The 144179-nt window shown below is 42.7% G+C and overlaps 1 long non-coding RNA gene across 1 annotated transcript; it reads left to right on the top strand.

The window, feature by feature from the left end:
* Window positions 1–35911: 35911 nt before the first annotated feature.
* LOC130295275 (uncharacterized) lies at window positions 35912–103694 on the top strand. Its single transcript, XR_008848759.1, has 3 exons — window positions 35912–36037; window positions 98063–98229; window positions 103522–103694. It is a non-coding gene; the product is annotated as an uncharacterized LOC130295275 (long non-coding RNA).
* Window positions 103695–144179: the final 40485 nt, after the last annotated feature.

The following is a 144179-nucleotide window of genomic DNA, read 5'->3' as shown; positions in this document are numbered from 1 at the left end:
ATCTAAAGTTGTCCAGTCAAGGCAACCCTGTTTGAGTAAATTCATTTTGGTGTGCAGTATTAGTGCTGGTGCTACCTCAAGGCAGCTAAGGCAGCTGACGAGACAGCGTGCGCCGCGATGTGATGACGACGATGGAGAGCACCAGCGATGGAGGGGATCCCGAAGAGGACCCTCCGGAGCCCCGAGGACAGGTAGGAGACCATCACCAGAACACGCGGAGCACCGTAAATGGCTATCCCGACCCTGAAAGGAGGGGGAGGGGTATGTGTATAAGCCAAAATCTCCAGCCTCTCTCTGGCAGGAGATTAAGACCCTCAACTGGACCACCAGCTAGACTAGACTACAAAGTGCTGAGTGTAGGGTCTCTATGCACAAGGGATATCACTGCTGTGATGCTCTTTGCTGATGCTGTCGTGTGATTAGAAGAGCCTCTAGGATGGTAGTAGCATGTACTATATATTGCTGTTGCCCATTACAATCTACAGTACATGCTACTATCCTAGAGATGCCCATTGCAATATATAGTACAGTGACCTCCCGACCTACGATGGCCCCAACATACAATAATTTCAACATGCGATGGCCTCTCAGAGGCCATCGCATGTTGAAGGCAGAATCAACACACAATGCTTTTGTATGTCGGGGCCATCGCATAAATGGCTATCTGGCAGCGCTGACTGCTTCAGCTGCCGCCGGATAGCCATTTACGGTGCTCCGTGTGGTCTGGTGATGGTCTCCTACCTGTCCTCGGGGCTCCGGAGTGTCCTCTTCGGGATCCCCTCCATCGCCGGTGCTCTCCATCGTCGTCATCACATCGCGGCGAACGCTGTCCCGTCATGCAATAGGAGCGGCGTGCGTAGTGACGTGATGACGGCGATGTGAGAGCGATGTTCCCGGCCAGCAGAGACATTCCGGAGTGGCTGGGACATCACGGGGACGCGGCGACAGCGATGGAGGGTGACATCCAGGGCAGTGGTGACGGTCCGGAGCGGTGGGGACAGGTGACTACAACTTCCTATACTTTACATTGCACGGATCCCTCAACATACGATGGTTTCAACAAACGATGGTTCATTTGGAACGGATTACCATCATATATTGAGGGACCACTGTACATGTTACCCTCCTATAGGTGTCTATAGCAATATACTACCTTCCTATGGGTACCTATATTGCTGTAGGTACCTCTAGGATGGTAATATATTGCTACAGGTAACTCTAGGATGGTAGTATATTGCTACAGGTACCTCTAGGATGGTAATATATTGTTACAGGTACCTCTAGGATGGTAATATATTGTTACAGGTACCTCTAGGATGGTAATATGTTGTTACAGGTACCTCTAGGATGGTAATATGTTGTTACAGGTACCTCTAGGATGGTAATATATTGTTATAGGTACCTCTAAGATGGTAATTTATTGCTCCCTGCTTTATAGACTTTAATGTAACAGCAAGACAAGTGGGGGAACCAAAATACACCTTCGCCTAGACAAAAATCCTTGCATCAGCCCTGTGCACTCTTAGGACATATGAACATTAATAAAGAAGGGACACCCACGATTAGTAAAATTGGAGAGCAAAGAGCATGACATGCTCTGAAGACCTTGGTCTGCCCAAGTATTAGGTGTAATTTAATTTCCTCCATACTACATGTATGCCTTACGTCTATCCAAAAACTAATAGTTTTTTTTGAGTGTATAGCATGACTCACAAACATGTTTCTACTCATTCTGTTTGCAAATATATGGATATATAAATATAAATATATATATCTATATATATAAATATATATATATATATATATATATATATATATTTATGATATGTAGGCAAATAAAAGCCTTTTAATTAGAATATTGTTTCCTGTCCCGGTCTCTGTGATTTGGCGCAATGCAGAAACACAGATGTTGGTGGAAATGTAAAAACGTGCTGAAATATTTCACTCGTCTGTAGTAACGCGCAACGTTATATACTTTACAGAGATGTGGGGGCAGCCGCGTTACAATTTTCACTGCAAATGAAACACTACTAAACTGCTTCCCAGAATCCCATGTTTATACATCGGCCCCATGTTTATACATATACAGTACGTGTGATGTTTATACATATATGTGTCAGCTCAAACTGAATTCTGGGAAACAAAATAGTTATTTTTAGGTAAACCCAAAAAAAATCACCAAAATCACTTTTATTTGTTGAATCATAGTATCAGTTACAAGCTAATCAGAACAAATCTTCAGGATTGCAATGTCTAACAAGATGTTTGTTACTCCAGAGCTGCAATCGCAATTCTACCGGTGTAGAGGTTAAATCTGCTTGTTCCCTGGCCCTTATTGCTGTCTGGGCATACTGGGAGTTGTAGTTTTGCAACAGCTGGTGTCACGATGCCGGCTGGCAGGTAGTGGATCCTCTGTGCCGGAGAGGGATTGGCGTGGACCGTGCTAGTGGATCGGTTCTAAGTCACTACTGGTTTTCACCAGAGCCCGCCGCAAAGCGGGATGGTCTTGCTGCGGCGGTAGTGACCAGGTCGTATCCACTAGCAACGGCTCACCTCTCTGGCTGCTGAAGATAGGCGCGGTACAAGGGAGTAGACAGAAGCAAGGTCGGACGTAGCAGAAGGTCGGGGCAGGCAGCAAGGATCGTAGTCAGGGGCAACGGCAGGAGGTCTGGAACACAGGCTAGGAACACACAAGGAAACGCTTTCACTGGCACGATGGCAACAAGATCCGGCAAGGAAGTGCAGGGGAAGTGAGGTGATATAGGGAAGTGCACAGGTGATCAGACTAATTGGAACCACTGCGCCAATCAGCGGCGCAGTGGCCCTTTAAATCGCAAAGACCCGGCGCGCGCGCGCCCTAAGGAGCGGGGCCGCGCGCGCCGGGACAGGACCGACGGAGAGAGAGTCAGGTACGGGAGCCGGGGTGCGCATCGCGAGCGGGCGCTACCCGCATCGCGAATCGCATCCCGGCTGGAGGCGGTATCGCAGCGCCCCGGGTCAGTGGATCTGACCGGAGCACTGCAGTGAGGAGAGTGTAGCGAGCGCTCCGGGGAGGAGCGGGGACCCGGAGCGCTCGGCGTAACAGTACCCCCCCCCTTGGGTCTCCCCCTCTTCTTAGAGCCTGAGAACCTGAGGAGTAGACTTTTGTCTAGGATATTGTCCTCAGGTTCCCAGGATCTCTCTTCTGGACCACAACCCTCCCAATCCACTAAAAAAAAGGTTTTCCCTCTGACCTTTTTGGATGCCAGAATCTCTTTGACGGAGAAGATGTCCGAGGAGCCGGAAACAGGAGTGGGAGGAACAGATTTGGGAGAGAAACGGTTGATGATAAGTGGTTTAAGAAGAGAAACGTGAAAGGCATTAGGAATACGAAGAGAAGAAGGAAGAAGAAGTTTGTAAGAGACAGGATTAATCTGGCACAAAATTTTGAAAGGACCAAGATAGCGTGGTCCCAACTTGTAGCTAGGGACACGGAAGCGGACATATTTAGCGGAGAGCCATACCTTGTCTCCAGGGGAAAAAATGGGAGGAGCTCTTCTTTTCTTATCCGCGAACTTCTTCATGCGTGATGAAGCCTGTAAGAGAGAATTTTGGGTCTCTCTCCATATGATGGAGAGGTCACGAGAAATTTCATCCACAGCGGGCAGACCAGAGGGCAAGGGGGTAGGGAGGGGGGGAAGAGGGTGACGGCCGTACACCACGAAAAATGGGGATTTGGAGGAAGATTCAGAGACTCTGAAGTTATACGAGAATTCGGCCCATGGAAGAAGATCTGCCCAGTCATCCTGGCGGGAGGAAACAAAATGTCGTAAATAATCACCCAAGACCTGGTTAATTCTTTCTACTTGTCCGTTGGATTGAGGATGATATGCAGAAGAAAAATTTAATTTAATCTTGAGTTGTTTACAGAGAGCTCTCCAGAATTTAGACACGAATTGGACGCCTCTATCCGAGACGATCTGCGTAGGCAACCCGTGAAGACGAAAAATGTGTACAAAAAATTGTTTAGCCAACTGAGGCGCTGAAGGAAGACCAGAAAGAGGGATGAAATGTGCCATTTTGGAGAATCGATCAACGACCACCCAAATAACAGTGTTGCCACGGGAAGGGGGTAAATCAGTAATAAAATCCATACCAATCAGAGACCAAGGCTGTTCGGGGACAGGCAGAGGATGAAGAAAACCAGCGGGCTTCTGGCGAGGAGTCTTATCCCGGGCACAGATAGTGCAGGCTCGCACAAAGTCCACAACATCCGTCTCGAGAGTCGGCAACCAATAGAAGCGAGAGATGAGTTGCACAGATTTCTTGATGCCCGCATGACCTGCGAGATGGGAGGAGTGACCCCATTTGAGGATTCCGAGGCGTTGGCGTGGAGAAACAAAGGTCTTTCCTGGAGGAGTTTGCCTGATGGAGGCTGGAGAAGTGGAAATCAGGCAGTCAGGAGGAATGATGTGTTGCGGAGAGAGTTCAATTTCAGAAGCATCCGAGGAACGAGAGAGAGCATCGGCCCTAATGTTCTTATCGGCAGGCCGAAAGTGAATTTCAAAATTAAATCGGGCAAAGAACAGAGACCACCTGGCCTGGCGAGGATTCAGCCGTTGGGCAGACTGGAGGTAGGAGAGGTTCTTGTGATCGGTGTAAATAATAACTGGAAATCTTGATCCCTCCAGCAGATGCCTCCATTCCTCAAGTGCTAATTTAATGGCTAGAAGCTCTCGATCCCCGATGGAGTAGTTCCTCTCCGCCGGAGAGAAGGTCCTAGAAAAAAAACCACAAGTAACAGCATGCCCGGAAGAATTTTTTTGTAGAAGGACAGCTCCAGCTCCCACTGAGGAGGCATCAACCTCCAATAGGAAGGGTTTGGATGGGTCAGGTCTGGAGAGCACGGGAGCCGAAGAAAAAGCAGACTTGAGTCGTTTAAAGGCGTCTTCCGCTTGAGGAGGCCAAGACTTGGGATCGGCATTTTTTTTGGTTAAAGCCACGATAGGAGCCACAACGGTAGAAAAATGTGGAATAAATTGCCTGTAATAATTGGCGAACCCCAAAAAGCGTTGGATAGCACGGAGTCCGGAGGGGCGTGGCCAATCTAAGACGGCAGAGAGTTTGTCTGGATCCATTTGTAGTCCCTGGCCAGAGACCAAGTATCCTAGGAAAGGAAGAGATTGGCATTCAAACAGACATTTCTCTATTTTGGCATAGAGTTGATTGTCACGAAGTCTCTGAAGAACCATACGGACATGCTGGCGGTGTTCTTCTAGATTGGCAGAAAAAATCAGGATATCGTCCAGATATACAACAACACAGGAGTATAAAAGATCACGAAAAATTTCATTAACAAAGTCTTGGAAGACGGCAGGGGCGTTGCACAGGCCAAAGGGCATGACCAGATACTCAAAGTGTCCATCTCTGGTGTTAAATGCCGTTTTCCATTCATCCCCCTCTCTGATGCGGATGAGATTATAAGCACCTCTTAAGTCCAGTTTGGTAAAGATGTGGGCACCTTGGAGGCGATCAAAGAGTTCAGAGATGAGGGGTAGGGGGTAGCGGTTCTTAACCGTGATTTTATTAAGACCGCGGTAGTCAATGCAAGGACGTAGGGAGCCATCTTTTTTGGACACAAAGAAAAATCCGGCTCCGGCAGGAGAGGAGGATTTACGGATAAAGCCCTTTTTTAAATTTTCCTGGACGTATTCAGACATGGCAAGAGTCTCTGGTGCGGACAGAGGATAAATTCTGCCCCGGGGTGGAGTAGTGCCCGGGAGGAGGTCGATAGGACAATCATAAGGCCTGTGAGGAGGTAGAGTCTCAGCTTGTTTTTTGCAAAAAACATCCGCAAAGTCCATATAGGCCTTAGGGAGACCGGTTACAGGAGGAACCACAGAGTCACGGCAAGGGTTACTGGGAACCGGTTTTAGGCAGTCCTTGGAACAAGAGGGCCCCCAACTCTTGATCTCCCCAGTGGACCAATCCAGGGTTGGGGAATGAAGTTGAAGCCAGGGAAGTCCAAGGAGAATTTCAGAAGTGCAATTGGGGAGGACCAAAAGTTCAATCCTCTCGTGATGAGATCCGATGCACATTAGAAGGGGCTCCGTGCGGAAACGTATGGTACAGTCCAATCTTTCATTGTTTACACAATTGATGTAGAGGGGTCTGGCGAGACTGGTCACTGGGATGTTGAACCTGTTGACGAGAGAGGCCAAAATAAAATTTCCTGCAGATCCGGAGTCCAAGAAGGCCATAGTAGAGAAGGAGAAGGCAGAGGCAGATATCCGCACAGGCACAGTAAGACGTGGAGAAGCAGAGTAGACATCAAGGACTGTCTCACCTTTGTGCGGAGTCAGCGTACGTCTTTCCAGGCGGGGAGGACGGATAGGACAATCCTTCAGGAAGTGTTCGGTACTAGCACAGTACAGGCAGAGATTCTCCATGCGGCGTCGTGTCCTCTCTTGAAGTGTCAGGCGAGACCGGTCGACCTGCATAGCCTCCACGGCGGGAGGCACAGGAACAGATTGCAGGGGACCAGAGGAGAGAGGAGCCGAGGAGAAGAAACGCCTCGTGCGAACAGAGTCCATATCCTGGCGGAGCTCCTGACGCCTTTCGGAAAAACGCATGTCAATGCGAGTGGCAAGGTGAATGAGTTCATGTAGATTAGCAGGGATTTCTCGTGCGGCCAGAACATCTTTAATGTTGCTGGATAGGCCTTTTTTGAAGGTCGCGCAGAGGGCCTCATTATTCCAGGATAATTCTGAAGCAAGAGTACGGAATTGTACGGCATACTCGCCAACGGAAGAATTACCCTGGACCAGGTTCAACAGGGCAGTCTCAGCAGAAGAGGCTCGGGCAGGTTCCTCAAAGACACTTCGGATTTCCGAGAAGAAGGAGTGTACAGAGGCAGTGACGGGGTCATTGCGGTCCCAGAGCGGTGTGGCCCAAGACAGGGCTTTTCCAGACAGAAGGCTGACTACGAAAGCCACCTTAGACCTTTCAGTGGGAAACTGGTCCGACATCATCTCCAAGTGCAGGGAACATTGGGAAAGAAAGCCACGGCAAAACTTAGAGTCCCCATCAAATTTATCCGGCAAGGATAGGCGTAGACCAGAAGCGGCCACTCGCTGCGGAGGAGGTGCAGGAGCTGGCGGAGGAGATGATTGCTGAAGCTGTGGTAGTAACTGCTGTAGCATAACGGTCAGTTGAGACAGCTGTTGGCCTTGTTGCGCTATCTGTTGTGACTGCTGGGCGACCACCGTGGTGAGGTCAGCGACAACTGGCAGAGGAACTTCAGCGGGATCCATGGCCGGATCTACTGTCACGATGCCGGCTGGCAGGTAGTGGATCCTCTGTGCCGGAGAGGGATTGGCGTGGACCGTGCTAGTGGATCGGTTCTAAGTCACTACTGGTTTTCACCAGAGCCCGCCGCAAAGCGGGATGGTCTTGCTGCGGCGGTAGTGACCAGGTCGTATCCACTAGCAACGGCTCACCTCTCTGGCTGCTGAAGATAGGCGCGGTACAAGGGAGTAGACAGAAGCAAGGTCGGACGTAGCAGAAGGTCGGGGCAGGCAGCAAGGATCGTAGTCAGGGGCAACGGCAGGAGGTCTGGAACACAGGCTAGGAACACACAAGGAAACGCTTTCACTGGCACGATGGCAACAAGATCCGGCAAGGAAGTGCAGGGGAAGTGAGGTGATATAGGGAAGTGCACAGGTGATCAGACTAATTGGAACCACTGCGCCAATCAGCGGCGCAGTGGCCCTTTAAATCGCAAAGACCCGGCGCGCGCGCGCCCTAAGGAGCGGGGCCGCGCGCGCCGGGACAGGACCGACGGAGAGCGAGTCAGGTACGGGAGCCGGGGTGCGCATCGCGAGCGGGCGCTACCCGCATCGCGAATCGCATCCCGGCTGGAGGCGGTATCGCAGCGCCCCGGGTCAGTGGATCTGACCGGAGCACTGCAGTGAGGAGAGTGTAGCGAGCGCTCCGGGGAGGAGCGGGGACCCGGAGCGCTCGGCGTAACAGCTGGAAGCACAACTGTTAGGAAACACTGATCTAGTGTAAAAAGCAATTAGAAGTCAGGAAGAGGGAGATGCATATCCCCCTATCCACAGGAGCGCTGGGGTTGCCGATGTTTAGAAGCCCCATAGAGAATGTATAGAGTGCTTACTGCATATGCTGAGGCAGATCTTTCTTCATTCTCATGCTCAGTAGTGGTGCCAGTTGATGAAACCCCATGTTATGTCCTATCTTGTGTTGAAGGGATAACTTTTACAGTTACCTGTCACGTATGGGCAGGGAACAGTGGAGGCCTAACTCAGCCACAGCCACTGTCCCTACCTATTGCCCATCCGCCCTAAGTGACGGATCGACAACCATGATGACAAACCCTCCCTGCCAAGTGCTAGGGCAACGTTGTCAAAACAGTCAAGTACAAAACAGTCAGAGTCAGGGAACAGCTGGAGGCACACAAAACTAACAGCTGGAGGCACACAAAACTAACAGAAATAAATTTATACAAACACACAGTAAAGCGAGATCACACTAGCTGGGGTTGATAACAGGAGTAAGCAGAGTACCAGAACATTAGGCAGGAGAGTAGTCAAAAAGCCAAACCAAAGATCAAATCCCAAAGTCAGAAACACTATAAGATTGTTGGTTACTAAACAGAGTCTTTCACTGGACAGGACGAGAAGCACACTGCAGGTTTAAATAGTGAGCTACACAGGTGCCATCTCAGCATGGTCAGCTGACCAGCCCAGATAGCTGGGGCCTAGCCAGAAACCAAACCGAAGCGCAAGAAAGTTTAACCCTTCGGATAAGACACGGAAGACTCATTACATTACCTCTTTAAAGTTCAGTTCACACCTTTGTTGTTCTTCACCAATGTTGGCCACTGTTATATTTTTACGATTCAAATAGGATAGGATATAAATTGGGAATGCTATGACATGACTCATATAAAGATTAAGATGAATCCATCAAACCGATCATATGCAGGCCAGGATTCTTTACTAGCCATAAACCATTTTTATTCTACATAATGGAGTATCATGGGGCTTTAGATTGATACACATGATGTCAATGAATTAATTATTACTAAAAGGTCTTAATAATATTTGTGCCTCTTTTTGTTGACTGTTTTACTCGCACACATCGTAAGAGTGAAATTTACTTCTTTCGGAGACGGGAGGCTGGGGTGTGTATGTGTGTGTGTGTGTGTGGGGGGGGGGACCTTAGCATTGCACCCTTTATAATACACAAATAATCCGCGGCCCTAGTTCCCTTATTATTCAAATGCACCGTCTCACCGGAGGTGTTTGTCTCACCGAAATGATTGATGATAGTAGTGGTCAGATACGGACAGGGAAAATTTTAATGACTTTTCTTCCCTGCTGCTGTTGTAATGAAACACCAGTATATGTTTTTTGAGCTTGTTTGTGAGGCCCATTTTTTTACTGGCACGGGGGAAAGTCAAAGGTTTTCCAATGCGCTTTGTCTGAACGTGTGGCTGCTGGTCCGGGAAGTGAAGGTTGCTTTACAGCTTCAAATCTTGTCCTTTCTTCTGTGAGAATGCAAAGTCAATACGTGATGCATTGTCTCCGGTGTTGTTGTTTTTTTCTTTTTTTTCTTTTTTTTTTTTTTGCTTTCCCAGAAGACTTTGATAGTATGGGCAAAGATTCACCAAACATTCTTGTGGTCCAGTAGATCATGTGTATAAAGAATACACAGTGCAGGCTGCAGAGGGAAGCATAGGTATGTATTATCATGCTGTTGACAGCAAAGGGGTTTTACAGTGTTATTGTTATTATTATTGTTATTATTTTTCAATCCTTGACCCCTTAAGGACACAGTCAATTTAAACTTCTGTGTTTTCGTTTTTTTCCTTCTCGCCTTTTAAAGGGGTACTACACTGGCCAGCGTTCAGAACATTTAGTTCTGAACGCTGTGTGCGTGCTTCGTGGGCCGGCCACGCCCCCTTGTGACGTCACACCACGCCCCCTCAATGCAAGTCTATGGGAGGGAGCGTGACGGCTCTGTGTGTCAATGCTATCACGGCAATATCCATATTTACATAGCTTTTATATTATACTTGTACTGAATATAGTACTGATTTGAAAAAGTGAACTCTTTTTTAACAAAAGAAGTTATATTCTTTGACCAAGCTGCTTGAGTTTTGATCGAGCTGTTTGAGATTTTTTGCGTGGCAATTTTTTTACAGAATCGACAATGTAATATTTTAATAAATCCAATAATCGTAGAAGCAAGAAAATGACGCAGCACTCACCATGCGATCTTCAATCACCGTCTTCTTTATTCAATTGCGGTATACAGACCGGTACAGCAAGGGAGAGGGAATCTAGCGTGCGGGGGAATGTGGGTGGCGACGGACCGTTGCGTGCTCACGGCACTTCGTCAGGCCATACGTCATCACGTAGGAGGTGTGCTCTAATACCTGCCGATGCAGGTAAACTAACCAATCACCAAAAAGAAAATATGTGCAAGTGAAAAACAATAATTTGTGATACGCTTTGCACCACCGTAACCTCCACCATAGGACAGGTACTACATATCCCCCGACCAGCTTCTCTACTCCCTAGCCTGACACTGGTGCCAGTGCATCTACATCAATATTGTAATATTTTAATAGTTTGGAGGACAATTCTGCATGAGCCTCTACCAAATATGTATGTATGTATGTATTTGCTTATTTATTTATTTTGATTTAGTTATTGATTAAAATTTTTATTAAGGTTTATTAACCTGTTTGGGAAGGAGGGAGTACCTGTACGCCCTCCGCCCACTCCCTTTCATAGCATCATAGCGGGTCGGGCCTGGCCTCTAACAACTGCCAGGACCCGTGGCTGCACTGATCGCGATGCCCCATGCTATTAACCCTTTAGACGCAGCATTCAAAGTTGAACACCACGTCTAAAATGAAAGTAAACTGCTCCCGGCTAGCTCAGTTGGCTGTTCGGGATTGTTGCGTCATCACAAACAGTTGTAGGACAGCAGGAGGGTCCCCTACTTTCCTCCTCGCTGTCTGATCGCCGAATGACTGCTCAGTGCCTGAGATCCAGACATGAGCAGTCAAGTGGCAGAATCATTGATCAATGGATTCCTATGAGAAACCATTGATCATTGTAAAAGATCAGTGTGTGCAGTGTTATAGGTCCCTATGGGAGCTATAACACTGCAAAAAAAAAGGGGGAAAAAAAGTGAATAAAGATAATTTAACCCCTCCCCTAATAAAAGTTTGAATCCCCCCCTTTTCCCATAAAAAAAACTATGTAAATAAAAATAAACATATGTGATATCACTGCGTGCGGAAATGTCCGAATTATAAAAATATGTCATTAATTAAACCGCATGGTCAATGGTGTACGCGCAAAAAAATTCCAAAGTCCAAAATAGTGTATTTTTGGTCACTTTTTGTATCATGAAAAAATTTATAAAAAGCAATCAAAACGTCCGATCAATACAAAAAGGGTACTGCTAAAAACTTCAGATCACAGCACAAAAAATGAGCCCTCATACCGCCCTGTACGCGGAAAAATAAAAAAAGTTATAGGGGTTAGAAGATGATCATTTTAAACGTATAAATTTTCCTGCATGAGGTTATGATTTTTTCCAGAAGTACGACAAAATCAAACCTATATAAGTAGGGTATCATTTTAATTGTATGGACTTACAGAATAAAGAGAAGGTGTCATTTTTACCAAAAACAAAGTAGAATTGGTGGCGCAAAAAATAAGCCATCATATGGATTTTTAGGTGCAAAATTGAAAGGGTTATGACTTTTAAAAGGTAAGGAGGAAAAAACAAAAGTGCAAAAACGGAAAAACCCTCCATCCCCAAGGGGTTAAGGCTTTTTATATTAACTTTTTATATTTACTTTTTAAGTCCCTCTAGGTGACTTTTATAAGCAAGCATTGGATTGCTTATACTAAATTAAGATATGCTATTGCGTAGCATTGCTCACTTACATTGACGCTCTCCCAGTACAGTCTGCCTGAGGTAGTGGTCAGCATGAAGTCCTTCAGGAGGCCTCAGGCTGCCATGTAAACTGATAAGCCCCTAGAGAGAACGGGGGTGCAGATCTGACAGGTGACAGGCGTCAATGCTATTACAAACCTTTGAGCATTTGCAGCATAGGAGAGGTTAATGCTGACATCAGTGTGATCTCTGATGTTGATCATTGAGTGTGTATACAGGCTGCTGATAGCAGCCATCACTCACCATCTATGGAACCAGCAGAGCTGATTCGTTCACTTCATAGCATTACTGCACAATAAACAGTACGTGTCACCTAATGGTTAAAGAGTATTGGGAGAGGAAAACGACAGGGGGTGCTCCCTCGTAATGTATATCATAAGGTGTGTAACTTCCACCACACCAAAGTGATATACTGACCTTCTGAGTTGTTACAACTTGGTGCACAACTCTGTTGGTGAAGAGGTCAGTGTATATAGGTATGGCTGCTGCGATCTGACACACCACCCAGGCAACAAAGGAGTGGCTTTGCAAGAAGCATTTCAAGGTCCTGGAGGGGCCTAGCCAGTCTCCAGATCTCAACCCCATAGAAAACCTTTGGAGGGAGTTGAAAGTCCATGTTGCCCAGAGACAGACCCAAAACATCACTGCTCTAGAGGAGATCTGCATGGAGGAATGGGCCAAAATACCAGCAACAGTGTGTGAAAACCTTGTGAAAACTTACAGAAAACATTTGAGCTCTCTCATTGCCAACAAACAGTATATAACAAAGTATTGAGATGAACTTTTGTTATTGACCAAATACTTATTTCCCCCCAAAAATCAGACAATGTGACTTTATGGATTTTTTTTTCTCATTCTGTCTCTCATAGTTGTGGTATACCTATGAAGACAATTACAGGCCTCTCTCATATTTTTAAGTGGGAGAACTTGCACAATTGTTGGCTGACTAAATACGTTTTCTCCCACTGTATTTATATATAAATTTTTTATCTCATCTTTGTAGAATTTTTTATTTATTTCTTTATTTATTCTTTATTTATTTCTTTATTTCTTTTATGAAAAGGGCAAAAACTAATTTGAAAAAAAAAGAAAAAAGTTTCCATAGTGCCGATAATAAACACACACCGAATCACAGCATAAACATTATTGATTTCCTTTTAAAGCGTTCTGCCTTCATCAAGAGTGAGGAGATTTATGTAATTACCTCTCTGCATTTTCTTTTGCAACAAATGTATTTTTTATCCAAGTCAGCAGATAACAAAAGATGGAACCGTCTTATTGTCGAGATTAAAAGATCGTTTTTCCTTTAGTAAACTGTTTTTTTTTCTTCTTATGATGGATTCTTTCAAGAGCTCGACAATTAGGAAGTTCGAGTGAAATAAAAATGCGTGCTCCTAGACTTACGTTTTTTGTTTGCTTTTTTTTCGTCTTCCTTTTTTTTTTTTTGCCCTTTCATCCTGGACCACATCTTCTTTCCCATCTCCAGACTTTGATGCCCAATATGGCAGGTAATATTCCGGCTCTCATTAATATTCATTTTATGCATAGAGACGGGCCATGGCTGCTCTGACTTTAATCTGCCAATTAGACAGACAGTAAATTATCTACTAATGAGTTTTTTTTTCTTGAATATTATGAAATTTTTCTCTTTGTTAATTTTGTCGAACTTTCCACCAGAAAATTGCAGAACTTTGGAGGTAGGTATAAAATTCTATGTTCTGATCTGCTGAGGAAGGGGGTTTAAGCCCCTGAAATGCGTCTTCCTGTTTTCCTGTCTTCCTGTGTTTATTATTTTAGTAAACCCATACACCTTGGATTTGAACAATATCCAGGATCTGGAGATTATTCTTATGATTAAGCTAAGCAGCGCCTGGCTATCGAAAGGTCTTTTTACTCCACCTGAAAATGTTGTGATCTTCTGAGGAAGGGACTTAAGCCCCCGAAACGCATCATTGTCTTTCTGTTATTGTTTTTATTATTTTAGTAAACCAATCCACCTTTAACAATATCCGTGATCTGGAGATTCTTTTTATCATTAAACTATGCAGCACCTGGTAATGGAAAGGCCTTTTTTCTCCTTCTGATGATGTTAAGATCTTCTGAGAAAAGGGATTAAGCCCTCAAAACTTGTAATTGTCTTCCTGTTATTGTTTTTACCATTTTAGTAAATCAGGAAGTAGATATAGACAGCTCCAAACCTCCCACTGCTACACGTGTACGTGGACTGGCGGTTGGTGTAACCCGCCGTGCACAGCATACAAAAAGGGATGTCCAGCACACAATGTATGATGCTTCTTGGGTTTATTAGGCATAAAATCAGAATACAGAGCGAATAGCCTAAGCGTTTCTGGTATTACTACCCTTAATCATAGCCTGATTGCCATGATTAACCACTTAACGACGCAGGACGTATATTTACATCCTGCGCCGGCTCCCGCATCGATCCCGGTGCTCATCAACGGCCGGGACCCGTGGCTAATACCACACATCGCTGTTCGCGGCAATGTGCGGTATTAACCCTTTAGAGGCGGCGGTAAAAGCTGACCGCTGCTTCTAAAGTGAAAGTGAAAGTATCCCGGCTGCTCAGTCGGGCTATCCGGGACCGCCGTGGTGAAATCGCGGCATCCAGAACAGCTTACAGGACACCGGGAGGGCCCTTACCTGCCCCCTCGGTGTCCGATCGACGAATGACTGATCCGTGCCTGAGATCCAGACAGGAGCAGTCAAGCGCCGATAACACTGATCACAGGCGTGTTAATACACGCCTGTGAGGTCTCTATGGGAGCTATAACACTGCAAAAAAAAGTTAATAAAGGTAATTTAACCCCTTCCCTAATAAAAGTTTGAATCACCCCCCTTTTCCCATAAAAAAATAAAACAGTGTAAATAAAAAAAATAAACATATGTGGTATCGCCGCGTGCATAAATGTCCGAACTATAAAAATATATAATTAATTAAACCGCACGGTCAATGGCGTACGCGCAAAGAAAATTCCAAATCCAAAAAAGCATATTTTTGGTCACTTTTTATACCATTAAAAAATGAATAAAAAGTGATCAAAAAGTCTGATCAAAACAAATATACCGATAAAAACTTCAGATCGCGGCGCAAAAAATTAGTTCCCATACCGCCCTGTACGCAGAAAAATAAAAAAGTTATAGGGGTCAGAAGATGACATTTTTAAACGTATAAATTTTCCTGAATGTAGTTATGATTTTTTTCCAGAAGTACGACAAAATCAAACCTATATAAGTAGGGTATCATTATAACCGTATGGACCTACAGAATAATGGTAAGGTGTCATTTTTACCGAAATATGCACTGCATAGAAATGGAAGCCCCCATAAGTTACAAAATGGCGTTTTTTCTTCGATTTTGTCGCAGAATGATTTTTTTTTCTGTTACACCGTGAATTTTTGGGTAAAGGCACTGCAAAGTAGAATTGGTGATGCAAAAAATAAGCCATAATATGGATTTTTAGGTGGAAAATTGAAAGGGTTATGATTTTTAAAAGGTAAGGAGGAAAAAACGAAAGTGCAAAAACTGAAAAACCCTGAGTCCTTAAGGGGTTAAAGGGGTATTCCAGGCCAAAACTTTTTTTAATATATCAACTGGCTCCGGAAAGTTAAACAGATTTGTAAATTACTTCTATTAAAAAATCTTAATCCTTCCAATAGTTATTAGCTTCTGAATTTGAGTTGTTGTTTTCTGTCTAACTGCTCTCTGATGACTCATGTCCCGGGAGCTGTGCAGTTCCTATGAGGATATTCTCCCTTCATGCACAGCTCCCGAGACGTGACATCATCATTGAGCAGTTAGACAGAAAACTTCAGAAGCTAATAACTATTGGAAGGATTAAGATTTTTTAATAGAAGTATTTTACAAATCTGTTTAACTTTCCGGAGCCAGTTGATATATATATATATATATATATATATATATATAAAAAGGTTTTCCCTGGAATACCCCTTTAAGGGTAGTAATACCCGAAACGCGTAGGCTATTCGCTCTGTATTCTGATTTTATGCCGAATAAACCCAAGAAGCATCATACATTGTGTGCTGGACATCCCTTTTTGTATTTTAGTAAATCAATCCAACTTGAACAATATCCGTGATCTGGAAATTGTTCTTATCATAATCGACGTGTCACGATCGAAAGGTCTTTTCCCCCACCTGATAATGTTGTGAACTTGTCTACAATCATAGTCAGGGATGGTCACTAGACATAGGTAAATCAATTCAGAATGAATTGAAGTTGTTTGGAATTTTCCTCAAAAATTCTGATTAGTTTGAAACAAACTTTTGAGATATATTTTGGAAAAATCGCTCAGATGTTCTCAGTGCCTCATGTTGACAGTTTAGGGAGGCATGAAAAGTACAAGATGTACAGTAGTCCCTGCTCCTGAACAATAAGCAGCCCAAAGACACTTACACTCTATACATTTGCTGGTTTAGGCACTTTGCACATGACCCAGTGAATGTGAATAGACACTCAATATACTGTACAGGAGCAGGGACTCCTTCCTTTGACAGGAGTTCCTGCTCCTGTGTGTACTTTCTTGGCACCCTACACTATACTTCGGTATAGGGTGCCATGGAAAGTACATACAGGAGCACCCTATGCAGATGGGCAGTGTAGGGCACCAAAGAAAGTATGTACAGTAGCAGGGCATCATGTCAAAGGCAGGAGTCCCTGCTCCTGTACACTGAGAAGCCTAAGAGTAACAGCAATGCTGTATGCCTCACCTCTTTCACTAGAACATGATGCAGAGCGCCTGGTCCAGCATATCTGTGTGTCTGCTAAGTTTACTGTACAGAAGTAGGAATCACAATCAAACCTGACAGCTGATTGGAGTGAATCAGGCATAAAAAATATTATTTATAAAATAATGTGTGCGTAGTCTGTTACCTCCTATAGCTGGATAATGCAGTCCAAGCATCAGCAGCGTCAGGCTAGGTCAAGTGTAGGATTGGTGCCAGCATGTGATAGAATGAACAAAAAAGTAGAGTGACAGAGGGCTTAGCAGCCGGGCATGCCCAGTCTGCTTGCTGTAAAGGCCCAGAGGTCAGAGAATACGGGAATTTAGAGAGAGTCCTTGTCGGACGCACCAGACCCGAGTGGCCAATTACACTCGGGATGAACACATTCCGCCAAAATCACAACTACTTTTTTTTTTACCTATGTCAGGGTCAGGCTTTTATATGCGCTGATTTTGTGATATATTTGTCTATTTTAACACAATGGCAAAGTGAAATACTCCCCCAAACTGTCTGGTGCTTTAGGATAGATAAGGTGGTGGTGATACCCAACTTCCATGGATTCTTTGCAGCAACATTGGTCTGCATGGTTCCTGTCCACCATTTTTCACAGCATCAAAAAGGCACTGAACTGCTAGTCATGGGGCTGTCACTGACCTGTCGGAACATCTTGGGTCAGTTCAATATACTGTCCACAACAAAGTTGGGTTAGCTTCTTAAAGGGGTACTCCACTGGAAAACATTTTCTTTTAAATCAACTGGTGCCAGAACATTAAACAGATTTGTAAATTACTTCTATTAAAAAATCTTACTGCTTCCAGTACTTATCAGCTGCTGTATGATCCACACAAAGTTATTTTATTATTTCATTTCTGTCTGACCTGAGTGCTCTCTGCTGACACCTCTGTACATGTTAGGAACTGTCCAGAGCAGGATAGCTTTTCTATGGGGATTTGCTCCTCCTCTGGACAGTTCCTGACATGGACAGAGGTGTCAGCACAGAGCACTGTGGTCAGGCAGAAAGGAAATTAAAAAAGAAAATAACTTCCTGTGGATCATACAGCAGCTGTACTGGAAGGATTAAGATTTTTTAATAGAAGTAATTTACAAATCTGTTTAAATTTCTGGCACGAGTTGATTTAAAAAAAAAAAATGTTTTCCAGTGGAGTACCCCTTTAAGAACCAAGCCCTTTTTCCGCCTTAACCTGTTAAAGACCAAGGACGTACCGGTACATCCTGAGTCCTTTCCCTTTCTATAATGCCAGGCTACGACGTGGCCCCATGTCATAGCGGGCCGGGACCTGTGGTTAATAGTTGAATGCCGCGTCTAAAGTGAAAGTAAAACCATGCCGGTTAGCTCAGGGGGCTGTTCAGGATGTCTGCGGTGAAATTGCGGCAACCCGAACAACTGTGGGACACGAGGAGGGTCTCCTACCTTGCCTCCTGGTGTCTGATCGCCGCATGACAGCTCAGTGCCTGAGATCCAGGCATGAGCAGTCAAGCAGCAGAATCATTGATCACTGGTTTCCTATGAGAGTGAAATTCCAAAAATGGAGAGATATCTAACAAGGGACTGTTTACCATTGTGTATTGTGTGAAAGTAACTTGGTTTATAACCGGAAAACATTTTGTACAGTTAAACACTTTTATGAATAAAGTATTTAATGTTTTGGTGATAATTAAATTTTTTTTTTGTACATTATAACACCTGAATAATTTTTATTAATGAAACTGTTGATAAACAAACTAGTCCAAAACCTTTTGACTCACGCAAATACATTTTTATTTATAAATGGTCTTTAAGGTCCAAAAAAAGTTTGTTTTACGTGTTTGGAGTTTGTGCAACACAATTGACTGGTGCAACACAAAAAAAACATGCGAGCAAAAAATTACCGATATGTGCGACAGATTAATAAATAAGCCTTGAAAAAAAATGGAGTGATATAGAAAACACTCCACAATAAACATTCCACTCTTAGTAAATGAGGGCCATTATCTTTATTCTGTAGGTTAATGTGATTAAAACTATACCCAATTTATATAGTTTTTTTTTATTTTTGTACTATTTAAAAAAAAATGCAAACTTTAACAAAATTAGTATGCATAAAATTGTTATTTTCAGACCCCTAATACTTTTTTATTTTTCCGCATACAAGGTTATATGAGGGCTTATTTTTTGCATCGTGATCTGTAGTTTTTATTGGTGCCATTTTTATTTTGATGGGACTTTTTCATCACTTTTTATAAATGTTTTTCCAATATATGATGTGATTAAAAATGAGTATTTTACGATCATAAATACTATATTTTTATATTTTGGAAATTTCTGCATGCGGTGATGCAAAATATGATAATTCTTTTTTTGTAAAATAGGAAAATAAGGGGGATTTTTTTTTTTTTTGTTTTTTTATTAGGGGAGGGGATTTTATATAATTTTAGAAACTTTTTTTTATTTTACACTTTTTTAAGTCCCCATAGGATTAGATTGCATTTACTGTATAATGCTATGCCTAGGCAGCTCCTGTGCTTGCTTCAAAGCTGTTTAAGGATTCTGGGCGTACAGGTACAACCTTGGTCTATAAGTACCAGGCTGCAGGGGCATACCTATATGCCATTCGTTCTTAAAAGGTTAAGGATCAAATTTTGTTGTCCAGGTGTAGCTGCTGCCAAACACATGCTGTAGTGGACAAGTGCGACAATGCATACGCTGTACTATGTGCATTGTCGCTCACTACATTTGCTTACCTAAGTAATCTCCAACCCGGCCCAGTGAATGTATAGTAAGCAGCAATGCATGCAGTACTGCGTCACCCACTACATTAAACAGGATGATTGTACTTGCACCAGGCCTGGTAAATATACAGTCAGTGGAGTTGCCCAATCTACTATGTACTGTATGCATCATCGCTCACTACTGTACTACTATGCTAGAAAGGAATCTGGTCCACTGCAGCTTCAGCTACTTTTGAAATGAGCTCTTCTCTGCAGTAACATAAACACAGCTCTTGTCTGCAGAGACGGCCGGACCAGCCAGTGAGGAGGGTCACCGCTGATGTCAGTGATTGGCTGATCGGGCCGTCACTGCACAGAAGAGCTTGTCTCTCGCTGGAGCTTCGGGGCCCTGGATGTTGTTACAGTGGAAGCCACAGGTAAGTACAGACCACAGATGGAAAATAATAAAAGATGCTTTTTATTTACATATAATCCACAAACAACGCATTTTGAAAGGTAAAATACTCTCCTCATCATTTCCAGTGTTAACACTTTACATAAGTGAGTTGAATGTTCTTTGGAATGGCAGGAGTACCGTTGACCTGTAGGTAAGAATGACTTTGCGGATGCCATAACTGGATGAAGGTCGGTGTGAACAGTAAAAGTTAATAAAGAAACATTACTAATAGACAATTACATAAAAAAATATCAGGGTCATATCACAAGGGCAGCCAAATAGTATTGTGAAAAAATAAATAAAAGCCCAAAAATGTTTTGTCTTTAAATATAATTATTTATTGAAATACATATTTCAGATCAATATTTAAACTGTGTTCCATAATATTTCATAGAAAAATGTTTTCTATAATCATTATTACTATCATCCGGTTATGGCATCGGCAAAGTCATTCTTACCTGCAGGCCAGCGGTACTCCTGCCATTCCCAAGAACATTCAACTCCCTTATGTAAAGTGTTAACACTGGAGCTGATGAAGAGAGAATTTTACCTCTGTTTATTGATTATATGTAAATAAAAAGCATCTTTTATTATTTTTCATCTGTGGTCTGTACTAACCTGGGGCTCCAACTGTGACAACATCCAGGCCCCAGTCGCTCCAGCGAGAGACGAGATCTTCTGTACAGTGACGGCCCGATAATTGTTATTATTATTGTTTCTGTAACTCAATTCTATTCTTATTGTTAATTGTAAATGTTTTCTTTATTAGTATAATAATTATTAATGATAATAATAATAATTATTATTAGTATTATTGTTTTAACTATTGTTTAAAGTATTTAAATAGAATATATATATATATATATATATATATAATTTGTTATATAATTTAATTGATATTATTATTGTTTTAATTATTACAATTTATTATGTTTATGTTCCAAAACCCATTTTAATTCTTATTGTTATTTTATTGATATCTATACCAAGCTGGTGAATACTTTCACCTCAATTCTGCACATTTGCCTCCAACCCCACCCCAGAACCTTCCCTCTTCTAAACATTCTGCCATAGACGCATTTGCAGACAAGTCGGAGATTCCCCGCTCTCATCTGCCGTCTCGAAACGTTTTCTTAAGACTAGTCGAGAGAAAGTTTGTAGAAAAGTGGTGGATATAATGGAATTGTAGCAGGCTGAACTCTGAGGCTCCACTTCTTCGGGGAGGAGAGTTGACAGAAAGTGTCTTCCTCGGGGAAGGTCAAAAGTCATTGGTATTAAACTAGACAAGCTGGTATTGTAGTGTTAATGAAAATGCAAAGCAGATGTTTAGTAATTAGGGGAGATGTGAATGACAAGACATGAGAGGTACAGTACATGAGCTGGCTGGCACAAAGCAGCTGTTGTAACCAATTCCGCTGTCAGAAATATACACAAGTCAGGCTATCCCTTGTGAGTTTGTCATAGCTGTGACAATTAGAAAAAAATTGCAGTTGATTAAAATCAGTTATCTATCACACAAAGCAATTTTTGTAATATCCAGTTACAAATGGCATAGGTTAGACACTACAACAATGACTGGGAGAACATTACCACCGTAACAAAGACAGATATTAAAATTGCTATTTAGTATTTATTCTGAGCACGTCGGTGATGTATGTGTCGAACTTTAGCAAGACTTTTTAATTGAAAATGCAATTACCTCTCGCATTCATTCTCTAACCAGTCTCTATGAATAGAGAGACAAGATTGTTTTCAACACCTTTGGTTGTGTAAAATCTAAATTTACATCTGTCGGAAGAGCAGAGCTCAGTTACATGTCCGCAGTGGCCGAGGTGCATCTTGCTAACATGGTAACGCGGCGAGAGTGGGGTTTGGTGTTCAGAACTTTAGCGGGCTAACTGGGATGATGTGATGAGGATGTGCGTGAGGAGTTTGTAGAAGTCCCTTAGCCGGTTCTGCATCTCCATATGCATCGAATTCAAGAGGTGCAGCTTAAGGGGTACAGCCACTCTCGGGTGTATGTGCCTAAAAGGACCAAGGATTTCTCTACTGTATAGGAAGACACTAATACAAAAAATGACATGTTGGCGGTGATGGGCCTTGTTACAGGCTCTGGATTGGGCCCAAGTGCTTCAAGCTACAGCTCTGAATGTAACTATAGGGGTTGAAGAGGTAACAGTTAGACCAAAATATGGTGCCTACAGGGCCTTAAGTCTCATCTGCCTTATAAAAAGTAAATGGTAATTGGGGGCCCTATTACTGATTTTGCATTTGCTCCCATAAAGACCCCGGGGTAAATAAACAATTCATGATTGATGCCGCCTCTTACTCATATTGCTTGGAAAATATTTTATGTTATGTTCTATTGGAAGTATGATCAAGATGAATACATTAGGTATAGGGGTTTTCCCATGCAAGAAAGTTATCTCCTAACCACATGGATAGGAAATAAATAGCTGATCGTGATGGGGTTTCCGACCCCTGGGGCCCCGTTATCATTCTCTATGGGAGCTGTGGAAAAAGATAAACACTGTAGTCAGCTGTTTTCATGGATCCCATAGAAATTAAATGAAGCAGCACACATACTGGACCAGTTACTTGCTTCCAATGGGAGACCAGGGTCCCTGTTTTAAAGATCGGGTGGAGGAACATATGATAGATGATACCTTTCTCATATGAGAAACCCTTCTTAAAGCTTAATTTACAAAGTGTACAATGACCTTTTTGCTCTCAAGCCTAAGAACAGATGGTAGATACCAATGGATGACCAAAGCACCCAACCAAGTCAAACAGATGGTAGATACCAATCAACCACCCAACCAAGTCAATCTATTTCACCTCAAATACCTTCACTATCCATTAATACAAACTTTATTGTTAAGGTTCAGTATTCAGGTGTTACATACAAGGATAGCCTGAGCTACACAAGATTTCTTCTGCAGGATCGGAAGCACCATGGATAAGAACACATAACAGGAACTGTAAAGTTCATCATGCCACTAATCCTCCCAGGATGATATCCTGAAGCCTATGGGCTGGGAAAAGTTGGTGTCCATTCATCCACATTTAGTAGGTAAGGCTTCTTTCCCACTGCTGTTAGGACACGGCAGTGTGACGGCCGTCGGGGGAGCCGGGGAGAATAGTGGGAGAAAAAATACTGCTACAAAATAACGGACCCTATTATAATAAATGGGATACATCGTGACCTGTTATTTCCCATTGCGCCCTGACCGATAACGGCTGTTAAAGGCTGGAAAAAAAAAAGAGTTTAAATGGGCACTGTCAGATGCAAAAACTTATGATATGTTGTAAAGCATGTATAACCAATAGGTTTTGCAATTGCCTTCATTAGAAAATTTTCAGTATTTCATACTGAAAAAGCCAGTCAAACAACTGCCCCCCTTGCCTGCTTGGACACATACTAGTCCTGCTGTGTCCATGCGTCATCACCTATGTCATGGACACATTTCCTTGATTGACAGCTGTGAGTGCAGGGCTCACAGCTGGAGGAAATATCCCCCTACTGTCAGCTTGTGTCCCGCTACTGTCAGTGAGGACAAGCTGGGAGTTGTAGTTTTGCTAATGCTAGGGGAGATGTGAGCAGACAGCATACTGAGGGAGGGGGCGGAGACCTGCACAGTGAGGCCACGCCCCCTCCATTTGAGAGGAATTTAGACTAGTGAGCTAAATTAAAAGTGTAATAAAAATAAATAAAGGCGATAGACACATAAAAATTAGATGTACATGGTCAAGATTAGGTACTGAGTGATATATTTAAAAAAAAGTTTTTTTGTTGGATCTGACTGGTATGCTTTAAGGACGGGGCACAATGGCAGTGTGAAAGTAGCCTAATCTGAAACTATAGTTTAGTTATCTACAGAATCGGTTGTTTCTTAAAAGCTTCCATAAGTGTAGGGTCACACACAGCGCATCCACAGAGTATTTCACACTGCGGATGCGCCCGCTGCTGGCAGTCACAGAGCAACTGCAGAGTGAGCTCTGCCGGCGGCGGGCGCATCCGTAGTGTGAAATACGCTGTGGATGCGCTGTGTGTGACTCTACCCTTAAACCTTAATTTGAAACAAAAGTATTGCACATAATCAATGGATAGCTATGAGTTCTGATATTCACCAGTGTTAAAATATGTACCTGAGCTTATGGAGGTGATCATGAACGATTCCATTAAAAGGCACATCTGGCCTAGGGGCCATAAGCCAGCTGGACATCAGTATTTTATATAGTGAGATAGAATTAATTCAATATTAAAGGTCACTTTTAATGAGCCACTGCTGGGCTTCACACTAGGATTAACCTAAAAAATGTTCTCCTGATGAGCATCACTGAATAATTTGTTATTGATCTTCTTCATTTTACGCTCGGCTCAGTGGGTTTTATTTTCGAAAATTTGAAAATAAAAATTAAGAAGTTGCCCATGGCAACTGAGATCTCCTGTTTTTATGTTGGTTAGTACTTGAAACAAGAAACCCTGGATGCCAGGAGCTATAAGGGTGGAATTTTATTATATTGTATATCATATATCATATATATGTATATATATATATATATATATATATATATATATATATATACACTTAAAATATTCTTTCAAGCTTCATTAGCCTGACTGAGGACAAAGAAGAACTCAATTCAAGTATATCTTTGTTTGGGTGGGTCTTTTACCATCATTTTAGATGTCCTCTCATGATTGGACTAGGACACAGTTTGTCAAGAATTTTCGAGTCTTGGTTCATCATGCCCTAATCTTTCAGATGATTTATTATTAAGGGGTTATCCAACATAAGTGACTGTAGCACTTACCTGCCAGACAGTAATGGACATATCTAGCAAGTATTCGTGCTTGTGTTGGGCCTAAATGACTGTGTCCTGTTTCCCCATCACAATGCTGGCTTGTTTGTGTGAACTGGCTATTTCCTGTTTCTGTGTCCTCCCTCCAACTACAATCCACAGCATTCATTGTTTCTAGGTGGGAGGTGGCTCATTTCCCTGACACACATCAGACACCCCACCTAATGCAGCACACCTCAGCTCCCTTCCATGCGTGCTGTGCCTGAAACTACAATGCCCTGCAGCCCTCCCACCCAGTGGTTGCTCCACCCATTTAAGCTCAGACACGCTCCCTTTCAACACCTTACTACTGATGTAAAGTCTTTGGTTTACTCCTTTAATTGAGGACCAAGATAGAATTTGGCAACAAATTGACTCCAAACATCCCTAATATGTGATAAGTCCTCTTCTCCCTTCAAGATCTTTAAAACAAAGATATCTTCAATAAAATTTGAAGACAAAAATAAAAAAAATTGAGGAACTGAGTTCAATCTTTTCCTTGGTGTGTCTTCTACCAAGGCTTGGAATCTTGGATATTGATTGAGAACCAAAATTTGTACTTGCTTCTTGTGTCTCCCAGTTTTGTGGAGTCTCTCTTCTCCCAGGCTTTGAAATTTTGGATATTGGATGCAGACAAAAATACATATTGGTGAGGAACAGAGATGAGCAAACCTTTTGTGGTTCTGCTGGTTCACAGAACTCTGGCAAAAAGTTCAGAAGTAGTTAAATACACTTCTTGGTGACCTAACAGTATTATACAGGGATTTTAGGGCTCTTATACAGTGTTTGTACACATGTTTAGGGGCATTTGTTGAAGTCCAGGTTCGGACAGGACTAGTTTTATAAGAGCCAGAACTTTTTTGCCAGAATTCGACGAACCAGCAAAACTGAACTTTTGAAAAGTTCGCTCATCTCTATTCCTCAAAAATTTCTTGCTGCCTGCTGATTGGCTGGGAGAGTTGTTTGAAAGGCATTATGCAATTCCTTGAGGTCAGGTGATCCTTTCTCATTCTCCTTTCGGCTATGGCTGATGTTATTTTAGCAAAGTTCTGACCGAACACGGGTTCTACAGATTCGGATTGCTTATCTCTATTGCAGAACTTTCTTCTGGCATCTACTAGATTTGGTTGGTCTTTCCCCAGGCTTGAAGACAAAGATAAAATTTGTTAAAAAGATGAATTCAATCTTTTTTGTGCCTTTGTGAGTGTTCTACCAGGCGTTAAGACCTTGGATATTTATTGAGGACTAAAATGCAGATTGTCCAGGAACTTCTTTCTTGTACCTCCTAGCTTTGGTAGGATTTTTGCTCCCTTTCACCTCGGTCTAGTGGGAAGCATTGGTGGTTGTTCCCACGAAAAAATTGTACCTAGTATAGTCATCTAGGGCTGGGCGGTATACCGGTTCATACCGAATACCGAAATTTTTGTGCTGCACGATATGAATTCTAACCCATACCGCAATACCGGTTTGCCCCCCCCCCCACGGGAATGAATTGTCAGCCCAGCTCTGCACTTTCCCAACATCGGGGAACTAATCATATGTGACCCGCGAATGCTGTTCTGCCCCCCCCCCATTAAATATTAGCCCAGCGCTGCGCTGTCCCCATCGGGGTACTACTCACAAATGTCGCCCGCAAGCGCTGCCCTCCTCGTCGTCCTGTTTGGTTGCAGCCACCGATGCTGACACTCTATACCAGTGGTCTTCAACCTCCAGATGTTGCAAATCTACAACACCCAGCATGGCCGGACAACTGTTGGCTGTCCGGGCATGCTGGGAGTTGTAGTTTTGCAACATCTAGAGGTCCACAGTTTGAAGACCACTGCTCTATACTGTATCCCTATGCCCGGGCTGCAAAAGGTAAACAAAATAAACTTTAACTCACCTTCCCCGTCGGTCCGGACCAGCTTCCTAGGGAATGGAATGTCGGAAAGCCATCATTCCCATCACTGGCCGCAGCGATGTTCCGCCTTGGCCAGTGATAGGTTGAGCCCATTGTCATGTAAGAAGCCCGCTTCGGCTGACGGCTGTCCGACGTTCAAATCCCCAGGAAGAGCGTAAGGCCAACGTAGGAACATGCATTAAAGTTTATTTTTCTTTACCTTTTACGGCCCGGGCATAGGGATACAGCTAGAGAATGTCAGCGCCGGCGGCAGCAACAAACAGGAGGACGACGAGAGCAGTAGCCCGATGGGGACAGCGCAGCGCTGGGCTAACAATTACATTTTCTTTTTTTTGGGGGGGTTAAATACCGTTATATACCATGGAACCGCCATAAGTTACAAAAATACCGCAATACACATATTTGGCCATACCGACCAGCCCTATAGTCACCTCTCTTTTAACCCTACCACCTCAGGTTGACCGCATAGTCCTAAATGATCACTAAAAGCACACAATGGATAAAACTGGTATTTCACTGAAGATAGTCCTCCTGATCTAGTTGAATGGGAATGCATTTTTTTTAAGTGATAAGAAAACATGGAGGAACCTAAGATCCAAAACGACTAAGGCGACTAAGGCGAGAGAGCTCGCCGAAACGCGTCACTTGTGATCCACGTTTGGTGTCCATGTGTTCTTATGCAATAAACGGCTTCCTTGCTTTGGACCTCCAGTGCTGCACTTTCCTTTTCCTATAAGATCCAAAAAGGACATATCCCACTAAACGTGGAACAGGTTACTTATATCCAACTGGTTCATCTAAAAAGTAAAAATTCTTCAGCCATGTAAATTCTACGGAGATGCTATAACAAACCCAGAACAACGCAGGCCTTATCAGTGAATGGTTATTTTCCGTTGTGTTAAAATGACTCTGTGGGTGAATTAATTAGATCAGCTTGATTTATTTTAGTCCATCGTGAGATGCAAACAAGAATTATTATATTTCAAATAGGAGATGTAAAATAAAGAATAAAGAGCAGAGCCTCAAGTAGCTTCTATTGCCTCTTTGTGATGCTGCATTGTTATTCGAATGCCACGCGAATTAAACTCTGATCTTTTAAAATGCATGCAAATTCTTGCAGAATATATATGAAAAAGTCAGTGTCGTAGAGGTGCTTTCAGTCTCTTGATAAATGGGAATCCAGCGGTACTTTATTGAGTCTCTGATTTTTAATAATCTGAATCCTGCAAGATTTAATTCTGCATAATTCTGGCTGAAATCAGCTTCTGATTGAGTTGTAATGGCTGTGTTATTGTAAATATCCCTGCATACTAATGTTATGCTGGAATTCAATAATATTTAGATGAAATTCTTGGCCTCGAGCACAGTAAAAAGTTACGTTTTCCAAAAGTCGAAAAGTTTTATTGCAGGGATATATTGATTTCCTTGTGTTCTCTTAGCATAAAATATAATAAAAACCTATTTGAATGTATGGAGACGTAGAGCTCATATAGGAGGGAGTTGACTTTTTACCATAATTGGATATTCATAGCTCTCTCAGTCAAGTCATGGATAAACACATTGATAAACACACATGAACTAGACATACATCTAAAATTTGCAATATTCTTTTGGCGGAGAAATTGGTATCCGTGTGACAGCCATGGTGGCAGATATTATGGGTTTGTTCAGATAAATTGCCTGCTTTATTCAAAATAATTGTTGACCGCTTATTGCTCCACTATCAGTTCCACGCTTTGACTTCTTGGTGGGTGTAGAGAGACTAGGTTCAAGCATGTGCTGGCATGGCATAAAGTTAAAGCATGACACTGTGTTGGGGCCCCTAGAAAGATTGGGGGCCCAAACCTTGATTGGTCCTATCTCTTGTGGAGCAGGATGTTCTTGTGGAGCGGAAAGTCCTACATGGATTCTTTTTATCCAAGAATCTGTGGAGGACTTCCTGCCCCACAAGAACTGTATGGTTTTTCAAACAAAGGAGTAGGGCCTTGGCCAAAGGGTCACCAACAGGGGTGTGGATGGGAAAATGAACACATGGAAGACATCGGTCAATGTACTTGCCCCAGTTTTTGGCCTCAACTGTGTCAAATCATATTTTTTATCCACACTGCATAACAATTTTGCACTTTGTTGGAAAGGTAGCTAAGGTTTAGCCAGAGGGGTGTATGTAATGTAAAACTTTTAGGCATTTTTATGCATTTTGCTCACATTTTGTTGTATCTAAGCCTGCTCACAGTAGGTGTAGATTTTAATTTTTTTTTTACTAAAAATTTGTAAAATGTTTTAAAGGTATCTGCATTTTAATAAATTTGGTGCTATTCATTTCAACAATATACAGTATTTGTACACTGATTCTAAAAACTCCAGTCAATCATTCTGCCCCAAGGCTCGTCTGTCTTGGGTGATATAATTTGCCACCATTATGGGGGACCCCATTTTTTTTAGCCCATTATTTTCTTATACTCAATTTAAAAAACATTTTTTGAAACTAGAAAATTATTTTAAAGTGTCATTGCCACTTAAAAAAATACTTTTGACATGTCATAGTCGTTGGTCCTGATGTACACAAACCAACTGGACACTAGAATGAGCAAGAGAGGTACTTGGCTGAGTGCTTCCTTTCCTGTCCCACAGCATAAGACATGATCCATAGATTTATTATAAAAGGAATCTTCACCAGCAAGCAGCAAGATGGGGAGAGAGGCTATCATTTAGTGATAATATAGTACAAGACCATGTCTATGTCACCCTTGTGCCTTCAAAACCTTAGGAAACTGTCAAGGTTGACTTAAAGCGGTACTCCACTAGCCAGCATTTAGAACAATTAGTTCCAAATGGTGTGTGCGTGCTGCTGGGGTCTGTGATGCCCCCTCGTGATATCAGGCCACACACCCTCAATGGAAGTCTATGGAAGGGGGGGGGTGGTGGCCAGTGGAGTACCCTTTTAATGGTGATCAAGTTGGAATTTGTAAAGAAGGTACAATCCTCCTCCTCATGTAATCTCCTTACTACTGGGGTGACACACTGTAACAAACCTCCTCCTCATGTAATCTCCTTACTACTGGGGTGACACACTGTAACAAACCTTCTCCTCATGTAATCTCCTTACTACTGGGGTGACACACTGTAACAAACCTCCTCGTCATGTAATCTCCTTACTACTGGGGGGACACACTGTAACAAATCTCCTACTCATGTAATCTCCTTACTACTGGGGTGACACACTGTAACAAACCTCCTCCTCATGTAATCTCCTTACTACTGGGGTGACACACTGTAACAAACCTCCTTCCCATGTAATCTCCTTACTACTGGGGGGACACACTGTAACAAGCCTCCTCGTCATGTAATCTCCTTACTACTGGGGTAACACACTGTAACAAACCTCCTACTCATGTAATCTCCTTACTACTGGGGTGACACACTGTAACAAACCTCCTCGTCATGTAATCTCCTTACTACTGGGGGGACACACTGTAACAAATCTCCTACTCATGTAATCTCCTTACTACTGGGGTGACACACTGTAACAAACCTCCTCCTCATGTAATCTCCTTACTACTGGGGTGACACACTGTAACAAACCTCCTCCTCATGTAATCTCCTTACTAATGGGTTGACACACTATAACAGATCCCCTCCTCATGTTATCTCCTTACTACTGGGGTGACACACTGTAGCAAACCTCCTCATCATGTAATTACCTTACTACTGGGGTGACACACTGTAACAAACCCCCTCCCTATGTAATCTCCTTACTACTTGGGTGGCTGTCAGTCCCTGGGGAAATAACTTTCTTGTGGAGGGCAGAACAGCACCCCCATGAAGAGGGCGCCCTAGGTGGCTGCCTATTTTGCCTATAGGTGGAGCCGACCCTGTTGCCAGTTTGTCCATTGATCTAAAGGTTGAAGGGGCCACAGTGCTGGTGGTTGAGAGCTCCACTGCAGCGTGACCTCATTTACATGAAGCATCAGCCGAGAGCGCTGCTGTGCAAGAAAAAACTCTGAAGAGACAAAGGGCTAAAGCAGTAATGTGGCACCTTCAAGCTTAGAATCAGTGGGTTCTAACTAGAGATTGAAGCAACCACAGTTATATGCCTTCACTATCTGTCCTAGTAATAACCCTTTAAAGGCTGATTTAGTTTGATTTTATTCAAATAATGTCCCGTCCTTTGGATCCTTGCCCTTTAAGTGTTAACGTTCGGTTAGCTCCTTATTGTTATGTGAGTGGTACTGATGCCATGCTCATTGAGGAGCCAGATTGCCTCGCATCGCTTTCCTTCACATTGTGGATCTCGGCAGCCAACAAAGCTGATTACCTAAAAAAGAATGTCTACAAAACACATCTACAGAGCTGACAAGTCTAAGTACATAAGACAAGTAATAAAGAATACCGGTAAAAATTTCAGCCAAAAAAACATCTCCTCACAAAAGGAATGTTTCAGTTTGCATCTAAATGTACGGACCAAAGTGTCTAAAACGCCATCTGCTTCTACATCGGATTTTAATGTCACAAGAAAGGCTGTCCCTTGGATACATCATGCATTGTACGCTGTTAAATTCCACCCATATGTTTCTAAAAGGAAATGGATTTCTTCATTGACTCTTCCTGTTCTGCCTTGACATTTCCTTCTAGTCCTTCTCACACTTTCTGTAAGTTTATACCTGTGTGTGGTGGAAATACAGAGAATGTGAAAACTTTTTATTGATTATGTGGAAAAAAAATGTCATTCTTTATTGATTACCGTATATACTCGAGTATAAGCCGACTCGAATATAAGCTGAGGCCTCTAATTTCACCCCAAAAACCCAGGAAAAGTTATTGACTCAACTATAAGCCTAGGGTGGGAAATACATCATCCCCCCCCTGTCATCATCCAGACCCCCATCATCATCACCCCTGTCATCATCAACCACATCATCATCCCCCCGTCATCATCAACCCCATCCTCATCACCCGTCATCATCAACCCCGTCATTATCACCCCCGTCATCATCAACCCCGTCATCATCACCCCCGTCATCATCCCCCCGTTATCATCCCCCCGTCATCATCACCCCCGTCATCATCACCCCGTCATTTTCACCCCATCATCATCCCCTCTTTCATCATCACCCCCGTCATCATCAACCCCGTCATAATCACCCCCATCATCATTAACCCCGTCATCATCACCCCTGTCATCATCACCTCTGTCATCATCACCCCGTCATCATCACCCCGTCATTTTCACCCCCGTCATCATCACCCCGTCATCATCCCCTCTTTCATCATCACCCCCGTCATCATCAACCCTGTCATCATCACCCGCGTCATCATCAACCCCGTCATCATCACCCCCGTCATCATCACCCCCGTCATCCTCACCCCTGTCATCATCACCCCCGTCATCATCAACCCCGTCATCATCATCCCCGTCATCATCACCCCGTTATCACCCCCTCTTTCATCATCACCCCCGTCATCATCACCCCCGTCATCATCACCCCCGTCATCCTCACCCCTGTCATCATCACCCCCGTCATCATCAACCCCGTCATCATCAACCCCGTCATCATCACCCCCGTCATCATCACCCCCGTCATCCTCACCCCTGTCATCATCACCCCCGTCATCATCAACCCCGTCATCATCACCCCCGTCATCATCACCCCCGTCATCCTCACCCCTGTCATCATCACCCCGTCATCATCAACCCCGTCATCATCATCCCCGTCATCATCAACCCCATCATCATCCCCTCTTTCATCATCACCCCCGTCATCATCAACCCCGTCATAATCACCCCCATCATCATCAACCCCGTCATCATCACCCCTGTCATCATCACCTCTGTCATCATCACCCCGTCATCATCACCCCGTCATTTTCACCCCCGTCATCATCACCCCGTCATCATCCCCTCTTTCATCATCACCCCCGTCATCATCAACCCTGTCATCATCACCCCCGTCATCATCAACCCCGTCATCATCACCCCCGTCATCATCACCCCCGTCATCCTCACCCCTGTCATCATCACCCCTGTCATCATCAACCCCGTCATCATCATCCCCGTCATCATCAACCCCGTCATCATCAACCCCGTCATCATCACCCCCGTCATCATCAACCCCGTCATCATCACCCCCATCATCATCAACCCCGTCATCATCACCCCTGTCATCATCACCTCTGTCATCATCACCCCCGTCATCATCAACCCCGTCATCATCACCCCTGTCATCATCAACCCCGTCATTATCACCCCCGTCATCATCACCCCCGTCATCATTAACCCCGTCATCATCATCCCCCATCATCATCACCCCGTCATTTTCACCCCCGTCATCATCCCCTCTTTCATCATCACCCCTGTCATCATCAACTCCGTCATCATCACCCCCGTCATCATCAACCCCGTCATCATCACCCCCGTCATCATCACCCCTGTCAACATCACCCCTGTCATCATCACCCCCGTCATCATCAACCCCGTCATCATCACCCCTGTCATCATCATCATCACCCCCATCATCATCACCCTCATCATCACCCCCGTCATCATCACCCCGTCATCATCAACCCCGTCATCATCACCCCTGTCATCATCAACCCCGTCATCATCAACCTCGTCATCATCCCCCCGTCATCATCCCCTCGTCATCATCAACCCCGTCATCATCACCCCTGTCATCATCACCCTCATCATCATCATCACCCCCGTCATTATCACCCTCATTATCATCATCACTCCCGTCATCATCACCCCCGTCATTATCACCCTCATCATCATCATCACCCCTGTCATCATCACCCCCGTCATCATTAACCCCGTCATCATCACCCCTGTCATCATCACCCTCATCATCATCATCACCCCCGTCATTATCACCCTCATCATCATCATCACCCCCGTCATCATCAACCTCGTCATCATCAACCCCATCATCGCCCCTGTCATCATCACCCCCGTCATCATCAACCCCGTCATCATCACTCCCGTCATCATCACCCCTGTCATCATCACCCCCGTCATCATCACCCTCATCATCATCATCACCCCGTCATTTTCACCCCCGTCATCATCACCCCCGTCATCATCACCCCTGTCATCATCACCCCTGTCATCATCACCCCCGTCATTATCACCCCCATCATCATCACCCTGCCATTATTACCCCCGTCATCATCCCCCCTTTCATCATCACCGCCTGTCAATCCCTTTCAGTGGTCTTCAACCTGCGGACCTCCAGTTGTTATAAAACTACAACTCCCAGCATGCCCGGACAGCCATCGGCTGTCCGGGCATGCTGGGAGTTGTAGTTTTGAAACATCTGGAGGTCCGCAGGTTGAAGACCACTGAGAAGGGATTGACAGGCGGAGAGTTCACTCGAGTATAAGCCGAGGGGGGCGTTTTCAGCACCATAAATCATGCTGAAAAACTCGGCTTATACTCGTATATACGGTATATGAAATTTACTATTTTGAAAATTCTTTATTGACACAACTTCCCCCATTTACAAAATACCAAACAAAGCCCAAATCTATACTGATCAGGTGGAACTTTTGATACTATACCTATGAAGATTGACAAGGAGGTAAGAGGGGCGCTATAGAGAGGGGGTAAGATTTATCAAAACTTGTCCTGAGGAAAAGTTGCTGAGTTGCCCATAGGAACCAATCAGATCGCTTCTTCAATTTTTAACAAGGCCTCTGCAAAATGAAAGAAGCGATCTGATTGGTTGCTATGGGCAACTCAGCAACTTTTCCTCTGGACAAGTTTTGATAAATCTCCCCCATAGTGATGAAGGGGTAGAAAAAGGAGAAGAGGTAATAGAGTTAAAAAAGGATAGGTAGAGGAAGGAACGAGAAACAGGGAGAGGGGTGGTATGTGGTAACAAGAGGCAGTAAGAGAGGAGTAACAGTGGGTAGGAAAAGAGAGGAAAGTCAGGGGGTAGGGCAAGGGAGGATTAACAGGGGGCAATGGAAGGGAGAAGCACAGTTGTATAGGAGAGGAGGAGCAACAAGTGGTGTAGGAAGGAAGGCGCCACATGGGGTAGAAGACGGAAAGAGCAACAGAGGTAATAGGAGCAACACGAGGTATGGTAAGGGAGGAGCAATAGTGAGTAGGGAAAGGGAAGTGCAACAGGAGGTATAGGAAGTAAGGAGCAACAGTGGGTAGGGAAAGGGAAGAACAATATAAAGTATGGGAAGGGAGGAGCAACAGTGAGTAGGTAAAGGGAAGAACAATATAAAGTATGGGAAGGGAGGAGCAACAGTGAGTAGGGAAAGGGAAGTACAATATAAAATATGGGAAGGGAGGAGCAACAGTGAGTAGGGAAAGGGAAGTGCAACAGGAGGTATAGGAAGTAAGGAGCAACAGTGGGTAGGGAAAGGGAAGAACAATATAAAGTATGGGAAGGGAGGAGCAACAGTGAGTAGGTAAAGGGAAGTACAATATAAAATATGGGAAGGGAGGAGCAACAGTGAGTAGGTAAAGGGAAGAACAATATAAAGTATGGGAAGGGAGGAGCAACAGTGGGTAGGGAAAGGGAAGAACAATATAAAGTATGGGAAGGGAGGAGCAACAGTGGGTAGGGAAAGGGAAGTACAATATAAAATATGGGAAGGGAGGAGCAACAGTGAGTAGGGAAAGGGAAGTACAATATAAAATATGGGAAGGGAGGAGCAACAGTGGGTAGGGAAAGGGAAGAACAATATAAAGTATGGGAAGGGAGGAGCAACAGTGGGTAGGGAAAGGGAAGTACAATATAAAGTATGGGAAGGGAGGAGCAACAGTGGGTAGGGAAAGGGAAGTACAATATAAAGTATGGGAAGGGAGGAGCAACAGTGGGTAGGGAAAGGGAAGTACAATATAAAGTATGGGAAGGGAGGAGCAACAGTGGGTAGGGAAAGGGAAGTACAATATAAAGTATGGGAAGGGAGGAGCAACAGTGGGTAGGGAAAGGGAAGTACAATATAAAGTATGGGAAGGGAGGAGCAACAGGAGGTATAGGAAGTAAGGAGCAACAGTGGGAAGGGAAAGGGAAGAACAATATAAAATATGGGAAGGGAGGAGCAACAGTGGGTAGGGAAAGGGAAGAACAATATAAAATATGGGAAGGGAGGAGCAACAGTGGGTAGTAAAAGTTAGAAAAATCAAGGGGTAAGGGAAGGGAGGATCAATAGAAGTAATATGAGATAGAGCAACAGGAGGTATGGCAAGGGAAGAGCAACAGTGGGCAGGGAAAGAAAAGTGATAAAAGGGTAGGGGAAGGGAGGAGCATCACCAACAGCACTCACCATATTCTGTAAAGCTAAAAGAAGTATCATTGTACAACAGGAAAAGTTGCCCGGAGGCACAGGGTGGAGGCAGAGCAATATAGTCTTCTGGACTACAGGTTGGTAAATTGGGTTTCTAAGGGAACCACAGAAGCGGTGCTATAGAACACTTACCTTACTCATTAGAATGGCTGCAGTCTTGCCTTTCTTCTACAGCTGGGACTCACACCCTTGAACATTACTAGTAGTTGCTGCTTGTTCCTCTTAGGACACTGGCCAAAACATCTGTACAAAGTCCCAGGCACTTGGACTCTCCTCAGAGCAGGGCAGAAGGAGTGGACAAAATAGCCGCCTGAGAATACAGACCCCAGGGGCAGCTCTCCTGCTGTCGTCTTCACCACACACAGACCTTGGTGGTATCTGAAGCATCTCTCACTTCCTCTCCTTTTCAGTGGCCCTTCATTTGTGGCACAACACATAGTTGTCTTTCTTGTTCTTTCTTAGCTTGGGCTCCACCAATACTCCCTGTAACCCCTGTACATAGATAGATATGCGATAGAGAGATAGATTGATAGATATAGGGATAGATATGAGATAGATAGATAGATAGATAGATAGATAGATAGATATGAGATAGATAGATATGAGATAGATAGATAGATAGATATGAGATAGATAGATTGATAACAGGAGGAAAACTGCACCTCCTAAGGTATATATGATGATATAGGTGCACGCAGAAACCAGACCTTGGTCAGGGGTCCCAATATAAACAGAATAAAGAATATATCCGCAGCACACAATTCCATGGAAAAAGTGAAAATGTATTCCTTTGCAATCGAAACATTGCATCCTGTTCACATGATGGAATAAAGCTATCCCTGTTTTGCATCAATTGGAGTGTTGCAAGTGATTTTTTCGTTTGGAGTATACTATGAGACCTTGACCTGGGTTCTCCCCCTGCTGGCACCCTAGCATCACCTTCCTGCAGTGCTGCTTTTCCTCTCCCTTGTGTAGATAGATAGATAGATATGAAATAGATAGATAGATATGAGATAGATAGATAGATATGAGATAGATAGATAGATAAATAAATAAATAGATAGGTGATAGATATGTTGATAAGGGATAGGTGGAATTGAAATAGAAAGATTGATAGTTCGATAGACAGATAAATAGATAGATAGATATAAGATAGATAGATAGATATTAAATAGATAGATAGATAGATGTGAGAGATATAGATATGAGATAGCTAGATAGATAGATATGAGATAGATAGATAGATAGATAGATATGAGATAGATAGATAGATAGATAGGAGATAGATAGATAGATAGATAGATAGATATGAGATAGATAGATAAATAAATAAGTAGATAGGTGATAGATATGTTGATAAGGGATAGGTGGAATTGAAATAGAAAGATTGATAGTTCGATAGACAGATAAATAGATAGATAGATATAAGATAGATAGATATGAAATAGATAGATAGATATCCACACCAACGAAAAAGATTCCACAGCTCTCCAATATGGGTGGAACGTGAGTGAAGTTTTATTGACCTGACATCAAAGCTTTGATGTCAGGTCAATAAAACTGCACTCACGTTCCACCCATATTGGAGAGCTGTGGAATCTTTTTCGTTGGTGTGGATATCTGCTTGTGACCCGTAACCTGAGACATTTATCTGTTGGCACCCGCTGATATGTCACTTGTGTGGTAGTGCTGCTCTACTTTATTCTTTTAGATAGATAGATATGAGATAGAAAGATAAATAGATAGATGTGAGATAGATAGATAGATAGATAGATAGATATGAGATAGATAGATAGATAGATAGGAAATAGAATGATAGCTATGAGATAGATAGATATGAGATAGATAGATATGAGATAGATAGATAGATATGAGATAGAATGATAGCTATGAGATAGATAGATATGAGATAGATAGATATGAGATAGAAAGATAAATAGATAGATATGAGATAGATAGATAATATTAGATAGATATGAGATAGATATATAGATATAGATAGAGAGATAGGAATGAGATAGATAATAGCTAGATCCTGTCTTTTCTAACAGTACCGTATGTATAAATGTCGTCAGATAGTAGGGGACTCTCTCGCTCACCGTGCCCCATACAGAGTGTAGATTGCATTCTGTTAATATCTGACCCTGGGCTCCTTCTTTAAATCACAGCTTATGAGAGTCCTTGCTGAGACGTGTTCATCCATGACGCGGTGAGTACCGCACAGCATAGTACCTCTATTAGCCTCAGGCATGCCTTCCAGAGAGGTAGCATCCTTTATCATATGAAAACACCGCTGGCTCTGGCTTCTTTCCGTTTTACAACCTCCACGCATTTTGGACCGGCGGTGTAACACTCTTCATATAGATGACTTAAAATGAGCGATATATCGAATTTAGTCCTACAGTGCGGTGATCGCTCACTTTTCCTATTCTTTATTTATTAAGCTGAAATGATAAGACAGCAGTGTTTCAATGCCATTGTGCCTCCAGCTGTTGCAAAACTACAACTCTCAGCATGCCCGGACAGCCAACGGCTGTCCGGGCATGCTGAGAGTTGTAGTTTTGCAACAGCTGGAGGTACACTAGTTGGAAAACACTGATCTACAATATATTCTAACACCGCTGAATCTTAACCCAAGGAGGATGGTTTGGAAAGGTGCATAAAATATGTTGAATATTTCAGCCACTTGGGGTCACTTAAACTACTGTAAATTTGCAGTTCACTGCCTAGTGTTAGACCGAGTCTATCTCTAGTAATACAAACACCAAGACAGAACACAGGAAGTGGGGCGGGGCTTAGCTAGTTCTATGTGCAGGAGAGAGTCTAGACTGTGTAAATACAAGCTGAGCCTATCTACCTCCTCCAGAGGGTTCATGTTGTCTGTGAAAGGTAAAATCAAGGCTTCCCTCTTTATCTCCACCCACCCTTAAAGTTCAATGTTTGGTACAATAAAAGTCCAGCAGAAGGAAACCTCAGTTGGCGCGGACTTTGGAGGCGATCACTCGCAACTTGGAACGATTTTGTATGGGATAAAAAGGATTCACAACTCACCTTATTAGACCTTATTGATGCATGCGCCTGCATCTGTCAGAGCATGCATGACATTGTTTCCTCCAGTAGCTGGCGCACTCTTGGTTTGAGACCACTTTTCTTCAGGGAAATTGGCGTTAAAGGGGTATTCCGGGTTTTTTGTTTTTTTTGAATGTAAGACAGGGGCAGCAAAGGTAGTCTAGTTACTAATATACTTCACTTACCCAGCTGGGATCTAATTTCTTTGTCTTTCGTTTTCTTGGCTGATATGTCTGTTGTGTGTAAAGCTAGCCCCCTGATGACGTTACCGGCGCACATGTGCCTGCATTCATCATCACGCAGATCCACAGCTTGTGTGTCAGGTGATGTCGGGCAAGTCATGTGATCAAAGGGAGCATGGCTGTGCTGCAATGGGTGGGGCGACCGATGTGTGGGAGGTGAATAAGTCGCATCCCACCTGAAAACAAAGTATTCTGGGGATTGTAGTCTGAGGGAGGCCACAGAAACAGGAAATAGCCAGTAACCAAAAACTGAGCAGCATGGTTGGGGACACAGGACACAGCTATTTTTCACCAACACAAGCAAAGACACCTGGTAAGCATGTCCATTACTGTATGACACTTAATTATTAAAGTCACTTTATGTTGGATAACCTCTTTAAAGGGGTACCCCTGGAAAAAAAATGTTTTAAATCAACTGGTGCCAGAAAGTTAAACAGATTTGTAAATTACTTCTATTTAAAAATCTTAATCCTTCCAGTACTTCTCAGTACTGACACCTCTGTCCATTTAAGGAACTGTCCAGAGTTGGAACAAATCCCCATAGAAAACCTATCCTGCTCCGGACAGTTCCTAAAATGGACAGATGTGTCAGGAGAGAGCACTGTGGTCAGACAGAAAGGAAATTCAAAAAGAAAATAACTTCCTGTGGAGCATACAGCAGCTGATAAGTGCTGGAAGGATTACAATTTTTAAATAGAAGTAATTTACAAATCTGTTTAACTTTCTGGCACCAGTTGATTTAAAAAAATGTTTTCCAGGGGAGTACCGCTTTGAATGTAAAACAGAAAAAGACAGTGCTCCATAGCATAGTACCGAAGATCAAGGCAAATGCTCCGGTGGAAAACTATTTTTTTTAAATCAACTGGTACCAGAAAGGTACAGTATACAGATTTGTAAATTACTTCTATTTAACAATCTTAATCCTTTCAGTACTTATTAGCTGCTGTATGCTTTAGAGGAAATTCTTATATTTTTTAATTTTTTTTTCTGTCTGACCACAGTGCTCTCTGCTGACACCTCTGTCCATGTCAGGAACTGTCCAGAGTAGGAGCAAATCCCCATAGCAAAGCTCTCCTGCTCTGAACAGTTCCTGATATGGACAGAGGTGTCAGCAGAGAGCACAGTGGTCAGGCTGAACAGAACAATTCAACTTCCTGTGGAGCATACAGCAGCTGACAAGTACTGGAAGTATTAAGATTATAAAAAAAATTAAAGTAATATACAAATCTGTTTAACTTTCTGGCACCAGTTGATTTAAAAAAAAAATAGTTTTTCACCAGAGTTCCCCTTTAATATACAGTAGTTTAGCCCTCACCATGGATGGTTGTGCGGACCAAGCACAACGTTGGACAATGTTTATAAAATCTGAGGACTCTCTGCTGCCTTCCCATCGACAGATAGTTACCAAAGCAAATAAGAAGTCCTCCAAGTAATGATAGGATAAATACCAGCACTGAGAAATCTTCCACAAACAAGGTCAGGTAAAAGACAGGTTTATTTCCAGAATGCAACATGTTTTGCAGTAAAACAACAACCCCTTTCTCAGGCATCTGCAAATGCCTGAGGAGGCGGTTGTTGCTTCACTGCAAAACATATTTAATCTGACCTTGTATATGGAAGATGTCTCTGTGCCGGTATTCATCCTATCATTTCTCAGAGGAATTAGCATTTGCATTTGTAATACCTTTAAAGGGGTACTCCGCCCCTAGACATCTTATCCCCTATCCAAAGGATAGGGGATAAGATGTCAGATCGCCACGGTCCCGCTGCTGGGGAGCCCTGGGATCGCCGCTGCGGCACTGAGCTATCATTACTGCACAGAGCGAGTTCGCTCTGCACGTAATGACGGGCAATACAGGGGCCGGAGCATCGTTACGTCATGGCTCCGGCCTCGTGACGTCACGGCCCCCCTCCCTCAATACAAGTCAATGGGAGGGGGCGTGGCGGTCATCAGGCCCCCTGCCATAGACTTGCATTAAGGGGACGGGCCGTGATGTCAAGAGGGGCGGAGCCATGACGTCACGCTGCTCCGTCCCCTGTAACGCCCGTCATTACGCACAGAGTGAACTCGCTCTGTGCAGCAATGATAGCTCAGTGCCGCAGCGGTGATCCCGGGGCTCCCCAGCAGCGGGACAGTGGCGATCTGACATCTTATCCCCTATCCTTTGGATAGGGGATAAGATGTCTAGGGGCGGAGTACCCCTTTAAAGGGGGACTGTCATTTAAAAAAAAAATTATATATCTATATATATATATATATATATATATATATATATATATATATGTGATTTGTCATAGACATATGACAAAAGTTTTTATCAGTTAGATTGTTCAGAATCTGACCCATCACGAGATTGAGCAGAGAAGTACTTGCTTAGCATGTTCTCTCCTGACTGTGTGTCACATGACCTAGAAGGACTTGCAATGTATGTCTATGGGGTGGTTCGATCTTATAGACACAAAGTGAGGAGAGGGATCACCGCTGCAGCACTGAGCTATCATTCCTGCACAGAGCGAGTTCACTCTGTGCGTAATGACGGGCGTTACAGGGGACAGAGCAGCGTGGCGTCATGGCTCTGCCCCTCATGACATCACGGCCCATCCCCTTAATGCAAGTCTATGGCAGGGGGCGTGATGACCACCACGCCTCCTCCCATAAACTTGTATTGAGGGAGGCGGGCTGTGACGTCACGAGGCCGGAGCCATGACGTAACAATGCTCCGGCCCCTGTATTGCCCGTCATTACGTGCAGAGCGAACTCGCTCTGTGCAGTAATGATAGCTCAGTGCCGCGGTGCCCAGCTGATTCTCATCATTGGTCATGGTCTGAGCACTGACATCAACTGAAGATTTATTTTTTTTATTTAATTTTTTTTATTGAGAGATAAAGTTTAAAGGGGTACTCCACCCCTAGACATGCTATTCCCTGTCCAAAGGATAGGGGATAACATGTCTGATTACAGGGGTTCCAGCCACAGGGACCCTCCGCGATCTCTGGACCGGAGCCTGGGGCTTCCGTGATCGTGAAGTCATGCCACACCTCCTCCATTCATGTCTATGGGAGGGGGTGTGACGGCTAGTACACAGCGGTCACGCCTCGCACAGAGCAGAGTTTGTGCTGTTCACCGGATGACTGGCGTGCCGCAGCAGACATCACAAGGTTCCCCAGCGGCCAGACCCCCGTGATCAGACATGTTATCCCCTAAACTTTGGATAGGGGATAACATGCCAAAAGGCGGACTGCCCCTTTAAAGCTTCCAAAGACCCTATTGAAGTCTTTAACTTTAAGTGTAGACAATTACATTTAGTTTCATCTCTGATGTTTTTAGTTGTTCTTTGTTATTTTATGAAAACAACTAAACTGGGAAAGTGAGAAAAGTACTTTGTATGTGAAGCGCAGCCAATAACCATCCTTGGGTTTCCATTAGTCTTGATTTGTGACTCTTCAACATAAATCATTTTAATATTAAAAAAATAAAAAAACACTGCGTGGTTCTCTCCATTTTCAGCATTAAAATGAATAAATCTGGGAAAAAAACACTGCAGGAATATTTTTACTCGACTAAATACAATAAAATGATAATACTGATGATGTTACAACGTTCTTCAGAACATTTCTCGTATCTACTACAGAATTGTCTTGTAATACACCCATCAGACATAACATTAACCCCTTAAGGACTCAGTCCATTTAGGCCTTAAGGACTCAGACAATTTTATTTTTACGTTTTCGTTTTTTCCTCCTCGCCTTCAAAAAATCATAACTCTTTTATATTTTCATCCGCAGACTAGTATGAGGGCTTGGTTTTTGAACGACCAACGTCCGTTGTAACGCCATCACTCACGTTACCATAAAATGTATGGCGCAACCAGAAAAATACTATTTGTGTGGGGAAATTAAAAGGAAAACCTCAATTTTACAAATTTTGGAAGATTTCGTTTTCACGCCGTACAATTTACGGTAAAATTGACATGTGTTCTTTATTCTTTGGGTCAATACTATTAAAATGATACCCATGATTATACACTTTTCTATTACTGTTGCGCTTAAAAAAAATCGCTAACTTTTTAACCAAATTAGTACGTTTAAAATCCCCCTATTTTGAAGACCTATAACTTTTTCATTTTCCAGTATAAGCAGCGGTATGAGGGCTCATTTTTTGCGCCTTGATCTGTACTTTTTATTGACTCATATTTGCTTATATAAAACTTTTAATACATTTTTATTAATTCTTTTTGGAATAAAATGTTATTAAAGAGCAGCTATTTCTGACTTTTTTTTACATTCACGCCGTTCACCGTACGGTATCATTAACATTAAATTAAAACATTTTGGATATTTATGCACGCGATGATACCAAATATGTATATAAAATATATTGTTTTACACTTTTTGGGGGTGAATTTACGTTTTTATTGGAGGAGGGGGTTTTTCACATTTTTAAAAAACTTTTTAAAAACTTTTTTTACTTTTATTTTTACACTTTAATAGTCCCCATAGGGGACTATTTATAGCAATCTTTAGATTGCTAATACTGTTCAGTGCTATGCATAGGACACAGCACTGATCAGTATCATTGGTCATCTTCTGCTCTGGTCAGCTCGATGGCATCTGCAGCATCGCGGTCACTAAAATGGATGATCGGATCGTCCGCAGCGCTTCCGCGGCGATCTGGTTATCCAGAACGGCAGACAAAGGCAGCGGAGGCAGGTAAGGGGACCTCCGTCTGCCATTCTGGTTGATCGGATCGCCGGCGCAGCGCTGCGGTCGATCCGATCATCAATTGTAGTGACCGCGATGCTGCAGATGCCATGATCTGTACTGATCACGGCATCTGAAGAGTTAATGGCGGACATCCGCGCGATCGCGGATGTCCGCCATTACCGGCGGGTCCCTGGCTGCTATCAGCCGCTGAGACCTGCCACGCATGACCCGAGCATCGCTCCGATGCTCGCGATTATGCATAGGACGTAAATGTACGTCCTGGTGCATTAAGCACCAGCTCACCTGAATGTACATTTACGTCCGACGTTGTTATGGGTTGAAAATATTTGTTTTGTGTAGTGATCCTCGAGTTTAAAGGGATACACCGGTGGAAAACAATTTTTTATATATCAACTGATTCCAGAAAGCTAAACAAATTTGTAAATTACTTATTTTAAAAAATACTAATCCTTCCAGTACTTATCAGCTGCTGTATGATTCACTGGAAGTTTTTTTCTTTTTGAATTTCTTTTCTGTCTGACCACAGTGCTTAGCTAGTGCTATGTGCAGGAGAGAGTCTAGACCAGTAGTCTTAAATCATACCCGTCAGATCCAACAACAAAAAACTTTTTTTGCTACATCACTCAGTACCTAATCCTGACCATATACATCTAATATTTATGTGTCTAGCACCTTTATTTTATTTTTTATTACACTTTTAATTTAGCTCACTAGTCTGATTTCCTCTCAAAGGGAGGGGGCGTGGTCTCACTGTGCAGGTCTCCGCCCCCCTCCCTCAGTATTTTCTCTGCTCACATCTCCCCTAGCATTAGCAAAACTACAACTCCCAGCTTGTCCTCACCGACAGTAGTGGGACAAAGCTGACAGTGGGAGGATTTTTCCTCCAGCTCTGAGCCCTGCGCTCACAGCTGTCAATCAAGGAAGTGTGTCCATGACATAGGTGATGATGCATGGACACAGTAGGACTAGTATGTGTCCAAGAAGGCAGGGGGGCAGTTGTCTGACTGGCTTTTTCACTGCTCACTGCTGCCCCTACTGTCCATGTCAGGAACTGTTCAGAGCAGGAGAGGTTTGCTACGGGGATTTGTTCCTGCTCTGGACAGTTCCTGACATGGACAGAGGTGTCAGCAGAGAGCACTGTGGTCAGACTGGAAAGAACTACACAACTTCCTCTGGAGCATACAGCAGCTAAGTACTCGAAGGATTAACATTTTTAATTAGAGGTAAATTACAAATCTGTTTATTTTTCTGGCACCAGTTATTGGAAATTTTTTTTCTAGTGGAGTGCCCCTTTGAGTCTGTACTGGAAGCCAGTCAGATGTGTTCCCCTGCTGCTCCTCCCTCCCTCTCCCAGTCACAGTAGGAGAAGATGCTGCAGCTGCATCTCCCTCTTCCTGACTTCTAATTGCTGTTTTACACTGGATCATTGTTTCTCAATAAGTGTGCCTCCAGCAGTTGCTAAACTACAACTCCCAGCATGCCTGGACAGCCAGAGGCTGTCTGGGCATGCTGGGAGTTGTAGTTTCGCAACAGCTGGAGGCATACTGTTTGGGAAACACTGGTGTAGACAGTCTCATGACAATTGCTATAAATAATTTTGCCCTTGACACGGACTACACGCTATCTCACCAGCTTGCCTTCACAATTGTGATGCACAGGTCAGGATAGAGAGGTGGCCATAATGTTTACGACCGATGCTCTTTAGCAAATCAAATATTGCATGAGGTTTTTGCCATCTTTTTAAAACTTGCAAAGTAACTTTAGCAGTCATGTTGACGGGATTCACATTTATGTACATATATAAACACCCACAGTGAGAGATTTTCACCTTTTAATTTAGCGTCATCCTTCCGATTAGCATTTGACTTAGCTGCTACTAGGACATGGCTGAACTTTTTAACCATCTTTATAAGCTATTTTTTTTATGATACGAGATAAAAATCACAACCCACAATTTTTATATATATATATATATATATATATATATATATATACATATATATATATATATATATATATATATTGTATCTATTAATATATATATATCTATAGCTATAAATATATAGCTCTCTCTCTCTATATATATATATATATACATACATATATATGTATATATATATTTATTTATATGTATTATTTTTGCATATATATATATATATATATATATATATATATATATATATATATAACATTTAGGGGCTGTAAGGGGCCAGAGGCAGGTCTATGGTTAACAATAACATACCTGCTTGATATCTTATTTAAAGTCTTACAACAAAACTTGGAATCGGAAGACTCAACTTATTTGCTAACACTGACTGGCAAAACCAAGGACACTTAAGTGGAACTGTGGCCATGATTAGGGTGCCATGATCACTGTAGGGAACTATACTGGCAACCTAATGAGGGGGAACTGTACTGCACCTAATCTGGGGGAACTGTGCTGAACCTAATGTGGGGAACTATACTGCACCTAATGTGAGGAACTATACTGCACCTAATGTGGGGAACTATACTGCACCTAATGTGGGGAACTATACTGCACCTAATGTGGGGGAACTATACTGCCAACCTAATGTGGGGGAACTATACTGCCAACCTAATGTGGGGGAACTGTACTGCACCTAATGTGGGGAACTATACTGCCAACCTAATTTGGGGGAACTGTACTGCACCTAATGTGGGGGAACTGTACTGCACCTAATGTGGGGAACTGTACTACACCTAATGTGGGGGAACTGTACTGCACCTAATCTGCACCTAATTTGGAGGAAATGTACTGCACCTAATGTGGGGAACTATACTGCACCTAATGTGGGGAACTATACTGCACGTAATGTGGGGAAACTATACTGCATCTCATGTGGAGAACTATACTGCCAACCTAATGTGGGGGAACTGTACTGCACCTAATGTGGGGGAACTGTACTGAACCTAATGTGGGGAACTATACTGCATCTAATGTGAGGAACTATACTGCACCTAATGTGGGGAACTATACTGCACATAATCTGGGGAACTATACTGCCAACCTAATGTAGGGAAACTATACTGCCAACCTAATGTGGGGAACTATACTGCCAACCTAATGTGGGGGAACTGTATTGCACCTAATGTGGGGAACGATACTGCAGACCTAATGTGGGGGAACTGTACTGCACCTAATGTGGGGGAACTGTACTGCACCTAATTTGGAGGAACTGTACTGAACCTAATGTGGGGAACTATACTGCACCTAATGTGGGGAACTATACTGCACCTAATGTGGGGAACTATACTGCACCTAATGTGGGGAACTATACTGCACCTAATGTGGGGGACTATACTGCACCTAATGTGGGGAACTGGGGGTCTTTTGTAGGATGGGCATGGGGTCTTGTGCAAAGCGGGCACGGGGTCTTGTGCAGGGGTGGGCATGGGGTCTTGTGCAGGGGGGCATGAGATGTTGTGCAGGGGGGCATGGGTTGTTGTGCATAGGGGACATGGGGTGTTGTGCCGGGAGGGCATGTTTTTAAGCGGCCCACATAAACTTAAACCTTGTTTTTTGGCCCATGTTAGCCTTTGAGTTTGACATGCTTGCTTAGACCTTTGCTGTGTAGACAGGGGCAGGGTCTGCAGAGGCATTTCATTATCATCAAGATTTATCAATAGTTTTTTGTTCTTCTAAATGTCTGCATAAGGCATAAGGCATGACAATAACATCACACACAGACACACATACATAAAAATAAATAACTGCAACGTGCAACTGTAGCAAATATTTCGAAATGGAACAGAAATGTAATGCTTGATACAATTCCATTAAGGTATTGCTAATGTGATAAATTATGCCTAATGTCTGTAGGGTTAAAAATTACTGAGCTGCGGAAAAAGAATCCTTAGAATAGAGATGTAAGGTATTGAGAGCTACAGCAGCCATTAATATTCAATACCGAGGACCCTTGTGTTAGGTCATAAAAGAGGTAACCCCACAGGAAGCATTTTTTGTATAGACAAATTGGCAGTTTTTTTTTTGGATGGCAGGAGGGGGAAAAAAGAAAACATGATTTTTATACTTGCAATCGAGATTTAATTTGTAGCGGTTTGTTAAAGACATGTTGTACATTAACCCAGTAGTTCTATATCCATTAAATCAAATCGCTTTTAAAGTAGATTCCACCACATTTGGAGATCGAAATCTGTTCTAATAATAGGAATTATTTAAATGGAACGAATGCATTTGGACATTAGGAAAAAAAAAATGCTGTTAGTAGGGGGAGCAATTCAATGTCTCTCACGCCATGAAATTGTTCCAGTTACCTGCTCAATTTTTCCCTATACATTCAATGTCTCAATTCTGATGAAAAAAAAATAATAATAATATAAATGGAATTTGTTTTAGCTGAATGAAATTCTTTCCGGACACTTATAATACCGACATGAGTGACACGTCGCTTCCAATTTGTGCGTGAGATTGCAACTAATCTACAGTAACACGAGCGTTCTGAAGGACGGCGTAGCATATCCTGCAAAAATAATAACTTAATCACCCGAAATATTTCAATTACAGGGGCACATTTCAGGTTACACAAACAGTTTTATTGGGGTGACACGTTGTGGAGTGGAATGTATAAAAGCAAGAACAATTCACTGTTTTTCGAGAGTGATGGAAATGGTTTTGTTATTGTATCATAAGCATTGAAACATTTATGCTTTTCTTTTTTTATTCACTGCACAATCTCTATGGGCCAATCAGGTTGGGGTGGGGGAATAGAAGGGGTCTACAATGGGTGTGTGCTTGGGGGGGGGGTCTTAAACAAAGGCTTAAAGGGGTACTCAGTGTTCGGAACAAAATGCTCGGAACTCTTAGAACTCTTAGGATGTCACCCCCCCCTCCCATAGACTTGCATTGAGGGGGCGGGCATGATGTCACAAGGAGCGGGCCATGGCATCACAAGTCCCTGGTGACGGCTCTAAGTGTTTGGAACATTTAACCAAGCTCCATTCTTACTTGTTGCTTCTTTTAGTTATAGTAGATTGGTAGAGTCGTGTCCATCTACTCAATCTATTTAGACCAGCGGTCTCCAACCTGTAGCTCTCCATTTATTCCGAAACTGGAACTCTTAGCATGTCTTGGCAGCCAGTGGCTACTCAACCTCAATTCTCCCATGACCCATTAAGAAGGCTGCCCATGAGAAGGTTGTTGGCCCTGGGTGAGAATTAGTATCATCTGTGCCCATTCATTCTTATTACTTTGGCCATTGGTCTCCAACCTGTGGCTCTCCAGTTGATGCAAAACTACAGCTATGTGGACATCCCCACCCCTGCTTTTCTGCGAGTGCCCGGTCTCTGATTTTTACTACTTCCTGGCTGCTCTGCCAATCACTGGCAACAAGGACTGAATTGGCTGACATTTGCTTGTGTCAAGCAGAGAAAAAGAAATGCTAAGCAGCGGGGCCGGGCACTGTTAAAATGGTGGGGGATTGTGTCAACTTTTACCCCATCCTGGCCACAATTAAAGGGGTACTCCAGTGGGAAAAAATGTTTTTCTTCAAATCAACTGGTACCAGAAAGTTAAACAGATTTGTAAATTACTTCTATTAAAAAATCTTTATCCTTCCAGTAATTATCTGCTGCTGTATGCTCCAGAGGAAGTTGTGAAGTTCTTTTCAGTCTGACCACAGTGCTCTCTGCTGACACCTCTGTCCATGTCAGGAACTGTCCAGAGTAGGAGCAAATCCCCATAGCAAACCTCTCCTGGACCGGACAGTTCCTGACATGGACAGAGGTGGCAGCAGAGAGCACTGTGGTCAGACTGAAAAGAACTACACAACTTCCTCTGGAGCATATGGCAGCTGATAAGTACTGGAAGGATTAAGATTTTTAGGATTAAGGTTTGAAAAAAAAATATATATATATTCCACCGGAGTACCTCTTTAAACCAGAAAATTAGTCCCAGGACAACCTCTTTGAGTAACATTACTAGTTCCATCCTTGGTCCTTGGAGGCGAGGGTAGCCATTTTGTTTTCTGTTTATTTTTCATTATTGAGTATAGAGAATTGATATTCCAACAAAAGGGATCAAAAATGGATACAGCTCATTGGTTTCCATTCTCAAAGATCATAGATTGCTTGGGGGCTCTGGCAGGCAGAACTTACCATCCTCCCAAACCATGCAGTATCCTAGAATTTGTCATCTCTTCTACTTGTAGCACAGTGTATTTTCAGACCAGAAAGAGTAAAACTCTCAACATAATTAAAATTTGTGAGCCAGACTTGTAGTATTGTTTAATTAAACATTTAAGATATGTTTATACTATACTTAAGCTATTCTTATAAATTATCTCCTGCAGAGCCCTAGCACGGATAATATTTGGAAGCATTAGCGGTTTACATCAGGGACTTCCTTTCTTCTTAGCTTAAAATGTTTAATTAAGCAGGTTCACATTTAAAGAGACTTGGGGCAGAATTCATCAGACTTCTCCTACAGTTTAACAGGCAAGATAATCAATTAGGACTGTTACAAACTTGGAGAAGGTTTACGGCATCCATACTTGTCTATCTATCTGTAAATCTCCGGACTAAAAAAATATTTGGATTAACCTTCTCGGTACTAAAATGTGGCAAAAAAATTCCAAAAGCAAAATTCCAAAAAAGCTCTTTTCACATGTGGGTAAAGGACTTGTTGCATTTTACAATGGAACCCGATGGTGCCCAATGGACCCAATTAACTTGCAATAGGGTTTTGAAGATTGCAAAGTTTTACTTTAAAACTCAGAAGCATAAATGAACAATTTGGCTTTCCTCAACCATCATCATGGTGTCCAATGTTTTAACGATAAGAACATTGCTGTATAATGCCCCCAATTATAGTAAGAACATATTACAAATGTATATATATATATATATATATATATATATATATATATATACAATATAAAAGCTAAGGATCAAATAGATCAAAACCCACACAGTACTGACTTTTAAGGCTGGGGGCAAAACAGCTGAACACATTTGGGCCTTCATCACCCATTCCAACCATCCATTTCCAGATACTCTGTGTATTTAGAAAGGTTGGTTTAAGAAGATTTTAAGTATATCTAAACATAAACAATGAGATTTATCAAAACCCATCCAGAGGTAAAGTTGCTGAGCTGCCCATAGCAACCAATCAGCTCGCTTCTTTCATTTTAAACAAGACCTCTTCAAAATGAAAGAAGCGATCGGATTGGTTGCTATGGGCAGCTGGACAACTTTTCCTCTGCACAGGTTTTGATAAATGTTTCCCAAAATGTTTTAGATATGCAAAAGCAAACATTCAATCCAGCTTACCTGGGGCCCAGACTCCCGAAGGACACCATATATAGCCTTGGAAAGTTTTAAGATGCTGCAGAACCAGGTATTGGTTTTGCTAATATCTATTACATCGAGGTGGAGTCCTAGTTCATGTACTGCATGCACTACTGACTAGTAAAACATCTATGGTATTGAGTGGGCATGTTTCCCTCCGGGGGGGAGGGGGGGTAGCAGATATCTGGTTAAACAAAGGACCTTGCATGTTAAAAATCAACGCTGTGAACTGTTTCCCCCTAATCCTTGAGGACAATGGGCCTGCCCCCATACACCTTATATTTTCAGACCTCAGAAAGACTTAATGAAATTACCTATTGTCTATTGTTTATGACCATGTATATATGCATTTCATTTCACTGCTACTGGGTAAGGAGCCCTGGTCAAATTTTACTGGACCTCCAAATTTTACACGGGACCTCCATCAACCATGATCAGGCTGTGTTTCCTTTAAGGGATTATATCAAAATAAAAGCGGATCCCCAACAGGATGGAGGAGTATGCTTAAAACAGTATTTGTCCACAGCACCAGCAGTTGGCCTTTCACAGTATCTAGGCCCTTAAGACTTTAACAGGAACAAAATGGTACACCACTTAGATGTACGCACAGGTTACACTTAAAAGAGGACAATATGCTTTTAGTGCTCTGCTCACCCTAACTGGCTGGCTACAATTAGATTTTCAGTTGTTGTACACACCAGTGTTGCAGCACACAGTTGCTGTATACTACACCCAAAATTGCACTTTCTCTCCAAAAAAATAAAAAAATGCTTTTCTGTGCAACACACACTGCTGTCTGTCCCTCTCTCTCTGTAATAGAATTCTGATATGACTGGCTGCAAGATGGCTGCCAATTATATAGGGCTTTGACATCACAGGGGTGGCGGGCCGCTGATGGGCTGCATGCTGCATGTGATTCAGGGTCATCCCGCCAATCCTTGTTCCCGCTTTCACATGTGGATCCACCATTCTAGATGCCCTGGAGCCTGAACCACACTAAATGGAGTTTAATGAAGTGATTTGCACAATGGAATCGCGGCAATATTCACATTTGTTACGAATCATATTTTTCCTGAAATTCATAACGAATTTGGATTCCTCAGATTCGATTCGCTCATACCTTCTCATGACACCAAGACAATCTCATGGAGAATAGATATCTGGAAATGTAAAAAAAATAAATAATAATAATAAAAATAATAGAAGTCAAACAACATTAATGGGTAATAAAAAGATGAAGCGGCAAAAAGTCTTTAATCTTTAACCGTGGTCATCGTCATGTACAAAAACAGGGAATAACACAGGGGTGCTCGGGACAGCAATGCATACTTCCTCTTGTTGTCGGCAAAAGGAAGTATGCATTGACGTACGGAAGTCTTAAAGCGTCTGTGCTACTCCCTGCTTTTGTACATGACATGCACTGCGACTGAAGATTGAAAACTTTCTTCCCCAATGGGGTGAGTGCCACTTCATCTTTTTATTACCCATAAATAATACAAACACATTAATCCAATTTTTTTTAATTTGCCGTAGAAGATGACATCCCTGTAGGCATTGTCCGTCACACCGAATGTGGAATATGTCACTGTGTAAATAGTCAAATGTTTAGTTTTGCTCTCTCATTCTGAGGGCAGAAAGTTTCCAAGCTCTGGACCAAGGTGAACAAGAAGAGTTTCTCAGCAAAACGTATTAGTCACTCAAGACCAAATGTAATGCGGGCTAAATATATTGGCTGGTCGACGACATTGTTGAAGTGCAGGGATCAATTAGGCTTTGAGATTGGGAGGTAGACAGGTAAAAAGCAGTATGAGTGGCCGGAAAATTACATGTTTCTGCCTCGGCTGCATCCCAGTAATTTGAAGCGAGTTTCTGCATTCTTGCATTCTCCCAGTAAGATGACTTCCATGCATTACGCTCTCTGGCATTGACTTTGAGCACCACTAGAAAAGGAAATTATCCATCTGAAAGCTTCAACCTTTTGTGTAAGCAGGCGGCACGCAACAACGTCTCGGCTTTGCTACATTATTGTCAGGAAATCTCATAATATTATATACCCCGAGCTGTTGGTCATGAAGTCACTTATTATTAAAATATAATGTAAGGCTCATCTAGTGTGATTATTTTAATTCAGTGCTTGTTTGATATATAAAGCTGCCTGCACTCTGCCATGGCCTCCGCCCCCCTCCTCCCGCTCGCCTCCTTCCTTCTACATTACATTTATTTATATCCGGATGATAAAAATTTGATTTATTTTACAACAGATCAGTAATTGTGCTCTACAAATAAGTCCGTAATGATAATCAACAGCATTTTCGACATAATTTAATTTGTCTTTTCCCAGGAGGCTGTTAAATGCATTGATGATAATAGTAACACTATGGACATGGCTGTAGTTAATCACGCGCTGCCTATGTAGACAGCCCCAATATTGTATTGACAGAAATTAAATTAACCGTCAGCTCGGGCAATCAGTGGCGGCACAGCTATTAAAGTCGTAAAAACAAGCAACCTCGACCGTGGCCAATTAGATTTTGACGTCTAAATGAAAATGGACAAATGCTTTTATATTTAAATTATTTTTACATTTTTTTTTTTTTGCATCCGGTGAGACATGAAGAAGACGTCACTCCTCGACCTTCTATTAATTAACTAATAGGCATGTCCTGGCAAATTTCACGTAACATTCGGAAACGCCTTAGGTATTAGGGAGGACGACCCCGAAGACGTCGGCAACTCCCCAGGATTAACTCACTGACACGTTGTAAGTGGAGATCGGATTCATTCTATACAATTTATGTACTGTAATTTGTCAATGAGCTACGCGATGCCTAATGCTATTTGTAATGAGGTGTAAATGAGAATTAGGGTTTTAGACTGCGTATTACCAGACTCACTAGTCTCAGTAATGTACTGAATTCTTGGAATTTTTTCTTTTGCATGATTCAGTTCTCATACGTTTAGAGAAATTATTCAAATGATGGTTTAAGTTTATATACATATATATATATATATATATATATATATATATATATATATATATAATGATATGGAAAGACCATTTTTTTTATTTGAAATAAAAATACAAAAACATTGTTAAAGGGGCACTCTGGTGGAAAACTACTTTTTTCATATCAACTGGTGCCAGAAAGTTAAACAGATTTGTAAATTACTTCTATTAAAAAAAAATCTTAATCCTTCCAGGACTTATCAGCTGCTGTATGCTTCAGAGGAAGTTGTGTAGGTCTTTTCAGACTGATCACAGTTCTGACATCTCTTTTCCTGACATGGACAGAGGTGTGCGCAGAGAGCACTGTGGTTAGACTGAAAGAACTACACAACTTCCTCTGGAGCATACATCAGCTGATAAGTACTGGAAGGATGAAGATTTTATAAATCTGTTTAACTTTCTGGCACCAGGTATTTCTGGCATTTTTCTTTAACTAGATACAAGGTAGGTAGGTAGGGAGCAGAGGTGAGCAAACTGTCTGGGCTCACCGAACTTTCAGAAAATGTTCGGTTCTAATGAACAGTGAAAGAGTTAAGTTGCGCTGCTGTGATGTATACTGTTTTACTGCTAAGCAGTGCTAGTTAACTCTCACGTTGATGGGCTAAAACATAGAACTCAACCCAGAGAGGGACTAAAGCATTAGCTGTACCTGTTGCTGTGTAGCTGAACCTGGCAATGTTTAAAATTTTGGCAAGCTGCAGTCCTGGAATTTGGATCGAATCTTGGTTCAGGGGGGCTCACCTTGCTCAACTCTAGTAGGGAGGTTGTAAAAAAGTTTTTTTTGTGGTTAAAAAAAAAAATGCTGACCCTTCTAATCCCTTCCCACTGATCACTACTTCAAATGCCAGCTCAATCAATATCTTGATGCAGTGGTGACCAATGAGGACTGGACCATGAAGTGGTATTCGGTGAGGGACCCAATGAGTGTTGGAATCTCAGTGGCAGGGGATTGGACGGGTGAGTAATGCTACATAGTTAGTATGGTTGAAGAAGACACATTTCCATCAAGTTCAACCAAGTAGGGAAAAAGATGGATGAAGCAAAGGGGTATGGGTGGATGGAGGGCAGAGGATGTGGACAATTATAGACAAGAATTCTATATGTCTACATATGTGTTAATGTTATGTTTTTTTTCTTAAATCTAGCCTTGCCACTGAAAACATTAGTTTTTGGAATCCAGTATACATTGACCTGATAAGTACCCCTCCTCTAATTTGAAGGAGGAGTCATTGTTCGGCATGATATGGCTGTTGCCAGACAACGTTCCCTGTCCTTTCTCTACACCTCCCCACAGTGCTTTTTAACTGCATGTATTTTCTACAATAAAGAGGTAAGAAGACACAGAGTGGTGAGTGCTCCATCTTCACTTTATACACTGTATGTTTGAGCACACCCGGAAGAGTCTGAAGGCTCTGTTGCCTAAATTGTCCAGTTGAGACGTTTCCTAGAGTCCCACCTGTTGAGCCTGGGTCTTTCTGTGACTTCCTTGTGTGTGTTAATTTTATTCATTTTATATCCTCCCATCTCAAGACAACACCCCCTTTTTCCATATGTCCTAAAAGTGCAGATAGACAAAACAGTTGTACGCTCAAGATTCCCCTCAAGATGCCCCACTCTAACAAACCCAAGCAGCCCTTGAATCAAGTGCATTACTACATTTTCCCGCTATGACCCCTGCACCAGGAAATCCATGACTATTCAGGCTGTTTGTTCGAGGAGCTGTACCCTTGCCATCAGCTAATTGGTTGGAGTCATCTGATTTTTTAAGGATTAAAGGGGTACTCCGGTGGAAAACATTTTTTTTAAAATCAACTGGTGTCAAAAAATGTAACAAATTTGTAAATTACTTCTATTTAAAAATCCTAATCCTTCCATTCCTTTTCAATTGCTGTATGCTGCAAAGAACGGGAGCAGGAGAGGTTTGCTATGGGGATTTGTTCTTGCTCAAGACAGTTCCTGACATGGACAGAGGTGTCAGCAGAGAACACAGTGGTCAGACAGAAAACAACTATATAACTTACTCTGGACCATACAGCAGCTGATAGGTACTGGTAGGGTTAAGCTTTTTAAATAGAAGTTATTTACAAATATGTAAAACTTTTTGGCACCAGTTGATTTAAAAAAAATTAGCTTTCTTCCGAAGTACCCCTTTAAACATTTCTGGAACACGATTGGCGAAGTAAAGAGGCCTGAAAGTTCTAGTGTAACCTTTTAGTTTTTGGAAAATTTTGAGTTTCGCATTACTCTTCTAGAATATTTACTATAGTCGCACAGGTAACAAATTGCAAAAAAAAGCGAAATTGAAAAGATTCCTTTGAACTGCAAATTATTTCCAGTTATTTAAATTACCGTCATTGGAAGAAATGTAACTTACATAGAAAGCCCATTCCTTATCTCCAAGCACAATACATGTTCATTTAATCTTTCCATCCTAATCTGTCAAAAAATACCTCCATCCTTTTACTCATTTTCATTCTGTCCAATTTCTTTACCTTTCTCTTTTATTTTTTGCCAATTTGAAACTTTCTTCTTCCCTGTAAAAAAAATAAAATAAAAAAAATAATTATTGTATTTATTTTTAGCAGGCATAAAATTTCCATGAGCCGCTTGTGCTTACATGGGCATCCAATACTGTCACAGCGAATTAGTAGTTCTGAGCGAGCTGTCACTTAGATATAAAAATATACCGACACCGAGCATCCTGCATTTCCTCCAAACATCCTGAAATCTACTCTTACATTCTGCCTTTTTTTAAAACCTTATATCACATTACCTGTCATCATTATCATGGATACATTATGTCTTGACAACACGGGTTACATAGCTGAAGACAAAAAGTTGAAGGAGTGAGTCATTAACAAGACCACTAGTTACAGGCCTCCAGGCGATGAGAAAATATCCTATGTTTTTATATCAATCACTTGAAGGATTAATTTTTAGGCATGTTTTGGGACTCAAATTTTCATATCCAAATTTTCGTAATTGGATGCAATTGTTTTTTTATTGACCGCAAGTCAGAGGCTGGGGCTGCATGTCCAATGGCCACAACTGTTCCCATAGGTTCCTCCTAAAGCTGAAAGTTTAGCAGACAAATATTGGAGAGTAATACTTTTCGTCTAACTTCAAGTCCTAACTACATAGTTACAATAATGAAAAAAAGACACAGATCTATCAGGTTGCATGTATAATTGTTCCAGTGTTGATCCAAGGAAAGGCAAAAACTCTATCAAGACCATTGACAATAACTTCCCCAAAAGGGGGTAATTTCCTTTTACTTTCCATTCATGGCTTGGATCAATGACCCATCCTCAGATATCCAATTGTCATACCTGTGATATTATATCTTTCAAAACTTTAACTCTTTCAGTTACTCAACCATCACATTGTGTAGCACAGAAATCCATATCCTCACTGTTCTGACACTGAAGAATCCCCATCCATGATGATATCTTAACCTTCTTTCTTCTAGACCAAGAGGATGCCCTTTTGTCATAGTTACAGGCCAAGATATAAACAGTTTATTTCAGAGACCTCTGCTCTGTCCATGGATATAATTGTAACAACCCATAACACAGTTATTCAGTATGACATGCAGATTAGAGGCGTTGCTATTAGAATCACTGTCACGGAGCAGCACAATGACAGAGTCTGGAGGTGGCATCAGTATGAGCAGACCATATGGCAGCAGAATGACACAGCCCGAAGGTGGCAGAAGCATGAGGAGACCATATAGTGGCTGAATGACACAGCCTGGAGATGGCAGAAGCATGAGGAGACCATATAGTGGCTGAATGCCACAGCGTGGAGGTGGCAGCAGCATGAGAAGCCCATATAGTGCCTGAATGACGCAGCGTGGAGTTGGCGGCAGCATGAGGAGACCATATGGTGGCTGAATGACACAGCTTGGAGTTTGCAACAGCCTGACGACACCATAGGGCCTCAGAATTGAAAAGATTAAAGACTTTTCCTAATATTTAAATTGAAGATTTCTAATAGATGAACCTAAAAAGTTTTATTTAATGTAACAGCAGCATGAGGAGAACACATGGCGGCACAGTGATGCAGCCTGGAGTTGGCAGCAGCAAGAGGAGACCATATAGTGGCTGAATGACACAGCCTGGAGGTGGCGGCAGCATGAGGAGACCATATATGTTACGCCTAGCGCTCCGGGTCCCCGCTCCTCCCCGGAGCGCTCACGGCGTCTTTCTCCCTGCAGCGCCCCGGTCAGTCCCGCTGACCGGGAGCGCTGCACTGTCTTGGCCGTTGGGGATGCGATTCGCACAGCGGGACGCGCCCGCTCGCGAATCGCATCCCAGGTCACTTACCCGTCCCGGTCCCCTGCTGTCATGTGCTGGCGCGCGCGGCTCCGCTCTCTAGGGCGCGCGCGCGCCAGCTCTCTGAGACTTAAAGGGCCAGTGCACCAATGATTGGTGCCTGGCCCAATTAGCTTAATTGGCTTCCACCTGCTCCCTGCCTTTATCTGACCTCCTCCCATGCACTCCCTTGCCGGATCTTGTTGCCTTGTGCCAGTGAAAGCGTTTAGTGTGTCCAAAGCCTGTGTTACCTGAACTTCTGCTATCCATCCTGACTACGAACCTTGCCGCCTGCCCCCGACCTTCTGCTACGTCTGACCTTGCCTCTGCCTAGTCCTTCTGTCCCACGCCTTCTCAGCAGTCAGCGAGGTTGAGCCGTTGCTAGTGGATACGACCTGGTTGCTACTGCCGCAGCAAGACCATCCCGCCTTGCGGCGGGCTCTGGTGAAAACCAGTAGCCTCTTAGAACCGGTCCACTAGCACGGTCCACGCCAATCCCTCGCTGACACAGAGGATCCACTACCTGGAAGCCGAATCGTGACAGTAGATCCGGCCATGGATCCCGCTGAGGTGCCGCTGCCAAGTCTCGCTGATCTTCCCACGGTGGTCGCTCAGCAATCGCAGCAGATTGCCCAACAAGGACAGCAGCTGTCGCAGTTGACCGCCATGTTACAGCAACTTCTGCCTCTGCTACAGCAGCAACCATCTCCTCCGTCAGCTCCTGCACCTCCACCGCAGCGAGTGGCCGCTCCTAACCTCCGCTTGTCCCTGCCGGACAAATTTGATGGGGACTCTAAACTCTGCCGTGGATTTTTGTCTCAGTGTTCCCTGCATATGGAGATGTTGTCGGACTTGTTTCCTTCAGAACGGTCTAAGGTGGCGTTCGTAGTAAGCCTTCTTTCAGGAAAGGCCTTGTCTTGGGCCACACCGCTCTGGGACCGCAATGATCCTGCCACAGCCACAGTCCAGGCCTTCTTCGCTGAACTACGGAGTGTCTTCGAGGAGCCAGCCCGAGCTTCGTCTGCCGAGACTGCCCTGTTGAACCTGGTCCAGGGTAATTCTTCAGTGGGCGAGTACGCCATCCAATTTCGTACTCTTGCCTCCGAGTTATCATGGAATAACGAGGCTCTCTGCGCGACCTTTAAAAAAGGCCTATCCAGTCGCATCAAGGATGTGCTGGCCGCACGAGAGATTCCTGCCAATTTGCAAGAACTCATCCATCTAGCTACCCGCATTGACATGCGTTTTTCTGAGCGACACCAAGAGCTCCGCCAGGAAAAAGACTTAGATCTCTGGGCACCTCTCCCACAGTATCCGTTGCAATCTACGCCTGGGCCTCCCGCCGAGGAGGCCATGCAAGTGGATAAGTCTCGCCTGACCCAGGAAGAGAGGAATCGCCGTAGAGAAGAAAATCTCTGTCTTTACTGTGCCAGTACCGAGCATTTCTTGGTGGATTGCCCTATCCGTCCTCCACGCACGCACCCAGCTCACGTCGGTGTGGCGTCTCTTGGTTCCAAGTCTGCTCCTCCACGTCTCACGGTGCCCGTGCGGATTTCTTCTTCAGCCAACTCCTCCTTCTCAGCCGTGGCCTGCTTGGACTCTGGTGCCTCTGGAAATTTTATTTTGGAGTCCTTTGTTAATAAATTCCGCATCCCGGTGACCCGTCTCTTCAAGCCGCTCTACATATCCGCGGTCAACGGAGCCAGATTGGATTGCACCGTGCATTACCGCACAGAACCCCTCCTGATGTCTATCGGACCCCACCACGAAAGGATTGAGTTCTTCATTCTCCCCAACTGTACCTCTGAGGTCCTCCTCGGTCTGCCATGGCTCCGGCTTCATTCCCCCACCCTTGATTGGACCACCGGGGAGATCAAGAACTGGGACTCTGCCTGCCACAGGAAGTGCCTCTCCCCCCCTCCCAGTCCCATCAGGCAAGCCTCTGTGCCTCCCCATGGCCCCCGTCCTGGTGTCACACTGCCCCGTGCCAGGCCTCGCCCTCTGCCCTCCCTCCCCATTCCCACTCCTGCTGTACTGCCTGCCGTTGAGGAAACCCTCCATTCTTTCCCGGTGTCCTCATCCCAGGGGAGGCAGTTACCGGACAAAGAGAAGGGGAGACCTAAGGGGGGGGGTACTGTTACGCCTAGCGCTCCGGGTCCCCGCTCCTCCCCGGAGCGCTCACGGCGTCTTTCTCCCTGCAGCGCCCCGGTCAGTCCCGCTGACCGGGAGCGCTGCACTGTCTTGGCCGTTGGGGATGCGATTCGCACAGCGGGACGCGCCCGCTCGCGAATCGCATCCCAGGTCACTTACCCGTCCCGGTCCCCTGCTGTCATGTGCTGGCGCGCGCGGCTCCGCTCTCTAGGGCGCGCGCGCGCCAGCTCTCTGAGACTTAAAGGGCCAGTGCACCAATGATTGGTGCCTGGCCCAATTAGCTTAATTGGCTTCCACCTGCTCCCTGCCTTTATCTGACCTCCTCCCATGCACTCCCTTGCCGGATCTTGTTGCCTTGTGCCAGTGAAAGCGTTTAGTGTGTCCAAAGCCTGTGTTACCTGAACTTCTGCTATCCATCCTGACTACGAACCTTGCCGCCTGCCCCCGACCTTCTGCTACGTCTGACCTTGCCTCTGCCTAGTCCTTCTGTCCCACGCCTTCTCAGCAGTCAGCGAGGTTGAGCCGTTGCTAGTGGATACGACCTGGTTGCTACTGCCGCAGCAAGACCATCCCGCCTTGCGGCGGGCTCTGGTGAAAACCAGTAGCCTCTTAGAACCGGTCCACTAGCACGGTCCACGCCAATCCCTCGCTGACACAGAGGATCCACTACCTGGAAGCCGAATCGTGACAATATAGTGGCTGAATGGCACAGCCTGGAGTTGGCGGCAGCATGAGGAGACCATATAATGGCTGAATGACACAGCCTAGAGGTGGCGGAAGCATGAGGAGAACATATGGTGGCAGAATGAGACAGCCTGGAGTTGGTAGCAGAAAGAGTAGACCAAATTGTGGCTGAATGACACAGCTTGGAGTTGGCAACAGCATGACGAGACCATAGGGCCTCACAATTGAAATGATTGAAGATAGTTTTTAACATTAAAATTTAAGATTTCAAAAAGATGAACCTAAAAAGTTTTATTTAATGTGCCAGCAGCATGATTAGACCACATGGCGGCACAGTGACACAGACTGGAGGTGGCAGCAGCATGATGAGACCATAATCTGGCATAATGAAACATCCTGGAGTTGGCGGCAGCAAGAGGAGACCAAATAGTAGCTGAATGACACAGCTTGGAGTTGGCAACAGCCTGACAAGACCATAGGGCCTCACAATGGAAAAGATTAAAGATGCTTTTTAACATTTAAATTGAAGATTTCAAATAGATGAACCTAAAAAGTTTTATTTAATGTGCCAGCAGCATGAGTAGACCACATGAAGGCACAGTGACACAGCCTGGAGTTGGCAGAAGCATTAGGAGACCATATAGTGGTTGGATGACACAGCCTGGAGGTGGAAGAAGCATGAGGAGAACATATGGTGGCAGAATGAGACAGCCTGGAGTTGGCTGCAGCAAGAGGAGACCATATAGTGGTTGAATGACACAGCCTGAAGGTGGTGGAAGCATGAGGAGAACATATGGTGGCAGAATGAGACAGCCTGGAGCTGGCATCAGCATGAGGAGAACATATAGTGGCAGAATGAGACAGCCTAGAGCTGGCATCAGCATGAGGAGAACATATGGTGGCAGAATGAGACAGCCTAGAGCTGGCATCAGTATGAGGAGAACATATGGTGGTAGAATGAGACAGCCTGGAGCTGGCATCAGCTTGAGGAGAACATTTGGTGGTAGAACGAGACAGCCTGGAGGTGGCATCACCATGAGGAGAACATATGGTGGCAGAAGGAGACAGCCTGAAGCTGGCATCATCATGAGGAGAACATATAGTGGCAGAATGAGTCAGCCTGGAGCTGGCATCAGCAGGAGGAGAACACATGGTGGCAAAATGAGACAGCCTGGAGGTGGCATCAGCAGTATCAGTAGTCCAGAAAGTGACCAGGTGACAGAGTGGGGCGGTGGGTGGCAATACCAGTACCCGGTGACGAAGGTGGGTGAAAGAAGGAGAACTTGGCCTCAGATGGGTGGCATCAGGCGGGTCAGAATAGTAGCAGGGGCAGGTAGGCAAAGGAAAACGGTCTCTTTTGTAAAAGTGTTACTGTGAACAAGTAAGTATTAAAACTTAACTTTTAATAATATTCTTAGGATAAAATATATGGCCCAATTTTTTTTATTTATTTAACAAAAGGAAAGGTGTGCAAAAAACACCATGCGCCACCTACACCACCAAGTATTAATGTGATGCAAAGACCTTTAAAAGGTTGAAGGGAACAACGTATGGTCCATTGTATGTGGTGGGGGTAAAAACTTTCCCTGTAAGGCCCTTCTCTTGCACTATTAATTCCCTTCTTGGCAAGTGTTACTCGCCCTAATAAGGTCAGCCCCACACAGCAACCTCCCCCTATTTCCACCTACAAACACTGCCATTTCACAGGGTTTTTAGTTGGAAATAGGGAGAGGTTCCTGTGTGTGAGTAACACTTGCCTCCAAAAGGTAGAAGTAAACAGCGTTTTGTCCCTTGTAGCAGGTGGGGGTAAAAACTTCCCCTGTAAGGCCCTACTCTTGCCCTTTTAATTCCCTTCTTGGCAAGTGTTACTCGCCCTAAAAAGGGCGGCCCCACAAAGGAACCTCTCCCTATTTCCAACTAAAAACCCTGGGAAATGCCAGTGTTTGTAGAGTAGGGCCTTAAAGGGGAAGTTTTTACCCCCACCGGTTACAATGGACCATACGTTGTTTCCTTCCACCTTTTAGAGGTCTTTGCATCACATTAATACTTGATTGTGTAGGTTTCACATGCTTTTTTTTTGCACATCTTTTCTTTTCTTAGATATAAAAATAAAATTGGGGTCCATATATATTATCCTAAGAAAATTTTAGTTTTAGTTAATGCATATCCTCTATACTTACCTGTGGTCTGATGCGGAAGAATTTCTGTAACTGGGGAGCAGTGCCTTAAATCTGTTTGGCACTATCCATATTTGTGAAGTGTTGGTGTGGCACCATGGTCAATCTACTCTGATGCATCAGGCATTGGTGGGTGGAAATCCTGGCTGATCCATGCCCGATACATCTTCACAAAGATCAGTCTCTCCTAATTTTTCGTGCACAGAGTTCTCCTTGGGGTTACTATGGCTCTCGCCGCACTAAACACCCGCTCTGATGGCACACTACTGGCCAGGCAGGACAGTTTTCCAGGGCAAACTCTACAAGTTGTGGCCACAAACCAAGTTTGGCTGCCCAGAAGTCCAGCGCATCTTCAAAGTGTGTTGACATGGTCATGTCAAGGTATGCCACCACCTGCTGGGTCAGGTCCTGCTCCAGGTCTACCTGCTGCTGATGAGTTGCTTCACTATGCAGGTGAAGAAAGCTACTCATCAGCAATTGTAGACTCAGGCTACTGCTGATGGAGCTGGTACTGCTCCCGCCACCCCACCCCTCCCCAACAGCCATGGCAGTGGAAGGTGAGCGCAAAGGACATTTTGCAAGTGACTTGGAGGGACTCCCTGCCTCTATCTCCACTGCATACTGCCACAGTGTTTCTGGGTCCTCTGTCTCGCCTCTCACTGCGACTCCTGCTGCCACTCGCCCCTAGTCTGCTGCAACCTCTGCCTGATGAATTTAGGCTCTCTGCCTGACAAAGTTATGCACCAGCTGAGTGCATATATCTTACACTTATGAAAGGAGGACAATACGCTCCACTACCCTTAAAACTGTATTAGACTACAGAAACAAGTCTGTAGCTTTGTCTGGCCTTTGACAGTAACTAGGCCCAAATTAGTTTAACAGGAAAATATATAAAGCTGTATGTACACCTACGTGGTGTAGTTTTTTTTTTTTCCTGAAAAACTAATTTTGGCCTAGTTACTGTGAAAGGCCAGCCAAAGCTACACACTTGTTTCTGTAGCTTTATACAGTTTGTAGTAGAGCGCATAGTCCTCCTCTCATAAGTTTAAACTGTAGGTGTATGTTTACACTTATGAGAGCTGGACAATACGCTCAGCTTAAAACTGTATAAGGCTACAGAAACAAGGGTGTAGCGTTGGCTGGCCTTTCACAGTAACTAGGCCAAAATTAGTTTTTCAGGAAAGCAAAAAACGTACACCACCTATGTATGCACTAGTGTTGAGCGGCATAGGCCATATTCGAATTCGCGAATATTCGCGAATATATGGACGAATATTCGTCATATATTCGCGAATATTCGCATATTCGTAACATTTTCGTTTTATTTTCGCATATACGAAAATTCCATATGCGAAAATTCGTGTATGCGAAAATTAACATATACAAAATTAGCATATGCGAAAATTCGCGTATGTTAATTTTCGCATGCCAATCTCACACAGTAGTATTAGAGCGTTCTTTACATCACACAAGCTGGAAGCAGAGATGGATGATCACTGTGATGTGTACTGTGAAAAAAAAAAAAAAAAAAAAAAAAAAACGAATATTCGTAATTACGAATATATAGCGCTATATTCGCGAAATTCGCGAATTCGCGAATATGCGATATTCGCGAATAATATTCGAATTGCGAATATTCGCGAGCAACACTAGTATGCACAGGTTACATTTATGAGAGGACAATAAGCTCCACTACGCAACCTGTATTAGGTTGGTGGCTGGCTGCTGATAGGCTGCATGCTGCATGTGATTCAGTGTCATCCTGTCTACCCGCCTTGCCACCTTCCCAGAGTTCCTTTCCCCATGTCTTCACATGTGGATCTGCCATTTTAGATGCCCTGGAGCCTGGACCGCACTAAAGGGAGTTTAATGAAGCAATTCGTGCAATCGAATCGCGGCAATATTTGGATTCGTTGAGAAGCTAATTTTTCCTGAAATTCTTAACGAATTCGGATTCGTCAGATTCGATTCGCTCGTCCCTAATGGCAACCAGGGTCAAATACCCAAAGATCAGAAACTAAGCGAAGCAAAAGGTCAAAAATACTAGAAGCCAAAAAAGATGTGCAGAAAAGGGGCAAGGATGCCCCAGAGGGAGGATCAAATCTGGAATAAACAGAATATACACAGGAAAGTTCAGACGTTTATTGACCAGGACAATGAATTAGGAGAAGACAATGACACAGATATTGGTGTATGCCTAGACTAGTGGGTGGCAATACATAGGTCAAGTCTCACCCTTCTTATGTTTATGGGTATCTGGCAAATTGGATTTCAACATACTGAACCTCTGTTCCAATATGCAATTTTTTGTTTATATAGCACTTTCCTAATCCACAGCAGATTATCAAATCGGCCCTCTGCATTGAGGCTCACAGTCTAACCTCAGTATGTTTTTGAAGGGTGGGAGAAACTTTACCCAAATACACAGAGAACATACAAACTCCATGCACATGTTGCCTTGGTTGGATTTGAACCCTGGACGCCAGTGTCACAAGTCAGCACTAGCCACTGAGCTGCCACATGTGCATGTTTAGGGTGCAATCCGCCATTCAACCATCAGTTTTTTGATATGTACCTTATAACTAGCTTTATAGAGGACGTGTGGTCTCTGTAAAAAATTCCTTTTGTGGTCCTGATCCATGTGGAGCCATTGCTACATGGATTTGGGGGCACTTTTGTTTTTTCTAGGCCCTTCTGTCCCCTAACTATTGGTGTGCTTAGTTTCAGGGGTGATATGCTTAGATAGCCAAGGTTGTCACCACTGACCAGTTCTCGGCTGGAAGAACAGTGGTCAATGCTTCCTCGGCTATCTAGGTCATCAATGGCAAATAGGTGCCAAAACGAAATAATAAAAGTGCTCATATCCGTGAAGCAGCGGTGGGTAAAGGCAGCACATGAGGCAGCCAAACAAACCGACAGAGCAAATCTTAAATTACTACTTTTAACTCATATTCACCAATAATTCTAGCCTGTATCTCATCGGCGTGGCGGATTCCATCATTTCCCTTTCTTTTTTAAATGATGCCTCTGTTGCTAACTATTCAATAAAAATAATTAAAAATATGCAGCAATTAATTTAAAAAAAAAAATCTCACATTGTCTTGACTCTTGCCACTCTGCCAGGAGGATAAGATGGGGAGAAGAATTACCTATATGTTTTTAAATCACATACAAGGACAATGAGGCCAGCTGCCTTCAAGTGGCAAAAAAAATATTTTTTTCCACTATTTGGTATTTTTTTAGTGCCCTGATGAAATGTTTCAATTCTCACCATTGTTTCTAATGTTGAAACACAAAGACTAAACATTTACATGAGGGTTGAGAGTCATGAATAATTCATTTATTCCACAAACAACACAAACATTTGCCAGAGTCCTTGACTAAACATGAACCTTTTACCTATGTGCCTCCATTTAGGGAGCTATAGAGTGTTTCGCGCATATTAATTCATATCGACTGAGATAGAATCGCGGAATTGTGAAGCACATAAAGGCCAACTGGCGCACGCTACATGTCCTTTAATCAATTCATTGAAGCCTATTGTCGGCTCAGAAAACTCTTACCCTTGGCATTTTCAATTTTATGTTTTACTCTCAGAATTTGACTCAACTAGGATTGGTGGAAGTAGATTTAAGTGTCCAAAAACATTTCTGTAATTATTTCTCTCCACTCTGCAAAATGTTTACAGTTTTCCCGGCTCGGGCATTAGCCTCCATATGTTCCAAAATGTCTTTAAAGGGGTTATCCAGGAAAAGAAATGTATATATATATATATATTTATATATATATATATATATATATATATATATATATCAACTGGCTCCATAAAGTTAAACAGATTTGTAAATTACTTCTATAAAAAAAATCGTAATCCTTTCAGTACTTATGAGCTGCTGAATTTGAGTTGTTCTTTTCTGTCTAAGTGCTCTCTGATGACACCTATCTCGGGAACTGTCCAGAGTAGAAGCAAATCCCCATAGTAAACCTCTTCTTCTCTGTGCAGTTCCCTAGACAAGCAGAGATGTCAGCAGAGAGCACTGTTGCCAGACAGAAAAGAACAACTCAACTTTAGTAGCTGATAATTATTGGAAGGATTAAACATTTTTAATAGAAGTAATTTACAAATCTGTTTAACTCTCTGGAGCCAGTTGATATAAAAAAACTATTTTTTTTCCTGAAATTCCCCTGGAATACCTTTAAATAAAAAATAAAAGTTCTGGAAGCAGAATAACTGTTAAGAAAAAACACAGAATATTTATTATTAGTTTTTTTATGTTTAAATTAAGTATTATTATATATTATTGTAGTAAAAACAAATAAATATATATATATATATATATATATATATTTTTTTTTTTTCCTTTAATAATACAGTAAATAAAATAATGGAAAAAGTCTAGTACTTAAACGGACTTAACCATTATACTTTATCATCCACTTTATGATGTTTCCGTACAAATTACTGGATACTTACAAAATCCACCTGAAATATTTTACTAATCTCGATAGATTTATAAAAAAAAGAAAAAAAAAGCTTTAATAATTCTGTTCGCTCCATAAAAAGAAATCCTGTACAATATATATATATATATATATATATATATATATATATATGAAATTCATTCGACACCCCTTACTTTGTCTATATCATCATCTAAAACCATCTCTCAGGGTACTATAGGAAGACGATATACCACCGCAGTCCCTTTTAATGTTACATAATTGCTATCTCTTTGCCCCTTTTTATCCTGCTGGGCCCATTTACTATAGACTGGCACCATACACTTAAATCTTCTGCTTCATCTCTGCTTCTTCTTATATGCAGATGGGAGAAATTTGATTAAAATTACAGCGCTTTAGGTTGAACTTCACCTATTAAACAAAAAAAGGCCTTGGTGCTGGACTTTTTTTTTTCCTTTAGAAATAACTAGGCCACAGTAATTACAGACAAGGACCCGCTGAGCTCGGTGAATGGAATCCCTGGGGTGGTATTTTTATGTTACCTGTCTCTGTACGGCTGTTGACATCAACATGAATGATAACTATGCCAGGTTCTTTTTTTTTTTTTTTTTTGTATATGCATCTGCTTTTTTTTGTATTTTTTATGCTTTATAAAGTAGGAGGGGACAGAATAGCAAATACATTAGAAATAAGTGTTGTTGTTTGCATCCGACATGTCAAGGATCTCTTTGTGCTGCTGCGGCTCAGGTTACCTGTACATCTTTGTGACTGCTCGATTCTTGAATTTTATATGCATTTATATGTTATTGCAACACTGGCAGATGTAGAATGAACTCTGTATAGAATGGGACGTCTTTCCCTGTGTTATGGTTTTGCATTGTTTTATTTAGCCTAAAAGGTAATGTACAGGGTTAAATAAAAACATGAATGCTGTCACCTAAAGACAGCGCCACACCAAGAGTCCAACACCCCCAACCCCCTGGAAGAAAGACATAACATCAGGACCACTACTATTATCACCATATAGTGACTGGATAATACCACTATACTGATATAGAATAAAAAACACTGTATACAGACCAATATGCCCCCATACAGTGCCCATATAGTGGTAGATACCAGCTGTACTTAGGCACTGCACACCATATTACTGTGCAGCTACATCAAATGACTCACAAGTGACATCTTCTTGGATGTCACTTGGATGTCATTCTCATTCCATGAAAACTTCTTCCAACTATGACTTAGGCTCCGCACTTTTCCAGCACATTTCCCACCTCTTCCCTACCCATAGTGCTCAAAATAATGCTGCCATTAGTACCCTGCATGGCATGAGTAAGAAGGTAAGTGTGTTTGCGAGAAGAGTAGGGTGATTGGATGGTGGTGGGTAAGTAATTTTTCTCCCCAATAGGTAGATTCCCCCAGTTGGTAGGCAATTCCACCTCCATTAGGCAGATGCCCTCAGTGGGAGAACAATTCCCCAGTAAGTCAATAATTTCCTCTACATTAGAAAGATGCCCCTACTTAAGTAGATTTCCCTAGTAGGTAGGTAATTTCCCCCCTATTAGATAGGAGACCCCAGTAGGTAGGTAAACCCCCATTAGGTAGAAAGCTCCAGTAGGTAAGTAGGTTATTTTACCGCCCATTAACCACTAGGTGTCTATGTTTATATGTTTGTATAAAGAAATACTTATACTGAAGTCCTACAGTCAGGAATATCTGGTCAGCTGGCACCTCACAAGCTTGAATGTGCCCATTTTTTTGGGATCTCTGTTGCAGTTTAGTAATCCACTCTCTTTGGTCAATTTTACAGATGCACATTCTTGAAAAATAGACCATTTTTAAGCACTTCTTCTGCAAACATAACTTTGAATTCTTGCTCGAATGATCAACGTGTCAGTGGAAGTCGACAGATTCATTAATTCTAACCCAGATTTCACAAGTTCCAGAAAACATCAGTAGTCAATTAAACGAGAGTTTTGACATATTTTACATTTAGGCATGGATAGTGTTTATGTACAGTAAGTGCTCAAAACAAACTGGATTTCTCCAGGGTTATATGAGACGTGGTGTGAAGTAGTCTTCAGATTTCCAGAAGGGGAATGTTCACAGAACATCCTTAAGTGAATCTTTTCCATTTTGATAACTTGGGAGAATCTGCCGAGCTGTGAATGACGGAGGTTGTGTGGGCGCCAGTTGCTTTGACTCACAGTTGTAATTGTGGCAACTCATTTTGATATCATGATGATGGGTTTTGTTCAGGCAGCCAATGAGTAATAGATTTATCCAGAAGGGTAAAGAAAAAAAAGAAAACCTTGTACCATGCAGACAGGGCCATGTGTGACCCCATTGTAAAACTGGTCATACAGTTTAGATAGCTGTCAGACGAAATCTCACTTAGTCTACAGATATTGTTCCAGACTCTTCCACCAAATACATACACCTATATGTGCTGCATGTGTTCTGGGGAATAGAATCAACTTGCGGAGTCTCAGATGAAAGATGGATACTTGATGGCGCCGAATCATAGAGAAGATGGAATTTAATGAAGATGGACAATGTCAAATAATAAAAGAAATACTTATTGCAGACTACGCGTTTCAAGGGGGGACTCCCCTCTTCATCAGGTCTTATTACATACAATACTCCATTGTATGTAAAATAACATGATGAAGAGGGGAGTCCCCCCTTGAAAAGCGTAGTCCCCAATAGAGAATCTCTGAAATAGGTATACCCTTTGTATGTAATAGGACCTGATGAAGAGGGGAGTCCCCCCTTGACACACGTAGTCTGCAATAAATAATTTATTTTATTATTTGACATTGCCTTCCTTAAAGGGGTACTCCGCCCCTAGACATCTTATCCCCTATCGCAGACATCCAGTGCACTGAGCGAACTTCGCTCCATGACAGATGACTGGTGATGCGGGGCGGATGCTTTAGATGTCATGGCCATGCCCCGCTCGTGACATCATGGTCACGTCCCCTCAATGCAAGTCTATGGGAGGGGGGCCTCCCATAGACTTGCATTGAAGGGGTGTGGCCGTGACGTCATGAGCCTCCAGCGCTGCACCCAATGCTCTAAACCAGTGTTTCCCAACCCAGTCCTCAAGGTGCACCAACATTCCGGGTTTTTTCAGTTACTCCATTGGAAAAGAACAGGGAAAAATTTAAATCCTGGACTGTTGGTGTGCCTTGAGGACTGGGTTGGGAAACACTGCTCTAAACAAACACCGGGTGCAGCAGGGAGATCATGGGGATCCCCAGTGGTGGGATCCCTATGATCAGACATCTTATCCCCTTTCCTTTGTATAGAGGATAAGATGTGTAGGGGCGGAGTACCCCTTTAAATCAATATTTCATCTGAGACTCTGCAAGTTGCTCCTCATACAGCTGTATACAGACTGCATCTGGTGTATTACATTACTAGTGTTGCTCGCGAATATTCGCAATTCGAATATTATTCGCGAATATCGCATATTCGCGAATTCGCGAATTTCGCGAATATAGCGCTATATATTCGTAATTACGAATATTCGTTTTTTTTTTTGTTTTTTTCTTCACAGTACACATCACAGTGATCACCCCTCTCTGCTTCCAGCTTGTGTGGTGTAAAGAAGGCTCTAATACTACTGTGTGAGACTGGCGTGCGAAAATTCGCATATACGAAAATTTCGTGTATGCTAATATTCGCATATGCGAATTTTCATATATGTTACTTTTCGCATACGCGAATTTGCGCATATGCGAAAATAAAACGGGAATATAACGAATATGCGAATATCCGCGAATATATGACGAATATTCGTCCATATATTCGCGAATATTCGCGAATTCGAATATGGCCTATGCCGCTCAACACTATACATTACATGCTAGTTATGGTGTTGTTCCCCCAGCAGAACAGGGAAACGTGAGCACAACATACTGCATTATCTGTACAGTTGGTATTAGCACTTAGGGTGCCCCTCTGATCTATTTTTATTTTCTTTTTATGCTGCTGAAACTTCTGTATGGGGGAGAGATAATAAGCTGCCTGATCCCCTTAAGAACAAAAGACTTGGGCATGTTGAAATCCTTTTTTCCCCTTATGACTAAATGATCATGATGGCCCCTGTGCCCACTCATCACTTCCCAGATGGGGTAGGACCTTTTCTGCTTCTCGGACAACCCCTTTAAGGCCTTTCTCACATTGCTGTCATACAGGGCATTGTTAGGGTCCTTAAAAAGGCCGCCACAACCCAACTCCTTTCCTTTTCATTTCTACTGAATATGATAGAGATGTTTGCCAGATGGCAGATGTGGTTTGACTACTGGAATGCAATGGGTAGGACCACTTATGACTGTTTATTGGTCTGGGTTAGTGTTGAGCGGCATAGGCCATATTCGAATTCGCGAATATTCGCGAATATATGGACGAATATCCGTCATATATTCGCGAATATTCGCATATTCGTTATGCCCTCGTTTTATTTTCGCATATGCGGAACTTCGCGTATGCGATAATTCGCATATGCGAAAATTTTCAGATGCTAAAATTAGCATAAGTGACAATTCGCATATGCGAAAAGTGGCATATACTAATTTTCGCACATACGAATTTTCGCACGCCAGTCTCACACAGTAGTATTAGAGCCTTCTTTGCACCACACAAGCTGGAAGCAGAGAGGGATGATCACTGTAATGTGTACTGTGAAAAAAAAAAATGAAAAAAAAAATGAATATTCGTAATTACGAATATATAGCGCTATATTCGCGAAATTCGCGAATTCGCGAATATGCGATATTCGCGAATAATATTCGAATTGCGAATATTCGCGAGCAACACTAGTCTGGGTTCACAAATACAATGGAGTGGTCATGTGATTGCATATTTTAGGTAAATAGGAATCCCCAAAAATGCATATCATGTGGTACATACTACAATTGCATGAAATACAGTTACATATGTCAAGTCTATATCAAAATCTATAGTAATGGTGTTTTACAGTATTGTGTTGTCTCTTTGTGTAGACTGTGCATGCATGTTGACAATTTTATTACCTCTCTATGCACTTGCCTTAAGGGCTTTCAATGACGTATGACCATTTTCTTTGTATAATTCTGCATGGAATTGCAGCTCATATGGGGCAGATAAAGAGGATGTAGAGGGCACATTGCCTGAGAGGACCAATAACCCCTCTGAGGTGGGGCCTTGTTACAGATTTTGCATTAGGGATTTAGCATCCTCTGCCCAATGGACTCCTATGGCTTCCATATTGCAGCTGGATACCACTCAGTTGGAGTCACAATGTGGTTGTGTTCATGAGCCCTCATACTTACAGACCTTTAATCTTACTTCAACTACATCATCATGGCACATATGTATGCCTTTTTTTTTCTATTCCCTACTCCTTGTTTTATATATCTCCAAATGTATCATTAAAACAGCTGCTTATCACATTTTTTCAAAATCAGCCAACAAATTACGCTCAATTGTGTGAAACCCCGATCATTATGGTCCACATCGTCCCTCATCGATCACATAGAAGGACGGTTGGTAAGGAAATCCTAAAACAAGCTCATTATAATCTCTTCATTATCCGCATCGCATACATTCGTTCTGTCAGTTTTTTCGCTAATTTCACACTTTTTCTCAGAAGCAGGCAAAAGCCGAATATTTGTTATCTTAGCCTGAGAGATTTTCTGAACCTCCAAATCACCTACTTCAATAATGTTGACATCAAATAAAAGATTTATACTGATACATATATATATTTATGCCGGAACAAAAAGTTGGTTCTATCAACAAAAGTTTTCGGGGGACATTTATTAATGTTTGCTTATGTATTCCTTTTTTTTTTTTCTTACAATTTTTTTTGCTTATGTGCGACTTATTTATCATTTGGTTTCAGCCTGATACATTTCTTTCACGTAAGCAATTTTTCATTTTTTTTTTTGCTTTGTTAGTAGCTTTTTCTGCTCCGTGTCTGAGCAGGAGTAAATTTAGTAGTTTTTTTTATGCAATGTGACTTTTTTTTTGCGACTTTCACACTTCTATGATCTCTGACCACTAGTGTTGGGCGCCAATATTCGCATTTCGAATTTTTTTTGCGAATTTGCGATATTCGCTATATATTCGAAATTACGAATATTCACTTTTTTCCGCATATTCACATATGTGAATATTCGCACATGCGAATATTCGCATATTCCTTCTTTTCACTTGTGGGCCAATTAGAATGATGCAAATACACTTGTCAGAGGTTATCAACAACATCCCTAGCAACCAATAGTAAAGTTGCCCACCCCCTCACTGTTTTCTTCCTCGAATACGTGAATATGCATATTGCATTGCGAATATAACAAATACGCGAAATTCACGAATATAAGATGAATATTCATCTGTATATTCGTGAAATATCACGAATTCGAATATGGGCAATGCCGCTCATCACTACTGTCCACTGCAAGTCAAAAATCCCTTTTTGCTTTGGTAAGCAAGTTCCTTTTCTTTGCTTGATTTTGACCTATTGTTTGTGGATTTTATGTTTTATTCTGTTTTGTTCAATTTAGTTTTTGTGTTGTCCTCTTCTGACAGCTTACAAAAAATTATCTTGGTCCCTCTTGTCTCTCATTCACCCTTTCCTTTGATAAATCCATGCTCAGAAGTCCATGGTCTCGTGCATCAAGCTCCTTTTAACATTCTTTGTGCATTTGTAGAAGTAATGGTGTATACAAAAACTTGTACATAGCATGGAAATGTTATTAAATAACAGAAGAAAGAATACTCATTGGATCCCCCACCATCCCAGCCCTGCTACTCCTCTCTGACCTTACCCACTGGCTTGTGTTTACTTGAATGTATATCAACAGGACTGCTGTAGCCAATCACTGGCTTTATGGTCCGAGATGGCTGGGACCAGTGAGTGGCTGCAGGGGTCATATGAATACACGGGCAAGCCATGGGCAGCTATCTAAACAACATCAATGGGCAAACCCACAGCAGTGCCACTGTAGTGACTGGGGATCAATATTTTTTCATCATGCCCACTGGTCAAGTTTTTGCACATCTTGGCAAATGTATGATTTTGTTTTGCTGGGAAGGAAAGGCGGGATGACCCTGAATCACATGCAGGATGCAGCCTATCAGCAGCCAGTCACCCCTGTGATGTCACAGCCCTATATATTCAGCAGCCATTTTACAGCTCGTCATATCATTCATTACAATGCATACAGATAAGACGGACATCACTGTGTGTGTGTGTGTGTTACACAGAAAAGCTTTTTGCAGCAGCGTTTCACCTTAGTCACCTCAGCCTTCTGTAGGACACAGAGCACAGCGTTTTTGCACAGAAATTAATTCTTACTGCAGCGATTAACCCCTCACTGTGAACAGCATTGTATTACAGAGAGAGGCAGAGAGTGTGTTGCCTCAGCTGCAGAAATGTTTTCAGAGGAGGGAGAAATATTTTTTTTAGGGAAAATCTGTGTCTTTGTTCCACAACTGTTCTGCTGGTTATACTTGTCTGGTATAATCCGTACCCAGCAGTCCATTCCTAATAGAATTTGAGAGAGAGTCTTTTTGCAATTTTGGTGTTGTGGGCAATTTTTTTTTTTTTTTTTAGCGTACTGTACCGCATTTTCATATACTGTGATAGGACAGCCAAAAGTAATCACCGGCCTGTGTTTTACTCACATTATTTTTGAAGCGTACAGTAGCACATTTTTCGGCCCTCATAAGTGCATACCATACATACATCTAAGTATTCTACTATTTTGTACCTGTTAATCTGTCAAGGGCCTAGATACTGTGAAAGTCCAGGCAAAAGTACTCACCGGCTGGTGTTGTACTCAGATACTTTTTTAAGTATACTGTAGCACATTTTTCTGCCCTCATAAGTGCATACCACATACGTACATCTAAGTAGTGTACTATTTTGTACTTGGTAAATAGTGATGTCGCGAACATAACATTTTTGGTTCGCGAACGGCGAACTTCCGCAAATGTTCGCAAACCAGCGAACCGGGCGAACCGCCATTGACTTCAATGGGCAGGCGAATTTTAAAACCCACAGGGACTCTTTCTGGCCACAATAGTGATTTAAAAGTTGTTTCAAGGGGACTAATACCTGGACTGTGGCGTGCTGGAGGGGGATCCATGGCAAAACTCCCATGGAAAATTACATAGTTGATGTAGAGTCTGGTTTTAATCCATAAAGGGCATAAATCACCTATTATTCCTAAATTCTTTGGAATAACGTGCTTTAGCCCCCTTTAGGCCGCACATAGAGCCCCCCTTTAGGCATCACACAGTTAGATCCCCCTTTAGGCAGCACATAGATTCCCCCATATTAGGCAGCACATAGTTAGAGCCCCCCTTTAGGCAGCACATAGGTAGAGCCTCCCTTTAGGCAGCACATAGAGCCCCCTTTAGGCAGCACATAGTTAGATCACCCCTTTAGGCATCACATAGTTAGATCCCCCCTTTAGGCAGCACATAGATTCCCCCATGTTAGGCAGCACATAGTTAGAGCCCCCCTTTATGCAGCACATAGAGCCCCCCTTTAGGCAGCACATAGATTCCCCCATATTAGGGAGCACATAGTTAGAGCCTCCCTTTAGGCAGCACATAGAGCCCCCTTTAGGCAGCACATATTTAGATCCCCCTTTAGGCAGCACATAGATTCCCCCATATTAGGCAGCACATAGTTAGAGCCCCCCTTTAGGCAGCACTGGTTTTATTTTACAGCCAAAAAAGTTTTTTTATTTTTGTATTTGAACAACTGTCACACCAAATGGGATGACAATGACCAAAAAAAGTTGCCAGCGGAGTTCCCCTTTTAAGCAGAGGTCCCCAACCAGGGTGCCTCCAGCAGTTGCAAGACACATGGACTGAACTTATAGCCCTTTTAATACTGTAGTTAGTTGCTTGAAGAAAATTAAGTTTTACACCGGAGTACCCCTTTTAACCAGCGGTCCCCTCCCAACCAGGGTGCCTCCAGCTGTTGCAAGACACACGTACTGATATTTGAGCCCTTAAAAGGGCTTTTTTGGGTGCTGTCCTTAAAGCAGATGTTAGACTAGTGCTTTAGGAGTAAAGTGAACCCTGAATACACCACCTAGCAGCAACCTAGCTATCGCTTTCCCTATTACAGCAGGAGCAGCTTCTCTGTCCCTCCACTTTCTAAGCCTGCAGCATGCCGAATGAAGGTAAAATGGCATCTGTGCAGGAGGTAGGAGGGTCTGGAAGGGAGGGACTGCTGCTGATTGGCTGTAATGTGTCTGCTGACTCTGACTCACAGGGTCAATGTTTACCGCAATGTTAAAGTATAGGGGGCGAATCGAACTTCACATATGTTCGCCTTAGCGATACGAACCCGAACATGCTAAGTTCGCCGGCGAACAATTCGCGACATCTCTACTAATAAACTCTCAAGGGCCTAGATACTGTGAAAGGCCAGAGAAAAGTAATCAACGGCTGGTGTTTAACTAAAATACTTTTTTAAGCGTACTGTAGCACATTTTTCTGCCCTTATAAGTGCATACGACATACCTACATCTACGTAGTGTACTATTTTGTACCTGTTAAACTCTCAAGGGCCTAGATACTGTGAAAGGACAGCCAATAGTACACACCTGCTGCTCTTGTAGACAAACACTGTTTTAAGCGTAGTGAAGCGTATTGTACTCCCCTCATATACGCAATAAGTATGTCAGGCAGAGTAGGGCCTAAATTCATCAGACGGAGGCAGAGGTCGCAGCAGAGTAATGTTGCTTGCCAGCTGGAGTCGCAGTGAGAGGTCTGAGCTCCCGGTGTCAGCTTGCAGTCGTGCTAATGCTACCACCTCCAAGCTCTGTCATTGTGCTGCTCTATGGTCTCCTCATGCTAATGCTATCACCTCCAGGCTCTGTCATTGTGCCGCCATATGGTCTCCTCATGCTGATGCTGCCACCTCTAGGCTCTTTCATTGTGTTGCTCTGTGGTCTCCTCCTGCTGATGCTACCGCCTCCACGCTCTGTCATTGTGCCACCATATGGTCTCCTCATGCTAATGCTACCACCTCCAGGCACTATCATTGTGCCGCCATATGGTCTTCTAATGTTGATGCTGCCATCTCCAGGCTCTCTAATTGTGTTGCTCTATGGTCTCCTCATGCTGATGCTGCCACCTACAGGCTCTCTAATTGTGCTGCTCTATGGTCTCCTCATGCTGATGCTACCACCTCCAGGCTCTCTCATTGTGCTGCCATGGATACTGCAAAACATAATAAAGGTGCTGGTCCTCAGTTTCAGAAATTCCTCTGTATTAGGATCACTTTCAGGACTCCTGATGCTGCTGCTGCCACCTCCAGGCTTTCTCATTCTGCCACTATATGGTCTCCTCATGCCTCAGCCACCTCCAGGCTGTGCCATTCAGACACTATATGGTCTCCTCATGCTTCAGCCAACTCCAGGCTGTGCCATTCAGCCACTATATGGTATCCTCATGCCTCAGCCACCTCCAGACTGTGCCATTCAGACACTATATGGTCTCCTCATGCTTCAGCCAACTCCAGGCTGTGCCATTCAGCCACTATATGGTATCCTCATTCTTCAGCCAACTCCAGGCTGTGCTATTCAGACACTATATGGTCTCCTCATGCTTCAGCCTACTCCAGGCTGTGCCATTCAGCCACTATATGGTATCCTCATGCTTCAGCCAACTCTAGACTGTGCCATTCAGCCACTATATGGTATCATCATGCTTCAGCAAACTCCAGGTGGTGCCATTTAGCCACTATATGGTCTGTTCTCCTGCTTCAGCCACCTCCAGGCTGTGCCAGTCAGCCACTGTATGGTATCCTCATGCATCAGCCAACTCCAGGCTGTGCCATTCAGACACTATATGGTCTCCTCATGCTTTAGCCACCTCCAGGCTGTGCCAATCAGACACTATATGGTCTCCTCATGCTTCAGCCAACTCCTGTCTGTACCATTCAGACACTATATGGTCTCCCCATGCTGCCACAAACTCCAGGCAGTCATTCAGCCACTATACGGTCTCCTCATACTGATGCCACCTCCAGGCTCTGTCATTGTGCTACCATGTGACATGTGACTCCTTGTTAGATTTGGTCCTTTGAACTCACACGCCGGGGCCCGGGACAATAAACTTGGGAGTTAAAATTTCAATTTCAAAATCCTCAGTTTCAATTTCAAAATCTTAAATTTAAATAAAAAAATCTAAAATTTCCATGGTCTCCTCATGTTTCTGACAACTCATGGCTGTGCCATTCAGACACTATATGGTCTCCTCATGCTTCAGCCACCTCCAGGATGTGTCATTCAGCCACTATATGGTCTCCTCATGCCTCAGCCACCTCCAGACTGTGCCATTCAGACACTATATGATCTCCTCATGCTTCAGCCTACTCCAGGCTGTGCCATTCAGCCACTATATTGTATCCTCATGCTTCAGCAAACTCTAGGCTGTACTATTCAGCCACTATATGGTATCCTCATTCTTCAGCCAACTCCAGACTGTGCCATTCAGACACTATATGGTATCCTCATTCTTCAGTCAACTCCAGGCTGTGCCATTAAGACATTATATGGTCTCCTCATGCTTCAGCCTACTCCAGGCTGTGCCATTCAGCCACTATATGGTATCCTCATGCATCAGCCAACTCCAGGCTGTGCCATTCAGACACTATATGGTCTCCTCATGCTTTAGCCACCTCCAGGCTGTGCCAATCAGAAACTATATGGTCTCCTCATGCTTCAGCCAATTCCAGGCTGTGCCATTAAGACATTATATGGTCTCCTCATGCTTCAGCCAACTCCAGGATGTGCCATTCAGACACTATATGGTCTCCCCATGCTGCCACAAACTCCAGGCAGTCATTCAGCCACTATATGGTCTCCTCATACTGATGCCACCTCCAGGCTCTGTCATTGTGCTACCATGTGACATATGACTCCTTGTTAGATTTGGTCCTTTGTACCCACACGCCGGGGCCCGGGACAATAAAACTTGGGAGTTAAAATTTATTTTTCAAAATCCTCAGTTTCAATTTCTAAATCTTAAATTTAAATTAAAAAAATCTAAAATTTCAATGGTCTCCTCATGCTTCTGACAACTCCAGGATGTGTCATTCAGCCACTATATGGTCTCCACATGCTTCAGCCACCTCCAGGCTGTGCAATTCAGCCACTATATGGTTTCTTCATGCTTCAGCCACCTCCAGGCTGTGCCATTCAGCCAGTATAGGGTCTTCTCATTATTCAGCCACCTCCAGGCTGTGTCATTCAGCCAATATATGGTTTTCTGATGCTGCTGGGCCTAAAACATGTTATGGTAGCACTAGCTACCATAAATCTTCAATTAAAATTTCAGAATTCATCTTTTAATCTTAGGGATTGTGAAGCCCTAGTGTTTACTCATGCTGCTGCCAGCTCCAGGCTGTGTCATTCAGCCACTATATGGTCTCCTCATGCTGCCAACGGCTCCATGCTGTGTCATTTAGCGACTATATGGTCTTCTCATGCTGCCAACACCTCCACGCTGTGCCAATCAGCCACTATTTGGTCTCCTCATGCTGCCAACACCTCCACGCTGTGTCATTGAGCCACTATATGGTCTCCTCATGCTGCCAACACATCCACTCTGTGTCATTCAGCACCTATATGGACTCCTCATGCTTCAGCCACATCCAAGCTGTGTTTTTCAGCCACTACATGGTCTCCTCATGCTGCCAACACATCCAAGCTGTGTCATTTGACCACTATATGGTCTCCTCGTGCTTCAGTCACATCCAAGCTGTGTCATTCAGATACTATATGGTCTTCTCATGCTGCCAACACCTCCACGCTGTGTCATTCAACTACTATATGGTCTCCTCATTCTACCAACACCTCCACGCTTTGTCATTCAGCCACTGTATGGTCTCCTCACACTGATGCCACCAATTCCAGGCTCTGTCATTGTGCCACTCTGCAGTAGTGATTCTAATAGCGATGCCTGTAATCTGCATGTTATTCTGCATAACAGTATTATTTCACTACCCCAGCACACTCCATATGCGTGTTAGAACAAAGCAAAGTGTTCTACACCCCTATTGAGGCTCTCTGTAGGTCAGAAATAGGCATTTTTACTATAGATTTGCCGCAAATAAATTCGACCCGAAACAAATTTTGACGGAAAATTCGGCAAATCGGCCAAATTGAATTTTTCAAAAGTTCGCTAATCTCTAAGATATATATATATATATATATATATATATATATGTATATATATATATATATATACACACACATATACACACTTATATTTTAAATAGAAATATTAACCGCTTTATTATGAACACCTTGCTAGTACTAGGTTGGACTCCCTTTTGCCTTCAGAACGGCCTTTATTCTCTGTTGCATACTTTCTACAAGATGCTGAAAACATTCTTCAGAGACTGGACATCACGCAGTTCCTCCATATGGACATGATGACATAACACAGTGACCTCATTGTCCTGTATGAGATGATGTCATGTGATATGGTGCATTGTCCTGCTGGAAGTAACATCAGAAGATGGGTCCACTAAGGTCATAAAGGGATGGATATAGTCACTAACAATACTCAGGTAGGCTGTTGTGTTTATATCATACTTAATTGGTACTAATTGGTTCCAAAGTTTGCCAAGAAAATGTCCCCCACACCATTACACCACCGCCAGCCTGAACCGCTGATACAAGGAAGGAGGGATCTATGCTTTCATGTGGTTTATGCCAAATTCTAACCCCGCTATCTGAATGTCGCAGATGGTATGAAGACTCATCAGACAACGTTCTTCCAGTCTTCCATTGTCCAAATTTGGTGCTGTTTGAATTGTAGCCTCAGTTTCTTGTTTTTAGCTGACAGGCGTGGCCCCCTGGTGTGATCTTCTGCTGCTCCTCCATCTGCTTCAAGGTCAGACATGCTGTGCATTCAGAGATGGTATTCTGCAGGCCTTGGTTATAACAAGTGGTTATTTTTTGCCTTTCTGACATCTCGAACCAGTCTGCCTATTCTCCTCTAACCTCAACAAGAATTTTCATCCCACAATTGCCACCTGCTGGATATTTCCTCTTTTAAGGACTATTCTCTGTAAACCCTAAAGATGGTTATGCATGAAAATCTGAATAGCTCAGAAGTTTCTGAAATACTTAGATCAGCCTGTCTGTCACCAACAACCATGTCATGTTCGCAGTCACTTAAATCCACCTTTTTCCCCTTTCCGATGATCTAACTGAACATCAGCAAATTGTCTTGACCTAGTCTCATGCCTAAATGCATTGAATTGCGGCCTTGTAATTGGCTGATTAGCTATTTGTGTTAACAAACTAATAAAGTGACCAGTGAGCGTATGTAAAATGGAACTTTAAAAAAAAACTGCACCTGCATTTATAGTCACAAATCTAAGAGCACCCCAAATTCTCTCCTAATAAATTCACTCATTTGCATAAAAGGGTATACAATTATTGATAAATGTGTATATTTAGCAGATGTAGTATACAAATATTTTATTTTTGGCAAAGCAGAGAATCAGTCCATCTAAATATTCAAAAGTGGCACCCAGTGGCTAGGGCACAAGCCCCTCTAGGTACTGAAGGAAGGATTTCCACAGAGGTATTGGGATCCCAGCACTCCAATTATCAGTCCAAAATATCAAAACTTTAAAGCTTTATGAATCCATTTTAATAGTAGAAATACATGAAAAAAGTAGTAACTGTCGCGTTTCAGGACGATCCTTGATAAAGGGTGCATTTTTTATACCGTCTGATTTATACTTTTAAAACTGATTAATAAAGCTTTCAAGTTTTTATATTTTGAACTGATGATTATTATGCTGGGATCCCAATAACTCTGTGAAAATTCTTTCTTCAGATTCTACCTTGTGTTTAGCATCAATGCCCTGTGCACCTGATCAGTCCGGACTTAGAGCAACAACATGGAGGGGTGAGCGAAACTTTTTCTTTCTTTCCCTCTAGGTACACCTTAGATGCCCAGCCCCCTAGTAAGACCATTGTTTTCTTATAGGGGTACTCCGCCCCTAGACATCTTATCCCCTATCCTTTGGATAGGGGATAAGATGTCTGATCACGGGGGGTTCTGTCGCTGGGGACCCCTGCGATCTTGGCTGCAGCACCCCAGTCCTCCATCCGGTGCACGGAGCAAAGTTCACTCCATGCCGTGACTGGCGATGTGGGGTGGAGACTTGTGACGTCCATGCCCCCCAATGCAATTCTTTGGGGGGGCCCTCTTCCATAGCCTTGCATTGAGGGGGCATGACTGTGACATTAAAAGCGGGGCACGACCGTGATGTCACGAGCATCCGATGCTGAACCCGATGCTCTATATGAACACCGGGTGCAGCACGCAGATCGTGGGACCCAGCGATCAGACATTTTATCTCCTATCCTTTGGATAGGGGGATAAGATTTCTATGGGTGGAGTACCCATTTAATTCTTCTATTGTATCCTTCAGCCGCAATCTTTCATATAATTTCCCTTTGTAATCTTTGTCTCACTCCAGTAGGGAAATAGTTATTGTTTGCACTGATGGGTGATGAAGAAGGCAAATAATACCTTTCACGAAGCAGGATAATAGGTTTGTGTGTACTAGACGGTCAGGATCTACCGATCCAACCCTGTTCACATTAATCACACCCTTTTACTCAAAACAGCACAAATCTCATCTAAACCAATTAAGCTTCCACTATTTAGACAAAGAGATTAATACGGCTCAGGAAAGTGTAACCTTTGGCCAGCTAAACGGATCCAGATAATGAGTTTGATTTAGTAGTTTGGCTTTTGTAGGAAGGTAGATATTGGAAATAGACATCTCTTTACAGACACTGAGTCAGCAAGTAAATGATACATCCAGTTCACTATAAAGCTCCTGTGAAATGACCTGCTCCCTGTAAAATGCTCAACTTCCTAAAAAAATTTACATTATGTACATTATGATTTGGATCAGGCTTCTTGCCCTTTATTTGATGACCAAGTTGGCCATAGACATGAGCATACATATGGCCAAGGACTATCTGCCTTCAAAGATGCCTGTATAATTTGGAAAGTTTTTGTCGAAGGGTAGACATAAAAAAAAATGTTCTGGCAGCAGTGAAGTCTATCTTGCCATTGGGGGAGAATTTTGAATCCCTTTTGTAGACTATTGTTGGGTGATCTTTCCAATTTTGGCACAACCCATCAACATTAATCTTATTTACTTGACTCACTTTTCTTCAATGTAAATACACTTTTTTGGTCAGTCTGTGCATATAACATGGCTAAGTAAAGTTGTGGAGTCTCATTGGAACCTTCTTCATTGAAGGTTACACAGGCTTGTCAAGAGTTTTGCTTGGTTGGGGTCCCAGTGCTGTTGCCCCACTGATGTCTAGATATAGAGATCTGATTTCTAGCAGGAAATAGGCTCCCTAGTCTGTAATAAGATGCCACAAGATGGCGTAGTGTACCTCTTGGTGAGAGATTGGTGACTGATTCCTCTACATTGAACTCAAATACATTTTGCTCAGTTGACACACTTTGAGAGGGGGCGCATCATTTGACACTGAAAGAAGTAGAATTGTCATTTCTATAATTTACCGCTATCTAGACCAGCTGTTAGGAGGTTTCCAGATCAGTGGTTATGTGAGGGCACACACAGGGAACAGGTTCTTGGTGGCCCAGAAAGTCCACTAGTCAAGATAATTGAATGCATCAACAAGCACAAGCAGCTCCCACAGTTTCCTTATCCACCATGTAGACACAGATGAACCCTTCATTACACTTCCATGTCTCTTCATTAAAACCCACTGTCTATTCACTACACTTCCCTGCCTCTTCATTACGCTCCCCTGTCTCTTCATTAAACCTCCCTGTCTATTCACTATACTTCCCTGTTTCTTCATTACACTCACTTGTCTCTTCATTACACACCCCTTTCTCTTCATTACACTTCCCTGTCTCTTCATTACACACTCCTGCCTCTTCATTACACTCGCCTGTCTCTTCGTTACACACCCCTGTCTCTTCATTACACTTCCCTGTCTCTTCATTACACACTCCTGTCTCTTCATTACACACCCCTGTCTCTTCATTACACTCCCCTGCCTCTTCATTACACACCATGACCTTACCTGGACCAATTCTGGGTGCTTAGCAGAAGGAATTTTGGTGTTATGGTGCTAATGATGTGTCCCAAATTGACAGTCAGACACCTTTGCCTATGTTTGCAGTGTTGTCGGGAACAAAAAAAACATGGACTGCTAAGGACTGGAACCAAAGGATCTTTAACGGCAAATCCAGTGTCACGATGCCGGCTGGCAGGTAGTGGATCCTCTGTGCCAGAGAGGGATGGCGTGGACCGTGCTAGTGGACCGGTTCTAAGCCACTACTGGTTTTCACCAGAGCCCGCCGCAAAGCGGGATGGTCTTGCTGCGGCGGTAGTGACCAGGTCGTATCCACTAGCAACGGCTCACCTCTCTGGCTGCTGAAGATAGGCGCGGTACAAGGGAGTAGGCAGAAGCAAGGTCGGACGTAGCAGAAGGTCGGGGCAGGCAGCAAGGATCGTAGTCAGGGGCAACGGCAGAAGGTCTGGAACACAGGCTAGGAACACACAAGGAACGCTTTCACTGGCACAATGGCAACAAGATCCGGCAAGGGAGTGCAGGGGAAGTGAGGTGATATAGGGAAGTGCACAGGTGAACACACTAATTGGAACCACTGCGCCAATCAGCGGCGCAGTGGCCCTTTAAATCGCAGAGACCCGGCGCGCGCGCGCCCTAGGGAGCGGGGCCGCGCGCGCCGGGACAGAACAGACGGAGAGCGAGTCAGGTAGGGGAGCCGGGGTGCGCATCGCGAGCGGGCGCTACCCGCATCGCGAATCGCATCCCGGCTGGCAGCGGAATCGCAGCGCCCCGGGTCAGAGGACGTGACCGGAGCGCTGCAGCGGGGAGAGTGAAGCGAGCGCTCCGGGGAGGAGCGGGGACCCGGAGCGCTCGGCGTAACAGTACCCCCCCCCTTGGGTCTCCCCCTCTTCTTAGAGCCTGAGAACCTGAGGAGCAGACTTTTGTCTAGGATGTTGTCCTCAGGTTCCCAGGATCTCTCTTCAGGACCACAACCCTCCCAGTCCACTAAAAAAAAATTTTTCCCTCTGACCTTTTTGGCAGCTAAGATTTCTTTGACCGAGAAGATGTCCGAGGAGCCGGAAACAGGAGTGGGAGGAACAGATTTGGGAGAAAAACGGTTGAGGATGAGTGGTTTGAGAAGAGAGACGTGAAAGGCATTAGGGATACGAAGAGAAGGAGGAAGAAGAAGTTTATAAGAGACAGGATTAATTTGACACAAAATTTTGAAAGGACCAAGATAGCGTGGTCCCAACTTGTAGCTAGGGACACGGAAGCGGACATATTTAGCGGAGAGCCATACCTTGTCTCCAGGGGAAAAAACGGGAGGAGCTCTTCTTTTCTTATCCGCGAACTTCTTCATGCGTGATGAAGCCTGTAAGAGAGAATTTTGGGTCTCTCTCCATATGATGGAAAGGTCACGAGAAATTTCATCCACAGCGGGCAGACCAGAGGGCAAGGGAGTAGGGAGGGGGGGAAGAGGGTGACGGCCGTACACCACGAAAAATGGGGATTTGGAGGAAGACTCAGAGACCCTGAAGTTATACGAGAATTCGGCCCATGGGAGGAGATCTGCCCAGTCATCCTGGCGGGAGGAAACAAAATGTCGCAAATAATCACCCAAGATCTGGTTAATTCTTTCTACTTGTCCATTGGACTGGGGATGATATGCAGAAGAAAAATTTAATTTAATCTTGAGTTGTTTACAGAGAGCCCTCCAGAATTTAGACATGAATTGGACGCCTCTATCCGAGACAATCTGCGTAGGCAACCCGTGAAGACGAAAAATGTGTACAAAAAATTGTTTAGCCAACTGAGGCGCAGAAGGAAGACCAGGAAGAGGGATGAAATGTGCCATTTTGGAGAATCGATCAACGACCACCCAAATAACAGTGTTGCCACGGGAAGGGGGTAAATCAGTAATAAAATCCATACCAATCAGAGACCAAGGTTGTTCGGGGACAGGCAGAGGATGAAGAAAACCAGCGGGCTTCTGGCGAGGAGTCTTATCCCGGGCACAGATAGTGCAGGCTCGCACAAAGTCCACAACATCCGTCTCCAGAGTCGGCCACCAATAGAAGCGGGAGATGAGTTGCACAGATTTCTTGATACCCGCATGACCTGCGAGATGGGAGGAGTGACCCCATTTGAGGATTCCGAGGCGTTGGCGAGGAGAAACAAAGGTCTTTCCTGGAGGAGTCTGCCTGATGGAGGCAGGAGAAGTGGAGATCAGGCAGTCAGGTGGAATGATGTGTTGCGGAGAGAGTTCAACTTCTGAGGCATCCGAGGAACGAGAGAGAGCATCGGCCCTAATGTTCTTATCGGCAGGACGAAAGTGAATCTCAAAATTAAATCGGGCAAAGAACAGAGACCACCGGGCCTGGCGAGGATTCAGCCGTTGGGCAGACTGGAGGTAGGAGAGGTTCTTGTGGTCGGTGTAGATAATAACAGGAGAACTTGATCCCTCCAGCAGATGCCTCCATTCCTCAAGTGCTAATTTAATGGCTAGAAGCTCTCGATCCCCGATGGAGTAGTTCCTCTCCGCTGGAGAGAAGGTCCTAGAGAAAAAACCACAAGTGACAGCATGCCCGGAAGAATTTTTTTGTAGAAGAACAGCTCCAGCTCCCACTGAGGAGGCATCAACCTCCAATAGGAAGGGTTTGGAAGGGTCAGGTCTGGAGAGGACGGGAGCCGAAGAAAAGGCAGACTTGAGTCGTTTAAAGGCGTCTTCTGCTTGAGGAGGCCAGGACTTGGGATCAGCATTTTTTTTGGTTAAAGCCACGATAGGAGCCACAATGGTAGAAAAATGTGGAATAAATTGCCTGTAATAATTGGCGAAGCCCAAAAAGCGTTGGATAGCACGGAGTCCGGAGGGGCGTGGCCAATCTAAGACGGCAGAAAGTTTGTCTGGATCCATCTGTAGTCCCTGGCCAGAGACCAAATATCCTAGAAAAGGAAGAGATTGGCATTCAAACAGACATTTCTCAATTTTGGCATAGAGTTGGTTGTCACGAAGTCTCTGAAGAACCATACGGACATGCTGGCGGTGTTCTTCTAGATTGGCAGAAAAAATTAGGATATCGTCCAGATATACAACAACACAGGAGTATAACAGATCACGAAAAATTTCATTGACAAAGTCTTGGAAGACGGCAGGGGCGTTGCACAGGCCAAAGGGCATGACCAGATACTCAAAGTGTCCATCTCTGGTGTTAAATGCCGTTTTCCACTCGTCCCCCTCTCTGATGCGGATGAGATTATAGGCGCCTCTTAAGTCCAATTTAGTAAAGATGTGGGCACCTTGGAGGCGATCAAAGAGTTCAGAGATGAGGGGTAAGGGGTAGCGGTTCTTAACCGTGATTTTATTAAGACCGCGGTAGTCAATGCAAGGACGTAGGGAGCCATCTTTTTTGGACACAAAGAAAAATCCGGCTCCGGCAGGAGAGGAGGATTTACGGATAAAGCCCTTTTTAAGATTCTCCTGGACGTATTCGGATATGGCAAGAGTCTCTGGGGCAGAGAGAGGATAAATTCTGCCCCGGGGTGGAGTAGTGCCCGGGAGGAGGTCGATAGGGCAATCATAAGGCCTGTGAGGAGGTAGAGTCTCAGCTTGTTTTTTGCAGAAAACATCCGCGAAGTCCATATAGGCCTTAGGGAGACCGGTTACTGGAGGAACCACAGAGTTACGGCAAGGGTTACTGGGAACCGGTTTTAGACAGTTCTTGGAACAAGAGGACCCCCAACTCTTGATCTCCCCAGTGGACCAATCCAGGGTTGGGGAATGAAGTTGAAGCCAGGGAAGTCCAAGGAGAATTTCCGAGGTGCAATTGGGGAGGACCAAGAGTTCAATCCTCTCATGATGAGATCCGATGCTCATAAGAAGGGGCTCCGTGCGGAAACGTATGGTACAGTCCAATCTTTCATTATTTACACAATTGATGTAGAGGGGTCTGGCGAGACTGGTCACGGGGATGTTGAACCTGTTGACGAGAGAGGCCAAAATAAAATTTCCTGCAGATCCAGAGTCCAAGAAGGCCACTGTAGAGAAGGAGAAGGCAGAGGCAGACATCCGCACAGGCACAGTAAGACGTGGAGAAGCAGAGTAGACATCAAGGACTGTCTCACCTTTGTGCGGAGTCAGCGTACGTCTTTCCAGGCGGGGAGGACGGATAGGACAATCCCTCAGGAAGTGTTCGGTACTAGCACAGTACAGGCAGAGGTTCTCCATACGGCGTCGTGTCCTCTCTTGAGGTGTCAGGCGAGACCGGTCGACCTGCATAGCCTCCACGGCGGGAGGCACAGGAGCAGATTGCAGGGGACCAGAGGAGAGAGGAGCCGAGGAGAAGAAACGCCTCGTGCGAACAGAGTCCATATCTTGGCGGAGTTCCTGACGCCTTTCGGAAAAACGCATGTCAATGCGAGTGGCTAGGTGAATAAGTTCATGTAGATTAGCAGGAATTTCTCGTGCGGCCAGAACATCTTTAATGTTGCTGGATAGGCCTTTTTTGAAGGTCGCGCAGAGGGCCTCATTATTCCAGGACAATTCTGAAGCAAGAGTACGGAATTGTACGGCATACTCGCCAACGGAAGAATTACCCTGGACCAGGTTCAACAGGGCAGTCTCAGCAGAAGAGGCTCGGGCAGGTTCCTCAAAGACACTTCGGATTTCCGAGAAGAAGGAGTGTACAGAGGCAGTGACGGGGTCATTGCGGTCCCAGAGCGGTGTGGCCCATGACAGGGCTTTTCCGGACAGAAGGCTGACTACGAAAGCCACCTTAGACCTTTCAGTGGGAAACAGGTCCGACATCATCTCCAGATGCAGGGAACATTGGGAAAGAAAGCCACGGCAAAACTTAGAGTCCCCATCAAATTTATCCGGCAAGGATAAGCGTATCCCAGGAGCGGCCACTCGCTGCGGAGGAGGTGCAGGAGCTGGCGGAGGAGATGACTGCTGAAGCTGTGGTAGTAACTGTTGTAGCATAACGGTCAGTTGAGACAGCTGTTGGCCTTGTTGCGCTATCTGTTGTGACTGCTGGGCGACCACCGTGGTGAGGTCAGCGACAACTGGCAGAGGAACTTCAGCGGGATCCATGGCCGGATCTACTGTCACGATGCCGGCTGGCAGGTAGTGGATCCTCTGTGCCAGAGAGGGATGGCGTGGACCGTGCTAGTGGACCGGTTCTAAGCCACTACTGGTTTTCACCAGAGCCCGCTGCAAAGCGGGATGGTCTTGCTGCGGCGGTAGTGACCAGGTCGTATCCACTAGCAACGGCTCACCTCTCTGGCTGCTGAAGATAGGCGCGGTACAAGGGAGTAGGCAGAAGCAAGGTCGGACGTAGCAGAAGGTCGGGGCAGGCAGCAAGGATCGTAGTCAGGGGCAACGGCAGAAGGTCTGGAACACAGGCTAGGAACACACAAGGAACGCTTTCACTGGCACAATGGCAACAAGATCCGGCAAGGGAGTGCAGGGGAAGTGAGGTGATATAGGGAAGTGCACAGGTGAACACACTAATTGGAACCACTGCGCCAATCAGCGGCGCAGTGGCCCTTTAAATCGCAGAGACCCGGCGCGCGCGCGCCCTAGGGAGCGGGGCCGCGCGCGCCGGGACAGAACAGACGGAGAGCGAGTCAGGTAGGGGAGCCGGGGTGCGCATCGCGAGCGGGCGCTACCCGCATCGCGAATCGCATCCCGGCTGGCAGCGGAATCGCAGCGCCCCGGGTCAGAGGACGTGACCGGAGCGCTGCAGCGGGGAGAGTGAAGCGAGCGCTCCGGGGAGGAGCGGGGACCCGGAGCGCTCGGCGTAACATCCAGGTTCTGTTTGGAAACCTATGATGGTCGGGTTCAAGTATGAAGGCTTGGTTTATATTAACATCCTTGCTTCCAGAGTGAATACTGCAAGCTGTATGTTGATGGACAGTAATATTTCTGAAGGTCAGCCTAATGGAATCATATTGTATCTTACTTGGAGAGGTGGTTGCACAGTCTATAGACCAGACTTCTTCACAGATCGTCTTCAAAGCTTCTAAGGAGCTTTCTTTTTTCCAATGCCTACCAGTGCTATTTAGTTTATTTCTAAATACCAAATGTTGCTTAGGATTCTATAGGAAAGTGTTGGTATTTGAGGGACAACATTTCTGAAGGTCAACCTAATGGATTCAGGTTGTATATTACTTGGGCTTTAGAATGAATGGAGATGTGGTTGTATAGTCTATAGACCAGTGTTCTTCACAGGTCATCTCCAGCTTCTAAAGAGCTTATTATTGTGGCTACTGATCCAATGCCTTCCAGTGCTGCACAATCCATTCCTGAACACTGCAGGTTGTTCTGAATTATTTTCTAGGCACTTGAGGGACAACAAAATTTCTGAAGGTTAACCTAATGGAATCAGATTGTACATTACTTGGACTTTACACTTTTTGTATCTGAATAGTCAATATCCGATTCTACTTATTCTATTTCTCAATAATGTAGATTGTTCAGAAATATGTTCTGGGGGAAGTTGACACTTGAGGGGCAACAAGACATTTTGAAGGTCAACAATGGAATCATATTGTATATAACTTGGCCTTTATGCTGTTGTATCTGGTAACCTCATGCATGCTTCGCATCATTCCGTTGGCCATATAGATGGGACTAAGAAGAGCTGCTGAACTACTTGCTGTGAATGCTATGACTTAATGTGCTTCCTGGAGAATCGCTGATACCTGCATAAGTAGGAAAGGTAGTAAATGGATCGCACATGAATAATTCCTCTTGGAATTAGGAAGTAACACCATCATGTATCGATTAATATGACCTGCAGAGAAGATATAGATAGTTGGCTTTATCTACTTCATAGACGAGGTGTTAATTGGTAGGTCATTGGATTTTCTTTATCTGTAATTAGTCATTTACATGTTATTACCCAGAATAACCTAAAATAATAAACAACCTATATAAATTGGGTATTCTTGCAACCATATGGACCTACAGAATAAATATAAGGTGTCAATTTTACCGAAAACTGCACTGCGTAGAAACGGAATGGAAACGGAAACAGAAATGGAATTACAAAATGGCTTAATATGGCTTGGAGATGTGTGATATCTTTTAATCTGTCCATCATCTTGGTCACAAATGATCAGCAGAAGTCTTTTTTCCTTCCTCGACTTTTTCCTTTTTACACCATACAGCACTGCATCGCCTTCATAGCCTTTCGTTAACCCCTTCCCTCTTTGATGATTTTTCATTTTTGCACTTTTGCTTATTCCTCCTCACCTTCTAAAAATCATAACCCTTTCAATTTTCCACCTACAGACCCATATGAGGGCTTGTTCTTTGCGCCAACAATTTTACTTTGTAATACCATTACCGTATATACTCGAGTATAAGCCGACCCGAATATAAGCCGAGGCCCCCAATTTCACCCCAAAAACCCAGGAAAAGTTATTTACTCGACTATAAGCCTAGGGTGGGAAATACATCATCCCCCATGTCATCATCCAGACCCCTGTCATTAACACCCTCATCATCAACCCCCTGTCATCATCCCACACCCCCCCTTCATCATCACTGCCTGTCATCATCCCCCTGTCATCATCTCACACCCCCCTTCATCATCACCATCTGTCATCATCCCACCCCCCCCCCCCCTTCATCATCACCACCTGTCAATGTCTGAACAGTAGTCTTCAACCTGGGGACCTCCAGATGTTTCAAAACTACAGCCGATGGCTGTCCGGGCATGCTGGGAGTTGTAGTTTTGAAACATCTGGAGGTCCGCAGGTTAAAGACCACTGCGGCCTTCATCATCATCCAGACCCCCCCCACCCCCTTTAGTTTTGTACTCACCTCCCCTCGGCGGGAAGGAAGGGTGAGCTGGTCCGGGCCATCTGTGCTACAGGGACCATCCTGTGGGGAGGGATAGTCATTCCGGGCTGTCCATCTTTACCGGGGGGGGGGGCCTCTTCTCCGCGCTTCGGGCCTGGAATAGTGACGTTGCCTTGACGACGACGCACAGGGACATTGCGCATGAACGTCCCTGTGCGTCGTCGTTAAGGCAACGTCACTATTCCGGGCCAAAGCACGGAGAAGAGGCCCCCCCGGTGAAGATGGACAGCCCGGAACGACTATCCCTCCCCACCGGATGGTCCCTGCAGCTCAGATGGCCCAGACCAGCTCACCCTTCCTTCCCGCCGAGGGGAGGTGAGTACAAAACTAAAGGGGGTGAGGGGGTCTAGATGATGACGTAGGCCGCAGTGGTCTTCAACCTGCAGACCACCAGATGTTTCAAAACTACAACTCCCAGCATGCCCGGACAGCCGATGGCTGTCCGGGCATGCTGGGAGTTGTAGTTTTGAAACATCTGGAGGTCCGCAGGTTGAAGACCACTGATCTGGGCGGAGAGTTCACTCAATTATAAGCCGAGGGGAGGGGGGGGGGTTTCAGCACAAAAAATCGTGCTGAAAAACTTGGCTTATACTCGAGTATATACGGTAATAATTTCACCACAAAATCTACGGCTAAACCAGAAAAAAATTATTTGTGGGGCAAAATTGAAATTAAAAAGCCATTTTATAATTCCGTTTCTGTTTCCATTCCGTTTCTACGCAGCACATTTTTCGATAAAATTGACACCTTAAATTTATTCTGTAGGTCCATACGGTCACAAGAATACCCAAGTTATATAGGTTTGATTTTATTTTACTACAAAAAAAAATAATTACAACTACATGCATGATAATTTATACATTTTAAAATGTCCTCTTCTGACCCCTATACCTTTTTTATTTTCCCGCATACGGGGATGTATGTGGGCTAATTTTTTTGCGCCATGATCTGAAGGTTTTATTGGTACCATTGTTGTTTTTTGTAATGGTATAAAAAGTGACCAAAAATATGCTATTTTGGACTTTAGAATATTTTTACGTGTACGCCATTGACTGTGCGGTTTAATTAATGATATATTTTTATAGTTCGGACATTTATGCTCTCGGCGATACCACATGTATATATATTTATTTTTATTTACACAGTTTTTTTTATGGGAAAAGGGGGGGGGGTGATTCAAAATGTTATTAGGGAAGGGGTTAAATCACATTTATTAACTTTTTTTTACCCTTTTTTGTGTGCAATATTATAGCCCCCATAGGGTTGATTGCAGACACTGATCAATGCTATGCCATAGCATAGTTACATAGTTACATAGTTAGTACGGTCGAAAAAAGACATATGTCCATCAAGTTCAACCAGGGAATTGAAGGGTAGGTATGTGGTGGGATATTGGGGGAAGGGATGGGATTTTATATTTCTGCATAAGCATTAATGTTGTTTTGTTCCAGGAATGTATCTAACCCTGTTTTAAATGTATTAATCGTTCCTGCTGTGACTAGTTCCTGAGGTAGACTGTTCCATAAATTCACAGTTCTTATGGTAAAGAAGGCGTGATGCCCCTTGAGACTAAACCTTTTCTTCTCCAGACGGAGGGAGTGCCCCCTCGTCCTTTGAGGGGGCTTAACCAGGAACAGGTTTTCTCCATATTTTTTGTATGGGCCATTAATATATTTATATACATTTATCATATCCCCCCTTAAACGTCTCTTCTCAAGACTAAACAATTGTAACTACTTTAATCGCTCCTCATAGCTAAGATGATCCATGCCCCATATTAGTTCAGTCGCGCGTCTCTGCACCCTTTCCAGCAACACAGTGTCCCTTTTCTGGACTGGTGACCAAAACTGAACAGCATATTCCAGGTGAGGCCGTACCAATGCTTTATAAAGGGGGAGTATTATGTCCCTCGAGTCCATGCCTCTTTTGATACATGACAATATCCTGCTGGCTTTGGAAGCAGCAGCCTGACATTGCATAGCATAGCATTGATCAGTGTTATCTGCGCTCCACTGCTCCTGTCTGGATCTCAGGCATGGAGCAGTGAATCAGCGATCTGACGGCAGGAAAGAAGGTACGAGACCTTCCTCCATCCTCTCGGCTGATCAGGATCAGTCCTGATTAGCCCACTGAGCTAGACGGGAGTTAAATTAACCTCTTTTAGACGCAGAGTCTAAAGTGTTAATGCCGGACATCAGCCCGATTGTTGGTCCTGGTTGCTTATAGGGACCCACAGGGTATTATGCACACTCACCTGCTGAGCGCGCGTCATTCCTCTGGAGCCTGCAATGGACGTACATTCACGTCAATTTGTGGCAAGGGGTTAAACATTGCTTCGGTCATGCTATATAGGAGTGCTATCATGCAGAACAATTTACCCCCTATCCAAAGAATACAGGATAAGTGTCTGATCGCAGGGGGTCTGACCACTGGAGACCCCCATAATCTCCTGCACAGCACCTTCCTCTCCCCAGGAATGAAGCGTGTTAACCCCAGGCATGAAGCGGCAGCTGACACCCCCTCCCCCCATGCATCTCTATGGGAGATCCGGAGATACAGAGTTTGGGTATTTCGAGCTCTCCCATAGAGATAGGTACATAGAGCGAGCATATCAGCTGCTGCTTCGTGTGGGGGGGCAAAAGGCTTGACTTCTGGGGAGAGTCGGGGTACCAAGCTGGAGATAACGGGGTGATCCCAGCAGTCAGAACCCCCCTCGAAACTTGTCCCCCATCCTTTGGATAGAGTATAAATTGTCCTGCACGATAGTACACCTTTAAATGGTCACTCTCATTAAAACAATTTTTTTTCTATTGCACTCCTTATGGTAAATAAAAAAGATTTCTAATATACTTTGTTTAAAAAAAATACGAAGTTTTCTATGTTTTATTTGGGCTTAAAAAAAGCTCAAGAGCACATTTTCCCCCATCTTATACACAGACTTAGGATCGAAGTCCAAACACAGAAAGTGCTGCCTGGAGTGCTGAGGGGGATGTGTCCAGCCAACAGCATATGGCAGTTAAGTGGGAGAGGAGCTATGATTGGATGAGGCTGGACACACCCCCCTCAGCACTCCAGGCTGCACTTTATGTGTTTGGACTTCGGTCCAAAGTCTGTGTATAAGATGGGGGAAAATGTGCTCTTGAGCTTTTTTTAAGCACAAATAAAACCCCGCAATCAGACACTTATCCACTATCCACAGGATAGGGGATAAGTTTTAGTTTTCCTGAGTACCCCTTTAACAAAGATGAACTGATGAAACCTCCCCGGCTGCAAGTGAAAAACTTTTTACTTTTACAGCATCCTTTTTTTAACTGCCTCTCTCGCCATGAATCAATATATATATATATATATATATATATATATATATATATTTAATATTTTTTCTTTTTCCGGAGAATTTTATTGTGTTTTTGATAGATTTTTACTACTGATAGTTGAAATGAATCACCTCCATAAAACAGGCTGTAGAATATTGTTTTCATGCTCGAATCATTTCTAAATTAATGTTTTTACGTTTGTTGTTCACATTATGCAGATATTTTTTCCTTAGTTTTTTTTAAAATGAGTATCATTTAACAAAAAGGGCAAAGTTTTCGCACTCTCTGATATAAAGGTATATTAACAATGCGACTGTCAACAAAGTGGCAGGATCAGTCTTGAGGAAATCTTGAAACAGCTAAGTGGAATTTGCATAAAATACCGTAGTTGCGGCGTTATTATTCACCATTCTTTCGGTGACAGACGTGTCAAGGTCTCAAAGCCTTAAAGAACAATTACGCTATTGTATCCCTCCTAGGATTTGAGGGGTGTGTCTACGGTGAAAAAGTGCTATTAATGCAATGAAAAGTAGTTACTCGCAATGCAAGGGGCTCTTTACCTCGTCATTTTACAAAGAATGCCTGGGCTTTGAGTGTCTTAAAGTATGTTAATTCAGCTCTTATTTTGTGCTTTAAGAAATAGCGGCTAATAATTAATAGCTGTAACAATTTTGACATTTGCATTACTTATAAATATAGGATCTCAATGGGACCATTCGCGATTGAGTTAAACTGAAATATTTTTTCTTTTTTTTTCTATATATGTTTTATGTGCTGATTGTAAAACAAAGTTAAAAAAAAGAATAATAATAATAAAAAAATATATATATACATATTTATAGCTACCGTATATATATATATATATATATATATATACACATATATTTATCTTAAAACAATAAAAAAGTAATTATAATAATAATAATAATAACAATATATATATATATTATATATATATATATATATATATATATATATATATATATATGTCTACATATGGTATATTTATAATAGGGAGAAGAACAGCACACCTGTAGAGATGTTCCAAGGCTATGCTGCACGCAGTTTCTGGAGCCCAGGTCAGGAGCCCACCATTTAGACAGCAAAAAAGGATCTCAGTTCTGAGATCTGAGCTGCTATGGTATATTTATAGCTATATATAGAAATATATATATATATATATATATATATATATATATATATATGTATATACCTCCAAAAAAGAAAAGCGGCACTCCAATGGCAAAAAAAATTGTGTATTTATTAATATATATATATATATATATATATATATATATATGTTAAAAAAATGTATATATATATATATATATATATATATATATATATATATATATAAATTTTATTCCCACACAAATTTTGGGGACAAAACTAGTAAGTCAATCTGTTGCTTTAATTTGTTTTAGTTAAAAAATAGATTAATTAATACTATATAATAGTATGTAAAAAAAATCATATATATATATATATATATATATATATATATATATATATATTGAAAAATATATGCTTGAAAAACACCTAATTGAAAAGGTCAAAACATTGCATTTATATATATATATATATATATATATATATATATATATATATATATACATATATATAATTTTTTTTTTTTCCTACAGGAATTGTAAGGACAATAATAGACCAAAACAGGAACTAATCAGTCAATCCATTACTTGCATTACTTGAGCAAGCCGGCTTACGTTAACATGTCTGCACATTAAAACAACGAATTGATGGGTAATGTGTCATTACAGCTGGATGTTCTCAAAAAGCTGCTGATCCAGAGGTAATTTTTTATTACACCTGCTGGTTTCTCAAACATTTGATTTGATGAGGCGTTAATGTTTTGACTTTTTCATAGCAAAAATATAACTGGAAGACATAAAAAAGAGAGCAATGTTTGTAGGAGGGAGAGAAAAAAAAAAAGAACTGACTGGAGAGTAAAAAATAGGACTCTAAAAGTATTATTATTATTATTTTTTTTTTAGTTTTAGTAGTAGGAGAAAAGTGTAAAGTAAGATAAGGTTTTCTTTTAAAGATCATATATTGAATAAGTTAAAATACTGCACGTAGAATCAAGACATTGATACAGTAGTAAAACAATTTACCCCATCCTTATCTACTCACTTACCCTAAAGCAGAACAAATTTGCATTGTTAATGATATTTTAATGTTAGAATATTTACATTTTATTTAACCAAAATTGTGTGGACATTGTGATGTATAGGATAATATTACTACATAGGCATCACACTTTATAATTATTTGAATATACACCGACTAGCTAAATCATTAAAACCACCTTAAAGGGGTACTCCGCCCCTAGACATCTTATCCCCTATCCAAAGCATCTGATTGCGGGGGTCCTGCCGCTGGGGACCCCCGGGATCTTGGCTGCGGCATCCCAGACATCCGGTGCACGGAGCAAACTTTGCGATGGGGGGGTGGAGGCTCATGACATCACGGTCACAGCCACTCATGCCATCATGGCCATGCCCCCTCAATGTAAGTCTATGGGAGGGGGCGTGACGGCCATCACGCCCCTTCCATAGACTTGCATTGAGGGAGCGAGCGTGGCCGTGACGGCACGAGCCTCCGGAGCTGCACCCGACACTCAAAACAAACATCGGGTGCAGCAGGGAGATTGTGTTGTCCCCAGAGGCAGACCCTCGTGATCCTTTGAATAGGGGATAAGATGTCTAGGAGTGGAGTACCCCTTTAAGGTATGGACTCCATTGATATCTAAAGGTTTCCTGTGGTATCTGCACCAAGACATCAGCAGTAGATCCTGGAAGTCCATGGATCAGACTTGTTTCTTCAGAACATCCCAAAGATGATCGATCAGATTGAGGTCTGGGGAATTTGAAGATCTAGTCACCACCTTCATCTCTTGGTCATGTTCCTCATCCCTGAACAATATTTGAAGTGTGGCTGGGGGCCTAATCCTGGTGAAATAGGCCACTGCCATTAGGGGATCCCATTGCCATGAACATGGGGACTTTGTACAATGGTTAGGTAGTTGGTACGTGTCTCAGTAACATCCACATGATGCCAAGACCTAAGGTTTCCAGCGGCTTGACTTCTTTTCATGGTCCATCCTGGCACCATCTTTTTCCTAGGTAAATGATGCACACACATCCACCCATACAAAGGAAGACATGATCCATCAGACCAGGCCACCTAACCCCATGCTCCAGTTCTGAAACCCACTTTTCGCTGAATGTTCTTTTGACGGGGGTCAGCATGGGCGCAATGACTAGTCTGCAACTACGCAGCCCCATACACAGCAATCTGTTATGCCCTGAGTGATCTAACACCTTTCATAGCCAGCAATAACTTTTTCAACTTTTTTTGTTCTACAGCAGCTCTTCTGCGGAATTGGGCCAGATGGGTGAGCCTTCACCCCCTTCCTACATACACACTTGGTCACCCATGATCATGTCTTCAATCACTGGACCACTTCCTTGGACCACTTTTGGTAGGAACTCTTCACTGTTTACCAGGTACTCCCCATAAGACTGAGTGCCCTGGAGATGCTATGACCCAATCATCTAGACATAATAATTTAACCTTTATCACAGTCGCTCAGATCCTATTAGATGTCGAATTGTATTTAGCTTTGCAACCACATATCGAGAGGACAACTCTTCAAAAGAAAGTTGCACAGTGATCAGCTGATCTATGCAAACTGGCCCACTAATACTCCTACAATAAAGGAATATATATACCGGTACAGCTGGCCTGTCCGTGTATTATGTAGATGACTCTTTATATGAATGGCCAATATAGGGTTAGACATATATTATTTTGCAACATTTGTTTTTTTTTTGTTTTCACGCAGTGCACTTTATGGTAAAAATATAATCTTCTCTAGGTCAAAATGATACTCAATATATATAGTTTTTTTTTGAACACTATCAGCATTTTTGATGTTTGGTATTTTTTTTCCTGTTTAATGTGCAGGACATAAACATTATACCTTAATAGCTTGGACAATTCCACACATGGAGAATACTAAATCTGGTTATTAATTTGATCATTTATTTTTTTTGTCAAAAAGGGGTGTTATGGCTGAGGTGAAGTGGATCCGCTGTACTTGTGTGGATGATGACGTGGAATGTAACAAGGACTGGAGTCTAAGGTGCTGCTGGTTTTCACCAGAGGCCCCACAAATCCGGATGGACTTGCTGCGGCAGGTGGCACCCAGGTCGCTACCTCTGATACGACTTGTGCACACAGGCGGACGAGGTGAAATGTGGTACTGGAAGGATAAGGCAAGGCATAGTCAGGACAGGCAGGAAGTCAGGGCAGGCAGCACAGTAGCAAGGTCAGGTCAGGTAGCAAGAGGTCAGAGGGCAGGCGGCACAGGAGTAAGGTCAGGATACATAGCAATAGGGTCAGATACATGGCAAGGCAAGACACAAACTGAACGCTTTCTCTTAGGCTGATAAGGCACAAAGATCCGGCAAGGGTCAAAAGGAAGTGCTTTTACTTATAGGATCATGTGCTTCCTGCATGCAGACGCGTGCCCTAGGAGGTGGGGAGGCACACGCCGGCATGCAGGAAGCACACGGGGACGAAGAGGAAGGTGAGGAGTGGAGGGCTGGATGCGATCACATGATGCACATCGCAGCACTGACAGTACGAACAGTGCCGGGCAAAGGAGAAGGAGTGTGTCCACGGCCAGCATGTCTGACTGTGGCGCAATTCCAAACAGGGGGTTATATATAATTGTTAAATCATTATTTATTTTTTTTCTTTTACACTTTTAAAGTCCCCATAGGACACTTTTACATGCCAGAAAGCATTCCCTGTACAATGAGTAGTAGAATTGAGCAGTGAAATTAGCGCTACACTGATACGGCTTGCCTCTCCTAGGCTGTATCACTGCAGTGTGGATCTGTGTGCCGGAGGAAGGTAATGTGACCCTTCACCATCATTTTAGCTCATCAGACTCCCTAGATAATGTTGCAGGGGTCCAATGAGCCCCATGAGCCAACCAGCATGTATAATTTCATGCTTTAGATGCCATGAATGACATTAGTCTGGCTACTAATAGTTCCTGTGCTCCTGTACTCCTGTACTCGCTTCAAAGTCACTTAACACTCCAAGGCTTATGTTTACGCCCAATGTCCTTAACAGGTTAAAACATTTTTTAATTTTTTGTTTTTTCAATTTTTTGTCCCCTTAGGGAACTTATATATGCAATCATTAGTCTGCATTAACTATTCAATGCTATGCTTTTGTGTAGCATTAAACAGTGAATCTGTACCTTAATACTTTAGATGCCGTGAACGGCATTAAACACAGCATTTAAAGGGTTGATGACAGGGAGAAGTGGGATCATAGTCATTTAACACTCCATAGTGTATAAAGTCCCAGAAGGCAAGAGCGTACATGTATGCCCTGTGTCATCTAGGGGATATTTGCTATTGGCATTACTGTTATTAAATGGGTATTGCGGTTTTAGAAAAATGTATTTAAATAAGACGATCGTCCCAAGATATATACCATAAATCTTATATATAAAAGGAGAAGACCTGACTCACTGACTCATCAACGCCCAGCCTAAACCCTTGGACCCAGAAACCTGAATTTTTGCACAGGTGTTGTAAGTAAGGATTTTTCAAAATTCCACCCTTAAGGGGGTGAAAAAGTTTTTTTTTTTTTTTAAAGTCCAATACAAATCTATGGGAAATATATGTTACTGCATAACTTCCAAATGGCTGGAGATATTTCGATAATACTTGGTCACATGTTACTTATATGTCCACTTAAAAAATAAGATAGTTAATTTAACCCTTAACTACCCCCATTTGTGAGGGTCGTGGTTTTTGTTTAAAGTCCCATGCAAATCAATGGGAAATGTATGTTCCCACATAACTTCCGTACGGCTGGAGAAATTTCAATACCTGGTACACATATTACGGGTCGGGATAGGAGGTCAGGATAGGAGGTCGGGATATGAGGTCGGGATAGGAGGTCGACATAGCAGCTCGAAATAGGAGGTCGAGATAGGAGGAAGGGATGATCGGGATACAAGGTTGGGATAGGAGGTCAAGATAGGAGGTCGAGTTAGGAGGATGGGATATGAGGTCGAGATAGGAGGACAGGATAGGAGGTCGGGATAGGAGGTCGGGATAGGAGGTAGAGATAGGAGGATGGGATAGGAGGTTGGGATAGAAGGTCGGGATAGGAGGTCGGGATAGGAGGTCGGGATTGGAGGTCGAGATAGGAGGTCGATATAGGAGTACGGGATAGGAGGACGGGATAAGAGGTCAGGATAGAAGGTCGGGATAGGAGGTCGAGATAGGAGGTCGAGATAGGAGGATGGGATGGTCGGGATAGGAGGATGGTATAGGAGGACACGGGATAGGACGTCGAGATAGGAGGTCGGGATAGGAGGTTGGGATAGGAGGACGGGATAGGAGGTCGGGAAAGGAGGATGGGATAGGAGGACAGGATATGAGGATGGGATAGGAGGTCGGGATAGGAGGTTGGGTTAGGAGGTCGAGATAGGAGGACAGGATAGGAGGACGGGATAGGAGGTCGGAAGAGGAGGTTGGGATAGGAGGTCGAGATAGGAGGACGGGATAGGAAGTCGGAATAGGAGGTCGGGATAGGAGGTCGGGATAGGAGGTCGGGATAGGAGGTCGGGATGGGAGGACGGGATGGGAGGTCGGGATAGGAGGTCGAGATAGGAGGTCGAGATAGGAGGACGGGATGGTCGGGATAGGAGGTCGAGATAGGAGGTAGAGATAGGAGGAAAGGATAGTAGGACGGGACAGGAGGTCGGAATAGGAGGTCGGGATAGGAGGACGGGATAGGAGGTTAGGATAGGAGGTCGGGATAGCAGCGGAGTACCCCTTTAAGTTTGGACTCTCTGCATAATATTTCTGTGACTCTAACATTGACTCACGAAAAGAAGATCTGTCAGTATATCAAAGAATTTTTCCTATGTTGGGCGGAATTCACTATATATATATTTGCAATTGAAATCAGAAGGCGAGGACATAACTCTACAGACAACACTGACGTATGACTCCAATGAATGTTCAGTTCTTCTTGTGTCTTTTAGTAAAATAAATGCCCCTGATGCCTCTTTACTGGAAAGATATGGGAATCAAGCAGTTTTATGTAATTATTTGACGGCAGGATCATTTGACGGCAGGATCTTTCTTAAAGGTGTAGCACCATTGTAATTACATGAGCCGTCATGGAGAAATTAATCAACCAACTAACTAGTTAATGTAATGTTTACTGGCTTAATCAGAAAATGAGAGGTAATTATACATGCATATATCTAATGTAGCCATTAATTATACATGCGCCCGTATATATTTATGTAATTTACAGCACAGCTGTCTAGAAACTGGATTTTAATCGAATATCTTATAGTTTTTGCTGTTTATACCTAACACTACAAGCACCAACTTACAGGATATGAATGGATGAGCTACAGGAGCCTCTATTAGGTATATATAGATACATATAGAACTGTCTATGATTATCTCATCTATTTTATTTACTGTGAAAAATAGATAGAAATAAGAAAGATAGATAAATATGAGATGATAGATAGATATGAGATGATAGATAGATATGAGATAGATATGAGATAGATAGATAGATAGATAGATATGAGATAGATAGATATGAGATACATATAGAACTGTCTATGATTATCTCATCTATTTTATCTACTGTGAAAAATAGATAGAAATAAGAAAGATAGATAAATATGAGATGATAGATAGATATGAGATGATAGATAGATATGAGATAGATATGAGATAGATAGATAGATATGAGATAGATAGATATGAGATAGATAGATATGAGATGATAGATAGATAGATAGATAGATAGACAGATAGGTAAGAGATAGATATGAGATAGATAGATATATAGATAGATGGATGAATAGATAGATAAATACTGTATAATAGATTCATGCTGGATGGAAAGATGGATATAGAGGAAGATACATGAATAAATACAATAGATAGATATGAGATAGATAGATAGATATGATGTAGATATGTGAAAGATAGATAGACATATATGTAATAGATAGATATAAGATAGATAGTAAATATTAGATAATAGATAGATATTTAGATAGATAATAGACAGACAGACCGACAGATGGATACTGTATATATGGATGGGTAGAGATATGATCTTTCATAGATTGATGGAAAGAAAGATGCATATACAGCTAGACATAAATAAATAAGACAGACAGACAAATAGATAGATAGTATATGAGAGATAATAGATAGATATGTGATAGATTAAAAGATAGATATAATATAGATAGATATGTGCCCTCCCTGATCAAGACTAGATCTTTAGTGACAGACCATTGTGTCCTATGAGAGGACCACACCCACCCCAGAGGACCACCCCCGATCCCAGAGGACCACCCCTGGCTCCAGAGGACCACCCCTGCCCTAGAGGACCACCCCCAGCTTCAGAGGACCTCTCCTGGCCTCAGAGGACCACCCCTGCCCTAGAGGACCTCCCGCAGCTCCAGAGGACCACCCCTGGCCTCAGAGGACCACTTTATAGTCATCTTCATCATTTCTTTCCCTATTTTTTATGGCTCCAATGTTTCGATAATGAAAAGTTACACACAGTCTGTACTAGTAGTTTATTTTTCCTTGTTCCACAATAGAAAAGAAAATAATAATATTAGAATTCTCTGCACTGCTGAGAAAAATTAAATTTTCTTCCAAAATGTTTTTGTTGTCCTTGTTTTGCATTTTGAGTTTCCAAAAGTCAAGTATAGGGTAACCTTGTGTTCTGAGTGCATTAATTATAGAAATACCAAGTCAGGGGCACAATGTGGAGTAAGGAATTAAAAAAATATTACAAAAAAAACATTCAGACTTGGCATTCCCCAGCTTTAATTACAAATGGCTGCAAAAAAATCAAATAAAAAATAACGCCGGCGAAACGACCTTGCATTTGTCCCCAGTTTGTCACCTAATTGTAACCAAGTCAAAGCCAATGTACACCATTTGCGCTCAAGGTCAGAAAGTTGGCTTGAAGGAGAATATGCAATTCAGTTTCCTGCCACTTACAAAAACAAACAAATAACGTTCACAAAGAGCAGCATTCATGGGAAGAGAATGGGCCCCGATGTATGTCTTCTGATTAAAACGCCGCAATCTGACATCTGTCCTCGCCAGAGAAGATGCTATCCAGGGAATTTATCTTCTTATACCTAATAATGTTATTTACCGTTTATTTATTTATTATTTATTCATTATATATATATATATATATATATATATATATATATTATTTTTATTTTTTATTTATTTTTTATTTGCACAATGCATTTGAGTTCCGTAGTGTCAGGTAACCTGATAACATATGTATAAAAATTCAAGAATCAATTTTAAAACAATACCTTATCCTAATATACCGGGACTCCTTTCATCTGACATCCAATAATCCAGAAGGTCTGGAAAGCCATCACTTTGTTTCTAGAGCGGAATAGTGATATACTGAGGATTTTCGCATAATCAGAAAAAGAAGGGAAAAGAACAATCTAACGCTGGTCATACACCATATTAAAGGGGTACTCCGGTGAAAAACTTTTTTTTTTTTTTTTAATCAACTGGTGCTAGAAAGTTAAACAGATTTGCAAATTACTTCTATAAAAAAATCTTAATCCTTCCTGTACTTATTAGCTGCTGAATACTACAGTGGAAATTATTTTCTGTTTGAAACACAGAGCTCTCTGCTGACATCACGAGCACAGTGCTCTCTGCTGACATCTCTGTCCATTTTAAGAACTGCCCAGAGTAAAAGGAAATCTCCATAGCAGACATATGCTGCTCTGGACAGTACCTAAAATGGACAGAGATGTCAGCAGAGAGCACTGTGCTCTTGATTTCAGCAGACAGCTCTGTGTTTCAAAAAGAAAAGAATTTCCTCTGTAGTATTCAGCAGCTAATAAGTACTGGAAGGATTAAGATTTTTTAATAGAAGTAATTTACAAATCTTTTTAACTTTCTGGCACCAGTTGATTTAAAAAAAAAAAAAAAAAAAAAAGGTTTTCACCGGAGTACCGCTTTAACCTCTTAAGGACCGCCAATACGCCTTTTTACGGCAGTCTTTAAGGGTACATATTCTAGCCCGGTGAGGCTAGAATAAGGCATCATGGCTCTTCCGTGAAGTGATCTCGGGAGCTCAGCCATATTCATGATAGCTGGGCTCCAGCTGTAACCACCAGAAATGGAAAAACCTCAGCTCTAGGTAGCTTAACCCTTCACATGCTGCGGTCACATCCTGTGAAGTAGCCCTGGCGATCCCCAGCCCCTGCAATCTTCAGCTTGTTTCCATGACCGCTAGGGGTCTTGAGAAGGCCCCCAAGCTTGCCATATGTGTCTGTGTACCCAGCCGTGGTTTGTATCAAGGCCGGCTACATGCCTGTCAGCATTATGCACTATGTCAGTGTTTCCCAACCAGGGTGCCTCTAGCTGTTGCAAAACTACAACTCCCAACTTGAACAACATCCATTTAAAATGTATAAATAAAATTAATGGGTGACATTAAAAAGTACAAATTGTCCCTCAAAAAACAAGTCCTCATATGGCTTTTTTTTGACAAAAAAGGGTAAAATTTTCTAGTTCTGGCTTGACTTGTAGTTGTTGCGGTGACTCCATGGCCTATCGGTTCTGTCTTTCTGGCCAATTAGGCGACTTGTGTGACCACACATGGTCAGCTGCTTATTTAAAGGGGTACTCCACTGCCCAAACATTTGGAACATTTTGCTCCAAACGCTGCGGGGGTCATGGCATCACGGACACGCCCCTCATGATGTCATGCAACACCCCCTCAATGCAAGTCTATGGGAGGGGGCGTGGCAGCTGCCCCTCCCCCTCCCATAGACTTTCATTGAGGGGGAGTGGCGTGACATCATAAGGGGGTGTGTCTGTGACATCACGACTCCCGCAGCCCGCACCCAGCGTTTGGAGCAAAACGTTCCAAATGTTTGGGCAGTGGAGTACCTCTTTGAGCCGCAGCGTGCTATCACACCACGCCTGTAAAAGAACATTGCTCCAGTAGGTAATGTTTATATCCTGCATCTGCATTCATACTGATTACCTGTTTTTTCTGACCCCGGCTCTGTCTTTGGATTTCTCTCTAGTTCTTGTCTCTGCATATTACTGTCCTCTTGGTACCCGCTTGGCTTGTTGAGAATCCTTTGCATGTGTTTGTCTCCCTTTAGTATTGTTATAGTGGGTATTTACCTTCCGCTTCCTGACTTGATGTCCCAGCACTTAGTTAGGAAGGTATTAAAGAAGGGTCCCGGCACTCAAGATTCTTGCTCAATCTTTGTTTGTTTATTTATCCATAAACATAGTACACATCACAGTACACGTTACGGCTCATCAGCCTTTGTCAACTGTGTATGGGTATCAGTTAGGACGCACTTTATATGACATCATCCGACTCACAGATAACACGTTATCACAATTAGTGTTGAGCGGCATAGGCCATATTCGAATTCGCGAATATTCGCGAATATATGGACGAATATTCGTCATATGTTCGCGAATATTCGCATATTCGTAATATTCTCGTTTTATTGTCGCATATGCGTACAAATTCGCGTATGGGAAAATTAACATATAAAAAATTAGCATATACAAAATTAGCATACGCGAGAATTCGCATATGCGAAAAGTAGCATATGTTAATTTTTGCATTTGCGAATTTTCGTCCGGCAGTCTCACACAGTAGTATTACAGCCTTCTTTACACCACATAAGCTGGAAGCAGAGAGGGATGATCACTGTGATGTGTGCTGTGAAGAAAATAAATATAAAAATAAACGAATATTCGTAATTACGAATATATAGCGCTATATTTGCGAAATTCGCGAATATGCGATATTCGCGAATAATATTCGAATTGCGAATATTCGCGAGCAACACTAATCACAATTAATTAATGAATGAAAAAACACTTTATGCATTAATAAATAAACAAAGATTGAGCAAGAATCTTGACTGCCGGGACCCTTCTGAGATACATTTGGACAATACACTGGCCCACGAGCACCGACACTGTGTAGTGCCAACCCTAACTTGATATGCCTGGACTTAGTTAGGAAGGGACTGTCTTCATGGGTTGTGGATCCATCGCTTAGGGCGGATCCGCAATAGTCATGGAAAGGGGCTGCAGGTGAGTGCAGGAGTTCACTTATCCCCTGTCCATACGTGAGAGCTACAAGTGAAAAACAAAAAGAAGGCACCAGGTTGGGCCGATGCAGGTACCGACCGAGGCAGGACATCGATATGGCCGGTGATAAGCTCAGTGAAGTCTGATGTGTCTTACCTTTTGACACTCCTGAGGAAGTCGCCCTGGCAGCGACGGAACGCGTTGCGTCTCTTGTGGCCCCGTTCTCATGCATATACTATCTGGCTTTTCCATCCAGTCTGGGACGCTTGCTTTCTATGCAATTTACATGACTGCAAGTATTACGGGATTGTGGCAATATTAGTTGGGAAGTAATAGTGATATTATTTTCATTGCTGATATCATTTTTTATTATTTGGATACTATTTATTCCCTGTGTTCTCTTGATTGTACATTGTAGTTACCGTATAAGTGTTCTCTTGATTGTACATTGTAGTTACCGTATAAGACGCACTTTTTCTTCCCCAAAACTGGGGGGGAAAAGTTGGTGCGTCTTATATGGCGAATACACATTAAAACCTGTCCTATCGCGGCGGTCCCTGCGTCCATCAACGGCCGGGACCTGCGGCTAATACAGGACATCACCGATCGCGGTGATTCCCTGTATTAACCCTTCAGACGCGGCGATCAAAGCTGGCCACCACGTCTGAAGTGAAGGTGACACTAACCCGGCTGCTCAGTCGGGCTGTTCGGGACCGCCGCGGTGAAATCGCGGCGTCCCGAACAGCTTACATGACACCGGGAGGGACCTTACCTGCCTCCTCGGTGTCTGCTCCGTGCCGGGATCCCCTGCATGGCCGGCACTCTCCTTCGTCACCATCACGTCGTCGCGCAAGCCGTCCCGTCATCCAATAGGAGCGGCGTGCATAGCGACGTGATGGCGGCGACGGAGAGCGAGGATACCCGGCAACAGAGACGTTGCGGAGCGACGGGGACACCACGGGGACGCGGCGACAGCGATGGAGGGCAACATCCAGGGCAGCGGTGCCGAGCGGTGACGGGTCCGGAGTGGCGGGGACACGTGAGTATTACCAGTGGTCTTCAACCTGCGGACCTCCAGATGTTGAAAAACTAGTGTTGAGCGGCATAGGCCATATTCGAATTTGCAATATTTCGCTTATTCACGTTTATTTCAGCATGTAATAAATTCGCATATACAAATATTAACATAAGTAAGAATTCGCATATGCGAACATTAATGGGCCCGAATATTCGCATATGGGAACATTTGCATGGTGTGGAAATACGCATGTGGGAAAAATTCGCATGTGTTAAAATTCACATATGGGAAAAATTTGCATGAATGAAAAATCGCATATGGGAAAATAAGCATGAGTGCAAATTCGCATACGAGAAGAATTAACATGCGAAAAATGTGCGAATGAAAATTCGCACATGGGAGAATTTGCACAAGTGAGAATTCGCATATGGGAAGAATTAGCAAATGCTAAAATCCGCATATGGGAAAATTTGCATGAGTGAAAATTCGCATATGGGAGAATTTGCATGAGTGAAAATTATTGAAAAACAGTAGAGAGAAGCAGAGAGCGCAGATCACTGTGATGTGTACTGTAAACAAAAAACAAAAAAACAAAAAAAAACGAATATTCGTAATTGCAAATATATAGATATTCTCGAATATGCGATATTCGCGAATAAAATTTGTATTGCGAATATTCGTGAGCAACACTATGCAAAACTACAACTCTTGGCATGACCGGCTGTCCGGGCATGCTGAGAGTTGTAGTTTTGCAACATCTGGAAGTCCGCAGGTTGAAGGTTCAGAATCTCTTTTTGCTAGATTTTCATGCTTTAAAATTGGGTGCGTCTTATATGCCGGAACGTCTTATATGGCGAAAAATACGGTACACCATGCATATTTTCTGAATGGAGTGCAATATCAACTAGTGTTGAGCGGCATAGGCCATATTCGAATTCGCGAATATTCGCGAATATATGGACGAATATTCGTCATATATTCGCGTATATTCGCATGTTGGTTACATTCTCGTTTTATTTTCGCATATGTGAACATTCGCGTACGCGAAAATTAACATATGTGAATATTAGCACATACAAAATAAACATACGCGAAAATCCGCATATGCGAAAACATAGCATATGTTAAGTTTTCGCATATGCGAATTGTCGCGCGCCAGTCTCACACAGTAGTATTAGAGCCTTCTTTACCCCACACAAGCTGGAAGCAGAGAGGGGTGATCACTGTGATGTGTACTGTGAAGAAGAAAAAAATAACGAATATTCGTAATTACGAATATATAGCGCTATATTCGCGAAATTCGCGAATTCGCGAATATGCGATATTCGCAAATAATATTCGAATTGCGAATATTCGTGAGCAACACTAGTTTACATTGGACGGGTGCCAGGTTCTAGGTGAGGGAGTTCATGGCTCCTCCCTAGGGTTGTGCTCATGCTCATAAAGAGCCTATTTTTTAATTGATTTTACTGTTTTTCCCTTCCTAGCACTACAGCTGTAGTTTTTTGTAGGGGATTGTGTGTACTTAATAAAGAATTATCTTAAAGGGGTACTCCCGTGGAAAACTTTTTTATTAAATCAACTGGTGCCAGAAAGTTAAACAGATTTGTAAATCACTTCTATTAAAAAAAATCTTAATCCTTCCAGTACTTATTAGCTGCTGAATACTACAGAGGAAATGGTCAATTCTGAGGGTCAATACGATTAAAATGATACCCATTATTATATACTTTTATATTATTGTTGTGCTTAAAAAAAAATCACAAACTTTATAACCAAATTAGTACATTTATAATCCCTTTATTTTGATGACCTCTAACTTTTTTATTTTTCCGTATAAGCGGCGGTATGAGGGCTCATTTTTTGCGCCATGATCTGTACTTTTTTTTGATACCACATTTGCATATAAAAAACTTTTAATACATTTTTTATAATTTTTTTTTATAAAATGTAATAAAAAAGTAGCAATTTTGGACTTTTTTTTTTTTACGTTCACCTTACGGGATCATTAACATTTTATTTTAATAGTTCGGACATTTACGCACGCGGCGATACCAAATATGTCTATAAAATTAATTTTTTTACGCTTTTTGGGGGTAAAATAGGAAAAAACGGACGTTTTACTTTTTTATTGGGGGAGGGGATTTTTCAAATTTTTTTACTTTTACTTTTACATTTTTTTTTAAATTTTTTTACACTTGAATAGTCCCCATAGGGGACTATTCATAGCAATACCATGATTGCTAATACTGATCTGTTCTATGTATAGGACATAGAACAGATCAGTGTTATCGGCGATCTTCTGCTCTGGTCTGCTCGATCTCAGACCAGAGCAGGAGACGCCGGGAGCCGGACGGAGGCAGGAGAGGGGACCTCCATGCGGCGTTCTGAATGATCGGATCCCCGCAGCAGCGCTGCGGGCGATCCGGTCATTCATTTAAATCGTGCACTGCCGCAGATGCCGGGATCTGTATTGATCCCGGCACCTGAGGGGTTAACGGCGGACGCCCGCGAGATCGCGGGCGTCGGCCATTGCCGGCGGGTCCCTGGCTGCGATCAGCAGCCGGGATCAGCCGCGCATGACACGGGCATCGCTCCGATGCCCGCGGTTATGCACAGGACGTAAATGTACGTCCTGGTGCGTTAAGTACCACCGCACCAGGACGTACATTTGCGAAAATATGCATATGTTAATGTTCGTATACGCGAATTTTCGCCTATGTAAATGTTCACATATGCAAATTTTCGCATGTGCTAATTTCAGCATATGTTCATATACGCAAAGTTTCGCCTATGTAAATGTTCGCATATGATAATTTTTTGCGTATGCGAAAATAAGACGAACATATTACGAATATGCGAAGATTCGCGAATATATGACGACTATTCGCCCATATATGGCCTATGCCGCTCACCACTAGTGTGCTGATGTTTTTTCAGTGTTACACTTTTTCTTCTTTGTTCTTGTGGACCTTTTGATATGTCTCTAGGACCTGTCAAAACGTTTTTCTTTCTTTTTCTTTTTTTAAGCGAGCGACAGGTACACTTTTAATGTCTAGTTACCTACTGTAGTTATTCGCCAACTCTTGAAACGCCAACACAGGAGTGGGAAAAAAAAAGATTTGAAAAAGTTTTTACTCTCTCAGGATTTTTACTTTTACATTTGTAGCGGACAATTAGTAAACCGGCTCTTAATAGTGTTGTGAAGACGTAATTTTTTTTTCACACCTCCTCTGACTTTGACACTTCGGAATGTAAAACTTTTAGTTTGCTCCGTGTTCCATTGTTCTTTAATCTCCTGCACTTTGCATTTAGTATCACTGAAATTTTCGCACTTACTATGTCAATAACATCTGGCAAAATTGCCACCTATTAAGAGTAAGTGTTCTTTTTTTTTTTTTTCCTCCAGTGAGAAATGATGGTATATTATATTGGTTTCCCCCGAGAGACCGAAATAAATGCATTGCAGAAACTACCGAAAACCAAAAGCATAAGAGGAGGTTAACAAATACAGAAAACTTTCCTCCTTTTTTGAATTTCCCATTTTTTTATGCTTTCTTTATATACGGTATATACACATTTTTTTTTTTTAGGATTGCTAAGACAAAGGAGCATGAACTCTCAGACTAATATTTTTACACCTAAATCCATCATAACAATGTGTTCTCAAATGCAACCTGCCAAGTCAAGTTGTTCTTTGAAATAAGGCTTTTTTATTTTTTTTTCATGAGAAAATATACCATACATTTTCTTTCTTTTTTTTTTTTTTTTTTTACTTCTAAGTGATTCTATCTTATTTAAAAAAGAACACCAGGAATAGGAGCAGTTTCTGGACTGTATATTTTAGCCATAATGCCTTTTCGTAAACCAGTGTGGATTATGGTAAAAGGGGCTAAAACAGTGGTTTTCAACCAGGTTGTCTCCAGTTGTTGTAAGACTACAACAGCCAACATTTCTGCTCTGCAGGTTTCATCTATAATTTTTAGTTCTCCGAGAGCTGGTGGGTGGAGTTCCCTCCTCCCCTCCCCCCCTCTCCATTGAGTTGTATTGCTTGTCTTGTAGCAGCTTGTTGGACACAGCTTGAGCTGATTTTCAGAGAAAAGGATTTGAGCAGCAAGAAGGGGGAAAGGGAAGATGTTTGATAGCAGGAGAAAGAAGCATTTTTGGCTAATAAAAGAAATGACAAAGTTTCTTATACAGTGGTCCCTCAACAGACGATGGTAATCCGTTCCAAATGGACCGTTTGTTGAAACCATCGTATATTGAGGGATCCGTGCAATGTAAAGTATAGGACAGTGGTCTACAACCTGCGGACCTCCAGATTTAGCAAAACTACAACACCTAGCATGCCCGGAAAGACAGCGGCTGTCCGGGCATGCTGGGAGTTGTAGTTTTATAACATCTGGAGGTCCGCAGGTTGAAGACCACTGGTATTGGCGGTTATACTCACGTGTCCCCGCCACTCTGGACTGTCATCGCTCGTCACCGCTGCCAGGGATGTCGCCGTCCATCGCTGTCGCCGCGTCCCTGGGGTGTCTCCGACGCTCCGGCAAGGTCTCTGCTTCCCCGGCATCCTCGCTCTCCGTCGCCGCCATCAAATCATTACGCACGCTGCTCCTATTGGATGACTGGACGGCGTGCGCAGCGACGTGATGACGGCGATGGAGAGCGCCAACGATGCAGGGGATCCCGAAGAGGACGTGCCGGAGCCCCGAGGACAAGTAAATGATCATCAGCGGACCACACGGGGCACCGTAAACGGCTATCCGGTGTCAGCTGAAGCAGTCTGCGCTGCCGGATAGCCGTTTATGCGATGGCCCCGACATACAAAAGCATCGTATGTTGATGCGGCCTTCAACATGCGATGGCCTCTGAGAGTGAATATATGCTGAAATTATGGTATGTCAGGGCCATCGTAGGTTGGGGGGTCACTGTACTCCCGTGTACTATTGATCTATGTCAGTGTTTTTCAACCAGGGTGCCTCTAGTTGTTCCAGAACTACACATCCTTGCATGCCTGGACAATCGTTGGAGAATTCAGTACAAGGGATCTCAATGCCCACATGGACTATAAGGTGATATTTTATCAAATAGAATCATTGGGGGAGATTTATCAAAACCTGTGCAGTGGTAAAGTTGACCAGTTGCCCATAGCAACCAATCAGATCGCTTCTTTCATTTTGCACAGGCCCTTTTTAAAATGAAAGAAGAAATCTGATTGGTTGCTATGGGCAACTGGGCAACTTTTCCTCTGCACAGGTTTTGATAAATCTCCCCCATTGTCTGTATTTAGGACCTGACCTAAACCCTCATTCATACATGTTGGACCAAGGCTGTTGGGATCGGACGCGTTAGGATTGGGAGCACTATGCAGAACATTAGGACTTTGTGCTTCCACCATAACCATTGCATGCCGGTATGATGAACCTTGTTTAAATGGGAGCCCAGGGTCTGACTGCACAGATTGCTGTGAATCCAAGAGAAGTGGTCCATCATGAATCGGCCTTGATTGACAGATTATCAGTCTGGGCTTCCTGTCAGTATCTTTCATTTTTCAAGGAAACAGCAGCCTTCAGAGCAAGTGTGATCACTATCTTAAAGGGGTTATTCAGGAAAAAACTTTTTTTTTATATATCAACTGCCTCCAGAAAGTTAAACAGATTTGTAAATTACTTCTATTAAAAAATCTTAATCCTTTCAGTACTTATGAGATTCTGAAGTTAAGGTTGTTCTTTTCTGTCTAAGTGCTCTCTGATGACACTTGTCTCGGGAACCGTCCAGTTTAGAAGAGGTTTTCTATGGGGATTTGCTTCTAAACTGGGCGGTTCCCGAGACACGTGTCATCAGAGAGCACTTAGACAGAAAAGAACAACCTTAACTTCAGAAGCTCATAAGTACTGAAAGTATTAAGATTTTTTAATAGAAGTAATTTACAAATCTGTTTAACTTTCTTTCCGTTCTGAGCCAGTTGATATATATAAAAGTTTTTTTTCCTGGGTATTCCGCCCCTAGTCATCTTATCACCTATCCAAAGGTACGGGATAAGATGTCAGATCGCCGCGGTCCCGCTGCTGGGGACCCCTGGGATCCCCGCTGCGGCACCGCGCTATCATTACAGCACAGAGCGAGTTCGCTCTGCACGTAATGATGGGCGGTACAGGGGCCGGAGCATCGTTACGTCACGGCTCTGCCCCTCGTGAGGTCACGGCCCGCCCCTTTCAATACAAGTCTATGGGAGGGGGCGTGGCGGTCGTCACGCCCCCTCCCATAGACTTGCATTAAGGGGACAGGCCGTGATGTCACAAGGGGCGGCGCCATGACGTCACGCTGCTCCGTCCCCCGTATCGCCCGTCATTACGCACAGAGCGAACTCGCTCTGTGCTGTAATGATAGTGCGGTGCCGCAGCGGGGATCCCCGGGGTCCCCAGCAGCGGGACCGCGGCGATCTGACATCTTATCCCCTATCCTTTGGATAGGGGATAAGATGTCTAGGGGCGGAATACCCCTTTAAAGATGAGCACATTCTTTGAATCTAATGTTAATAAAATATAGAGGCAGTCTCCCAGTCTTATTTGAAAATGCATATCATTTTGTCTATGCAGTTTCTGTGACGATGAATGTCTCTATTTTTTCAGATTGCAAAGCAAGCCTATGCATAGTTGGATTCTGAAATGATGTTACTGTTTTAATGAATCTGATTGGCAACAGTCACAGCAAGTAGTCACATTGGGGGAAGGTCACCTCCCATATAAAAATGGTGGGGTCCTTGTTACAAGAACTGATGCAGTGCTCAAGAAGTACTGTGAACTAGCATAAAGAGACCTGTCCGACTATCCATTCATAATTGTAATGTTACCTTTATCCTTGCCCTGATCTCTGCTATCAATGTGCTAAAGGTAGTGGAAGCTGAACTTTTATTGTTCTGCTTCCTGATACAGATAAAGTAGAGAAAGTATGGATACAGACATTGATTCATTCATTACTTTAGACCACCAGGGATACATTAACACCTTAACTGCCCTAGACCAAAAAACTACCTATTCTTTGCCTTAGAGCCCTCTGGATTACAAATACTAACTACTTTACTTTCCCAGACCATTAGGGCTGCTGATTGTCATAATGGGCAGGGATAAGGGTGGCCCTGAACTTACTCACACCCTATGTTCCTGGCTTTTGGGACGCACATTTTCTAAAAAGGGTAGTCACGACCACGTGGCCGATCCCTACGTTACTAAGGTGCAGGGCATTGCAAAGTCAAGGTAACAAACAACAGTATGGAAGTCAGGGAAAATTTCAGGGCGCAAAAGGGTTAACAACAGAACAGTTAGAGGACCACAAACCGAAATGTGCAAACATATAATTAATGTTAAACAAGCCAATTGGTAATACAGAGAGTGGTGTGGTAGAGAATCAGAAAGCATTAGAGTAGTCAGGAAAACAGGCCAAGAATATATACAAGATACACAGGAATAGCAAATCAGAGCCAGGGACAAGGGAAAGATCCTTTATTAAAAAAAAAGGAATGGAGACAGAGAAAAGGGAGGCCCAGAGCTAAATTTTAGTTTTTAATAAATGATCAAACATTTCTTACATTCTGTTATCACTTTGGGGTAGTGAGTGCAGAATGATGGTGCAAAACTTATTGATATTAGCACAAGGTGCCAAATAACAAAATCTGAAAAAATAAAAGGGTCTGAAGACTTTATATGCATTGCATAAAGCATCGAATAATAAGCAATTTCAGTTCAACTATTTTTCTAAAACATGGCTGGTACCAACCAAACAAACAAATCCTGGTTGTTTTCTGTCTCTGGAAGTTTTAGTGCCTGTTTGCTCTTGTTTAAATGATTGGTCTGCACGCCGAGTCACTAAAATAAATCAACTAAAAAAATATTCTAAAAACAACGTGACTCTGACATTAGTAAACCACAAGGGAGAGAATAATAGATTAAAATTAATAATGCATTAAATGCAAGCAAGACTGGAGAGAAGAGAGGTAAATTTTAACGTGATGCCAATCTGGTCACTTAGGTGTGTGCTGGATGTTCAGAGGATGGGAAAGCATATAAATATATCCTGCGGATAAAAGCGTTCGAAAGATTTGTGTTCGATCAGATAAGGCTCTTGTAAAAAGAAAATGTAACATATGGACATACAATTGTTGTTTTTTTTTTGGGGGGGGGAGGGGTAATTAAAAAATATTATATATATATATATATATATATATATATATATATATAGATATTTATTTTTATATATAGTGTTTTTTTTATAATTTTTTTTAGATATGTAACTTTTTAAATATGACAATTGTACAGTATGCTACATGGAATCTGGAGAGCTCTAGATAAGTGATTGTATCATGACACGGTGTGAGGACCTTTCATGGTGAGACAGGGGGGAGGGGGGGTGTCCCAGATCACAAAATGATGGATTTATGCCCATACATTAGACACACTGCAGCTAATGATGTGAGAGGCTAATTTACAGAGGGTTTTCACATTGCAGATGTCTTAAATATATCTATAGGGAAGCAATAAATCAGTCAACCGCTGGGCATGAACATAGGGCACTTTACATTTTGACGGTTTATTGACATATTACTTAACAGCACTCGCAAAATCTAGAGAGAGTCAGGAGGTTAACAGCAAAGAATTTATTAGTTTTTTTTATTTCATAAATTTTACTGTTTAAATAACTAAATAAATAAATAAACAAACATTTGTTATGACCATTTATTTGTATATATTATTATTATTATTATGAATAATTTTATTAATAATAATAATGATATATACAAATAAATATTAATATTTATTTTCAATTTTTTTTTGAAATTTTGGTTTGCAATTTTCTAGATTTTGTGATTTTATTTTTTATTTTTGTTGTTTTATAAGAACAATACATTTGTTTCCTCCATAGTAATAAAAATAGTGTGTAGGTAAATGTGTGGCACTAGGCTGGCATCACACCTGACAGTTTTTGAACCAATGCCTAAGGCTATGATTCTATGTCCACAGATCTTTTTCAGATTTTTTTTTGCTTTTGATCCCTATTTTTAGCAGTTTACAGCTTAAAATGAGGCTCCAAAAAATAATGGGGGTGCATGTGCCATCTGCTAGGATTTGATGCGGCACACATAAATTGAGCTTTGTCCATATTTGGCCCACGCCTCTTTCAGCAACTAAGCAGCTGCTGCAAATATACATCATCTATTGGAGTGGTATATATTTCTGCAATTTTAGGTGTTGCAAGGCGTTCCTAAAGTCACAAGTTAGGAGCACTCTCAGAATGCTACCTTAAGGAAAGCCCCCTTCGAGCTGACCTTCCCCCAATGTGACTACTTGCTGTGACTGTTGCCAGTCAGATCCGGTGTAACAGTAACATGATTGCAGAATCCAACTATTGATACAGACATTGATCCATTCATGGCTGTAGGCCACCAGGGAAAAAATAACACCTTAACTGCCCTAGACCAAAAAGTAGCCTATTCCCTGCCTTAGACCCCTCTGGAATACAAATACTAACTATTTTACTTACCAGACCAATAGGGGTGCTGATTGTCACAATGGGCAGTGGGTATGTGTCATACTTAAATGGGCACTCTCAGATTCAAAAATCTTTTATTTGTTGTACATTTTGGCAAAACCTCTCTAATATGCATCATAAGAAAATGTTATTTCCTTTTTATAGAAATCATGGGGTCCCCATACCACCCAGAACATAATCCTGTCCGGCTGCAGCATCATCTTTGTCCCAGCTGAAGCACAGACTGGGACAAAGTCCAGGAAGTGAAGGTGGGCCTTGCATTCCTCTGTGCTCACTCCTGTCCTATCAGACTGCAGCATGAAAACAGGGAGGAGGGGGTTTCAGAGCAGCCTGCAGTGATTGGATGAAGAGACCCAGCACAGACTTAGGATGAAAGTGAATTCATGGGAAGTGAGGGAAAGAGATGGATACGCCCCCTCTATAGCACAGGATGAGAAACCAAGTAAGCACTAAAAATAAGTTATTTGTGAGAGAAATATAGGTGCTAGACACATTAAAATTATATGTACATAATCAGGATTAGGTCACATATGTCATGTTTGTTTTGTGGGATACGACAGGTAACCCTTAATTTTCATTGTGGTGGGCGGTACTGCAGGGAAACTCAACACTTACCACCAGGTTTCAGATTACAGCTGATCGCTGGGGCGGTACCAGTAGAGGGACTTTTTGTGATCAGCTCATTGTCAGGGTAGGACGAGTAGGACCTGTATAACCTTCTCTAACAAGGTCCCTGATTGCCTATTAACCCAACCCTATTCTTTCTCTGTTTCCTTTCGGTGTCTGTTCCCACAGTTTCTGTTTCCGTCAGCTGTCATTTCTCTAAACTTGCCATGAATTGCCGGTAGAGCGTGGTAAAGCACTAATCAAAACGGGGTGGAGGGTCAGGTATATTTGCCATCGGGAAAATCATCTTGTTAAGGTGATTGTAGTTTTTGTATAAAAGACTACTTAACCTCCCAGAAACTGAAATTCACAAACTTAGTCTTCTTTTTATGATGCTGGGATTTCTATCTGTGAAGGTTGGAAGGAGCACTTTTATCTCGTATTTAAGACGCGCTGACACTTCACAAGAGGGATCCTTTTGAAAGCTCTTGGAGACGTCTCTTAACTTCAGAAAGAATGAAGGAAAAAGGGGGTGACCTGGAGGAGGCATGTGGAGATGGTGGCCCAGATTTATCAACCCGTCCTGGACAAAAAAATGTGTCCGTTTTTTGTCTAAAACCAGAGTTTCCCAACCGGTGTGACTCCAGCTATTGCAAAACAACAACTCCCAATATGCCCAGAGAGCCAACGGTGAAATATATATTTTTCCTATCAACTGGCTTCAGAAAGTTAAACAGATTTGTAAATTACTTCTATTAAAAAAATCTTAATCCTTCCAGTACTTATAAGCTGCTGTATGCTCCAGAGGAATTAGTGTAGTTCTTTTCTGTCTGAACACAAGTGCTTTCTCCTAAAACCTCTGTCTATGTCAGGAACTGTCCATAGTAGGAGCAAATCCCCATAGCAAACCTATCTTGATCCGGACGGTACCTGACATGGACTGAGGTGTCAGCAAAGAGCACTATTGTCAGACAGAAAATAACAACTTAACTTCCTCTAGAGCATACAGCAGCTGATAAGTACTGGAAGGATTAAGATTTTTTAATAGAAGTAATTTACAAATCTGTATAACTTTCTGGCACCAGTTGATTTGAAAGAAAAATGTTTCCAGCCGAGTACCCCTTTAAGGAGCAAGTCTGTCAAAGCATGCTGGGAGTTGAATTTTTGCAACAGCTAAAGATGCGGGCTATCAGGGCATGATGGGAGTTGTAGTTATGGAACATCTAAAGAGACATGGGCTGTTGATATGATGGAAGTTGTGCTTTTGTAACAGTAAAGAGACACCGTACCTTCCAGTCATGCTGGGAGTTGTAGTTTTGCAATAACTGGAGGCACACTCTTAGGCTAGGTCCATACGGCGGAATTGCTAAATTTCCATGCTCATACGGCGGAATCTAATGCAGAAATCACGATTCGCCATGTCTATTCTTTCTGTGGAATCCGCCAGGAAAAACACTGACGTCTAAGGAGACAGCACATTTCTGAACGGTCCTACTGCGCCCTCTGTTTGCAGGAATGTCTACTGCAAAAATCCCTCCATGTGAACATGGCCTTAGACAAGATTACAACCAATAACAGCTAAGGTTTCATTCCTTATATTGCTCTTGTAAAAAAGAAATCTGAGCAGTGATTGGTTGCTTTTTTGTCTGAGACAAATATCGGACATGTTTTTGTCTCAGATTGGTTGATATATTGGGGCCTATATGTGGTTAGAGAAGACTGGTGTGTATAACAAAGGTCAAACTGAGGCATAGACTTGAAATCTATGATATCTCATAATGTACAATATTTCAGGTAATGTTAGGAGAGCCGTGTGGGAATTGACATCAGAAAATTATCTATTACTTATAGAAAAGTTTTATGAAAAACATGAATTTGAAAAAATTATAATTATATGAAAATCTTGTATTTTTTTTTTACATTAGTCATTTAAAAGTACCTGTCACCAAACTAAACTTTAAATATATTGTTCCTTAGGTTATTATAAGACACTTTGCTTTTTATTTGCTGTTAAAATTCTCAACCTTTATATGATTTTAATGTGATTGAAAAAAACGGTCACTAGGTGGCTCTGTTCTGTTCCCTGCCGCAAATCAAAAAGTTAGTTTGGTCTCTTCCCGGCCTGGCAGGAGACCAAACTCCGGAAGTGCGCAAGGCACAGCTCTCACAGGCTTCAGTGACATCACGCCTTCTGGGGAACGCCCACTTTCTCCTGCCAGGAGCTTACACAATGTGGACAAGGGGAAACATATGATACACAGCTTTTAAAGCTCAGAATTTTTTTTTAAGAGCTGGAGGGGTGTTAGAAGTAGTTAGGGATATAATCTGAGTTAGTTTAGAAAATATGGTTTAATGATAAGTAAACCATGCAATGCAGAGATCACTTCTTTTATCATTATAGGCAGCACCCTATGGGACACTAGGTACTGGGGAGACCAGTGCCAAGGGGGACATCTTACAAAGAGCAGCACCAGGAAGCAAAAAAATAAATAATATTATTAATTTTATTTTTTTTCAGCAGTCCAGACGAACAAATGACAGAAAATAAAGCCCCATGTAAAAACATTACAGCTTTTTGTACCAAAGAAAAAGAAAATGTGTTTGGTTATTAACAGTGCAAAATGTCCTGGTCGTGAACTGGTTAAAAATAAATAATTAAATAAAGAAATCTGATAGTACCTTTATTTTTTTTAACTGAGTTTTATTGAGGAATTTTGTACTAGAATTAAAAAAGTACAGAGAAGCAAAAAAAAAACAAGGAGGCATGTAGGAATAGCAATAACACAGGCAATGCACTGCACAATATAAAATAAAACAAATCAGAAAGCAAAAGCACATTCAAATCCGATGTGTCATAAAGCTAAGATCCCAAATTGGGTAGAAACTGTAAGAATCAAGGTCCAAACGTCATCATACCTAATGTAGGAAAGGGGTACTAAACTGGAATTAGAATAATAACATTTAAGGTAAAATATCTACATTAACCTGGTAGTACAAACAGACATAAACAAATACACAAAATAACACAAGAAACAGCAACAGAGAAGACAATGAAGGGAGTGGGCACTAAAAGAGGCAAGGGGCAGGTCTGGTGTAAGGATATTTGTTACAATAGGCGCCCCTTGACCCCGCCCATTGGCTCTGCTCTTTGACACACTCCACCTTACTACTGGGGTGAAACCACCTCCTTATGCCCATCAAGAATGCGCTCTAGGCGGCTGCCTATTTTGCCTATAGGCAGAGCCGGCCCTGCAGGGGGGGGGGGGGGGGTAGCTTATGGCCATTGTCGATCAGAGAAACAATCCCATGGATCTTAGACAGCAGAAAAGGTATCAACTGCATTATTCAGGGAGGCGGTGAGTGATTCTAAGATCGGATCTCTCATATGCGAGCCAGCAAATCATGCAGCGTCAGAGGAAGAGGTTCTCGTTCAGAATTTGGTAAAAAAACATTTTTTTTTTTTTTACAGGTGAATTTAATTGTAGTTTAGGACTTGGGGGAGGAGCATGACATAGGAAAAAATATATTTTTTTTTTACTACACGTTTTTGGACTACTTGACCATGAGGTTTGAAACAACTGGAATAACTCCACGTCTTATTAATTCAACATCAAAAGGAAATTTTACGTAATTTGGACGGGTCGGAAAAATCCTGCTCTCCTCGCATCTCTCTTTTTTGCATTTTTATTGTGTAAAAGAAGCACGGAACGGTTAAATCCATTTCCAATATTTCACGGTCCTCGGTGGCAATGTATCTTCTGATCTGCAATATCTGAAATTTAAAAATTGCATTTTAATGTTACCAAAATGAATGTTGAGTGAGGTGTTTTGCAAACAACATACATTATGTGCTGTATCTTTCCTGAGCCTCTTCCTGTGATTAAAATTCCTGCTCGCCCGTGATGAATATATAGTAGGTAAATCCAGTCAGATATTGTCTTGTAGAAATGCATGGCTTATCAGATCTACCGTGTCACCGCTTTTATGAGCAGAGTCATCCACGGCTCGAGATGAAAGACCACCTCGACTTACTTAGTGACAACAATGGAGCGCTTATTACATCATCATTCATCTACATTTGTCAGCGCACCATATACATGTTGGCAAGGTATTTATTTTGTAGGTAAGAGTTTACCCACAATGCCTAGCATAGACTAAAGCCAGATATGATAGTTTGGCTAGGACAGTGGTCTCAAACTGTGCCTCTCGAGATGTTGCTAAACTTCAACTCTCAGTATGCCCGGACAGCCAACGGGCATGCTCAGGGGTGCCCACCGTGATGCCTTACAATCTCACCACCACACCTGCTACCACCAATCCTACTAGTGGTATGCTCAGCCACAACTTCTATGTCAACCACCTCTGCAACACACTCCAAAGGCTGACCATGGCACAACTCCTCCTCATGGCTAATGCTATCCTTCTGCTTACTACTAGGGAGGGGGGAGCAAAGACAGAGATAAAACAGACCGTCTAAAGCTGGGTTCACATATGTCCGGCATCCGGCATAGGTGAACTCATTATACCTCCAGTAAAGAGCCGGTTTTAAGTCAAGAAGCCACAATTGGTTCGCTACAAGATATAAACACCAACTAAAGAACCAATCATGTAAAATATTGATTTTATTGAACATATATCAAAAATTCTGACATACATTTAAAATCACTGTATAGAAAATTAAAATCACTGAAATTACAAATACAGAAGAGTAGAGATGGCATGGGTGACAGGATCCCATAGATTGCAGGGTAGATGAGTCCACACTGAAAGCACAGCTAAGACCCCATAAAGGTATTACATGTATAGTGGTATTACCATGTAATAGTATGACAATAGGATTCAGGGGCATGCATGCAACATTGAAAGACCAAATCAACCAAGCTGGAGAAAAATGACAAGGAAAAAAGTTAAAAACAAAGTAACCTCCTGCTATGTGTGCTGCCAGACACCTACCAGCCCTGACCCCAGCGCATGTTTTGCATGTGCTTCTTCAGGGGGCATGACCATCACTCTTATATCTTCAGACGCTTCCCCCTTCTAAGAAGACCTTGAACCAGTCATCCAGTCCACAAGGGCCATACTATCCTCTGAAACCATGCAACCCCTGGAAGAAATGTTTGCTTACTGAAGCTGCTACTACTATTACCACCAGGCACCCGACTGCTGCTGCTACCTGTAATGGTGCTGGTACTGCCATCAACATGTTTACTGGCAGAGAACATGGCAGGTGTGCTCTTTCCTCTACTTTGTCCTCAGCCAACCATTTACCTTTACCAAAACATTTTCTATTGAAAATTATTTCGAGGTTATTTTTTCGGGGGTGATCTGTCATTCACTAATGAGTCAAGTGGTGGAGAAACTGCCAGACAACATTCATTCTCAGTGCTTTTACTGCAGATTTATGTTAAACTTAGCTACAATGCTAAATATTTGTGTACACTTGTAAAATACATGTATCTTGGCTTAAAGGGGTACTCCTGTGGAAAAAAATGTTTTCATTAACTGGTGCCAGAAAGTTAAACAGATTTGTAAATTACTTCTATAAAAAATCTTAATCCTTCCAGTGCTTTTTAGGGGCTGTATACTACAGAGGAAATGCTTATCTTTTTGGATTTCTCTGATGTCATGACCACAGTGCTCTCTGCTGACCTCTGCTATCCATTTTAGGAACTGTCCAGAGCAGCATATGTTTGCTATGGGGATTTTCTCCTGCTCTGGACATGACATCAGAGAAATCCAAAAATAAAAGCATTTCCTCTGTTTTATATAGCCCCTAAAAAGTACTGGAAGGATTAAGATTTTTTTAATAGAAGTAATTTAAAAATCTGCTTAACTTTTTGGCACCAGTTGATTTAAAAAAAATGTTTTCCATGGGAGTACCCCTTTAAAATGCCTATTCTGTGTTCACTCTCAACACTAGAAATGCAAATTAATCCTAAAAGACAAGTCAGCCTACTGCACAATGCTTGACTTAACTTGCTTTGCTTTATAGTGTGATAACTTTCTATGGGCTCATTCTGCACAGTGCTGGGATTTGTAGTGCAGCAACTGGACACAGTAATGCAAGTTACTGATATCAGCCCACTACCTAATGCTTTGCTCAAACTGCTTTGTGTTGTATACGTGAAGGCTTTCTGGGATCAGTAGTTCCACATTGAGTTCTTCTGTGCACTGATCAATGGTCAGCTTTTTCTTCACGATGGTGGCCGCATCACATTGCTATGGGTTTTATAAGTCTCTGAAACCCACCCCTATGCTGTCTCCTGATAGGCCTGGGAGCTGCATGTAACATAATGCAATCAATGATTGGCTAACCTGGGGTCATGTGATCTTGCTGCTAGCTGCAAAGTATGCTGGGCTACCCTGACATTATCTCAGTATTACTTCCTCTTCCTGTTTTACATTCAGGTGCCCAAACGCCATGTGTTGCTCATCCCATCTAATAATAATTCTGGGAATTGTAGTTTTGCAACATCTGGAGGTCCACAGTTTAAAGACCATTGCCTTTTGTAACCCATATAGTCAGTAATCTCCCCTAAACCACTGTCCTGTCCTATTTACCCATCAACCACCAGGGCCTGGCTTAGGGATTGTAGAGTGCAATAATGCAAAGTGTGATGGGCACTGAGGTTCCGAGGGGGCTCAGCACTCATATTGCTACAGTGACAGTGTTTTTGAACCTCCGTGTGTTTATTAACATCAGTAAATTCTATGTCAACACTATATTTCTCACACGAAAGGCCGAAAGCTTAAGTATAATGTAAAATGCAATAAATTCCTCCTAACCCCGCAGCGCCGGCAGTGCGAGAACGTGGCTCGGGCTCCCTGATTAAGGTCATGTCGTTTCTTCATTACTGGTCCAGCTAATGTGATTGAATTGGAACAATACCTTTGAACTCGGCGCCTCTGATCTGCATACTAATCGACTGCTGTGTCCTTGACAATGACCTCGGTGGTCTCTCCACGGCTCTGGGACTCTCTGACCAATTTTTAATCAAACGTTATCATCAAAAACAAAGGAGAACGTCATTTTCTATTCCTCCTTTCAAAAAAAAAAAAAATTCTCAGCTCGGCCAAAATCATAAAGGTATTTTTTTTTTTTGTTCTTTTCCAATGTGCCATTTGCCGAATTAAAATTCAAGCCCACTAATGTCTTAAGACGTCTTCTTAAGGTATCGGGCACCACATGTCTCCTGGTAGCTCGAAAACTGTCACGTTGGCAATAACAATGGAATCATTCATGACATTCAGCTTTCTTTTACAAAATCTTAAATAATTTTTTTCTTTTTGAAACTTTTTGGGCCGGTGAAGAATTTATATTTTAGGTTCCTGGAAGATGTAATTCAAAAAGGGGTATGGATCCGATTTTATATGCGTTTTGGAAAGTGTGAGAAGTGTGGGAATTATTGCCATATGGATCCAGGTAATGTGAAGGGCTGAGGGCACACCCCCCATATGTCCTTCAAACACTTGTCCCGTAGAGCCAGGGAAGTAAAGATAGATTCACAGACGGTTGTGAGCGCCTCGAAACCAGCTGGAGACCTCTCCTGGCCAGGTCAGTCCAGTGCAAACTCTGGTGCCTTCAAAGAAGTCCCTTGTGAATTCATCATCAAAGGTTCCCATACAGGAAAATGCCATATGGTCTTGAGACAAAAAATAAAAAGAGCCAGATTCCAGGTCATGTGATACACTCGTGAAGATGTCTTTGATTATCTCTTTGACAATGTGTTTAAATATTAATATTAATAGCAATTCTGTGGCCCTATATTTAATGTTAACATGATAAGTATTTAGGCTAGTGATGTATAAGTTTATGATAGAGATTAATGTATTTGCACAATGGATGTGCATGATGTATATTATGCTGAGATATACTGTATGTGTGAGAGGTATATGTATGACGGATGTGTATGATGTATATTATGCTGAGATATACTGTATGTGTGAGAGGTATATGTATGATGGATGTATATGATGTATATTATGCTGAGATGTACTGTATATGTGAGAGGTATATGTATGATGGATGTGTATGATGAATATTATATTGAGATATACTGTATGTGTGAGAGGTATACGAACAGGGCTGGCGCTAGCCAAAGGCAGCCAAAGCGGCTGCCTTAGGCTGCTGGCAGTGGGGGGCAGTAAAATGTATAATGTGTGGGCAGATATGATGAGTGTACATACACACACATCATACATATATCCGTCTAGCTTACACGCATCTATCATACATACATCATCCATACATTACATACATATACACATTATACATACACACAATAATACATACTTGTACACATCATACATACATACATCTTGCTTACACACATCTATCATACATATCCACATCATGCATACACACATCATAAATAAACACACATCATACACACACAATAATGCATAAACACAATACATACGTTCACACATCATACATACATCTAGCTTACACACATCTATCATACATACACACATCATACACACGCAATAATACACACCTAATACATACAAACACATCATACACACATACATCTGGCTTACAGACATCTATCATACATACACACATCATACATTCATACATACATTACATACATGCACACATCATACATACAAATACATTGTACACAGAGAAAGCAAAGAGCTGGCACCACTTATCTATACAAACACTAAACAAAGCAGTCTGGGGTCAATGAAAATATGGACAGGTGAAAAGCCAGGGGTGCAGATCACAACAGAAAAGGTAACGCTTTGTATATGGAAGCTAATACACTGCTCAAAAAAAATTAAGGGAACACTAAAACAACACAATGTAACTCCAAGTCATTCACACTTCCGTGAAATCACACTGTCCACTCAGGAAGCAACACTGATTGACAATCAATTTCACATGCTGTTGTGCAAATGGAACAGAAAATAGGTGGAAATTATAGGCAATTAGCAAGAAATCCCTAATAAAGGGGTGGTTCTGCAGGTGGTGACCGCAGACTACTTCTCAGTTCCTATGCTTCCTGGCTGATGTTTTGGTCACTTTTGAATGCTGGCGGTGCTTTCACTCTAGTGGTAGCATAAGAGGGAATCTACAACCCACACAAGTGGCTCAGGTAGTGCAGCTCCCCCAGGATTGGTCATCAATGTGAGCTGTAGCAAGAAGGTTTGCTGTGTCTGTCAGCGTAGTGTCCAGAGCATGGAGGCGCTACCAGGAGACAGGTCAGTACATCATGATACGTGTAGAAGGCCATAGGAGGGCAACAACACAGCAGCAGGACTGCTACCTCCGCCTTTGTGCAAGGAGGAGCAGGAGGAGCACTGCCAGAGCCCTGCAAAATGAGGCTGGCAGGCCACAAATGTGCATGTGTCCACTCAAACAGTCAGAAACAGACTCCATGAGGGTGGTATGAGGGCCCGACGTCCACAGGTGGGGGTTGTGCTTACAGCTTAACACCGTGCAGGATGTTTGGCATTTGCCAGAGGACACCAAGATTGGCAAATTTGCCACTAACGCCCTGTGCTCTTCGCAGATTAAAGCAGGTTCACACTGAGCACATGTGACAGACATGACAGAGTCTGGAGACGCCATGGAGAACATTTTGCTGCCTGCAACATCCTCCAGCATGATCGGTTTGGTGGTGGCTCAGTAATGGTGTGGGGTGGCATTTCTTTGGGGGGCTGCACAGCCTCCATGTGCTTGCCAGAAGTAGCCTGACTGCCATTAAGTATAGAGATCCTCAGACCCTTGTGAGACCATATGCTGGTGCGGTTGGCCTTGGATTCCTCCAAATGCAAGACAATACTAGACCTCATGTGGCTGGAGTGTGTCAGCAGTTCCTACAAGAGGAAGGCATTGATGCTATGGACTGGCCCGCCCGTTCCCCAGACCTGAATCCGATTGAGCACATCTGGGACATCATGTCTCGCTAAATCCACAGACTGTCCAGGAGTTGGCGGATGCTTTAGTCCAGGTCTGGGAGGACATCCCTCAGGAGACTATCCTCCACCTCATCAGGATCATGCCCAGGCGTTGTAGGGAGGTCATACGGGCCCGTGGAAGCCACACACACTACTGAGCCTCATTGTGACTTGTTTTAAGGACATTACATAAAGTTGGATCAGCCTGTAGTGGGGTTTTCCACTTTCATTTTGAGTGTGACTCCATATCCAGACCTCCATGGGTTGATAAATTTGATTTCCATTGATAATTTTTGTGTTATTTTGTTGTCAGCGCATTCAACTATGTAAAGACGAAAGTATTTAATATGATTAGTTCATTCATTCAGATCTAGGATGTGTTATCTTAGTGTTCCCTTTAATTTTTTGAGCAGTGTAGAAAAAGAGCAATCAGAGCACTCACCATGGCGGCTAAAAAGCGAGACTTTAATGGGCTTCCTTAAAATCCATGTAGCGTGTAGCTAGGGATGGAGTCTGTGGTCAGCATGACGCTGACTGACTGGTGAAGAGACGACATCCTTTCACCGTCTGCCCACTTTCTCAGGCTCACACATACACACACACCATTCCTACACACACATCATACATATCTCAAATTGGTGACCACTAATTTAAGACTTTCTCCATATGGGGCCTCCAATAATTTAATAATAGTTACGTATTTAAGTATTGTATGGCAGAATGATTTAATCCTTGTGTTTTATCAACTGTGTGATGGTGTATGGTGGTATATTTAAACACTATATAGTGGTGTTATTCAAGTATTATACAGTTTTATCATTTCATACTTGTGTTATAGTAACTTTTTAGCACTGTATAATGGTATTGATGGTATGATGGTATTTTTTTAAACATTGAATGGTGGTACTTTTTAAGTAATTCTATGGTAGTAGCACTTCATCCTTTTGTTATAGTAACTTTTTAGCATTGTATGATGGTGTATGCTGGTATTGTTTAAACTCTATATAGTAGTATTATTTAAATATTGCAAGGTGGTATTATTTCATTATAGTGTTAAAGTAACATTTTAGTACTGTTTTATGGTATATGGAGGGATAAACTATTTTAACAACTATATGATGGTATATTCAAACACTGTATAGTGGTGCTATTTAAATGCTGTTGACTGTCAGAGCATGCCAGGAGTGGTAGTTTTGCAACAGCTGGAGGTCCACTTTTTGGAGAACAAGGCTTTAAAGGGGTACTCCGGTACCCAAAGGATAGGGGATAAGATGCCTGATCGCCGGGGTCCCGCCGCTCAGCACCCCGTTATAATCAGTCCCCGGAGAGTGTTCGCTCCGGGTCTGATTACTGGTGATCACGGGGGCCGAAGCATCCATAGGCTTGCATTGAGGGGGCGGAGTGTGACATCACACGGGGTCGGGGCCGGGACGTCAAAATGCCCCGGCCCCCATGATCGCCAGTAATCAGACCTGGAGCGAACATGCTCCGGGGACTGATTATAACGGGGTGTTGCGTGCAAGATCACGGGGGTCCCCAGCGGTGGGACCCCTGCAATCAGGCATCTTCTCCCCTATCCTGTGGATAGGGGATGAGATGTCTTAGCGCCGGAGTACCCCTTTAAGAGGTATCTGAATTTCAGGAACAGGAGGTCAGCTCAATGCTTTTTATGGAACAAAAACTCTTACAATATAGTCCATTAAGATAAGGGTTTGAGCCCTTTTTACGTAGGTGACAATTAAAATATACCGCACGAATACAAGCGATAGTATGATATCCTCCAGTCTAGCACGGATACTGAGACGGCCTCTTCACCTTGTCTGTACATGATACCTTAGCCCTCAATATATTTTTTAATCTCTTATTAAAGGCTTTCTATGGACCTTGCTCACTTTCCCCTGAGTAAATGTAACCAATTTCCTAAGTAGAATTACGGCGCTCACATTAGAGTAATTCAGGCGGCTTGTCATGCACTCTTCAGAATGACACTGCATTTACATAATGATGACTTTGAGCACATGGGAACCTACTTGCTGCCCGTGCCACTCCTCGCCGGCCTGCAATATATATATATATATATATATATATAATACTATGAATATTTTACACCCATACATGTATAAATACTTAATATAAGAAGAATACTGTAAATCCTCTGGGCCCCAATGCTAATCCAGTCACAGGGCCCTCAACTATCATATGCCATGTATATATATATATATATATATATATATATATATATATATATACAATAATTAAAAATAATAAATAACTTTGTGTATGGTTGAGAGACCTTTGGGTCCACTGAGCAGGGCCGATTCTATTGACTAAGGTAAAAAGTAAAAAAAAAAAAAAAAGAAGAAGCCCCCTCCCCCCCATTGAAAGTAATAAATAAAAAAGATTTGTATGTAAAAAAAAATTTAAAAAAATGCACCATATAACAGTACTAGCAAAGAGAACTGTATTTCTCGCTAAGAAAGTCCAAATCCTGACTGCCTTCCATCCCACATTGGAGTCACGTTGTTATTTGTAGGTCAAAGGGTCAATGGTCCAACAGTATAGAGAAGGAGAGTGTTTGACAGATGCTATATAGCAGTGGTCTCCAACTTGCGGACCTCCAGATGTTGCAAAACTACAACTCCCAGCATGCCCGGACAGCCGTTGGCTGTCCGGGCATGCTGGGAGTTGTAGTTTTGCAGCATCTGGAGGTCCGCAGGTTGAAGACCACTGCTATATAGTATGATTTTAAGCCACTCAATGGAGCACACACACCCTCAGGGACATTAAAATGTGCCCCCTGAGGCGAGATACCGATCTTGCCTCATGGAAGATACAGCCCTGCTCCTAAAGCACCAGAAGTTGGCTGCATTTCCGCTGAAAACTGAAAGGTTGACCACCTCATCCCATTGAAAAGTTTTGTATGCAGAAAATCTGCAGCATATAACAGTAGCAGCAAAAAATACTGTAGACTTCTATATGATAGTCCCAGTCCTGACTGCCTTGCATTCCCCATCAGTTCCCAGTTGTCATTTTTCAGCCATTGGGTTCATGATCCAACTGTACAGAATGAGAGTGTTTCGCAGAAAATGCTATACAGTATGATTTACAGCCACCTCTCAGGGACTTTGCAATGTGGCCCCTGAGGCGAGACACTCATCTTGCCTCATGGCAGATACAGTCCTGCTATTGAAACACCAGGACTTGACTGTGACTACTACCCCTGCACGCTCTTCTGTTACCCCCTGTCTGTATCCCCTACACATTTGTTCCTAATTTGTAAAAATGATCTACTGTTTTATGTACACAGCTCCTATGAAGAAATGCCATGATTACAGACTACAAACAGACCTTGTGTAGTCTGAACCTTGCATTGAAGTGTTGCTTTATTTGCTAGGTGTCATATCTTTAACCAGCTGTTGCTAAACTACAACTCCCAGCATGCCTGGACAGCCAATGGCTGAGAGTTGTAGTTTTGCAACAGTGGGAGGGCCGCAGCTTGGACACCTAGGTTCTACTCCCTCTGTCTCATTTCCAAGGTCCCATCTTCTATGTAGGAGCAAAGGTAGATGGGTAACACATAGTTGCAAGTTCAGACTACACAATGAAGGTTTGTAGTCTGTAACCATGGAGACACAACGGTAAGCATAGGAATAAGAATAGTAGGAACATAGGGAAAAGAATAGAATGTTCTCTTCATGCTTGCTTCTTTTTTATTTCACAGGTACTAGTTTGGACCTTTAGGGTAGGGTCACATGTAATGGATCTGAAGCGTATCTCACGCTGCGGATCCGCCGGTGACCTGACCCATTTTGTGCCTCCAGCTGTTGCCACCCCTCCTTCCCCGACCCAGCCCCTGGCCTGCTCACAGGGGCAATCCACCGCTACGAGCAGCCACACAAGGGGCCTGCGAGTCCCCGAGTCCACTATGACATCGCGGAGCAGCTTCCATGTCTGAGTGCACCGCGCAGGTGCAGTGTACTCAGACATCGCGGCTGCTCCGCAATGTCTGAGTGGACTTGGCAACTTGCAGGCCCCTTGTGTGGCTGCTCGTAGCGGTGGATTGCCCCTGCGAGCAGGCCAGGGGCAGGCGAGGCAGGGGAACGGAGTGGCAACAGCTGGAGGCACAAAATGGGTCGGGTCACCGGCGGATCTGCAGCGTCAAATACGCTGCGGATCCGTTACCTGTGACCCTACTCTTAATACACACTGCATTTGTCTTATTTTTGTACTATACTAAATCTTTTTGTTTGTTATGTTATGGATGGTTGTTTTTCTGTATGCAATACAAAGTTAGTTTCAAGTTAGCTTTGTTTCAGTCTAATTAGTTTCTCAAAGATATTCCCAACAGGACCTCACACCCCAGATGATCTGTTGGGTGGAGGCACTGCCACAGATTTGAACCCCAGTTCCCAGGTAGTGGCTAAGGATTGGCCTGCCGAGCGCAGAAAGGTGAAAAGGATAAGAGACATCAGGAATAGAGATGAGCGAACTTACAGTAAATTCGATTTGTCACAAACTTCTCGGCTCGGCAGTTGATGACTTATCCTGCATAAATTAGTTCAGCTTTCCGGTGCTCCGGTGGGCTGGAAAAGGTGGTTACAGTCCTAGGAAAGATTCTCCTAGGACTGTATCCACCTTTTCCAGCCCACGGGAGCACCTGAAAGCTGAACTCATTTATGCAGGATAAGTCATCAACTGCCGAGCCGAGAAGTTTGTGACGAATCAAATTTACTGTAAGTTCGCTCATCTCTAATCAGGAATATAGGTGAACACCTCCAAAACCCTGGCACAATAGCATAGCAATAATTTGTTGTGCTTTCCTTGCTGTTTTTTCCTGTGTGTCAAGTAATGTTGGGCAGATGTATGGAGATTTATATGACATTTTATATGCAGCCAGTAGAGGATGCACCTCACTTAAGAATGACCACTTGCCCTAAGACCATTGTATTGAGACCGGGCAGAGGAAACACAACTAACTCCCCCCCCCCCCCAAAAAAAAATGGTAACATATTGCCTTGCTTTATGTTTTTTCGCTTCCGCAGAGCAAGAACTTTTACAACAATTGCACAAGACAAGAGCCGAGGTCTCGGATTTGCCTTAAGGCGTTGCTGTGAGTTGGGACAGAGATCTGGTTATTCTGCGAGGAGATAACATCCAGAGACATTATTTGACATTACGGCGTGATATTATATAAAAGCGGGAGACTTGACCCATGAAGGGTGATTCCAGAGAGGAAGAGAAATGCTTTCGTAAGGCATGATAATAAGTGTGAACTGCAGTGAAAATTCCTTTAATACGGCAATAATGGGGTTTGACACGCGCTGGGTTGTCAGGTATTCTAGACTATCAGATGGCCACAGGGAAGCCGGAAAAATTCACATGGAAATTCGGAAAAACCTTCAGGAAGAAAAACCAAATGTGACACATAGGGCCTCATTTACTAAGAGTTTCGGGTTTTTACTAGTGGGAAAAGTTGTTTCAGACATGCAGGATTCCTCTCTATTTACTATTGGGAAAAGTCAGGAACATTTTCTGAGCAGCTTTTTCTAGGTCGATATTTTCAGCCATTTACCCACAGGATTTTCTGTGAATTCAATAGTAAATCGGTCAGGTTGGGAAACCAGGCCCCTTTTGAGTTGACCACGCCCCATTTGTGACAGACCACGCCCCCTTTTCAGCTTTTTACAGTGCAATGTCGGGTTTGTCGCATTTTTCAGGCGCAGACATGTCTCAGACAAAATAACCAGACAAAAACTGGTCGGTTTCAGCTTAGTAAATGAGGCCCATAATCCGCTCCTATTCACAGGCCCTTCCCAGGTGGCACTTTCAGCTTCTGTGAAACTCCACACCTGAAATGTTTATGCTGCATGAACCTACCTTTATTGTTGGGATAAGGTGTGAGAGTATGAGATGTTCCATAGTATTGAATGCTGGAGTAAGGGAACGTCATTATATTTATATCAACACAACAGTCAACAGCAATGGGCCTAACAGGTGTCGGATGATCAAATGATATATTAAGGGAGTTAAAAAGTATATAAAAGTCCAAAGGTATTTTATTATATTCCAATAATTTAATGCATTTACGATATACAGTGACCCCCCGACCTACGATGGCCCCGACATATGATCATTTCAGCATACGATCACTCTCAGAGGCTATGTTGAAGGCAGCATCAACATACGATCATTACAACATACGATGCTTTTGTATGTCGGGGCCATCATATTAACGACTATCCGGCAGCGCAGACTGCTTCAGCATCCACCGGATAGCCTTTTACGGTGCCCCGTGTGGTCCGCTGACGATCACTTACCTGTCCTCGGGGCTCCGGCGCGTCCTCTTCAGGATCCCCTGCATCGTTGGCGCTCTCCATCGTCGTCATCACGTCGCTGCCCACGCCGTCCCCTCATCCAATAGGAGCGGCGTACGTAGCGATGTGATGGCGGCGACGGAGAGCGAGGATGCCGGGGAAGCAGAGGCCTTGCCGGAGCGTCGGGGACACCCTGGGGACGCGGCGACAGTGATGGAAGGCGACATCCAGGGCAGCGGTGACGAGCGGTGACGGTCCGGAGCGGCGGGGACAGGTGAGTACAACTTCCTCTAACAGTGGTCTACAACCTGCGGACCTCCAGATGTTGCAAAACTACAACACCCAGCATGCCCGGACAGCCGCTGGCTGTCCGGGCATGCTGGGTGTTGTAGTTTTGCAACATCTGGAGGGCCGCAGGTTGTAGACCACTGTCCTATACTTTACATTGCACGGATCCCTCAACATACGATGGTTTCAACAAACGATGGTCCATTTGGAACGGATTACCATCGTATGTTGAGGGACCACTGTATATATATATCCAATATCTATCTATCCAAAGACGTTCAGCAGCACACTGATTTAGAGGAATAGTGTTAGGCTTTCATTGTTACAATTATGATATTTTACTATGATCACAAGGAATATTGTATGTGCAATCTCATGTAGTTTTCGCTCTTACAGCGTCTTATGATGTTTTAATGCACTTGTATTTGGATATAGTTTTTATGATCACAAATTATTGCATTGTTATTATTGTTGTATACATAATTATGTCTGATGATGTCACAAATGCACCGCCTATTTATGTAGCACTTGTGCACCTTGTGACTTGCTTGACAAAGACCGTGTGAAATGTCGCTAATTCACTTGATGAATAAATCCTAACACTATTCATCTAAATCAGTGTGCTGATGATCTGTGGATACTTTGGGATATACAATCCTGCAATACCTGAGTGGAGTGCAGTCCTCCTTTAAGAAAATATCTATCTCATACCTATCTATCTATCTATCTATCTATCTAACTATCTATCTCATATCTATCTATCTATCTAACTATCTATCTATCTCATATCTATCTATCTATCTCTCTATCTATCTCATATCTATCTATCTATCTATCTATCTCATATCTATCTATCTATCTATCTATCTATCTAACTATCTATCTATCTCATATCTATCTATTATCTATCTATCTATCTATCTATCTATCTCATATCTATCTATCTCATATCTATCTATCTATCTATCTATATAGCTCATATCTATCTCATATCTATCTCATATCTATCTATCTGTCTCATATCTATCTATCTCATATCTATCTATCTATCTCATGTCTATCTAACTATCTATCTAGAAAAAAATATCCGTGAAAAAATCTAAAAGGTGATTTATTCCATTCATGAAGCATGAGTGTTATAGAACAACATTTCAACCAGCTCTCCTGGTCTCTTTCAAGCTACAAAAAGAGACCAGGAGAGCTGGTTGAAATGTTGTTCTATAACACTCATGCTTCTTGAATGGAATAAATCACCTTTTAGATTTTTTCACGGATACCTGTGTGCTGCGGATATTTTTTTCTATTTTACATATGGACCCCTGACCAAGGTCTGGTCTCTGCGTGCACCACTGGACAATATTGATCTTGGATTGGATGGTTTTCCTTCATCATTTAACAATCTATCTTTCTATCTCACATCTATCTATGTCATATCTATCTAATATCTATCTAATATCTATCTAAGGTGACCCCCCCCCCCGTTCCTACGATGGCCCCGACATACCATCATTTCAACATTTCATACGATGCTTTTGTATGTCGGAGCCATCGCATAAACTCAGCTGCTGCCGGATATCCGTTTAAGGTGCCCCATGTGGTCAGGTGAGTCTCACTCACCTGTCCCCGGCGCTCAGGACCGTCATCTTCGGGATCCCCCGCATCGCCGTCGCTCTCCTTCTTCTCCATCATGTCGCTGCGCACTTTTTGGACTGGTCATGCTGTTATTCTTTGTTCACTATCTATCTATCTATCTATCTATCTATCTATCATCTATTTATCTATCTATATCTATCTATTTATCTATCTATATCATATCTATCTATCTATTTATCTATCTCATATTTATCTATCTATTTATCTATCTATCTCATATCATCTATCTATCTCATATCTATGTATTTATCTATCTCATATCTATCTATCTATCTATCTATCTATGTCTGTCTGTCTGTCTGTCTTTCTATCTATCTATCTATCTTGATAATCTATTTACCACCCTTTTATCTTACTGTAAATCATACCTCTTTACCATTGTTTTGATGCAGCAGAACATTCCGCCACTTCCCTTTTTTTCCCTTTTTTGTGTCCCTACCTAAACAAAAGTCATAGAATATTTAGTTTCAATAAATCCTGAAGTTTTAAAGAGAACGAGATGAAGTTCTTTACTGTGTTATAAATGTAAGTGCTTTTTCCCCCTATAATAAAAGGTGATTAAAAGGTTCTCTACAGCTTTAAACAGAATTACAATTTACTTCTTTTAAGTGTCCAGGCCATAAATTCTTCTCAATTCCCTCTCTCTCTCTCCTTGTTGGAATTGATGAGATCAGATTCAATGTCTGTCTGTCTATCTATCTATTTATTTGTTAATGTATTTATTTATTTATTTATCTATCATCTCTGTGTTTCCTAATCAGTGTGCCTCCAGCTGTTGAAAAAGTACAACTTCCAGCATTCTGGGAGTTGTAGTTTTGCAACAGCTGGAGACACATTGCTTGAAAAACACTAATCTCTCTCATATCTATCTCATATCTATCTCCTATCTATCTATCTATCTATTTATTTGTTAATTTATTTGTTTATTTATCACCTCTGTGTTTCCTAATCAGTGTGCCTCCAGCTGTTGAAAAACCAAAACTCCCAGCATTCTGGGAGTTGTAGTTTTGAACAGCTGGAGGCACATTGCTTGAAAAATACTAATCTCTCTCATATCTATCTCATATCTATCTTCCTATCTATCTATCTATCTATCTATCTATCTATCTATCTATCTATCTGTCTATCATATATATCTATCCATCCCATATCTATCTATCTGTCTATCTATCTATCTATAAAGATAAATGTAGGCAGCTCACCAGGATTCGTGCAAAATTAAAGTGCTTTTATTCCAAGGAACAAGACAACGTTTCGGCGATCTCACACCGCCATTTTTAAGCGGTGTGAGATCGCCGAAACGTTGTCTTGTTCCTTGGAATAAAAGCACTTTAATTTTGCACGAATCCTGGTGAGCTGCCTACATTTATCTTTATTGAAAAACGGACCAGAGCACCGAGGTTTAAGGGCTGGCACCCACTCAAAGCAGTTATTTGGAGGTGCTGCTTCAATTGGGATTTCTATCAATCTATTTATCTATCCCATATCTATCTATCTATCTATCCATCTACACTGCTCAAAAAAATAAAGGGGACGCTAAGATAACACATCCTAGATCTGAATCGTATGAAATACTTTCATCTTTACATAGTTGAATGTGCTGACAACAAAATCACTCAAAAATTACCAATGGAAATCAAATGTGTCAACCCATGGAGGTCTGGATATGGAGTCACACTCAAAATCACAGTGGAAAACCCCACTACAGGCTGATCCAACTTTGTGTAATGTCCTTAAAACAAGTCACAATGAGGCTCAGTAGTGTGTGTGGCCTCCACGTGCCCGTATGACCTCCCTACAACGCCTGGGCATGATCCTGATGAGGTGGAGGATGGTCTCCTGAGGGATGTCCTCCCAGACCTGGACTTAAGCATCCGCCAACTCCTGGACAGTCTGTGGTGGATGGAGCGAGACGTCCCAGATGTGCTCAATCGGATTGAAGTCTGGGAAACAGGCGGGCCAGTCCATAGCATCAATGCCTTCCTCTTGTAGGAGCTGCTGACACTCCAGCCACATGAGGTCTAGCATTGTCTTGCATCAGGAGGAACCCAGGGCCAACCGCACCAGCATATGGTCTCACAAGGGGTCTGAGGATCTCATCTCTGTACCTAATGGCAGTCAGGCTACCTCTGGCAAGCACATGGAGGGCTGTGCAGCCCCCCAAAGAAATGCCACCCCACACCATTACTGACCCACTGCCAAACCGGTCATGCAGGAGGATGTTGCAGGCAGCAGAACGTTATCTACGGCGTCTCCAGACTCTGTCACGTCTGTCACATTTGCTCAGTGTGAACCTGCTTTCACATGTGAAGAGCACAGGGTGCCAGTGATGAATTTGCCAATCTTGGTGTTCTCTGGCAAATGCCAAACATCCTGCACGGTGTTGGGCTGTAAGCACAACTCCCACCTGTGGACGTTGGGCCCTCATACCACCCTCATGGAGTCTGTTTCTGAGCGTCTGAGTGGTCTCATGCACATTTGTGGCCTGCTGGAGGTCATTTTGCAGGTCTCTGGCAGTGCTCCTCCTGCTCCTCCTTGCAAAAAGGGGGAGGTAGCGGTCCTGCTGCTGGGTTGTTGCCCTCCGATGGACTCTTCCATGTCTCCTGATGTACTGGCCTGTCTCCTGGTAGCACCTTCATGCTCTGGACACTACGCTGACAGACACAGCAAACCTTCTTGCCACAGCTTGCATTGATGTGCCATCCTGGATGAGCAGCACTACCTGAGCCCCTTGTGTGGGTTGTAGACTCCGTCTCATGCTACCACTAGAGTGAAAGCACCACCAGCATTCAAAGTGACCAAAACATCAGCCAGGAAGCATAGGAACTGAGAAGTGGTCTGTGGTCACCACCAGCAGAACCACTCCTTTATTGGGGGGTGTCTTGCTAATTGCCTATAATTTCCACCTGTTGTCTGTTCCATTTGCTCAACAGCATGTGAAATTGATTGTCAATCAGTGTTCTTCCTGAGTGGACAGTGTGATTTCACAGAAGTGTCATTGACTTGGAGTTACATTGTGTTATTTAAGTGTTCCCTTTATTTTTTTGAGCAGTGTATATATCTATCTACTGTATCTGTCTATCTATCTATCTATCTATCTATCTATCTATCTATCTATCATCTATCTATCTATCTATCCCATATCTATGCCATATCTATCTATCTATCTATCTATCTATCTATCTATCCCATATCCATGCCATATCTATCTATCTATCTTTCACCCTTTTATCTTTTTCATCCTACTATGTATCCTACCTACCTCTTTACCTCCCACCAACCCGATTATTTCACCTCTCCCCAATCAACAACCCCTCCCCCTCCTACTATCCATGTGATCCGAAACACGACCATTGTTTCGATGCCGCAGAACATTCCGCCACTTCCCGTTTTTTTTCCCCTTTTTTTGTGTCCCTACCTAAACAAAAGTCATAGAATATTTAGTTTCAATAAATCCCGAAGTTCTAAAGAGAACGAGATGAAGTTCTTTACTGTGTTATAAATGTAAGTGCTTTTTTTCCTATAATAAAAGGTGTTTAAAAGGTTCTCTACAGCTTTAAACAGAATTACAATTTACTTCTTTCAAGTGTCCAGGCCATAAATTCTTCTCAATTCCCTCTCTCTCTCTCCTTGTCGGAATTAATGAGATCAGATTTGATCAGGGCAGTGATGTGTTCAGAGCCAAATCACACAACAGCGCTCGTGCTGTAATGGAATTTGCATCTAATGCATACATAAATCAAACATCTTTCTGGACATTTTCATATGCATAATGTCATTTCATCCAGTTCTCTCTTCTCTCTGCAGAAGGGGGTGATTTTTTTTTTTTCTTTCCCTCTCGCAGAAGAAAATGACTTTTTCAAATGCTTTCATTTTATTTTTTCGCTGACTACAATCCTGGAGAAATGCGCTCGGTCGGAGAAGCTTTTGGGGTGAGCTTGACAGCTCCTTTTTCCAAGAGGGGTCCTTCACATTTATCATGCCTCTTCCTCGGGGCTTTGTTATGCAAATGTGGCTGAAATTGACGATTCCAAAGTGCTTCATTTCGGTTACTTGGCGGTTGGAGATGGTAGATAAAAAGAAAGTGACAAGACGTACTGATTGCCCTCAATGCTTGTAACCCTCTTGCTAACAAGCCTCCATATTGTTAAAAATTCCTATTGTTACCGGGATGGCAGTTCCATTATGCGGGGGCCTTGCAAATCTCCCATTTGAATATTAACCCTTTAATCGGCGCCAAATCAATCGACGCCACGTAGCGTGGGCATATGCTCCGTCTGATTACATCCTTATTACCGGGAGCAGCTGCAAGACTTTTTTTTTTCTTTATAACTTTTTTATTTTTTATTTTATTTTTTTACATTAATGCACATCAATTAAATATAGTGGATTATTAGGGAGCGGGATAAGGAATGTATCTATGGCAATATATCTATAGCTATCTAGATCTGTTTATAAATAATCTATCCGGCTGTCTAGGCCTTGGAGTTGTTTGATGATCTAGCTATGTGTATATTTATCTAGCTTTAGCTATACCAGTCTATATATTTATCTATATATGAATGTATCTATGTATTATCTGCGGCAATCTCCTATTTATCTATTATCTAACTACAGTATCTATTTATTTATCTTGGCACTGAGAAACACTGATCTCTCTTCCTAATATCTATCTATCTATCTATCTCATATCTATCTCATATCTATCTATTGTTCTTTCTCTCTATCTATCTATCTATCATCTATCTATCTCATATCTATCTATCTGTCTCATATCTATATATCTATCTCATATCTATCTATCTATCTATCTCTCCCATATCTATCTATCTATCTCATATCTATCTATCTCATATCTATTTATTGTTCTATCTATCTATCTATCTCATATCTATCTATCTCATATCTATCTATCTGTCTCACATCTATATATCTATCTCATATCTATCTATCTCTCCCATATCTATCTATCTCATATCCATGTCATATCTATCTATCTATCATCTATCTATCTATCTATTTATCTATCTATCTCATATCTATCTATCCATCTCATATCTATCTAATATCTATCTCATATCTATCAATCTCATATCTATATATCTATCCATATCATATCTATCTATCCATCTCATATCTATCTAATATCTATCTATCTATCTATCTATCTAACTATCCCTCCCATATCTATATATCTATCTAGCTAGCTATCTCATATCTATCTATAATCTGGATATCTATTTATCTATCATTGAAAGTAATATAAAGAAACTCAGAAAGAGTAAGCACAGATGACACAGATTGCTGGTGGCTGTTATTGTTCTTTAATGAACTCTTCCCTTCATTTATTAAGGGAATAATTTCCCATGTAGAACTTTGCAGTGTAATATGATTAGGTGATGGGTGCAGAAAATCATTTGAAAAGCTTGTTAACCATCTCGGCGGCTCCACAGAATTTGTAGACATGAAGATAAACAAGGGAAATGTGCTTTTCATTTCACAAGAAAGGTGTCTTAAAGGGGTATTCCAGAATTTTTTTTTATTTGACTATGCTACAGGGGCTGTAAAGTTATTGTAGGTCATAATATAGTGTCTGTACCTGTGTGTGACGGTTTTCTCACAATTTTTATGTTATTTTCACTCCAATATTTTTACCAGCATACAAAATGACAGTTGTCTCAGATTTTTCCCAGCTTGCAATGCAGCAGAGACCTGACTCACTAGTCAGCTGATGACAGGGAGCCTGTCTGCTTCAATGGGGGGAGGGATCGCTTGGTGGGAGAGAGATCAATCTGCAACTAATGCCACAGCTGTAGGCACCCTGATTGAAAACCACAGGTCTTTTGAATCGATGCAGCTCATTTACGTTTCAATGGGTGGGGTGGCTGATGTGTGGGAGGGAGAGAAAATGGAATTATGGGATTTGTAGGCAAAAAAGAAAACTCAAACAGGAAATACCAGTTCACAAAAAGCTAACCACAGTATTATGGTAATCTCACAACATAGCCATTTAGCCCCAAGACAAGCGCAGATCCTTCCTAAGCATGTCCATTACTGCCTGCCAGGTATGTACTAAAATCACCTTATGGTGGAGAACCCCTTTATGGACATATCTCAGTTTGAATAGTTAATTCTATCTGTCTATCTATATCATATCTATGTATCTCATAACTATCTATCTATCTATCTACAAAAATAG

The sequence above is a fragment of the Hyla sarda genome, chromosome 11 (genome assembly GCF_029499605.1).
Source record: "Hyla sarda isolate aHylSar1 chromosome 11, aHylSar1.hap1, whole genome shotgun sequence".
In the NCBI taxonomy this organism is placed as follows: Eukaryota; Metazoa; Chordata; class Amphibia; order Anura; family Hylidae; genus Hyla; species Hyla sarda.
This window is presented reverse-complemented; position numbering and strand designations above follow the sequence as displayed.